General features: G+C 38.0%; 5 protein-coding genes across 5 annotated transcripts; 2 read left to right on the top strand and 3 right to left on the bottom strand.

Moving 5' to 3' along the window:
• Nucleotides 1-436: 436 nt before the first annotated feature.
• LOC110876102 (uncharacterized mitochondrial protein AtMg00810-like) lies at nt 437-1,204 on the bottom strand. Its single transcript, XM_022124280.2, has one exon. It carries the CDS (start codon nt 1,202-1,204, stop codon nt 437-439), a length of 768 nt encoding a protein of 255 aa, XP_021979972.2.
• A 31,417-nt stretch (nt 1,205-32,621) lies between these two features.
• LOC110876103 lies at nt 32,622-34,655 on the top strand. The gene is made up of 4 exons (XM_035976996.1): nt 32,622-32,960; nt 33,576-34,195; nt 34,322-34,498; nt 34,583-34,655. The coding sequence occupies exons 1-4, from the start codon at nt 32,622-32,624 to the stop codon at nt 34,653-34,655; spliced, it is 1,209 nt and encodes a 402-aa protein (XP_035832889.1).
• LOC110874511 lies at nt 34,643-35,940 on the top strand. The gene is made up of 2 exons (XM_022123121.2): nt 34,643-34,831; nt 35,424-35,940. The coding sequence occupies exons 1-2, from the start codon at nt 34,754-34,756 to the stop codon at nt 35,832-35,834; spliced, it is 489 nt and encodes a 162-aa protein (XP_021978813.2). The 5' UTR covers nt 34,643-34,753; the 3' UTR covers nt 35,835-35,940.
• Nucleotides 35,941-36,819: 879 nt separating this feature from the next.
• Nucleotides 36,820-39,823, bottom strand: LOC110876104 (protein FAR1-RELATED SEQUENCE 5-like). The gene is made up of 5 exons (XM_022124282.2): nt 39,737-39,823; nt 38,834-39,644; nt 38,469-38,727; nt 37,789-38,352; nt 36,820-37,698 (listed from the first exon to the last, which is right to left on the bottom strand). Exons 2-5 carry the CDS (start codon nt 39,538-39,540, stop codon nt 37,408-37,410), a joined length of 1,821 nt encoding a protein of 606 aa, XP_021979974.2. The 5' UTR covers nt 39,541-39,644; nt 39,737-39,823; the 3' UTR covers nt 36,820-37,407.
• A 12,624-nt stretch (nt 39,824-52,447) lies between these two features.
• On the bottom strand, nt 52,448-91,276 carry LOC110876105 (protein PXR1-like). The gene is made up of 3 exons (XM_022124283.1): nt 91,132-91,276; nt 84,409-84,507; nt 52,448-52,620 (listed from the first exon to the last, which is right to left on the bottom strand). Exons 1-3 carry the CDS (start codon nt 91,274-91,276, stop codon nt 52,448-52,450), a joined length of 417 nt encoding a protein of 138 aa, XP_021979975.1.
• Nucleotides 91,277-144,179: the final 52,903 nt, after the last annotated feature.

Below are 144,179 nucleotides of genomic sequence, written 5' to 3'. Positions count from 1 at the left end.
ACCTGGATATTATATTTTTGTTTGGTTGAAATAAATATATTTTATTGCTTCCGCTGTGCATTATAATTTGTGTTGTTTGACTATGATGATATCAACTACGTCACGATACTCCCCCACCGGGCCCACCGGTGACACGTGGAAATTAGGGGTGTGACAATATCTTTGTAAATAAAGATACACTTGAATTCCTTTCATTGATAGGATCAAACATATATACAAGATACAATCCCATAATTTAGGGAATAAATAATTACAAAGATCCTATCTCTATTTACAAAGCTATTCTATTCTATTACACCCCCGCAGTGGAAGCAAGAGGTGGGCGAATGTTGAGACTGGAGCGAAAATCATCAAATAACACCCTTGGTAGGCCCTTGGTAAAGATGTCAGCAATCTGAAGACGAGTGGGGGTATGAATAATTTTGATCGTACCACGTTAAACATGTTCACAGACGAAATGAATGTCTATCTCAATGTGTTTTGTGCGTTGATGTTGGACAGGATTGCTGGACAGATAGATGGCGCTGATATTGTCACAATACACTAAAGTGGCTTTCGAGACGGGCTGACGCAACTCGAGAAGAAGGTTACGGATCCAACAAACTTCAGCCACGACATTAGCAACCGCACGATATTCTGCCTCAGCACTGGAGCGAGAAATAGTCGACTGGCGCTTGGAGGACAAAGATAAAAGATTCTGACCCATATAAACACAGTATCCTGAAGTGGAACGACGGGTATCCGGACATCCAGCCCAATCCGCATCTGTATAGGCTCGAAGAGAGATGTCAGAACATGGTGAGAGAGTGAGACCATAAGTGGCTGTGCCGCGAATGTAACGAATAATACGCTTCAAAGCGTTCCAGTGAGCGGAGCTGGGGTTATGCATTTGAATGCAAATTTGTTGAACCGCATAACAGATGTCAGGCCTAGTAAACGTGAGATACTGAAGCGCACCAGCAAGGCTTCGGTATAATGTGGGGTTATCAAAAGGAACACTAGATGTTGTGCTAAGCTTTGGTTTCGTGTCCACAGGAGTTGCGACAGGGTTGCATGTAGCCATGCCCGCTCGATTGACAATGTCAAGAGCATAAGATTGTTGCAAGAGAAACATTTGGGAACCAGTACGAGTAACCGTAATACCCAAGAAATAGCTGAGAGGTCCAAGATCTTTCATTGCAAATTCAGCCGCGAGGCTGCCCATGAGTTTCAATCAAAGAGAATCTGATGAAGTGGTGAGAATAATATCATCGACATAGATCACTAGGTATGCTATGTCACCCCCGTGATGATATGTAAAAAGAGAATTATCGCATCGACTTTGTAAAAATCCCATAGAAGTAACAAAATCTGTGAATCGTTGTTACCATGCCCCTGGAGCCTGTTTAAGACCATAAAGTGACTTTTTGAGGCGACACACAGGGTCAGGATAATCTCTGTGCCGAAAACCCATAAGTTGATACATATATACCGTCTCGGTAAGATGTCCATGTAGAAAAGCATTCGTGACATCTAACTGGTGAATGGGCCAAGATTTTGATAATGCCAAAGTTAGAACTGTCCGAATAGTTCTCGGTTTAACAATCGGACTGAATGTCTCCCCACAATCAATACCGACCTCCTGATTTCTCCCATCACACACAAGGCGTGCCTTGTACCTTTCTAACGTACCATCGGACCAGTACTTGCGGCGAAAAAGCCACATACTATGAATAATATGCATATCAGGATGTCTCGGGACAAGTTCCCAAGTCTTGTTTTTAATTAAGGCATTAAATTTGTTTGTCATGGCATTATACCATTCCGGTTGGGACAAGGCGGTTTTAGGGTTGGCAGGGATTGGGACAATGGATGTAGCGGAAAGGTTGAATATTTGCTTTGGTTTGGTTATACCAGAAATTGCACGAGTGTGGATGGTGCGGGTTTGCGAGAGAGGTGGAGGGTCCGGAATCGGGCTGGGGTTAGGATGGGTTGGGCCGGTATGAGAGGCAGTGGGAGAGGAGAAGGTGTATTTGGTGTGGGTGGGCTAGAGGCCGTAGGAGAGGAGGGGGTGGCTGGTTGCTGGAGTGGGCCGTGGGTGGGATTGGGCCTGGGGGGCTGTGGTGGGCTGAAATGGGAGTGTGAGGAGGGGATGTAGGTAAAGGTTGGTGAGGGGTGTAGGCCGAAGTGTGAGGGGTGTGGGGCGGTGGGTCAGTGGGTTGGCTTGGGGTTTGGGCCGAAGGGTGAGGAGTAGGGGGCGGTGGAACAGTGGGTGAAATAATAGAAGGCATGCTAATATAGGGGTGCACAGTATCATCTAGAAAGTTGTAAGTATGAGATGTTTGTTTTTGAGATTTAGAAAATGGAAAAATAGTCTCATCAAAAAGAACATGTTGATTTATGGTAATGGGTCGAGACTTGAGGTCAAAGCATTTATATCCGCGGTGGTTCGATGGATAACCAAGAAACACGCATGGGTATGAACGGTAGGCTAGTTTGTGGATGGTGGTGTTCGGAATAAGTGGGTAGCATATGCATCCGAACACACGTAGGGGGTCATAGGATGGTAAGCAACGGTATAAGCGTTGGGTGGGTGTTTGAAAGTTATGTATTTTGGTTGGGATAATATTTAAGAGGTAGGTTACGGTTTCGAGAGCGTGGTGCCAATAAATGTTCGGGGTTGAAGAGTGGGCCATAATGGTACGTATAAGGTTATTTATGGTGCGAATTTTTTGTTCAGCTTTACCATTCTGAGACGAGGTGTGGGGACAAGAGAAACGAAAGTGCATGCCATGTAGAGTGCAAAAATTATGAAATTGATTGTTGGCATATTCACGACCGTTATCACACTGAAATTGTTTTATTTTGGTGCCGAATTGGGTTTGAATGAAGGTAGTAAATTTTGTGAACATAGTAAAAACATCGGATTTGTGAGCAATAGGGTAGGTCCATAAAAAATTGGTGTAATCATCCAAAAATAATACATAATAACGATGTCCCCCATTAGAAACAATGGGAGAGGTCCACACGTCACTATGAACAAGATCAAATGGCATAAAAGTACTTGTATTGGATGCAAGAAAAGGGAGTCTAGTGTGTTTCCCAAAAATACAAGAAGTGCAAACTTTATTATTTAAAGAACCACAAGAAATTGAATTAGAAGTTTTTAAATTTTGTAAAATAGCTGGGCCTGGGTGACCGACCCGTTGATGCCAGATGTCTTGGTGATGTTGGACGGACTGAGAGTGTAAAGATCCCCCGAACTATTGCACCATAGGATAGGTTTCTTGGTCTGAAGGTCCTTCACAGTAAAACCATATGGGTCAAATTCAACAGGTAAATGGTTATCAGTTGTAAAGCGACGTACAGATATAAGGTTTTTAACAAGGTTAGGAGCATATAAAACATTGTTAAGTTTAAAAGGAGGGAATGGTGGTGGTAGGGTTATGTTGCCTTGTCCAAGAACCGGAATGGTTTTGCCATTACCAACAATAACGTTGCGAATAATGTCAGAATTAAAAATAGAGGGAAACTTATCAAATTGAGGACACATTGTACCTGAAGCACCCGTGTCTATAGTCCATGACGAGTCATTGTTTTGAAGAGCCAGGTTATACAATGCCTGAGCAATATCCGTTGGAGCGTATCCGGTGGTGTATGTCTGTGCCGATGGTTGAGTGTTTGGTTTTGGGCCAAGGATGCCTTCGGCCGATGAGTGGGGCTGGGTTGCTTGGGTGGGAGATGGGTTCGATAGGTATGGGCAAGGAGGTGGTGACCAATGAGCCTAAGAAGAGGGCTGTTGTTGAGGTATGTTGGCGGCCCAGGGAGGTGGTGGCCAAAAATATGGCGGGTAAGGGTTCGGTTGGGAGTAACGACCCCGACCATAGTTCGAGCGACCGCGGCCACGGCCTCGGCAGCGCCCACGATCGGAGGAGGTGTTGGATCGGTAATGGTTTCGGGTATCGGCGAGAGGGCGGCTCGTTTGCTCAGTGATGGTGTTAAGGGTTGTGCCGGCTGTTTGAGCAGATAGCTTGGCCTGGGCAGTTTTCCGTTCTTCAACTTGACATAGGCGCGATCGGGTGTTGTAAAAATCCGGGAGAGGTTGAGTTTGCTGAAGGATGAGAGAGATGCTCTCATACTGATCGGTTAAGCCGGTGAGAATCTGTAGAACAAGTTGGTTTTCGGACACGGTAGAACCAAGGCTAGTAAGTTGGTCATGAAGAAGTTTCATATGTTGACAATATTCAGCCATGTTGGGGAACTGGTCAAGGCGACTGTTAAAGAATTTGTTTTGAATTGTAATGGTGCGAGCGGCTTGGTTGTCAAGGAACAAGTTTTTAAGACCGCACCATGCGTCATACGCGGTGGTATTGGTGATCATGATGGTGTGCATGAGATCTTGAGAGATGGTACCGTAGATCCATTGTAAAACAATGGAATCAATCTGTTCCCATGACTCAAGATAGGTGTGTTTAGTGACCGGTGCTTTATCCTTGTCTTTATCAGAGGATTCTTTGGCTGTGGAAGAAGGTGTGGCGGTTTCTCGTGGTTGAAGGTGGTCGTACACATCATAGGTGTGTTTAGTGACCGGTGCTTTATCCTTGTCTTTATCAGAGGATTAAATGGAGTCTTTTATAAGTATTTAGATTAGATTAGATTATATCACTATTGTGATTATTTGTATCTGACACTTTCATGGTGCTTATTTCTCGATTTAATTATTAATAATTGGGATTATTATTTTGAAAACATTAGGCCCCATTTTCCGGGTTGTTACACATAGGGCTCATAAATTTGTGCGGTGCACGACCATGCATGGCCAAGCATGGTCGTGCCACGGTTCACTATCCCATCTCGAACTTGTACTTTTCTAAGTATTTGTTTACACGACTATGCGTCCATGCAAGCACAGGCGTGTATTGTTGGCATGAAAGTGCATTCTTGTCGTTACGAGCGTGGGTTTCCTAGAGTTGAGTTTCTAAGACTATCTTTTGAGAATGCTAGTGGTTTTGATCCTTCTCTAGAACAAATTTTGAGATTTAGACTAGAAGCCCCTCAACAATAGTTTAGACGTCCATGAACCTAACTTCTTAAGACAATTTATGGGCATCATGAACTTCTGAATCGAACCTATTTTAGAGGTCTCAGGGCCTCGAATAAATGTTAAAAACTTAAAATGCAAAGCATTCCTTCAAAGTACAACATTGCGCTCATTGTTCACACCACACGGTTTGTCTATGGAAAAAATTTGTACGAAGTTCTCATCCTTAAATACCACTCCAGATTTTCACTCCTATGTGGGATGGGTTCCCACGCATTCCACTATTTTCTCTTGCAATTTCCATAGCTTCCACGACTTCAAACAAACTAGTTTCGGAATTGACATCTCATTCATTTTAGTTATATTTTGGAACTGCTTTGGTTTGTTGTGAACCTCCCACATAATAGAACACAAAGTGATAAATAATAATTACATTAGCCGCAAGTACACATTATTAGTTGTTTTCAAAGTTAGTGGTAAAACGCAGTTTCACCAATTTTTCTAACATTTTTTTTACTTTCACAAGTCATACAAGTAAACTAAAATTAATGCTATCTATGTACACCAAGGGTTTCACTATATATGAAGTCTCTTCTTTATTTTACTTTACGATTTGCAACCCTTGTCAACTAAAAAGGTTAAAAATAAAGAAGAAAACAAAATTATGCAAATGACAATGATTTTTAAAAATAAGTCAAAACCACATTCCCGTTGATAAAAAGAATTGTGTATTGGACACTTGATATATTGACACACATTTTGTTTTTTATATATTGCAAGGATGAATACCAACTTTAAAAAAAGCGTCGCAAGAATTCACGTTATACACACGTTTGTTATAAAGGGCATGCCAAAATCATGAGAACCAAACAACATTCTTTACGTATCCTTCCTATTTGATAACTTCCATAAATATATATTTAGAGAAGCACCTGTAAACTTATTTATTTATAATCATGGGAGCTTTTCTCCTCTTTCTCTTCATCCCTTACTTCATCGTCTTCGTTATAACTCTTATATTTCTTGCCACCATTACTATTTTTCTTCCCTTTCTTTTTCCTTTTACCCTTCCTCTTCAACTCATCCTCTTTTTCTCTCTTGTTTTCTTGGTTGTTACTCTTTGGCTCATATAATGTTCATATCAATACATTACTTTTCTTATTAATTTGAATCACAATAATATATATTTATATATACATGTACATACACATATGTATGTCTCTCTATCTATCTATATATAAATATATATTAAATTATTTTTTATGAAATAAAGAGTGGCCTACAAAAACACGTGAATTTTTTCCTTGTAGAGAGTAAAACTTCTCTAGTTCAAACAAAACTTTACCGGTGGTCCAGATTCATTTTGTTAGGGTAGTATGAGACAATGTATAAGAGTTGGAACATTCTTACTCAACAAGTTTCAGAGACTCATTGGCATGGGTCTACTTATCCTTACACAGTTACACATATCTATATAGACTTCATAATCTTTATGCTAGGTTGTTAAGGCTAAGTGGAAAATATATCTTTCATTGTTCAGAAACTAGATTATTGCACATAAAATTTATGCAATTAAAATTAAAACTTGGGTTTCATTACATATTTTATACAAAGTTAATCCTCCTCTATGCAATTAAATCTTGGGTTTCATTACATATTCAATACAAAGTTAATCCTCCTCTAAGGTGTTTGGATATGTATAATTCAATATGTGTTTGTTCATGCTAACTAAAATGCTTGACATTTATTATTTAATGACAAACGTGTAAGTTACCCTTATGGTATATATGAGATTATGGTTTCCATCCTTGGTTATTTTATTAAACAAATTCTTCCCGAATTAACTTGTAACACTCATGGCCCCCACAATTTATAACCATTTGAAATATTCGTTAAAGTCTAACAAGTTCTTTGTACACAAGGGTAATAAACTTTTCATTAACCTTTGATACCATTTTTTTTATCATTCACACCATTTACCACTGTCCTTTCCACAAAAATTGTTACGCAGGATCGAAGCGCAAAGCTAAATACATTTTAGCAAATATTTCATATTTTCATCCATTATTGATTATGTTGATTGTTGACTAATCTTCGCCTTAAGAACACAAGTGATGTTATTAATTTCATGATTTTATTTGTTCAATGCATCATTTGTTTTCTTGATTTCTTGACTATCTGCCATGTTCATATATATTGTTACCTCCAAGATAATGGTTGGAGTTTCATTAGACTTGTTGTGAACCTCTATATCTTAATGTGACACATTATCATCGTTGTGAGATTCCGCCACTTATGATCATGGCACAATGAGACGTGTCCCACTATCCTTATGATTTGCTCACAATGAGATGTAGAATAGCACCATAGTAACCATCCTGTTATTTTTTCCGCACTTATGATCATGGCACATAGTTATTCAAGGATTGTGTCAAGTATGTTGGCCTTAACGCTGTGGTCATCCAATACATGCCATAAACGATCAACTTCATGATCTCCACAATATTTTTCTAATGGGACTTTGCATTGGAATAAATCAATATGCACATTATTTTAGGAACTCACTTATCAAGTTTGGTTAAAGTATATAACCAAAATATTGACTAATCATTTAAATGGAAGAGAAAACATAATCATAATATTAAGTTAGTCAACATAACCAACACACTAAACTTACTTAAAGTACATAATAGAAGTCAATAATATCAAATAAAAACTAAATTACTATAGGTTTTATGATGATTATTTTATTAGCCATGGATCATTTTCCTTCTTTTCTTTTTTTGCATTCTCATCGATTCACATAAGAATACTCATCAGAGTTATTGGCCCAACATCAATACATGTGATCATATTTCTTGAATCCTACAAACACTATCATTACATTCCCATTAAGTATGACTTTCAAAGCATAACAAAGAACCTCAATACAGATCCACTTTGGTTTACCCATTGTAAAATTTTTTAGGATTTTTTTTTTTGCATATATGATAGCAAGTTTATATAACTTTACATGACCATTTGTAACTATTATTTGATAACTCTATTTTATTTTGTTGATTATTCTTCTATGTATCAAATTTTATATTTAGCCTTTTTTTGTAAGCTATAGATATTAGCTTCCAAGAAATCATTACATGTTCCTTGTATTATGGTTCACACATCCCTTTAGATACTTATTCGATAGTCACTCACGTATATTTTGTCATAGTCATTTCCTTTAACTTTGAATTATTTCACTTTGGTTCAATTATGATTCTGGAGTTATAACTTTCTATGACACAAAAAGCATGCTATTGTAAAGGTCCATTTACGGATCGAATCTACAAAATTCTATACGTGTCATATATATACGTATATGCGGAATCAATACATACATACTCGACAATCACACATAAGTAAATAAACATTTTGAATTGTATTTAACCTTAAAAACACATTACACACCCACAATATTGTGCTCTAGAATTCGAATCTAAAAAACTGAACAACTAAATAAGCTAAACCATTTTTTAAATGTCCGACCCGCTCGTAGCGGAAGCACGGGGTGTGACCATGAAAGATTCTCATTGCATTTGACAGTGTAAACATTTTACACGATTAAAATAAACCACGATGCCAATACCATATATTACTTGAAATAACAACACAAGATTAAAATATTTTGTTCACAAACATATCCAAAACACTTCATGTTCACAAAATGACTTTAGACAAAATATAGTTTTTGTTATAAACCAGACATTTTAGGCCCAGCCCATTGCTTATGGGCTTTAGGGTTTATAGTTTTGTTTATCTATATATTGTAATGTTGAATAGAATGAAATATGAGAATTCAGTTTATCTCTATCTTCTCTCTGGTTTTTAACACGTTATCAGCACGATTCGCTTTATTCATTAGGGAATTTACCGGCTTGGATTCAGATAATCGTCGTTCATCAAATCCGGGTACACTATTAATTTTTCTGCAATTTTCTTTTGAGCTTTAGAACAAACTAGGGCTGCCCTGTTTCTGTGAATTAGGACCGAAACGAAAAACAGTTCTTCCATATTACATTTGAATTTCAATAATCACGGAATCGAATACAATTAAATTAGATTTTTTTTTTGTCAAACACACGATGGTTCCTACCGTCACACATAGCAATCTCACCCTCTCTTATTTTTCTTCTATGCGATCCCTGCTAAATGTTGTCAACAACTAATAATCAAGGAGCAATCAACTAATGTTGTGGAATAATAGGAATCTACTTAAAATTCCCTGCTTCACGTCCACTTTTCGGAAAGAACAACAATAAAATCGAGAACAATAAATTGGCCACCCCTTGCTTTTGCCGCCTGATGCCTTTTATTTTTCGAAAAGAACAACAATAGGCGCAAAAAAAAAAAAAAAAAAACAATATCCTTTGCTGCCGTCCACTCTCTTTCTTGCTTTTCGAAAACAATAATCCTCTCTGAATCTCCCTAGTTCACGCCAATATATATCCTTTTAATTATACTAGGGTTGAACATATGATAATGCGTGAAACAATAATTCCAGCCATGAAGGTATCTAGAGGCGTCTTAGGGAATTTACGTACTCTGTTCGAGATTGAAAAAATGTGCCCTTCTGTTATGTTTTGTTATTATTTAAAAAAAAAGATCAAATTAGTATTGGGCTTAATAAACCTAATTACAAGTGGGCAAAATTCTAAACCATAAAAAATGATTTGTAAATGGACCTATATTGAAAGTGGTATGTGTTTACTATTTAAAAAAAAATTAACATATACGTATCGGATTTTTTTTTTTAAATCGCATGCCACTCGAAATCGTATGCCTTGTGCGGAGGCCCTACCCGCACACCATCAAAGCCTCCCATTAGGTACCCAAATGGGTAAATGACTTGTGAAGAGTAGAGAAGAGTGTGGGCGTATTTTTACATTTAAGGTTTATAGACACACATAAATGTGGCTGAACACAACGTTTGCAAATTAAAAGGGACCATATATATTTTTTTTTAATTCTGGCCCTGTACATCGTAGCAACCCAAAACAACATTCATATGGACCATATATATATTTTTTTAATTCATGGGCTAAATGTGAATACAATTTTTAATTTTGCTACAGTCTATATGGGTTCTTTAATGGATACATGTAGTTTTGAAAAATGAATTTGAAAACTTTGTTTTTACTAAAGTTATCACTCGCCAAAGGCATTAGTAAACATGCAATTTGTCTCAGTTTACGGATCATTACGTGGATGTTAAATATCCATGTGATTTTGAATTTTCTAAATGGAATTGAAAATTTAGTTTTACTTTGGTCCCTTATTTTATATATATAAACAATTTTTGGTTATTGGAGTTTTCGATGGGAAAAAGAACCGGAGAGTGGTTTTAAAATATATGTGTTAATAATAATTATTATTTAATGTTTTGATCCAACTGTTCTCCATTACATATCAATAAATAATTATTTAATATTAGTTTTGATCGAATATTTTTTTTTTAATTAGAATGACATTTTTTTAGTACGAATATATAGTGGGATACTATTTGAATTCCAATTTTAACCCAATATAATGTTACCAGACAACCACATTACAGGATACAAAATTCATAAATAACTTTATTTTCCTTCTCTATTTTATAAACATACTTAAAGTTTAGAACATGCAGTTCTAGCAAAAGAAAACCCGAAGTTCTCATACAATATACATTTCATTGGAAGGCTTGTTTTTAAAATGTCTTATTTTTTCCTTTGTAGATAATATATCGAACTTATCAAAACTTGAATTTACCGCACTTGAATTAACTTTTATTTATTTATTTTATTTATTTCCTGAAGAAATATGCATGCTAGCTCCAGTAGAGCTATTATTGGTGATGAATGTCTGGTAGATAGCGGTAGTACTAACACTATTCTCGAAGATATGAAATTTTTTTCTGAGTTGTCTCCGGCAGAGACACCGATTAGTACTATATCTGGTGTCAGTAACCTTATTGAAGGCTCCGGCAGAGCACACATAATATTATCTCCGGGTACCCAACTAACTATTGATAATGCATTATATTCAAGTAAATTCAGAAGAAATTTACTTAGCTTTAAAGATATTCGAAAAAACGGTTACACCTAAAAATAATATCTGAAAATAATATTGAATATCTTCAAATTACTTCAAACAAAAATTGTCAAGAAACCATCGTTGAACAATTAGAAGCCTTATCCTCTGGATTATATTGTACTAATATCAATCCTATCGAATCATACATGGTGAGTAACCAAAAGCTGTTAGATAAAGACACATTCAATATATGGCATGACCGTCTAGGTGACCCTGTTAGCATAATGATGAGACGAATAATCAAAAGTGCAACCGGGCACCCTCTCAAAAACTTAAAAGTTTTGCTACCACAAGACTTATCATGTGCAGCATGCTCTCTAGGCAAACTTATAACTCGGCCCTCACAAACTAAATTGATACATGAAACCCCATCGTTTTTAGAAGAATCCAAGGGGATATTTGTGGGCCTATTCATCCTCCATGTGGACCATTCCGCTATTTCTTGGTCTTAATAGACACATCCTCAAGGTGGTCACATGTGAGCCTTTTAGCTACTCGAAATGTAGCATTTGCCCGACTTTTAACTCAAATCATACAATTGAGAGCCAATTTCCCCGATAATCAAATTAGAAACATCTGGATGGATAATGCGGGAGAGTTCACATCTCAAGCTTTTAATGACTATTGTATGTCAATCGGGATCAATGTTGAACATTTATTACCTCATGTTCACACACAAAACGGTTTAGCTGAATCTCTGATCAAATGATTCCAAATAATCGCTAGACCACTCTTAATGAGATGTAAATAATTACCATCTTCTGCATGGGGTCATGCTATTTTGCGTGCCGCTGCACTGATTAGATTGAGACCAACTGCTGATCACGAATACTCCCCATTGCAACTGGTCTCTGGACGAGAACCAAGTTTGTCCCACCTTAGAATTTTTGGTTGTGCAGTATATGTACCAATACCGCCACCACAACGTACTACAATGGGACCCCAAAGAAGACTGGGTATCTATATTGGTTTTAACTCCCCGTCCATAATTAAATATTTAGAACCGATGATGGGAGACATGTTTACAGCACGGTATGCTGACTGTCATTTTGATGAAACGATGTTCCCAGTCTTAGGGGGAGATAAGGACAAAGAAAGACTGGTAACACAAGAAATAACGTGGAATGCATCATCGCTATCAAATCTCGAACCCCGAAGTGGTCAATGTGAATATGAAGTCCAAAAGATCATACATTTGCAAAGAATAGCGAATGAATTACCAGATGCATTCACAGACACGAATAGAGTGACAAAGTCACATGTACCAGCATCAAATGCACCTGCTCGAATTAAAGTAATCCTAGAAGCGATTACTATACAACGAAAGCATGGGAGACCAATCGGTTCCAAAGACAAAAACCTACGGAAACGAAAAGAGCAAAGTAACGCAGTTGGTGAAAACTCACAAAAGATTATAAGTGAAACCCCGATAGAGGTAAATGTCCTAGAAGAGACAACTATGAATCCAGAGGAAAATGAAGTTTCAAAAGAAACACCGGTACCGAACGAAAATGAGATCTCTATTAATTATGTACAAGATAGTACAATGTGGAACCGGAATAAAACACGTGTTGATGATATATTCGCATATGCTATAGCAACGGATGTAATCAATGAAAATGATTACGTACCAAAAACTTTAGAAGAGTGCATGCACAGAAACGATTAGCCAAGATGGCAAGAAGCCATAAACGCCGAATTGAATTCGCTCGAAAAGCGACATGTTTTCGGACATGTAGTCCGAACGCCCATAGACGTCAAACCAGTAGGTTATAAATGGGTGTTTGCCTTAAAAAGAAATAAAAAGAATGAGATTGTATGATATAAGGCTCGACTTGTAGCACAAGGGTTTTCCCAAATCCCAGGAGTTGATTATGAGGAAACGTATTCCCCTGTAGTGGATGCGATAACCCTTATGTTCCTAATCAGCCTCACAATCTCTGAAAGACTTCATATGAGACTAATGGATGTCGTCACCGCATACTTATACGGGACACTTGGAAATGACATCTACATGAAAATCCCTAAAGGATTAAAATTGCCTGAAGCATTAAAATCAACACCTCGAGATATGTGTTCTATAAAGCTCCAGAGATCTTTATATGGTCTCAAACAATCTGGTCGTATGTGGTACAATCGACTTAGTGAATATCTCGAAAAAGAAGGATACAAGTCTGATGTAATCAGTCCATGTGTTTTTATAAAAAGATCACTCTCAAATTTCACTATAATAGTAGTCTATGTTGATGATATCAACATCATCGGATCTCCTGAAGAGATAGAAAAAGTTGCTCAGTTGTTAAAGAAGGAATTTGAAATGAAAGATCTTGGTATGACGAAATTATGTATCGGACTACAATTTGAGTATCTGTGCAATGGCACATTTGTCCATCAATCAAACTACATCCAGAAGATGTTAATACGTTTCAATATGGATAAAGCACATCCGTTTAGCGTACCTATGGTTGTCCGACCGCTAGATCCACACAAGGATCCTTATCGCCCTCAAGAAGAAGGAGAATAAGTACTTGGTCCAGAAGTACCGTACTTAAGCGCGATCGGTGCCCTTATGTATCTTGCAAATAACACAAGACCTGACATTGCATTTGTAGTACATGTACTAGCGAGATATAGTTCGAATCCAACACGTAGACACTGGAATGGTGTAAAACATATATTCCGGTATATTTGCGGGACACAAGACTTAGGTCTTTTCTATCAGAAAGATCAACGGTTCCAGCTCGTTGGGTATGCTGATGCCGGATATCTATCAGATCCTCACAAAGCAAAATCTCGGACAGGTTATGTATTCACATACGACGGCACATCAATTTCTTGGAAGTCAACTAAGCAAACACTTACAGCAACATCATCAAATCTTGTTGAATTGATAGCACTATATGATGCTGGTCGAGAATGTGTGTGGTTGAGATCAATGATTAATCACATACAAGAAGCATGCGGATTAGAACAGACAAAGAAGGAGCCGACAATTATTTATGAAGACAATGCTGCTTGCATAGCTCAGATCAGAGAAGGTTACATCAAGGGTGATCGAACAAAGCACATCTCACCAAAGTTCTTCTCAACATATGACTTGCAGAAAGAAGGGGAAATCGTTGTTCGTCAGATCAAGTCAAGTGAAAATCTAGCAGACCTGTTCACAAAATCTTTACCTAGAAGCAGTTTCGAGCAGTTATCACACAAGATCGGTCTTCGTAGATTGAAAGATGTTTGTTGAATTCAGGGGGAGAATTATACACGCTGTACTCTTTTTCCCTTAACTAAGTTTTGTCCCACTGGGTTTTCTTAGTAAGGTTTTTAGTGAGGCAGCATAGCTGATCCAGTAGTATCAGTTTATTTATTCAGGTCCTGAAGTACCTATTTAACATCATCCTGAAGTATGTCGTTAAACTGTGTATAATTCTAAATGTCTGAGGGGGAGTGTTATAAACCAGACATTTTAGGCCCAACCCATTGCTTATGGGCTTTAGGGTTTATAGTTTTGTTTATCTATATATTGTAATGTTGAATAGAATGAAATATGAGAATTCAGTTTATCTCTATGTTCTCTCTGGTTTTTAACAGTTTTTTTTTGTAAAACAAGGCTTTGACCCCTATATTTTGCACGAGGTCGAAATATATGCGGCGAACCCTTCAAAAGATGTCGTCCATGTATCCCTTGTTCCTTGACTTCCAAACCATGCAATGCGTTTACTTTCCTGAAATACATGTTAGAAAGTTGTCAACAATAAGTCAGTGAGTTCACAGGTTTTGTTTGGCACAAATGAATCTTTAAAATATTTGATAACTTCGTATGAAAACTGTGGTAGAGGATCCTGTAAAAAAGACCCAAAGTGTGAGAAAGGTAAGAAAAAATCTTAACCATTAGATCTTTTGATCTAATGGTTGAGATCAATAGGGACCAAAATGGTTAATATTTTTCTTAACTTGGACTGAATTGAAAATTATAGGGGTAATAAAGTCTTTATATCCATTCAAAATAGGAAACTGTAAATCTAAATTCCTATAATTCCGTTCTCTCTCCAATTGATCGTACAATTTCTCTCTCTCTCTACAATTTCAAAACCCTAATACCGATAAACCTCCATATTGATAGAACAGCGGTAGCGATGACGGCGAGCGACGAGCGGCGACGGCGAGCGGCAGCGGCAGCGGCGACGGCGAGCGGCAGCGGCAACGGCGAGCGGGCAGTGGCAGTGGTTGTGCGGATCGACAGCGGTGGTGCAGCAGTGGTGGTGCCGGAAGTGCCAGTGGTGGTGCCGGAAGTGGAGAAGATGATACAGATGTGTTTTTTTTGTACTGAATGGTGTTTTTTTTATTTACTGCTGAATGGTGTTATTTTTGTGCTGAATGGTGTTATTTTTGTACTGAATGGTGTTGTTTTTGTACTGAATGGTTTTTTTTATCTAATGCTGAATGGTGGTTATTTTTGGGCTGAATGGTGTTATTTTTGTGCTGAATGGTATTATTTTTGTACTGAATGGTATTATTTTTGTACTGAATGGTTTTTTTATCTAATGCTGAATGGTGTTATTTTTGTACTGAATGGTGTTATTTTTGTGCTGAATGGTGTTTTTTTTATTTACTGCTGAATGTTGTTATTTTTGTGTTGAATGGTGTTATTTTTGTACTGAATTGTGTTATATTTCTTGTACTGAATGGTGTTTTTTTATTTACTGCTGAATGGTGTTATTTTTGTGCTGAATGGTGTTATTTTTAGCTGAATGGTGTTATGTTTTCTGGATTGTGTTATATTTAAAACACCATGTATGAACATGCTCTGAATGGTGTTATATTTATGGACGGTTATAAGTCCTAAAATCCAGGTTTTTCTCTCTCCAAATCCTTAAATCAAGGATTACCATATTTGAATTTGTTAATGCATTTACAATCCTACCCTTTTCAATTAATTTTAATCTAATGGTTGAGATTCTTTCTTACCTTTCTCACACTTTTGGTCTTTTTTACAATAACTCCACCCTGAAAACTGTTATGCATAGTGTCAATGAAATTTGTTTATCAATTAATGTGTAGCTAGGACATTAATGTACGTGCCGACATAAGACAGTAGCCAAACCTTGACGATGTTCCGTGGCACCGAATCACTATGTCCAAGTGACGTGTGACTAGCCGGACACAAAACCACTCTCGTAGGGTCTCAATGTAGCACCCCGACTGCGTAATACAACAAACCGCGACGGAAACGTTGGGGAGTCACGTTACAGGAATTGTTTCACAACACATGGTACATAAGGTTTTATTTATTGAATTAATAAATTACGTTGTCTTGGAAAAATACAAACAAAATGCAAATAATTGTCTTTAAGTTTTGAAGTAAACTAAGGCCTGAGTCCATCCTATGTGTAGCATGTGTTCATAGTCATCACACATTAGCACCTGAAACATATGTGAAAATAACGTCAGCATGGAATGCCGGTGAGTAACATAGGTTTTGTGAGTCAAATTCATGGCTTTGTTTTTGTTATTGCAATACCTTGTCCGACTACGAGAGTCGACAAATGAAAACCTTGTATCAAAAGTGTTTGGTATTGCAATATGTTTAACCAACTATACAAGTTGGTATGAGTTATAAAACCTCGTAGCCATGAATCTTGACAAAGCGTTTCTTTTGTGAAACTGAGTAATAAATCGATTTAAAAGAAAACATTGTATGGTTTATATCTTTAAGTGAAAATTGTTCGTGACTTGTCCAAAACCATTTGTCCCTATTTGAAGTGATTTGGATAACGCTATGATATGTAATACAATAAAGGCATTTATATATAGGAAGTACGAACGGTCGAAAGCCATGGTGGTGGTGGCGGTGGTGGTGGTTGTAGAGAGTCTAGAGAGAGATGAGAGTGTAAACCTTACCATTTTGTCTGGTTATTGGCTACAATATGTACGGCCTTTTCACTCCACTTGAGATCCCACCATCCGTCCAGTTTCCCTTCATAATGTAACACAATAACTGTAAAATTTTCTTGAAGAAACTGAAAACACTAATGCTAGTTTAGTATTGTTCATGAGTGAGATAAAGGGAGAGAGAAGGTAGGGTGAGGGTGGGGGTGGGTGAGGTGGGTTTTTATTAATAAAAAAGTATTTTTTTAATTTAAAAATAAAAGACTTAAATGCCCTCACTGTTACACCCCAACCGATGGCGGAATCATCGTGGCATGGCACTGAGCGAAACAGATTGTCCAGAAGTTTCCATAACAATTATTATCACTATTCAATTTATATAATACACCCCATACCGTACCTCAAATAGTAAACAAATTATTACAGATAACATCAAATCAAATATTCTGTTCCGACAACTCAGGTTTTAAATATAAAAATTGTTCAAATGCTTCTATAGACTCGATCTGCAAGATCTACAGACAAGTATGCTCTAGACGCTTATTCTAAGCTCACCTTCCTAGCAGATAAGCATCCTAATTGCCTGCCACATACGTTAAAATAAAGTCAATACATGAAATGTAAAGGTGAGCATACAAGTTTGATATAGCATATAGAGTTCGAAATAGTTTACGCATAACCAGCACGTACACAGAGGAAAACGAAGCATGTTAATTATCGACATGGATCTATCGATACCAATGACTGCGGGTTGACTGCCCGAGGCAGTTCGCAATACATGATTACCACCGTAATCCATGCAAGTAATGGTCCTTAACAACCCCCGTGTGAACGGGTGCTGAGTCCAAACTATAGTACTATCGTCGTTAAGGCAGGTAGACAGCATTCCACGTGTAAACATAACAACAAGCATTCATTTAGTCGCGTAATACATGCAGAACGGTTAGCGTTTAAAGTAATTGAGTAGTGTGTTCGATTGTGATTTAGATAAGTAACGTATGTAACACCCAAAAGTGCTAAAGCAAAAAGGGTTCGAGTATACTCACAGCTATGGATGGATTGAAGGGAGCGCTTGAGAGTAGGGTTAGCCTGAATAGTTCGATAGTGTAACGATGAGTAACGCGTAAAACGAATACAAGTGTTGTTGGGTCGAACAGCCTGGTCGATCGGACGGTAGGTTCGATCGGACGGGCTGTTCGTTCGGTTTGACAGTCCGTTCGGACAGCCTGTTCGGTCGGCCGGTAGGCTCGATCGGTTGGGCTGTTCAAGTGGATTGTTTCTTCCTTTGAGTAGGATGTGTTTGTGTATGATGGCTTGTCCTTTTGAAGTTTTCGTTGTAGTATTTGAGAACATTGAAGTGTCCTTACTTTTCAGGTCGATCGATCGAACGGGCCGTTCGATCGGCCGACTTAACCGATCGGTTAGGTACCTCAGTAATAAGTCCTCAGCAGGATGTCACCTGATCGGACGGCATGTTCGATCGGGTGGCACTCCAATACGTCGAACGAGTTGAAAATCGATTAAGTGTTGAAGCATAGTATCTCATGATCCGAAGAGTAATTCAAATCAAACCGTAGTTCGATCGAACAGCACTTCGTTCAACACTAGACTTCATGAAATTGGTAGAGTGTAGGGCCATGTGCTAGCCGATCGGCTGACCTGGTTGATCGGTTGACATGTCCGATCGGTTGGGCTGTTCGTTCGAACAACCTGTTCGATCGGTCAGCATCCTGACCTGGTCGGCCTGTTCGTCTAACACTTGGCTGTGCTGATTGTTTGACGTTATATCGAGGTATTTTGACAACGAGTTGAACCACGGACCTTCGTTCTTACTTGTTTCCCCTGCTCGGACAGGAATCACCCAAGTCCGGCCGGTGAACTGTTCGGAACGGTAGTTTGACGTTTAACCCGAAATCGGTGAACCTCGTGGATAGAATCCCGAATCTCGAACCGCACAACTAATAGAGTGATTAGTGAGTGGGTTCAAGCTCCGTTTCTACCGGTTTGAAGGCATTAAGTGTAAAAGAGTTGAAAGAAAGTTGGAAAATCCATCTTTCAATCTTTTCCACCGTGTAAATGTTTAGATCTAGGATAGATCTTTGTTTGTTTATGTGGAAATCGGCTAGATCCAAGTGATTCTTGGTGGATTGAGGCCAAAACATGAGGTTCTTCAAGAACACCATGATGACATCATCCTAGAACACTTAGATCTTGATGATTTCACGGTTAGAAATCAAGATTTGAAAGATAGAAAGGTGTAGGAGCGTGCATTGATCAAGAAAGTACAAGATTTAGGATGAAATCTTACCGGGGTTGAGAGAAATCTGAGAAATAGTGAAGAACACGAGCTGGTCGGTCAGAGAGTTTCCAAAAGTGGAAAGAATGACAATGACAGGGCTATTTATAGGCTTCCCAAAGAGGAAAGGACTGGTCGATCAGCCAGGCATCCCGATCGGACAGCCTGCTCAATCGGACAGTCCGTCCGATCGGCTGGGCTGTTCGGGAGCCTGATCGATCAACAGCCTGTTTCGAGCGTTCGGTGCGACGATTTCTGATATTTCGATTTGATTGAAGATGATACAAATACGATAGAGTTTCCTATTCAAATTACTTTTAATCCCAACCACTATATATACATACGAGCATCTATATATCACACTATCTTTTCGCCACCATTCATCATAATTCGATTTCGATTGAGTTTCGAGTTTCGATTTGATTGATCACCACACATAAGGTAAGCACGCACAAGTAACACATAAGGTACACACACACGTATAACAACACCAAAGTTTGCACAATTCGGGTTTCGAGTTCGAAGACAATTCGATTAGCTTGATTATTGATTGATTGACTTTATCTCATTGTTACTTCCTATTATTCACAGTTGCAAATCGTTTCGCGTCGATAAACATTCGATTACCTCGATTTCTTTGATTAATAACACTTACTCCACTTAATACAACTAACAGAAACACCAACATAGAATCGACTAACTATAGTCAAAGAAGTCAATCTTGACTTTGACTTTGACTTTGACATTCGGTAACACGGGGTGTTACACTCACGTGCAAGGCATGTGAGTCAGTTTAACTGAATTTTTTGACGTGGTTAGTGGTAAAGGTTGAACCATGTATCAAAACATGAACATAAAGGTTGGTTTTTGCCAATTTCATAGTGAAAGGTATAAAATGCAGTTTGAGGCATACATAAAAGTTGTTTTATGCAATTTTGTCAAAAATATATTCCTTAAAAAAATGCATTCCTAAAAAACATGCACAAAAATTACATTCCTAAAAAACAACAAAAATTATGATTAAGTGTCCGGGTTTTCCCAATTGCACTCCCACCCGTACTTGGCCGCCAATTCACGTTTACGTATTAGGATTACTTCCAACATTGAACCTCTAGCAAAATTGTGTGGTTTCATAAACGTGTCGATGTCGTAAGCAAATTGACGCTTGTTTTGGAACTCCTATGTTGGGTTATAGAAGATCTGCTAATGATGAAAGACAAAATCCAAGGGACCCATCATACTTGCCTTAATAAGTTTAAGATACAATCTCCAAGTCCAACAGTTTCTCTTCCCTTCAAAGTTTCCCAAAAGATCTGCCCCCTTCCTGTTGCATCAAAATATTGCCTCCAATGAAGATAGAGAATAAGTGCTGATCCTAAAAGTATTGGTCAACAAGTCAATAGTCAAAGTCAACCAAAGTCAAAGGCTGAAGACCAAAAGACCAGTCAACAAGTCAAGGTAGAAGTTCTGGATTTGTAGGAGTGTTGGATCACAACCAGCAGTTCTGTGAAATCCAGCAGTTCACTATTTTCCTCTTAAAGAAGAAGCAGTTCAATGGAATAGTGTAACAATCTAGCAGTTTTCATAACTGCTGGAAGTTACATCATTATTGAAGCTGTTGAAGGTCGTTTTCATGATGACGTCACTAGTAGTTTACACCTCCTATGAATATAGTTCTTTGCAGTAAGAGCCAAAGAGCATAAACACTTAGTGAGAATGTGATCACCTAGTGAGGGGGAGTACTATGTACTTGTATAATTGTATTACATCAATTGAATTCAATAGGAATCATTTGCAATCATCCTCTATTCATCTGTGAATTGTTTGATGTGTTTAGATATTAATGTTTGATTGAATTTCCCAATTTAATTAACTGTTTTACCAAGAAAAACACACACAACACACACTCAGATCCAACATCCTATTTTTGTTCCAACAAGGAGATTCTTGTTTATATTCTTCCGTTTGAGTGTTCACCAACTGTTTAAGCATGTCTTGCTTCATACTTCTATACGCCCCAAGTTCCTCGGCTATGGAAGATTTGCTAGACGACTTAGCCGCCTTTTGATGTTTCCGTTGTGGTCCGATTTGTGCGTTATTTTCATTGAGTTCCAACATACCACCACTAAAGGAATATTTGCTAGACGACTTAGCCGCCTTTTGATGTTTCCGTTGTGGTCCGATTTGTACGTTTTTTTCATTGAGTTCCAATATACCACCACTGAAGAAGGGGTCGTCGGGTGTTATAAGTTTGGATGCTTGGCAACTATCGGATTCGAAAGACTTTTGTATCTTGTTAGAATAAGTTCCCGATGTTTCACCCATTCTAGGTACTTCAGACCATTTTGTATGCATCAACGTTCGTAAAACCGTTGGGACGATATTTTTTTTGGAATCCTTTAAAGCTTGTGTCATCACTTAAAGATCGCTATAACCACTCCCTATATGATTAAAATTAATTGTTAATATATATTTAATAAAGAAAATACTTTCATATATATTATCTATTATCTATTACTATATATTATGCATATAAGAGAGAGAAAGTTACAAAATTTGAAAACTAAGAGCTTTACAACTCTTAAGACATAAAGTACAATTCTTTGAAGCTTGAACCCTTTCAAATACCTGCTTCGAGTTTTGCTATTTTTTTGGACACAATGGTAATTTTACTACAATTAATGTTGAGTGCTGCATAAAAACCCTAATTTTTTTAACTCACTTGAATTAGTTTCAATGTACCGCTTATTTTTGCCGCTTTCATCCTCCTCAAAAGTGTCAAAACCCACCTTTCAAAGCATTCATATTGAATTCTTTATCCATATCAATATAATTACACTAAAAATAATTATTTTTTCTCTCTCATTTTCAATTAAATATTATTTTTATGTTTATATCATTATTTTTTCTCTTTATTCCACTCATAACCACTTTCAAAAATATTAAAATATTTATAAGAGGTGAACAATGTTCCCATATATTAATAGATGAAAAATAACATTTTTTTTCTCTCATTTATCTACAAACACTCAAAACCACTTATAACCATTCCCTATAGCCACTTGGGCTGTGGCCCAGTGGTAAGTAGTCAAAGACTACTTTAGTGAGACCTAGGTTCGAACCTGGTTAGAGGTATTATTTAAGAGGGAAATAATTTGCTGTTCAAAAAAAAAAAAAAAAAAAAAAAAACCATTCCCTATAATGTAACTAACCCACTAATATAAATATAAGTAATCTAATGTGAATGCTATCCGTCCACAAATCCATTTCTCTCTTTGTTGATCGATTTCCTTTGGTTCCATCATCTTCATTTGATTTTTGTTTAATCAAAGGTGGATTAGTGGTAATATTAATGCATATGATGGTGTGGGGGAGGAATGTTGGTAATATTTAGTGATTATCCACATTCGTAGTGATATTGAATTAAGTCGTCGGATAGGTACTCGTTCTTAATTAATTAAGTTAAGTGATGCAAGAATAGGGTTGTTCACGAGCCGAACCGAATAGATCCGAGTGTTTTTTCAACCGAGCCAAATTCGAACGAACACCTTTCGATCCGAGTATTTTTCGAACGAGCGTCGATCGAGTATCGAACGTCGCATAACAAATAGAAAAGTGACGATAGGATTGTTAGTTTTTAGAGTAAAGTGCAGTCAATGTTGCAGAAATCGGCCTAGGCGGCCGATTAATCGGCGCCTAGGCGCTAGTCGGTGGGTTACTGCCTAAATTTAAGCTAGTCGGTTAAAAAAATCGGTTATGGTCAAAATCGGTCAAAGTCGGTAAAAGTCAGACAAAATCGGCAAAAATCGGTAAAAATCAAACTAATCGGGCCCATGTTTTTTGACTCAAAAAACCCAATTTTTGAAACCTGGCCCATGGTTTAAAGCCCAAATTTTAGTTGCAAACCTATTTTAACATTTAAGTTTAGTTATTTTAACATTTAACCCCCTCTATCTTTCACTAGTTTACATATGGTTCCTAAACTTTTAAATTTATTAATAAAAAGTATAAAGTTATCTCCTAAACTTGTCAATTTATTAATAAAAAGTATAAAGTTATCTATATATATATATATAAAAATTTGTAAAATTATACTTAAAAAGTCCAATCTGATTAATCCCGATTAATCCTAGGCGGTACCTCACCGCCCGACTAGCGCCTAGCGCCTTCTACAACATTGAGTGCAGTTTTCATCCCTAAGGTTTCGTCCAATTAGGAATACAGGTATAAATTTACTAAGTAACAAGAAATAGAAAAAAACACTCAACCGGTTATACTGAGATCATCTAAGCAGAAAGATGAATCGCCGACCGGTTGAAGCAGACCTCTGATCTATGAGAAGATTAAAATCGAATGAACTGATTGAAGCAAAACCATAGGGAGTTGGCGTCTTGGCAACAAAGAATTCGAATTATGATGGTTGACGCGAGGTTGTAACTAAGATTATATACTTCTAAATTGAATGACGGGTTGACACTTGAGTATCGATAAACATTTCACATTTCGGTGTTTTGACATTTTAACTCAATTACTTTGGATTATTGGGCAATAGACTATTGGTATCAGCATTCAATTCTATCATTAAATTAAATGGGGTCTAGTTGGATCTTGAATCAAACATTATTAATGTGCGCCACTAGTTATTTCATTAATATATATATATATATATATATATATATATATATAGGGTGGGGTTCATGCGAGAACCACTTTTATTGCGAGAACCAATGTGAACGGATGGCAATTTTGTAAATAATAAAAAATTCCAAACCCGCGCTCCCTGGACGTCAAGCGTTTAATTAAAATATGATCTATAGTACAATTTCAAGTCCAACAACTATCACAACCAACACAGCTCTCCCAATTCAGTCGATTTTTCCCCAAAAAATCTCAATCGCCGATACTCAATACTCAATCGCCGAGCTCCCAATTCCAGCAGTTTATCAGCAATTTCGCCATACGATCATCGTCGATATTCAATCACCATCCGCACATTAATCGCCGGCTCGAAATTAGGGCAAAAAAACGGCCATACCGAATCGATTTAGGGCAAATACCGAATCGACTTAGGGTAAAAAAACGGTCATACTCGATATTTGGCGAGTTTATATATTACGAAGAGCATACGTCATTGCATTGATTTACGAACTTGAAAGTTCATACAGCCGATGTAAGTTCATACTATGTAACTCATACAAAGTTCTTTGTGCTTGTTCATGTATGTATGTATGTGCTTGTTCATGTAGATAGAGCCAGAGTTCATGTATGTGCTTGTTCATGTAGATAGATTACAGCCGATTTCATACAAAGTTCTTTGTGCTTGTTCATGTAGATAGATTACTGCCGATTATGCGATTGTTCATATAGATTACAGCCGACGTAGGTTTGTGATTGCTTTGGAATGCACATGTGCATACGATTATGTGTTTGTGATTGATTTGGAATGCACATGTGCATAATATTGATTTGGAATGCACATGTGCATAATATTGTTCATGTAATACGATTACGTGTTTGTGTTTGTTTTGGAATGCACGTGTGCATAATATTGTTGTATATATGCACATGTGCATAGTTATATTACATCCTCTCTTTACTGTCTGTATGCACATGTGCATAGTTACATTACATCCGCTCTTTACTGTATGCCCGAGGTACTGGCTACTGGGTTTACTGTCTGTGCTTTTGGGATTCGTATTTACTTCCCGAGTTGTTGATCTCCGGGTTAGTCAGCTGCATACATGTAGGGTCTATCGTTGATGCTTGTATTTTGCTGCATGTTGTGTTGATGCTTGTATTTTGCTGCTTGTTGTGAGTATATACTTTACATGTGCTTCATTGTATTAATATTTTTTTGTTGATAGTATACTTTGTATAAACATGTTAAGTTTATAAATGAAGATGTGAAAAAAAGCGAGGAAGGATGTGCACAAGGACATTAATAGGAGGATTAGCAAGCGGGAACAAGAGAAAACAACAAATGAAGGTTTTGTTGAAGTTCGAACGACAAATAATAGAAGGTTATCAACATTAAAAGCCAATAGCGACAAGGATGTTAGTAAGGCAGATAACACTGTTGTTGATGGTATGTGTTATTTTTTTTTTAATAAACTTTAAGATGCACATGTGCATTAGTATGTAAGAACATCTCATAACATGTGTTATTGCGTTTGCACATGTGCATATAATGTGTGGATAATCAGGTTCAATAAAAGAAAGGATATCATCAAAAAGAGTTAAGAAATTAGCAAAAAAATCAACATCACAAATAGTTAAAACAATCGCAGAAAAGACAGAGAGTAAAGAAATTGTTAGAGGGACAGAATGTAAAAAAAATTGTTAGAGCTATCAACTGGAGGTATATACTGACACGTTTGTTGCCACATCAAATGTTGATGGGGTTGGACGCAATGTCTAAAAAACAGAAGGTTGTAGTTAAAAAAAATGGGGTTTGGTAGTATTTTGAATTTTAAAACGAACAACTTACCATCAAAATTGTCACATTTTGTGGTGGATAAGTTTAGAGGGAAAGAGATGGTCATTAAATTGGATGTTGGTAACATAAAGGTGGACGAGGATGTAATTAGTGGGTTGTTGGGGTTAAAGAACAGTGGGGTTGTTTTGAACTGTCAACGGAAAGAGAAAATGAATGGAAAAAAAGGACAAAACAAAGAAATACGAAAATGTGCATATTTGTACATCTGCAAACTTTGTCAGAATGGGTTATTAAGGTTATTCATGTTGACGTACATGTGCATAATTATGCACTATGCACATGTGCATAATTTGCCAGAATATGTTAATAAGGTCGTTTATGTTGATGCACATGTGCATAATGTATATAGTGATAATAAAGTTAAAGTTAATGCACATATTCATTGATAATTTATGTTTATTGATCCTACTTTTTATTTTATTTTATTTTGTTTATTATTGTAGACCAACAATGGGAAAAAATTGAAGAAAGCATCTTTTTATGAAACCAAGGGATGAAAGGTCAATTAAAATGCCGGATGGAATGGAATATGATTACACGACGGTTAAACAAAAAGGTAAAAAAGGTTGATTAATGTTTGATGATCCAGATGGGAGTTTATGCACATGTGCATCCCTTTATTAAATTCATGTTAAATGATATCACTTATGTAAACACATTAAATATATCGTGCAGGTGCGCAAGAAGAAACAAACACAAAAAAGGCGGGCAATTAAGCGAACTCGTGATGGAACCTCAAAAAAAGGAGGTTACGTGATGAAACATAAAAAAAGGAGGAGAGGTGACGGAGTGTGTGCGGTAAAGAACAAGAAGTTGGCAAGATCAACGGTAACGGCGACGGTTGATATTGATGACCATATGGTTGTATTCAGATTCAACATAGAGTATCGAATATAGCATGCCATTAGGTGTAGAATGTACAATATTAGTAATTGTTCCTGTAGTGTAGAATGTACAACAGTTGTAATTGTTCATGTATACATAAAAAGTAAAACATATAACATTCTAATTAATATGGTATATGGCGTGTGTACACACGTGTTCAACATTTATTCAGTGATGATTACGGGGCGTTGGTAATGTGATGCACATGTGCATAACATTATGTACTAATGGTTAACAGTTTATTTGTGATGATCATGGATTGTTATCAATATAATGCACATTTATTTGTGATGATCATGGATTGTTATCAATATAATGCACATGTGCATGATTATGTAATATATGAAAATAAAAGTAATGAATGTAAGAAATAACAGGTATTTGTTTAATGTTTATTAGTGATTATTATTGGGTGTTAATAATGTGATGCACATGTGCATAAGTATGTACTGTTGGTTAACGGTTTATTTTTTGATGATTACAAATGGTTGTCAACATAATGCACATGTGCAGGATTACATGATGTATGAAAATATAAGTAACTTATGTAACAAACCAGTTGTTTGTTTAATGTTTAATGATAAAAAAGAAAATGGTTGATAATTAAACATGGATTATGGTGTATTGGCAAAATAATGCACATGTGCATTATTAAGGTATGATTGTAAATAAATGTGATTTACTTGATAAGAGAATAATGAAGCATGTAAAAGTAAACTATGAAAAACACTTTAAGGATATAATAATGAATCATGTGAGTGTAACCTTCGAAACACATGTAAATGTATAATGCCTTTAATCTCAAAATGTATGAATTGCAACTCCTGTTGATCTAAATTTGTAGATGTTGTTGCGGTTGATGTTGAGGTGGTATCACAGGAGATTGAGTGTTCAGAAACGATGGCATTGTCTGCTTATACACAAGGGTCAACAACTCGAACCAACCACCGATGACTGAGACCACCCACAGGGTGAAAATGGCTTACATGTCCGCAAGTTTTTTTTAAACGACCAATATAAAATTATTCATAACATTTAGCAAGGTTATACACCACAATTACATCCAACATTTAGCAAGGTTATACACCACAATTACATCCACCAATAGAAGGAAAACTCATACAGCAAAAAACAAATAGAATAATATACTGGAAATATATCAGAATTGTTCCAAGCCCCCAAGTTAAACTCACCTCCTTTGATATATTTTTTTACCCATAACTAACTCATGTTCTTGACCTCCTCGACTACATTCTGCACCGACAATTGACTTTGATTAAAAACCATCTCGTTCCTCATTCGCTAAACGCTCAAGAGGTAGATAAGGGACACCACATAAATCGCCTTTTTTCTTTTTTGCAGACCCTTGGACAAGATTATGATATTCCAGCAAATCTTTGAGACTGAAAATAAATGCAGACGGGCCTTTGCGCCATTGAGTAATTACGGACCAAACTATTTGAGTGAACTGACATGAAACGAAAATATGTTCACATGTTTCTGGGGGATCTCTGCAGAAAACATAGCAGTTTGACTGTGTTTGGATGCCTCTTGCGTTAAGTGCCACCATCGTTGGGAGTCTCTCGACTAGGGATATCCACCCGACCAAACCAACTTTTGTAGGTGTCCAATTATTCCACACAAATACCTGCTCGGGAACCTCCTTATTATATGTTTGTAGCTTAGACTTCAAACACCGAACAGAAAAGTCTCCCGACGTGCTCAAACCCCAAACTCATAAATATTTTCAAGTCTCTCTCAGTAGTCATTTCCATTAATTATAAGCAGGCTTAATTGATCTGCCTAATTGATCTGGTCCATCAAAAGGTGATCAATAGCATCACAAATTTATTGGGACAATGTAATGTCAAGAAACTTTGGAGGAGACCTATCAAAATTAAAGGTAAATCAAACAAGAATATTGAAATTTTAACTTGTCGGGAAACAATTGGTCAGCCTGGATATGGAGTTATAGATACCAAGGTAATCAACTCACCTGTTAACAAAATAAGACAAATTGGACCACAAGAACAATATGGCCAGAGTAAGTATTAGAAAGTGGCACAAAAAATGGTAGAAGATGGTAGCTTATCCTTTGAAAACAGAAGCCATATGACAGTTGCAGAAACAAAAAATGGAAGAACATGCAATAGCTGTATCAATTGAGTATGTCACCTATGGATTTACCGTCAGAGCTGATGGGTTCATCGTCGGAGGAGGAGTATTCGATGTGGTTATCGTCGGATGAGAAGTTTTCGTTGTGGTGGTTGGGTGATGTTAATGTCAATTATGTAGACGTGAATGCACCATGAACGCCGCCGGTGAACGCCACTGGTGAATGCCGCCGCCGTGAAATTGGGGAGCTCGGTCACTATCGTCGATCGCCGCCGTGAAATTGGAGAGCTCGATCACCGTCGTCGATCTATACAAGATCTCGAATGAAACCCTAAAGGGTAAAAGACGATCATGAACAGAGTGAAAATAACAACAGGAGCGCATGTTTTTTATTAGATGTCACTTAATTACAAAAATGCCATGTTCACATTGGTTCTCGCGGTTCTCGTAATAAGAGGTGGTTCTCGCATGATCTTCTCCCTATATATATATAGAGTAGGGTTCGCACGGAAAGTGTGTTTTTCCTAGAAAGTCTAGGAAGCGATCTTGTCCATTGGATTGGTGTGTTTAATGGTTGAGATCAAATCAATGGCAAGATTGTAATATTCAACTAAATTTAATAGAATGTTTTAAATGATGAGGGGCAAAATCGTCTTAACAGTGTTTTAAAACAATCAAGTATAACCGTCAACACATCACATCTCCTTAAAACACGCGAATTTCCCTCTCTCTCACTTTCTCTCTCTAAACCATCGAGGAAATCAAAAAAAATTCATACCAAAAATACCGAGAATCATGGATGAAGATAAGAGATTTTCAATCTTTTATATACGTAAGATCAATTGGACATTGGTTGCTGTGTTTTAGAAGGCGATTAGGGTTCGATAGTTGTCTACATTGAAGTGTTTTATGTTTGCAGGTAAGAAATTCAAAAAAAGAGGATTTAAACAAGATGGATTCCAGCAAAATCAAAGTCGGTGAAAGTGAAAACCCAGTATCCGGGAGCAAAGTTGTAGTAGCGAGAACCTTAGGTATGTGTTTTAGAGTAAAAAATGTGAGTATGATTTCCGATTGTTGGGGATGACTGTGTTTTTTTTGTTTTGATTTTTTTGTTGTTGGTTATGTGTGATATGGAATGTTTATATAGGTTTTACACTCTGTATAGAGTATCAATTTGTGAGTGTGAGTTGTGTGTGGACCAATTCTCTGTGTTAATGAGTTTGCCCCAAATGTGTTTTATGGGTGTGTTTCCAGTGATGTGTTTTAAGGTTAGGTAGTTAGATGGTTTCAATGGACAAATGTGTTTTATGTACTATGGGAAAGGTGTAAAGATAATGTGTTTTAAGGATAGGTTGTGTGGTGGGTTCTCCATAAACTGTGTTTGTTAATGGTTATGTTACTTGAAATGTGTTTTAATGTCAGCCTGTTACTTGAACAGTGCAGATGTGTTTTACTGTCAGCCTGTAAGTGCTTTTTTCGTAAAAAATATGTTTGATTTACACGTTTTGAACAAGATGTGTTTTATTGGAATGTTTTAGCATGTTGTGTTTTACGGTTAGGTTAATGATGTGTTATCCAAAAACTGTTTTTGTTAATGGGTTCTTTATTAGAGGTGTGCGTAAAGCATATGTGTTTTAAGGTCATTTTGGTTATAAGTTTACGGTGAACATGCTTTGTTTTAAGGTTAATTTATTAGATAAGGCAGTAGAAATGTGTTTTATAAATAATAAAGATGTGTTTTCAGTCAAACGGAGAAAAAGTGAAAGAATAAAAGGAAAATTGCTTTCAAGGGTACCCGGAAACCCACCGGACAAGCCAATAACACTGGATGAATCAGACACAGAAGAAGGATCACCTTTACAGGGTACGGTTAGTTGTGGCAGTTAAGGGTGTGGGGGGGGGTGGGTAACTTATATGGCCACCTGTCTGATCAGTTGTGTTATTTTTGTTACAAACAGTTGAGCGTGTTAAAAAACATAAAGAAACAATAGACAACAAAGTATCGTCCACACAACAACCGCCTGCCGGTACCCTTCTGTCTGACATTGCACATCTCTTTCCGAACGTAATGGATAAAAATGTCGTATTACAGTCGGAACCAAACGAAAAAAGTGAAATTCCCATATGTAAGTTAAATGAACAAACGTGAAACCATATGTTTAATGAGTTAAAACACAACAGCATAATACTAACAAATTTTATGGGCTTTAAATCAGCCGACACAATCAAAAAGGGAAACAATACCGGTAAGAAGAGGAAGCACAAAAAGGCTGGAATCATACCGGATGAAAAGAAAGCTGCGAATGTACAAACGGTTAAGCCGATTAAAGAAGCAGCACACGGTAAACTTAATATTAAGAACTAAATTTCAGATACTTAAAAGACTGACTTGCTGACCGGCTTGGTATATTGGTGTTTTGTCAGGTACGAAAATAGACGATTCTGATGATGATTTTGACAACCCACCTTGGAAAAAAACAAGGTCAGGTGCGGGTCCACAAGTTGTTGAGAAAACACAACAACCCGCAGATGCTACATCAATCAAAGACTCTAAAACACGCAAGAAGCCACAACCGGTAAAGAATTACATACCACTTGCTGATGGGAAACTAACTTTGCGATTGGCTCTTAAGCACATGGGGGAGTTAGTGGAATCTTTGAACGAAAATCAACGGGGGGCTGTCCGAAACATAGGTTTCGGGTCAATACTTAGCTTTCAAATGGGTCAGATTCCCTCAACTCTGAGTTGGTGGTTGGTAAATAATTACGACACTAAAACACGGGTCTTGAATTGCGGTAGCCACCACATTCAAATAACAGAGGAATTGGTGCACGATGTGTTCGGAGTACCGAGAGGGAATGAAGAAATAAAGGAAGTAGGGAGAGCAAGGGCTGATTTCCACGAGGTTGTGGCAGAATGGAAAGGACAATTCGAAAGTGATCCTGCACGCTTGACGCCTGTTCAATTCAAAACATACATGAAGGGGCAACAAGCGAGCGGACGGATCTTTGTGTTGAACTTTTTGTTGTTCTACAACACACTTCTGGGAGAGACAACTACGAATTCATCAATTAATATGAAGTTTTTACCAGCCTTGCATCGAGGGAAGGATATCAAAAGTTTTAACTGGTGTGAGTACATGATCAGATGTCTGGATCGAACGGTGGAAGCATGGACACCAAAGGACCCCTTCCTTGGACCAATGCCATTGCTAGTGGTATGTTCTAAATACATATGTAATTTCCTAAGTCAAAACAAAAAATAATGTGCTTTAAAACACATCTGTTTTTGGTAAAACACATTAATGTTGTATTCGAAAAAATGGTAATGCACCGATATACTCACAAACATATTTTGAAGACCATTATGTATATAAAAACCATCAAAACACATTCTAAGAAAAGTTAAACAATATTATAGGTGATATAACACAACCTGAAGTATACCAAAACTTTAAAACACATCTGACGTCAGTTTCGTTATTTGGTTTTTTACAGGCTGCGTTGATACGTGACCAGAAGATATACAAAGAAGGTGAACAAAGAGCAACGCATCTCATCGAAGATATCAATGATGACGATATCGAGGCAGTAAGCATAAAGTTGGACTCGGTCAGATTAGATCAAATCTTAGTGGAAGAGTATGAGTTGCAACCGGAACAAAGGTATCCATTTGCAAAAAAAGAGTGATGATGACATCGAAGCAGAAGTAGTGAAAACAAAGCAAAAAGATGAACCCAAGGCTGAAAAACACATTACCAAATGTGTTCCGGAAAAAAGGAAAAAATCTGTTGTGAAGCCGGCCGGTAAAACACATGGTAAACCTCCGGTCTCACCGGTACCGAAAAAAACAGACTGAAAAGCAGCTGCCGAAAGCCGGAGAGGCTGGGAAGAAGAAAATTTGTAATGAAAGTGGCCCGGAAAATGCGCGTGTTGTAGAAGAAATCCCGGTTAATGCGGGTTTCCATACCGATTTCGCAGATTGCATGAATGAAGAAGCTGGCCAGGAACGAGTGCCTTTTATAGATACATCTGATATAGAAAGATACTACCGAGAAACCGGCGAGTGGGGACAAACACAACAAAGTCAGCCCGGAATTAGCTCATCTATGGCATCTCAATATGGATCGACACCAGCGACACAAAGCGACGAGGTAATCTTTTAATTTTCCAAGTATTTACACTTAACATCTTAAAACACAATCATAATACCTAAAAACCATATTTGGTATTAGTAAAACACAATGCTAAATGTTAAAACAGAATAATGATGGAAAAAATATAAAAACCAAATAATGATTTATAAATATCATTTTTCAAGATGGTAAAACACTTTAAGAATGGTAAAACACATTACAGGTTTAACAGCCTAATCATTTAAAACACACATTCTGTTTGCTAAAAAACACATTCAGAATACCAAAAAACTGAATCTGGAATTATTAAAACACACTATTTATTGGTAAAACAGAATACTGATGAGCATAATAAAAAAACAAACTAATGATTGGTAAATATCATTTTCCAAAATGGTAAAACACTTTAATAATGGTAAAAACATATTGCAGGATTTGGAACTAGCACAAATGCTGATTTAATACACCTTCTGATTGCTAAAACACACTGCTGGTAGGTAAAACACAAATAACATAAAAAATTAAAAAAGAACCACAAATATTGATAGGAAAAAACACATTATAACTCTGGTAAAAACACGTTGCATAATTGGAGCAATAAGAATATGATAAAGTGTGTATGATGTAATTCAGGTACATGCGGGAATGTTGGAGGTGTTCTTGAATCAATTCGACGAATGTGTAAAAAGGATAACCGACACTTTTACAGAAGGTTTCCAATTGTACCCCCAAAGTGAAAAAATCAAAGAAGTACACAAATTGTGGACAGATAAGTTGAAAAAGGTCGGATCAACGTGTACGACAACCAAACAACCACAAACTCCTGATGATAAAACACCGGAAAAAGAGGCAAATAAGGAGAATTTGGATATGTCACAGTTGTCGCAGTGGACACCTTCATTGGCAGAAGAGGTATGCAAGACGGTTGACAAGACAACCACACAGACGACTCAGCTTGCAGTAATTGAGCCGCCCGCACAGAAGACTCAGGTTGAAGAAATGGAGAAGACCGCACTCGCCGTCACACCAATCTCCCAGAAAACACAGGAGGAGTACGAATATACGATTAGACGTGGGCAGCTTATACACGATCTGGACCTTGGAAAGCCGAAAATAAGACCGGAAAGACAAACAGAGTTGACCGATGCTCTAAGGTCTCCTTACGTGAAGCGGGCAGTGTCGATTAAGGCAAAGCTTGAAAACGCTGAGCTCTCCGTCAGCTCATACATGTTCTCAGCCTGGGGATCAATGTGGTATGTTATCAACATGCACTTTAATTTAAGAATGTTTCTACAAATAATATTTTCACACAATAGTTTGAAACTGATTCTGATGAATAAATTGTAACACATTTAATAAAACACATTTGTATACATTAGGGATGTTGTCTTTAGAACTAAGAAAGGAGTGCCGGTGATGAGATCTCCGCTCGAATCATTATTGCCGGGAATCGAGGTGCACATATTGGTAATAAGCGCGTGGGCGGATTTGTTGAATTACGAAGAAAAATTCAAGCTAAAGGGGAGCATCGCACGCCTGTTCTGTTCAGTAAATATGTTGGTAAGGCTGATCATATTGGAATTGCAATTTAAGTTGTCAACTTTAGTAATATTGTTTAACACGATTAATTTGAAATGCAGAATGAAGACGACTACATTAAAAATGCAAAATCAAGAGCAAAAACGTTCAGAGACAACATGGAACCGGTTTTAGTTTCAGCTGATGTCAAAAAGATACCTGAACATGCCCTCATCTTTGTACCAGTCTTACACGAAGCTCATTTCTATTGTGTATGCTTTAATTTAAGGGACATGAAGGTAGAAGTTTTGGACAACAGCGCTAAGGATGTCTCAATGCAAGCGAAATACAAAAAAAGGCCGGAAAAATTGGTACGCCCGTCTATATATAAAATACAAAAGTCCTGTGTTATATAAATGCATGCCATTTGATTACAATTTTTTTATAAACGCAAAAATTAAAAACTGCAAAAAAAATGTTTACAAAAGGTGTTCAGATAGATGAATAAGGTTTGATGTTAAAACACATGTGATAATAAAATGACTCTAAATGATGATATTATAAGTTTAATGTGTTAAAACACATTAAACTGTTACTTAAACTGTTACTTAATGTGTTAAAACCCACTTCATGAGAATTATAAGTTTAATGTGCTAAAACACAGTTGATAAAATGAATGATACGTTATCAGCACTAGTGAATCTTTAAAACACAGTGTAAAACATAATAACATATAATATTAAATTAAAACACACTGTTACTTAATTCTACGTTGTATTGTGCCTCTACATGTGTATTACTTTATTACTTTACTACAGTATTGTGCCTATACATAATAACGGTATTAAGAGCTTAAAACACACTGAGTCAGAACTTTAAATTTATCTCTTTGTTAATTACGTTGATCATTTTAATGCATTCAGTTTAAAACACAAGCGCTGATTTAAACTGTTTATCGTGCAGCGTGATGCTTTATCGGTGTACTTGGAAAAAAATGGGCATCCGGCGGGCGGGGTGATCGATAAAGTTGAGCCGGTACGATTGGAAATGCCATGGCGTACAAAAAATAATGTAATCGATTGTGGCGTCTTCCTGATGCGCCATATGGAAACATACAAGGGCGTATCTGGAAAAGGTTGGGAATGCGGATTCTCAAATGAGTGCACTGATGCGGGTGAGATTTCATACAAGCAGAGCAAAGAGATTGATGATCTGCGGCGTAAGTACATTACGAAGATGCTCCTAAGTGAAGGAAACGAGTACAGAGGTTTTGTTAAAGCTGAGGTTGCTAAATATAACAAGTTGACGGCGGATGAAAAAAAGAGGCTAGAAGCAAAAGCCTATGACACAATCCTTGCAAGATTGGATAACTAGCTTAAAATGACATGTTCTCGAAAAAAAAACTTTGTTAGCGGTAGTTTGTTGACGTATTGTGCACTGATTTTCTTAAAACCCAGTTTAACCGTTTTGTTCAGTTATCTCAGTGACTTTAACAAGTACGAAAATGTTAACTTTGAACCTCTTCAACCTTGTGAATTTATGGCTATATTATTACTTTGTTTCAATCTACAAAAGACATACAGTTCTATTAAAACACAGTCTAGATACTTAAAACACAGTGCCAATAATGTGATCTGGGAACCAACCTATCTATGTCATCAAGCATCTATACCTTAAAACAAACTTAAAACACATTAATATCAATACAGAAACTAAAGAGTTTACAAAAACCTTCAAGTATTAAAAAGATTGACTTCAACTTCGAATATCTGTGAAAACACATATTAAAACAAAGTTAAAGCACTTTAACATCAATAAAAGAAACTAAATAGTTTACAAAAACCTTCAAGTATAAAAAAGAATGACTTCAGGTTCGAATATCTGTGAAAACACATTACGTATAACAGGCGGATGGATTCTAAGGAACATAATCCAAATTAAAAATGTTAAAACACATTAACATTTAAAAGGCTTGTGTTTTGTCTGGAACAAAGTTAATACTTAAAACACAGTTGAAAGACTGCACTTTATAGTTAAAACCACATGTAAAACACTTTGTTGCACAGTAACCAGTATGCCCAAAACCACGAACAAATCAGAAATCCTATAAAACACATATGGCTAGTAAAACACATTAACATTTAAAAAGTATGCTCGTTACTCTGGAACAAAGTGAGTACTTAAGACACAGTTGAAAACTGCACTTTATGGATTAAAACACGTTTAAAACACATTTTTAACGAAGTAAACAATATGCCAAACCCACGAACAAATCAAGAATCCCGTAAAACACAGATGGCTACTAAATAAAGAGCTTAAAACTAAAACACAAAAGCAACTATTTTCATAAAATGTCGAATACAAATCAGTCTTAAATTCACCAAAACCAAATCCCAAAACAAACATACGATAAAAAAATAAAACTGAAAAACGGATAGTTCAGCAAAATACTTAGAATATTGATAAAAAAAGATCCTACTATGCCATCTCCTCATCGTCCATATCTGCATCGTTTCCAGATGTGTAAAACACATCATCATCATCGTTCAATCCAGTACCATCACCTTGAACAACCATAGCTGCATCTCCTTCAGGAATTGTGTCTTCATTACCTCCAGCATTCCGCGAAGAACCTGCCTCAGCCCCATCCACGGTGTATTTCCAGCACGTTACTCTGTTATGACCGTATTTTTTACATAATGAACATTGACGACGTTTACTTCCAGACTGACTTATGGCTCGCTCCTTTTGAGATTTAAGGCGTTTATGAGAACCACAACCCTTGAACCTGGTACCAACTGGAACACGGATAGTGGCCGTGCTCTCTGGAGCAACTCCTAGCAGTTCAGCAAATCGATTACGTCGTGTCTTGGGAGGTGCATTTATTTGAGCTTCATCCGCGACTGACATAAACTGCTTGATATGGTCTCGAAAATCAGACAACTTATCAAAATTTGAAAATCAACTTGTTCACGACATACTCCGTTGCGTGACTAATCTCCCGAACACACCGGTTAACAAGGTCACTACGATCTGGATCTCCACCATCCGTAAGAATGGACCCGGGGGAACTATTTGGAACAGCTTCACGCGTCCAACGCCTCAATATATATTGTTTAGGAAACTCCCTTATATCAAGAATCCGTAACACGCAAAAAATGTGACTACACAACAGCCCAAACTGCTCAAACCTGTTGCAGATACACTTAACAGTAACATCCTCCTCGCGTATCATAACCTGTAACATTTAATATCAATAAAACACAGTTCATAAACAAATAAATAATAAACAAAAAATAAGAACACATAAAGAAAAATAAACAATCACCTCGAAGAACGAAGAACATGGCTGATCGAGATCCTTTATAAAAAACTTAATGAAATCACCGACGTGATCTAATCGGACACTCGTACAACGATGAATAGCATGTTGAATCTCGAGTTGAACATCCAAAAATAAAGTTCTAGTATATATTTGAGCTGCTTGCTTCTCGAGAACAAAATCACTCCACTCTCCAGGGTTGGTGTATCGAGTGTCATGATCGTTTTTTCGGTGCTCATGCCTTTGCGCTTCAATAGCCGTATCAAAGTGGCTAAGAAATTCAACCAACGTGCACTTTGGATTGCTAATTTTTCCAAAAAAGTGATTCTCGCTTTCGGACCTAGATGATGTCCGCATAAGACCAGACATTTCTTCTTCACGATAGTAAGCTGGAATCCATGATTCACGTAGCCCATATATATGCGTCAGCCATTCATGGTCGGTTAAACCGAAATCATGAATAATAGCGGCCCATTCAGCCTCAAAAGCTTCGGGCAATAGAGAATCAGTCCAAACAACTGCAGACAATCTTTTCCTGAAATCTGTATTTGAACATAGGGCAGCCCTGACCTAAAATGGCACATTGTATCGTGAATGACAAAAAAAAAAAAAAGAAAAATTTTTAAAACACAGAACAAATCACACAAAAATAAAAAAAATCAAACCCTGCCATATAAAACCCAGACCTTTGTAGTGAGTTTATCCATGATATGCCACATACATAACCGATGCCTCGACTCAGGCCAAACATCAGCTATAGCCCTTTTCATCGCAGGGTCTTGGTCAGTAATGATTACAGGAGGCGCGTACCCGTATGCGTTCTTGATCGCCCTAAGTAACCAGCTATACGTCTCTGCCGTTTCCGAACCGAGAATTGCAGCATCAAGTGTCACGTTCCTATTATGATTATCAATCCCAGTGAAAGGGACAAACATCATGTTATACCTTTAAAAAAACACACAATCAGCGATGAAAAAAAAATCATGATGTATTTATAACACAGTAAGATTTAAAACACAATGAATATGTAAAAAAATAAACTCATCGTTACTTGTTACGCTTGTATGTAGCATCAAATGATATAACGTCCCCAAACATATAATAATTTCTCTTCATATCCTCGTCGGCCCAAAAAATGCACTTCAACACACCTTCGTCTGTGGTTTCATATTCACAAGAGAAGTTCGGTAAAAACTCCTTTTTCCTCATCAGACGCTTGACAAACATTTCCGCATCAAACTCTCCGATAAAAAGATTTAACTCTTTCTTGAAATTTTTAAAATCGACTTTGGTAGCACCGACTTTGTCGAACCCACCATACACTTCCTTCATAATGTTAAATGCACGAACAGGCCCGATGTTGAGATGTGACATCTTGTTTATCATCTCTTCGTGTGCACGATTAATACCCCTGTTTTCCTTGAGAAGATGTAAATCTTCTTCATGCACAAAATCGTGGTTGTGCGCCTCTATAAAATGATAAAGCAAATACTTCTTAGCATCGGTAAGTTTTATTCTGATCGCAGCCTGGCATCCGGTCCTTTTGGATGGTACCCTACGTACCCACCTATCGGACGGCTGTTCGACTAAAGTATCAACTGGTCGAAAGTCTTTTTGACCCTCCTTTGAACAGAAAAAGTACTTGTTTATAACAATACCACGGTTCTCGTGCTGTGTGCCCTTCCTTACAGTCCAACCTCCCGCTTCTGCGTAAGTTTTATAAAAGTTATATGCGTCATCAACTGTGTCGAATAACATTCCCTCTGCTGGCGTCAACGAAGAGGGTGAATCCGGAATATATCTCTTCGTTCCAGTGTTTGGAGAAACTTGTTCAACACCACGTAATTGGTAATTAGGTGCATCTACAACACATGACAAAAAAAGGGTATAAAACACATTACTAACCAAACATAATGCAATTTAAAAAAAAACGATTCAATGATAAAAGGTGAACCTATAAAAAAACATTCACATCAAACTCAACAACTGTTGAAAACACATCACATATAACAAACTGATGTTTACACATAAAGAGTTTAAATAAACATGAACAAAAAACTGCAACTATGGAATTTAGAACACACCATTCAACTATGTAAAAAAGGGGTGACCTTCGGACTACAAACCATCATCCAACTCATGTGAAACAATGAACAAAAACACCCTGAACATGTATGACTGTTAAAACACAACACCAATAACATGATGATGGTTTGCCACAACCTCAACATCTGTTGAAACACCTAATTGGTAAAACACATTACAGTTAAAAAACATCATTTAATAAGAAACTACAAAAAAGAACTCATAACTAGTAAAACACATTACTTTTAAAACACAACATCCAATAAGAACACGTAACTAGTAGAACACAGTACATTTAGAACACATCATTCAATAAGAAACTACATTAGAACACATAACTAGTAAAACACAGTACATTTAGAACACATCATTCAATGAGAAACTAAATTAGAACACATAACTAGTAAAACACATTAATTTTAAAACACAACATCCAATTTGGAACATTAAAAAAAATTGTCTTCAGACTCAATAACTGTTAAAACACAACACTATTTAAAAGACAACATTCAGATGATTTATATAAAACGTTGACTACAACCTCAATATCTGTTACAACAGGAAACTTGTTAAACACAATACGGTTAAAACACAGACAATAAGAATCTGTATGACTGTTAAAACACATCACCAATAACAAAGCTTGATGGTTTTGCTCGTAAAAAACAACTGTGGATTTTAACAAGGTGACCTCTGCTGTTAAAACACAGCATCAAGATTAGGAAAACCATGTGTAATCTTATGTACTTACTAAAGTTCAACAACTCTGCTGTTAAAACACAGCATCAAGAACAATCTGAATATTTTGAATAAAGGTTATAGTAAAACAAGACAAAATGCTAAAAAAGTAACTGCAATTACCATCTCCACCATCAGCGAGGGTGTTCGAAGCCATGATCTTTCAGACTTAAAAAATATAGAATAAGAACTTTGCTGGTGAATAATAGAATGATCGGATTATAATATATAGATGTGTGTTTCGTGTTCGTGGAATTTGGAATAGATTTGGATTGAAAAGAAACTACAATCCCGAATTTGATGCATAGAAATCAGTTACAAAAACGAAACATGCAAAAATATATAAATTGAGATAATTACCAAAAATAAAAAAAATATATGCAATTACATGTTTGCCCTTCTAGTTAAAATACATCCCTACCACATGTCACTATACTATTGCTTCCTAGACTTTCTAGGAAAATATGACTTTCCACACAACTCCTACTCTCTCTCTCTATATATATATATATGTGGAAAAAGTATATCGTACATTACGGCTTAACGTACTTCACGTACAACAACGTGCGTGATTTGTTCTATAACATGCATAATTAATGTTTTCAATATGCGTGATTATTGTGTTTCAACATGCGTGATTTTGAATTTTTGAGTTATAACGTGCGTGCTTTTAAAATGAACGTGCGTAATTACCTGTCATACGTGATGTACGTTAAGCCGTAATGTACGTTAACATTCCTCTATATATGTATGTATGTATATATATGTATTGAAAATAATTTGAGTCAACCGAGTCGAACCGAACTGAGCAGACCTTTGCTCATGCTCGGTTCGTTTCAAACCGAACCGATTAGAACCGAGGTCGAGCAATTTGAACAGCCCTATGCAGGAATGACGGACTTGATTGTTGTAACGAGTTAGTGTGTATAATCAAATTTGGGCCTAATATGTTTGTTCTAATTGGGCCAGACTAATATTAATGACATGAGTTTAAAGTTAACGGACCAAGTGAACATGGCCTTGGCATTAAGCATACGTATGTCATAAAAGCACAAATCGATGGTTCCATTTATTTTCAATAAAACAAAGGTATGACAAATCTTGCGGGAAGATATCTATTAAATTAAAATACTTGGTCAGTTGGTGGTAACAATAACTGGTCCGAATTTTTGGGATATTGACAAGGTTTTCAAAATTGAAAAGAGATAAACACGAAGAATCCCATTCGCAAGTTGAAGATACGGTATTTTCATACTCAAAACAATTACAATCCTGTTCTTGTTAAGAATTGAGTTCAATCCGTTTGAAATTTTGAGTATACCGATCAATAGTTTTCATACGACACTCAGTTCAATCCAATCAATTTTATTTAGATTCACTATGGTCTCATCAATTTAACCAACATTAGCGGGTTTACGTAGTCGATGTTTTTCTTTTGCAACAATTTTCTATTTTGCTATGCGTTCTTGCTGAGGGGGAGGCTTTCGTTTTCATTTTACCTAAGGTTGTTATGTGTGGGTTGCTAAACGGTTACTTCCTATCATTGCTTTGTTTTCTTATGTAGTCAGTCGATCTTAGTCGATCTTATGGACTTATGGACAACTTATGTTAACGAGTTGTACTTTGATCTCAAACAAAATAGGTTTTGTTTATAATGAAATTATATATCGTGATGCCCTTATGATGTTACAGGTCAGTGAATGGATAAAAAAAATTCTTTTTCTACTGGTCATTGGCATCACACATTTTAGCTCTTTTTAAACAAATAATATTTTTGTTTAAATTGCAAAGAAAAAAAATAGTTATGTTATTATAACATTAAAACATATAGATAATTAATTAAATAAACAACAAACCAAATCAAGAGCTCAAACTCGTGTATAGATTATACCTGAAGTTTTTTTTCAGATGACCATAGTGAACAAAAGTTAAAAAAAAAACAAATTAAGGGGTTGTTTGTTTAGTTTTAATAATGAGACTTTTAATGATTCAGATCCCTTATTTGTTCAACACTTAATGGTTCAGATTGTTTGTTTCGCGAGCAAATGTCTGAATGATTCAGACATTTACCCCCATTTACCTCTGAATGATTAAACGTTATACCGAGTCTGAATGATTAAGACATTTTATCTGAATTGGATAGACATTTGCTTCTGAACGGTTAATCATTATAGTGGCTCTTAATGGTTCAGACTTCTTACTGGTTCAGTACTAAATGGTTCAAAACTCTTATTGGTTCAGTACTTACCATTCAGAAGTTTGCAAACAACCCCTAGAAAACAAAATTCTGAAGGTTATTAATATTTTATCTAAGATTAACTCAAAACCACATTCTCATTGGTAAAACAATAATAATAATGTATTAGACATTTTGTATATTGACACACATAGATCTGTAAACGAATCGAACGAACACAAATATAGGCATGTTCGTGTTCGTTCATTTAACTTTAACACGAGCACAAAAATATAATCGAACACATATTTTTGTTCGTGTTCGTTCATTAAGAAATCGGGCATGTTCGTGTTCGTTTATGTTCGTTCGTTTAAAGCCTAAACGAACAGTTCGTGAACATAAACGAACATAAAAAAAATTAACTGAACATATTTGAATAAACATAAATTAACATGATTGAAGAAACAAGTCTAATATATTACATTTCATCCGAAAACACATCTAAATAAGCGTTCATAGATATACTAATTAGTTATATTTATATAAGTAGTTAGAAAACCTAATATTTATTAAAATTTAAACGAACATAAACGAACGTTCATGAACATAAATGAACGAACATAAAAGAATGTTCACGAACATAAATGAACGAACACAAGGTGTGTTCATGTTCGTACATTTAATTTAATTAAACGAACAAATTTTTTTGTTCGTGTTCGTTCATTTATTAAATAAACGAACTTTCCGCCGAACAAGTTCATGAACAGTTTATGAACGTTCGGTTCGTCTACAGGCCTAGATACACATTTTGTTCTTTACATGTCATGGGAACGAACGCCACCTTTAAAATTTAAACTAGAAAAAGAATTAGGAGTTGCAAGACTTCACATTAAACACATGTTTGTTATAAAGGACATGCCAAAATCATGAGAAACAAAAAACTTTCTCTACGTAACCTCTCTATTTATTAATTTCTATATGAAATTAAAGAAAACACTTGTAAACTTATTATAATCATGGGACTTTTTTTGCTGCTACTCTTCAGCCCACTCTTTACCTTACTCGTCATACCACTTATATTACTCATAGGCATTACTATTTTATTTCCTGTGATTCTTCCTTTTACTCTTCCTCTTCAACTCGTTCTCGTTGTATTTCTTGTTTTCTTGGTTGCTACTCTTGGGTTCCTATAATGTTCATATTAACACGTTATTGATATTTGACTCGATAAAAATATTTTTATTTATTATTCCATAAAATAAAGAGTGGCTTACAGAAACACATAAGCTTTGTTCCTTGAAGAGAGACTACAACTTCTCTAGTTCAAACAATACCTCACTAGTGGTCCAACCATGCTCATTTCGTTTGCGAGTATGAGACGCTGTATTGGAGTTGTATGCAGTATTCTTATTCTTCAAGTTTCAAATACTCATCTTCAAGGGACTATGCATCCTTACACTTATCTGTGTAGACTTTTATCTTCTTTGAAAAAACTCAAATATTGTACAAGAAATTTATGCAAATAAATCATGTGTTTCATTCCATATTATGTACATTTTGGTATTAAGTTGATTTACATTTCAATGTAAAATTTTCCCAGAAATTAGTCGGTTCAAATATTTTATTTTTCCGAAAATGAGTCAGGTTAAATATAATACGTTTTCATGCTTATTTTTATGTACGTTTTCAATTGGTCTGCGTTTTGACAGAAATTTTGTTCAGCACACTGCGATAACATGCGGGGCAATTTACTAGTTCTATACAAACTAATCCATTTTTAAAGGAGTTTGATTATTTATAATTCAATCTGAAGTTGTCGATGTTTAAATGTTTACATGTATTTTTAGTGGTAAACATATAATTAATTCATCAATATGGTTTCCATTGTTGGGTATTTTTTTGTGCCACAAATCCTTTAAAGAGTAAACTGAAATTTTACCCAATGAGATTAGATGCGATTGGCATCCTTACCCCTTACCAGGAAATTTTTGTTGTCTACCTCCAACGAATGCGAAACGCTGCAATATTACCCTCCGGTGTTAAAAAACTTTACAGTTCTGTTAACTGTGATGTTAAATGACTATATTACCCTTTTCTTATTACCCCCTGTGCTTTGTTGTAAGAAAACATATTACCCCCCGGTGTTAAATGACTATATTATCCTTTCTTAGTAACCCCTATGCTTTCTTGTAAGAAAACGTATTACCCCCCCCCCCCCCACCCCACACCATCCTCTCTCTATCTTCCCCACATACCAGGATTAGGATTTGAACTGATAACAAGCTCTGTTTATAAAATTGTTACAGAATCTATAAAGGATTTGAACCGATAACAAGCTTTGTTTATAAAATTGTTACAGAATCTATAAAGAACCTACAAGCATTGAAACACAATGGTTGAATACTTGAATTAGTAGCAGCAACAAGCCAATCTAACACTAAACTAAACAATTTGCCAATATGAACAGCTTAAAGGTATAAAACTTGTGCAAAACATGCAGGTTTTTTGAGACGCATGAAATGAAACACAATTACTGTGCATACTGCATACTAATCATAACTCAAATCAAATGAAATATCATATTCGAAGAATTTACACACCTCCAAATCCCCATTTTTCACTCCCAATTCTTTCAACCCACTCCTATTTTTCCTTCATCTTCACTTCCAACAAACCTTTTGCCTTCAAAGTTCCATTCACGAGGCAAATCATCTGTTTGTATCAATTCACTGAAACAGGAAACACTTCAGAACTCCACTCCAACTTCTACGTCATCTAATAACCCAGGTTTGTAATAGGAACCATCTCACTCTGTTTCTCTCTCTAAAAACCCCGTTATTGTCTCTCTTTACAAATTACAAATTCGCCATTGTAGGCGGCTAGGGTTAGGGTTTGGAACAGGAACAGGTACAAATTCGCCATTGTAGGCGGCTAGGGTTAGGGTTTGGAATAGGAAGGAGGTGGTGGCTGAGTTGATGGTGGGGATGGTGAGAAAGGGGAAGGAGGTGGTGGCTGAGTTGATGGTGGCGGTGGTCAGAAGAGGAGAAGAAGGTGGTGGTGGAGTTAATGGTGGCGGTGGTCAGAAGAAGAGAAGGAGGTGGTGGTGGAGTTGATGGTGGCGGTGGTCAGAAGAGGAGAAGGAGGTGGTGGTGGTGATGAACTTGAGAGTATTGAGTCTGGGAATGAAGAATGAACTGATGATGATGATCAACTTGATGTAATGGATTTGTAAATATTGGTAATGAATTTGGTTGATTCTTTATTTTTTATATAATTTTAATAAGATAGGGGCAAAAACAACTTTTCACACATTATTAAGAGTCAAACTAACGTTGACTTGATAGAGTTGGATGCCAGGGGGTATGATTGCAGCGTTTCGCATTTATTGGGGGGGTTAGACAACAAAAATTTCGTGGTAGGGGATAAGGGTGCCAATGGGCTATATCTCCAGGGGGTAAAAGTGCAGTTTACTCTTCTTTAAAAAATTGAAACCAGTAAAACTCATGGTCCCCACAATGTAAATGGTGTTTATAGTTCTTTGACCACTGGTTATTGGATTTAAATAAATCCAACTTTCACCAATATCACTTCTAACTTTCGATTTGTACAACACCACTCCCAACATTCAACTTATTGGCCGATAGCACTCACAAACTAACCCAGTTAGCTGACATCAGCAGCCACGTCACCATACCAATGCCACATCATCTGCCACATTATCGAAAAGTCAAATCAGACGCCACGTCATAAAAAAAGGCAAGCCAGACGCCATGTCATAAAAAACATTTCAAGTTAGATGTCACGACACAAGTGTCACATTAGCAGAAAACTGACTGAGTTAGGGTTTAATTAGTTTGGGTGTGTTATCGGCCAATAAATTAAAAATTGAGGGTGATGTCGTACAAATCAAAAGTTAAGAGTGCTATCAACCAATTGATAAAAGATTGGGTTATCTAAATCTACAATCCAACTAATTATGACTAATTTTAAAGCATAATAAAGAACCTAAAATTATTTGGGAAATCCAATAAAAATCCATGTTGGTTTAAAGATTGCCTTAAAATGAAGACATTTTTAACATAAAAGATTGTAAATTTATTTTCCTTTACACGATACTTCTGTGACAATTCATACTTGTTATTTGATATCTTATTCATTTTATTTTGGTATATTATTATTGTTGTTTGTACTAAATTTTATATTTAGCCATTTTTGTATGCGGTAGATATTAGCTTCTTAGAAATCATTACATACATATGTTCCTTGTACTATGGTTCACATATCCCTTTATATGCTCGTTTGATACATATCCCTTTATATGCTCGTTTGATAGTTATTCACGTATATTGTATGTTTTCTTATTTTCTTTTACTTTGAATTTCGCTTATTGGCACCATAGGCATTCTATTGTGTCAAGAATGATGTAACACCATCCTTTTTAGTGTTATCAAATCATAATGTAGCTATTAGATCTTAACATAAATGTTGCTAAAAAAAGAATCCGGCCAGGCTCTCATGTTTGATAGAACCGTATCAAACACTCCCGATTATGAACCATAAACATACAACAAAGAAAGATAATAGACGAACTGGAGGTTGACCTCCTGGAAAACACTACAATGCTCGGATCGGGTATTGTTGCTACAAATGAATCTGGGTCGGGTACTGATGTCGAGCTGCAACAAGCCCCACCGAGCTAGTCTCGAGCATAGATCCTAACCACAACAACAAATAACTCGTCAAAATGGGTCAGGAACCAGAGGCTGTGGATCACCATTCGACACTCAACATTAGTCATTTGAGCAACATGATCAAGTGTATAACATGGATAAGATATATAAGTAGGTGTAGAAGCATGAACCAACACCGGTTTGTACTTCTACAATAATGAAGATTAACACGATCACACCTCGCCTTCTCCATCTCGTTTCAGATTTGTAAAACAATAAACACGTTAGAAGGGGTCAGAGACCAGAGTCTCTAGACCACCCTTCGACGCTCAAATCAGTATTGGATTGATATGTATATCAGAGAATAATGGTATGTAGAAAGAGAGTTTAAGTTTAGAAGACAACCTGTTGACTATAGGGGAGGAGAGCCCTATATATAGTTGGTGGTGATTAGGGTTTCCCTTTGGGAATTGTATTTCAGTTAGAATACCCTTCCGTAAAATAGAAGATTTGGTTAATCAATGAGAATCTCCACATTATTTGGAGATTTTGTTCTATATTGATATAATTATTTACCATATTTTATTACGTCGGTTGTGGGGCAACCAGGTTTAATGGGTGTTGACCGGTTTGACATGGGTAAATGTCACGTCAGGCGTGGCCGAATAAAGACGTGGTGCTTTTGTCAAATAGAAACATGGCTCCCACCTAAATAAAGATGTGGGGCGTAGCCAAGTAACGATGTTGCATGCGGCCAAATATTGGTGCAACGCCTAGCTAGATAATGACACGACCTATGGACAAACTAACCCCCCCCCCACCACCACCAAAAAACTATACGACCAAATATGCTTATTTTTGGGAGTTTTAATCAGATTTTTTTGGGTTTTTGAGATCTGTATACGGGCAGTATAATGTTATACGACCCGTATATAAGTTTTAGTAATTCTTTAGATAGCATTTTCGGTATCCGGAGTTTGTTGGGTGGCGACGACGGTGGGTGTGTGAGAGTACTGAGAGTATGATTACCGAAGGTTTTCAGTATCCGAGTTTGTGCGGTAGTATCCGAGTTTGTTCGGTTGTTTGTAGCTAGGGTTCAGAATGCTTGAAGTTTTATTATAAACTTTTTGGTGAAAGTTATCATCTATCATTGACATCTATCATTGTCTTAACATGAGTGTCCAACTACAATCCTACATTATTGAAATCAGTGTATCACCACCAATTATCTTCTTCTGCCATACGTCTTACACCTTTCAAAATTCAAATCAAACTCACCGATCACATTGCCCTACCGCCGGAACCCTATTCTGCTTCACCACCTTTAAACCCAATGGACTTCACTTTCCGAACAATTTATAAGCACCAGCAGCAACACGCCCACTTTTCCGACCACCCTATCAACGGTATGCGATCACTAACTTTACTTTGTTATTCAATTTCACCAACTTTATTTATTATTCTTTTGCAGATAATTACAATATATGACTCGTGTGTGGAAGAAATCTTATCCGAAAAAAAAAACACTTGGCGAAATAGGTATGAAACCGGGTAACAAGAACACTTATTCGGCACGAGGTCTGGAAGAACACTTATCTGCGAAAAAACACTTGCCAAAAATAGGTATGAAACCGGGTAGTAAGAAGATGAAGAAGAAGGGGTGTAAGAAAGGAAAGAAACATTAGAAACCATGTTAATTAACAAGTTTTTGGTTGAAGTTCGAGTAATTGTAATTGGTGATTAGGACTTTGTTATGGTTTGGTAGGTTTTATTTTGAAACGTTGTGCATAAGGTTTCTTGTTATCATATCCTGCCGCCTTGGTCGTTGTTACCATATCCATTATTTCATTACGTTAAGCTTGATCTTATTTCATGTTCTGACAATTTGTAATGATGTTAGGTAATTAAATGCATGTATGGACATATTCGCTCTGAACACATACCAACTGCAAGCTCTTCTAGGTCTGAAGAATTTGGGTGATGATGAAGGTTCGTTTGGGGAGAATGTCCATACATGCATTTCACATCATTACAAATTGTCAAAACATGAAAATAAGACCGATGATGAGGAATGTAAGGAGAAGCGTTGGAATTCAAAGGTTTATGTGGTCGTATATATTATATGATCATATTTTGATTGTATACGACCTGTATAACGTTATACGGGTCGTATACAACCATATTAATTTTTTATTCGCCCGTATACCCAATATACGAGCACTGCTTTTTGTCTTGTATACGGGCTGTATAAAGTTATACGACCCGTATACAATTAACCAACTTTTTTTTAATTAGTATACGTGGAATTGACATAAACGCAGTCGATATGGGTTAAGAACATGAAATAAGATCAAGCTTATTTTGCTTTTACTTCATGTTTATCAACTGGTCACCTTAACTCAAACTTTTCATCATTACAAATTGTCAGAACATCAAATAAGATCGAACGTATTTTGCTTTTGCTTCATGTTTATTAACTGGTCACTTTAACTCAAACTTTTCATCATTACAAATTGTCGAAACATCCTATAAGATCAAACATAATGTTTATCAACTGGTCACCTTAACTCAAACTTTTCATAATTACAAATTGTCGGAACATCAAATAAGATCATAACCAACGACTACAGAAACCGAACAACTACATCCACAAGCAATCAACATTGACCTAGGAACCACATATTCGTGTGTTGTAGATTGGAAAGATGACCGAATAGAGATCATAGCCAACCAAAATCAAGTTATACGTTCCTTGTAAAAGTTTTCCCAGCTCGCTGCCGATGTATGCATTGTGGGTTGGCGCAAGAACCCTGACAGGGTAGGCATTGGATATTCCCCCTCTAACTTGACGTGAATAAAATGGAGTGTTGTCTCCGCACGCGCCCGCGTGGTAATGTAGCATGGCAATGTGTGAAATGTAGTAATATATGTGGATTCAGATGATAGTAACAACTATTTTTTACAAAATTAATAATAATAATAATAATAATAATAATAATAATTATATACGTACAAGGACCGATGTTGAGGAATGTAAGGATAAGCCTTGGGATTCAAGGGTTTAGACGCCATGGTTTGAATAATAATGAGGGTTTTCAGAGAATTCTTCAACAGAAACCACATCTCCAAGCTTTTTCCTCTTTGGTAACCCAAACATACGATCGCCTTTTGCTCTTGCTTCATGTTTATTAATTGGTCTTTTATTTGAAAAATGGGTTTGTTTCAAAGAAAAAAGACATCAGTTGTCTTTGATACTGAAAATAACCTTGCGCCAGGCGCAAGTGATGTTGAATCGCAATCTTGTTTGTTGGTAGCTGCGATGTTGCATGCTTTGGTAACAAAAATGCACCACTGCTTTTGCTGTTGCTTTATGTTTATCATCTGGTCATTTGTCTGAGTTTTCTTTCTCTTTGATGAAATGGGATTTATTTTAAAGTAAAACTGAAACTAGTTTTCCTTGATAGTCAAAAGTCTCCTTGCGTCGGTCGGCGCAATAGAAATTGGTGGAACCCGGGTGTTGTAGTGTTGCGGTCCACCATCTTGATTGTTGGTCAAATGAGATTTGGTGTTGAACACAGACTATTTGGATCTTGTTGATGAAAGATGAGAATGGCTAGCTCTCTCTACTAGCCTTCTTTCCATAGCCACTGTTTCAAGGGTTTAGACGCCATGAAAATTTTGAGTTAACTCCAAAAAAAATCTGATGTATATGGGCCGTGTAACCTTATATGACCCGTATAAGTCTATCGTATACATTATATACGACCAAAGTTTATTTTCACATAGTATAATGTTATACGACCCGTATACAATAAGATGAACTGAAAAAAGCTGTGTCAGCAGCCTTTGTCAGTTACTTTATTTTATACGAGCCGTATACAACCCGTATATACTATGTGAGAATAAGGTATTACCATGTGTTATTATTAACACCCTTGATCAATGGTGTAGAGGAGTTCCTTGGGTTCTTTTAACTCAACCCTATATTCTAATAGAATTCATAAACTAAACCTTAAAAAACTAAGGTAGTGTAGCGTACGGAGAAAATGAATGCGAAATGGAATCGATTATTCCATAGAAGTGAAAGAAAATATGCACGTTTGGTTATCATGGTTATTTTTTTTCACTATTTGGAAAGAAAATAATAATAATAATAATAATAATAATAATAATAATAATAATAATAATATTCATAATAATAATAATAATATTAATAATAATAATAATATTAATAATAATAATAATAAGAACAATAATAACAATAATAATAATTATTATTATTATTATTATTATTATTATTTTTATTCAGATATGAATATTTTTTGTCATTCTTATTGAATTGTATTCTATGAATTTGTCTTTTTTCACCTATTGAAAAAACAAAAGAAAAATGTAACGATTTATTCAATTTCAATAAGGGTAACCAAACAAGTTATTGTAATGGTGATGATCCATTTCTTTCCTTGTCCATTCAATTACCTAGTATATTCAATCTTCTAGTTTATTCCATTACATTATACAAAACTGACCCTAAAATTATATACAAACTACATGAATGATCACTTTTTGCTTACCAAGTTACTTTACATAGTAGAGTATACCAAGCATTTTCTAAATGTAAGTATCTGTATTCTAATTTTATTTTATAAGTTATCTAATTAAGAGTACACAATTGTTGATAGGTGAAGTATATTCACATGACCATATTCAGGAAATCAATCAAATGGAACTAGTAAAAAAAAAATCTATAAGCAATATTATTTTTTGAATAACTCAAAACTATTCTAGTTGATAAACTTTTGCGTATTGCACACTTGATAGAATGACACATTTTTTGTCTTTCCAAATAACTAGATGATCAAATTATAAACACATTTGTAATATAGGGCATGCAAAATTCATGGGAAATAATTAACATCCATCACGTAACCTCCCTATTTATTAACTTCAATGGAATTGAATTAAGCACTTGTAAACTTATTCAATCATGGGACTTTTAATCCTCCTCCTCCTCACCCCACTCTTCATATTCCTCCTTGCACCTCTTTTGTTTCTTGCCGCCATTACCGTTCTTCTTCCTGTTCTCTTTCCGCTCACTCTTCCTCCTGTACTCCTTCTCCTTGTCGTTATAGTGTTCTTGGGTGTTACTACTGGGCTCTTCTAATGTTCCTATTAATACATTATTGTTACATGTTTCAATAAAATTATATATGTATTTTACTACATAATATAAAAAATGATGGCCATTATAACACATGTTTTTTTCCTTGATGAGAAAGAACAGAGCTTCTTGATTTAGTTTAAAGACTTATGTTCATGGGGAAGATGACTAATGCCATTCCACAAGAGTTCTATACAGTATTTACTCGTCAAGTTTTAAAGACTTATGTTCATGGGCTTATTTATCTTTACGCTTTTATATAAAGACTGTTGCATCTTTATTTTATGTGCTTAAATTAAGGGTAACTTGAAAATAAAATTTTTATTGTTAGTTATGAAAACTAAAATATGTGCAAGAAATGTAAGCAATTAAAACTTTGGTGTTATTCGATATTCTATAAAATGCTAATCCTTCTTATGGAGTTTAGTCATTTACAATTCTATGTTGGGATGTTGATGTTAAATGTTTTCACATGTTTAACAACACTAACACCAAGTCATAATCATATCTCGGGTACTTAGACCATGTACAATGGTGCATGATGGGGTTGCCACCTTACCCAATGACACCCTCAAACACCATTACACCACCATAAAGGGCGGTGCTTTACTCCACCATTACCACTACAATCAGACCATGTGTAGTGGTTTAGCTAAATAAAGCCCCTATCTTTGGGCGTAGAGGTGGCAATCTTGACCTAAAGGCTTTCAAGTGGGTTAGTTTGGGTTGCTTTTAAAATTATATGGGTTAGTTTGGGTAAGATATTTTAACTTAACTGGTCACAACGGGTCAATTGAAATTCCATCTTGTTATTTTCGGGTCAAAACTGGTCGACAACTTTAAAGAAATGGGTCGATGTGGGTTAGCACCTTAAATAAACAGGACAGGTTTCGGATCAGAATAGGTTTCGGGCTGGCACAAGTATCCGCACAAGAAGGCTACGACACGAAACAAGTTTTGGATCGGAACGGTTTCAGTTTGAGTTGAGTTTCGGATCGAGATGGGTTTTGGCACGGGGCGGGTTTTGGACCGGAACGGGTCGGTTCGGATCGGGTTCGGGTCGACACAGGTTTCCGCACGGGACAGGTTTCGGATCGCAACGGGTTTTGGGCTGACACGAGTTTCCGCACGGGACGGGTTTCGGATCGCAACGGGTTTCAGGTCGACACGAGTTTTCGCACGGGACGCGTTTCGGGTAGGGACGGGTTTCGTTTGGTTTCGTTTTTTGTTTCGGTTTGGTCGGTTTTTTTCGGTTTCATTTTGAATTGGTTTTTTGTTTCGGCTACGGGATGGCCAGAAAAGAAAAGTGCTGAAAACTTATGATAACATATTTATAGACCGAAAACCGAACCGATGAACACAACAACCAATTTAGACAAAATTTAAAAACACTCCCGATTTAATCAAACAAACAACATACCCTAGTAATCTAGGGTAGAGAACAATGCCAAAATGGAGAGATTCATGGGTTGATTGAAGAGGAGGCAGCTGAGGTTTAACAGGGATGATCAGAAGTTTTTCTTTAATCGGCGAATGAGGTTGATTAATATCAGGTTTACGATCAGACCCAGATGATATGTGTACCATCATTGCACAAGATTTGTGATGCGATGAAACACAGGCACCCATTTTTTATTATATATATAATTTCGATTTCGTTTATTCGGTTTCGTTTTAGTTCGGTTTTCATTTTTTGTTTCGTTTTGATGGTTTTTTTGGTTTCGTTTCGTATCGGTTTCAATCCTTTCAGTTTTTTGTGTTTCTTTTCAGTTTTTTTGTTTCGTTTCAATCCTTTCAGTTTTCGGTTTCGTTTCGGATCGGTTTCAACCTCTCTTTTTTTTTAAAGAAAGCAATTTTTAACCAACCCGACCCGAAACCCGTTTTGACCCAGACCCGTTTCAACCCGAACCCGTTCTGACCCGAACCCAATCCGACCCGAACCCGTTTCGACCCGAACCAAAACAACCCTTTTTTGTAATTCACCCGTTTTGACCCGAACCCGTTTTGACCCATGACCTGACCCGTTTGCCAGGTCTACTTGGGCGTTTTCTGCCATGTGGCAGTACAGTCAGCAAGGGGCATTATCGGGCGTTTTTCAAAAATAGGTGTAGTTCATTTCAAGACTAAATGTCATACAAGATTTCAAATAAAAGACAACATTGTTTCAACATTACATCAAAATAACAAAATTAATCTAGGTGTGTATCTAAGTCCACCTAAATTGCATTCTTCATAGCATCATCGAGTCTATCAACCTGCAACATATATTAAAATAGAGTTCAATGCAAAAGCAAAGGCGAGTATACAAGTTTGATACGTACATAACATAAAAATGAGTTTAAACAATTCCACATGGCAAGCTATTGATACAAGATAAACAATAAAATCGGCAAGTGTTTAACTAATCAAACCAATGATGAAACACAATAAGCTCATGACATAACCCAAAGTCTACAGGCAGTGCGTTAATCCTATAGCGCTATATATGTCAAGGATAGGCTCGTACGAAGTTAATGATAAGTCTAACACAAAACGTATAACCCCAAGTTTAAAGTATCAAGTAATCAAGTATGCAAGCATGTATAAGGAATGTTTGTGCATTACAAAATAAGTTTAAGTGTAAGTTAATAGATAACATGTTACACCCTTAAAAGTAGTAAAACGAAAAAGGGGGTTCAAGTATACTCACATAGGTTGCGTAAGAATTCCGTGTGAATAAGCGCACGAGTAAGATTGAGAAAATCCAAGAGAACGAACGTAAAGGTTAGACCCTGGGGTATGGTGGGACGGGGGTTTGGGGCATGGGTTGACATGTGGAACTTGAAAACTCAAATCACAAACCCAAGTTGTTGGGTGGTATGGTGGGGTTGGCTGGGCTGGCGTGGCCAAGCCACATCAAGTTTTTTTAATATATATATATATATATATTTATAACCATTAAAAACTACATAAACATACAAAATAATTATCAAAATAAAAAACAATCATTCTTCGTCATCTACGTCGTCTTCGTCGGTTTCGAACCCAGGAATCGTTGAAACATGTTCCACCAAATCAGATCGAAGGTTGTGATGTATATCCCTTGACTTGATCAAAAATTCATTTGACGCTTTATCTTCGTCTTTAACTGTTACGTTACCTGGTTGGGGGTCATCGTCATCATAGTAGGTAACGACCGCTCTACCTTCATCCTCCAAAATCATGTTGTGAAGAATGATACATGCGTATATCACGTTTCCAATCTGATCCTTGTCCCATAGTCGACAAGGCATTGCCAATATTCGGCACATTTTCTTCAAAACACCGAATGTTCGCTCGACGTCTTTACGTGCAACCATTTGGACCCTGTTAAACTTTAATCTCTTTAGATCCATGGTACCATGTCTTCTGAACGATTTTACAAAAACCCCCCACTCTGGGTAAATCCCATCAACTAGGTAGTACCCATACACGTACTCAACCCCATTTACAAAGAAAGTTCCTTTGGGTCCTATACCATTTACCCAATCATTGAAAAAGGGCGAGTGATTTATGATGGTAATATCATTATGTGAACCTGGCATACCGAAGAACGCATTCCATATCCAAAGATCTTGGGACGCAACCGCTTCAAGCATGATGGCTAGCATCCCGTGAAATCCACTCGTGTGAGCGCCTTGCCATGCGGTAGGACAAAGTTCCCAAGGCCATTTCATACAATCTAAACTACCTAGCATCCCGGGTAGCCCATGATAATCTGCGTGATGTTCCAATATTTGTTGCATGTCACTGAACGAGGGCTTTCTCAAATATCTTTTCCTATAAAGTTCTAAAATACACGAACAAAAGTTGTGAAGACTTTCTCTAGCTACATGTGCAGACATTTTTAAATAGTCATCCATAATGTCCGAACTATTGCCGTACGCTAACTGCCTAAGTGCGGCGGTGACCTTTTGCCACGTACTAAATCCTAATTGCCCGGTTACATCCGGTTTTTGTTGGAAATAAACATACTTCTCCTCAAGACCTCTAGATATCCTTAAAAATAAGTTTCTACTAATACGAAAACGACGCCTAAACATTTTTTCATCATACTTAGGTTCCGCTGAGAAGTAATCGCTTACCAACAAATTGTTAACGGTGTGCAGTTCACGAGCGATGTACCTTCTCCTCCGTTTAGGTTGCGGAATCTCTTCCTCATCGTCTTCGTCTTCCACGATAGCTTTCACCACCGCCGCGATCGTTTGTAGAAATATTTCCGCACCATCGTCAGATGATGATGACGATTCACTTGAACTTGAAGAACTCATGGCAAGATTGTGTTTTATGTGTTTGATATTGTGTGAGAAAAATGTTAAATATGGTAAGGTATTTTTAAATGAAATTTAAAAAAATAAACCCCAACGGCAAGCCCAACGGCTAGTTTGATTTGGCCATTGAGAGCCCGCCATGTCACCTTGCTAGACCCGCCCCATGCCCGGCTTCAAACTCCAGCCCCTTGGGCCACGCCCCAACCCAAGCCCACCCGGGATGGTGGCTTGGGCGTTTTCAGCCAACCCACGCCCCAACCCAAGCCCCATACCCCATAGTCTTATCCTAGATATGGAATAACGATATCATTAACACTTATAGGGTAATTATAGTTCCTAATATTTAAGGTTCATAAATCGATTAATCGGGTACTATATTTTATCTCATTAATAGCTTTGGTAGTTATTTAGTTTTAGAGTTTAATATAAAGAGAAAGAGAAATATAAAAAGAATTTATTTTTAACCATTTAATCAATAATGGATTTAAGAATTTATAAAGGTTTTAAAAGAATTAAATGAAAAGAAATTATAGAGTTTTTATTTTAATAAAAAAATAGGAAAATGAATCTAAAATTTAGACTCCAAAATAAATGGCCAACAACTGTCCTACATTGTTTCCTATGTTAATCTTTTTCTAAAATCATTTTATATATGACCAGTGAGATGACAACATCAAAGTTGTCCCACCCACAATAGTATGTGTGAGCTATATATCTATTATGTATATACAGAATTTGTTGAATTGACTTCGAAAAATATTTGACAGATGCAACGTTTAATTGATGAAAAAGAAGCACAACCATAAAAGAAAATATATATATATATTAGTGACTTACAATTGATCAACCATTAATTATACAAAAGTAACGACAGAACTGTTCGACCCGATGTAAGTTTTCCAAACTTGCAGTTTTCCTTGATAGCTTATAATGTCAAAATAATAATGTTTTAACAATGGACAATATGAGGAAACAAAGAGAAGTAGGGTATACAGAACGAGATGACGAACATCGTGACGTTGTTTCGCCGAGCTCGGTTTCTCCGGTGTAACTCCGGTTATTGCGGCGAAACAGCAAGGAAAAGCCGCGGGTCTCGAAGGCGAGTCGACGTAAACCCATCGTGAACCTCCGATTCTGTCGAGGTGGTTGGAGTCTCCGGCTCCAAACAAACCCAAACGAGACTCGAACTGGATTCGGGTTGAACCGAACTCGAAATACTACCCGAAACGTGACTCGAACCAACTATAATACAAAGAAAAAAAAACAACTGGAATTGAAGTGAACCTGTTTCAAACTCGAACCGAAAATGAACAGGGTGTCGGCACTTACCGGGACTGTCGGAGGTATGTCGGAAGAGAATCAGGACCGCCGCCGCTCACGGCGGCGCTGCCGTTGCCGCGCCGCTGTTAAGTCGCCGCCACCACGGGGAGGTGGTCGGTCGTTCCTTCTCTCCGCCGCTCTCTCTCTCGTCGCACTCTCTCCCTCTCTCTACCGATGGCTCTCCTTCTTTGTGTCGTTCTCCAGCGTCTGCCGTCGAGTGGCTCTGCCATAGAGGTGGCTGGCCATTGATTTAGAGAGGAAAAAAAACAGGTGAGTGTGGGTGTGAGAGTGTAATGAGTTAGGGGTTCTGGTGTGTGCGTGGCCTCTGCCGGAGTCATGACCGGAGCCGGCCGGAGTTTGCTCCGGCGACAGGAGTAGAGGGAGAGAAGGCAGAGAATTCTTGGGGGGCTAGGGTTTGGTTAGGATGAGGAAGAAGAAGTTAGGATGTTTATATAGTTAGGTTTTCTCAATTGGGCTTGGCCCAAGGCCCACAAGCCCGTTTCTTGTGATTCGCGCGGCCCGATACGCCTCTGAAGCCCGTTTTCACAACCGAACGTCATGAAATATCTTAGGATATATAATTTTTTTTATTAAAATACGTAAATGTTGTCGAAAATCGCTAAAAGCGCGTAAAATGTGTCGGTTATCGTTTCTTGTTCGTTTCTCGATCTGATTTCGACTGTGATTCTAAAAATAGAAGGCGAATATGAATTTTTCTAAAAAAATAGAATTACAGAAATGCAAGGCATTATAGTCTCCCTTCCTTTCGGAAATTTCGTCCCGAATTTTATTCAAGAGGAAGGCTTTAAAGGGATTTTGGCTAAAGAATGATCGTCAGAAATTGAGACTCGGAAGTTTGGATACGTGTTGAAAAGTATGAACTTTTGAGGAACGGAAAGTTAGGTTTGTAAAAAAAAAGAGGTTGTTTGACTAAAATGATTTAAGGCATTAGTCGTAAATAAAACGTGCATGTGTGTGTATAGGCAAACGAGTTTAAACAAGTTTGAATAACTCAAAATGAAGAGGTAACTTTAAAGTATGATATCCAAGAAGTATAACCTTCGTATAAAACGGTAAGCATTTCGAAGAAAAGTGTGGCTGCACTGTAAATTGTAAGAAGAATTTCGTTGATTTCAAAGAAAAGTAATAAATCACTTGTTTGTAAGAAATTATTTATTGATTAGGAATGAGAACACTAGGTATTTTAAGTAAAACGATTTCGAAGGTATAGCCAACTAAATATGTTTGCACGTAAATAAAGAGTAAAATGATAGTTTTAACCAAGAAGGTACTTTTAGACTTCGTACGTATAAACAGATTTGTTCGTAACGAGGTTTGTATGAAGGACAACAGATAATGGAGGTAAGAGAGGGAATGATTGATCTAATAAACGAATGCAAGTATGAGAAGGGTAAGTGTATTGGACGAACGAAAACGTTGCGTTAGGGATGAGGTCTCTTCGTCGATAATCGGATACCGCGCGCTTAGCAATGCGTTTATGAGTTATTAAAGTTTTGTATCAGGTCTAAAAGGTCTGTAAAGCACTGAATTTCTCATGGCACGTTTTACGAAAGTTTGGTAACATGGTGAAAACACTTATATATAGGAAGTACAAGCGGCGTATCTGTCACACCCCCAAAATCCACCTGCGGAGTATCACCGCTTAGGAGCGTGACTGACCAGGATCAAGCCACCAATCATATTGAACATGTAATTAATGTCAAGTATAATAAATGTAAACAACCCATTCAATACGATTGATGTTTCAACAAAACATAATTTAAGTTGCGGAAGCATAGTAAATAATCCAACAATAGTTAATAGATTAAATATCATAATAGTTCAACGTAGAAACCACGATCCTTGTCCACAACGACCCGCTTCTCCAGTGCAAGCTCCAAGTACCTAACGATCTGCAAGGCATGTAACAGAATGATCAACAACTAGTTGAGCGAGTTCACAGAAAGTAAATGCGTAATAGTAAGTTCGTTTGTAACAGGTGGCTCTACTGGGCCGTTTGTATGTTCTATTGGTGGTGGTGTTCCACGTTACTGGTGGTGGTGTTCCACGTTACTGGTGGTGGTGTTCCACGTTACTGGTGGTGGTGTTCCACGTTACTGGTGGTGGTGTTCCACGTTACTGGTGGTGGTGTTCCACGTTACTGGTGGTGGTGTTCCACGTTATATAACCACTAGACTACTCGTAACTGAAAGTATCCTTCACAACCGAGGATAGTAATGTGGTAGTCTAGTCATAGTGTCAATAGAGTATCTAATCAACCTTTCAATCCCATTCCCAACACCCTGGGAATCCCATGCCTTGGTAAGAGTGTGAACTCACCTTGGGTTGCTCGGCAGATACACAAAGAGTACGAGTAAGCAAGTAATGGTCAACCACGTCCTATCATGGTTGTTATGCAAGTCAGGTTCAGTGTTCAAGTAGTGCACGTAAACAATCAAAGCAAGCACGTATGCACGTAAACAATCAAAGCATACACTTGTGCGATTCATTATATGTTTCCCAAACAATACCCGACCCAAACAATAAACCCATTCATTAAGCGGCCCAAAGATAACAATTTAGACATGGAGGTTTCAGCCCAATTAATCAACATGCAATGTCTTGTGCGATTAGCCTAGGCCCAACTATAAACGGCCCATTGTGTTGTGTGATTCAGCTAGCAATAGCAGCCCAAACATATGGTACGTAGTGGGCTTGTGCGGTCCGATTCAGGTTGTGCGATCGGACATTCCCGGCCCAATAGACATACTCGTGATCCAATATGTCTTTGTACGATTAGGGACCCTTGTGCGATCGGGTTTCTTGTGCGACCCGGTAAATTACCCAGCCCAACACTTATCCGGCCCATACAACTTGTGCGACTGGGCTGCACTTGTGTGATTGGACCAGCATGTGCGACCAGCCCAGTTGTGCGATCGGGCCTGCTTGTGCGTGTGGTCCAATTGTGCAATCAGTTTAATAATTTCCGAGAATTATGCACAATCGGTTACATTCAATATTGTTTCCAAACTTATCATTCTATCAGTTAACATCCACTACCTTTTACAATGTTAGATCAAACAAGGGTTTTTAGTATCAATTTCCTATGAACCCTAAACTCATATCAAGTCTAATCATCGAGCACAACTAGCAATCATAACAATTCGATGCTTATCCTAGTTCGATACATCCCAGCCGATTATCACGGCCAATTACCAACATCATTCCACACAACTAAATCGATTCATGACTGTTAAGAAATCAACGTAACAAGAACATCAAAAACGATCACATCATCAATACACATGTAAGGCATAGCAATATCAATTCGATTTTATTTTAAACACTAGCAATACTCAACCGAATCATACATGAATCATACAATCAATGACCAAACAACATCAAAGCACTAACCGGATGAAGGTAGAGGTTTGATTCGTTTCACAAGCTTCAAAGTATGTGTGTGTGTGCCGTCGGGTCCCAAACAAGCCGAGAGAGGGAGAGGGGTAGCAACTAGGGTTGTGTGTGATAATGTGTTGTAACAAAAATGAGGGAACAAAACTCCTTACGGGTGTTTGTTCGTGTGAGGGTAAGGTGGGCCGAACCCTTCAATGGGTTGCCCTAATGGTCCGCGTACAAAGGTAAGGCCCAACCGGCCTTGTGCGAATGTTGTGGGCTTGTTCGGTTCAAGTGGTGTTGTGCATTTGGGTTGTGAACAATTCGCTTAACATACTCACATCCCATGCAATACAATACATATGCACAAAATAACAAACATTCATTAAATTCATGGTATCACATACTAAACATCATGCATATACACAATGTTCCCGCCATTAAATCATAAAATTAAGTTCACATAAGCACTTAGCGTAACACAAAGCAAGTCTAAAGTTCGAGTTGTCACATTATCCCCAACTAATTGGAAATTTCGTCCCGAAATTTGGTACGCACTCACTGAGGAAACTAGGTAAACTGAACTGTTCACTGATTTTCCTGGGGTGTCACATCCTCCCCCCGTTGATCTGGAATTTCGTCCCGAAATTCCGAAGTAGTAGCTTCAGCCTCAGTAGTGGTTGCCTGATTCCCGAATAAATGGGGGTACTTTTCTGTCATCCTGTCTTCGCGTTCCCAGGTGTACTCTGGGCCACGTTTGGAGTTCCAACGAACTCGGACAAGAGGGATTCTCTTGTGTTTGAGGACCTTCACATCCCGGTCCGTGATTTCTACTGGTTCCTCGACGAACTGCAACCGCTCGTCGATAGTGAGTTCCTTAAAAGGAATGATGAGATTTTCATCTGATAGGCACTTCTTTAAGTTCGATACGTGAAAGACATTGTGAACTGCCCCGAGTTCAGCTGGTAGGTTCAACTTGTAGGCAACTTTGCCAACCTTTTCTATGATTTCGAAGGGTCCGACGTATCGCGGATTCAGTTTGCCCCGTTTGCCAAAGCGAACCACACCCTTCCAGGGTGAGACTTTCAATAAAACCCGGTCCCCGACCTCGAATTCCAATGGCTTTCTACGCTTATCCGCGTAGGCTTTCTGACGGTCGCGTGCTGCCGCCATGCGTTGTCGTATTTGTGCAATCTTTTCTGTGGCGTCCACAACAATCTCTGGACCCGTGATCTGACTATCTCCCACCTCTGCCCAACAGAGAGGTGACCGGCATTTACGCCCGTACAATGCCTCGAATGGAGCGGCTTGAATGCTGGTGTGATAACTATTATTATAAGAAAACTCCACCAAAGGGAGATGCTTTTCCCAGCCGTTGCCGAAATCGATGACGCATGCTCGAAGCATGTCTTCTAGCGTTTGGATCGTTCGCTCAGACTGCCCATCCGTCTGAGGATGATATGCTGTGCTCATGTCTAGTCGTGAGCCAAAAGATTTATGCATCGCTTGCCAAAGTTCTGACGTGAATCGTGCGTCGCGATCCGAAATGATAGATGTGGGCACCCCGTGCCTCGAGACTACTTCTTTAAGATAGACGTCTGCGAGAGTGGAGAACTTGTCTGTTTCCTTAATTGGCAGGAAGTGTGCAGACTTGGTGAGTCGATCAACTATGACCCATATCGTGTCGTTCCCACGCTGGGATCTAGGTAAACCCGTAACAAAATCCATGGAAATTTCTTCCCATTTCCACTGAGGTATCTTAGGCTGCTGGAGTAGGCCAGCTGGTTTCTGATATTCGACCTTGACTCTCGCACAGGTCAAGCATTTTCCAACATACGTAGCAATGTGGGCCTTCATGCTAGGCCACCAATAAGTAGTGCTAATATCGTGGTACATTTTATCCGACCCTGGATGTACCGAATAGCGAGACTTGTGTGCTTCGTCCATCACAAGTTCGCGTAGACCGCCATAAAGTGGGACCCAAATACGGCCCGTTACATAGTAGGCGCCGTCTTCCTTTTGTTCCATCTGTTGTCGTGAGCCGCGTAAGGCTTCAGCCTTGACATTTTCGGGCTTCAATGCTTCTACCTGAGCATTTCGTATCTGTGTAGGAAGGCTAGACTGAATCGTAAGCTGTAGCGCTCGCACGCGCCGTGGTAGAGTGTCTTTCCGACTGAGGGCATCAGCCACAACATTGGCTTTGCCGGGATGATACTTAATAGCACATTCGTAGTCGTTAAGTAACTCGACCCATCGTCATTGACGCATATTCAAATCCTTCTGCTTAAGAATATGCTCGAGACTCCTGTGATCGGTGTAAATCGTGCACCTGGTACCGTACAGGTAGTGTCGCCATATCTTAAGCGCGAAAACAACAGCTCCCAGCTCTAAATCGTGCGTCGTGTAGTTCCGTTCATGAACCTTGAGTTGACGAGAGGCGTAAGCGATAACCTTGTCACGTTGCATCAACACACATCCAAGTCCCCGAATGGATGCATCACAATAAACCACGAAGTCATCTGTGCCCTCTGGCAATGAGAGGATAGGTGCACTGCAAAGTCTATCCTTTAGGTGCTGAAAAGCAGTCTCCTGGGGCTCTCCCCAGCGATAGGTAACACCCTTCTGTGTCAGTAGCGTAAGCGGTTGAGCAATCTTCGAAAAATCCTTAATAAACCGTCTGTAATAACCTGCCAGACCCAAGAATTGGCGTATTTCTGTCGGCGTACGCGGTGCAGGCCAGTTTCTGATCGAGTCTACCTTGGATGGATCGACATGGATCCCATCCTGGTTCACTACATGGCCTAAGAAGTGGACTTCACGAAGCCAGAAGTCGCATTTAGACAGCTTGGCGTACAATTGTTCCTTCCGAAGGAGTTCCAAAATGAGACGAAGATGCTGCTCGTGTTCCTCCTGACTCTTGGAGTAAATCAGAATGTCGTCGATGAAAACAATGACGAACTTGTCAAGGTAGGGTTTGCACACCCTGTTCATAAGATCCATAAATACAGCAGGCGCGTTCGTTAACCCGAATGGCATGACGAGAAACTCGTAGTGACCGTAACGAGTTCTGAATGCAGTCTTGGAGACGTCCTCATCCCGGACTCTCAGCTGATGATACCCTGACCTTAAGTCTATCTTCGAATAGCAGCACGACCCTTGCAACTGGTCGAATAAGTCGTCGATGCGTGGAAGAGGATAACGGTTCTTCACCGTCACCTTGTTGAGTTCACGGTAGTCGATGCACATCCTGAACGTACCGTCTTTCTTTTTCACGAAGAGTACTGGAGCTCCCCAAGGCGAAGAGCTTGGACGAATGAAACCCTTCTCCAAGAGTTCCTGCAGTTGCTTTGATAATTCCTCCAATTCTGATGGAGCTAGACGATATGGTGCGCGAGCTATGGGTGCTGCTCCTGGAGCGAGCTCGATCTGAAATTCGACCTGACGATGAGGCGGTAAACCAGGTAAGTCTTCAGGAAACACCTGAGGGTAATCACGTACAATTGGAATATCTTCCAATTTCTTTTCCTTTGCTGAGGCGTCTGTAACAAGAGCCAAAATGGCTGTGTGACCCTTACGTAAGCACTTCTGGGCCTTCAAGAAAGAGATGATGCCAACCACAGCACCACTCTTGTCGCCTTGAACTTCTAGAGGTTCCTGACCCAAACGAGGAATGCGAATAACCTTTTCGCTACATAGGATTTCTGCCTGGTGTTGGGATAACCAATCCATACCGATGACGACGTCGAAACTACCCAAAACTATGGGTATAAGATCAATCGAGAAAGTCTGACCCGCTAGAACAATACTACAACCCTTGACTACCTGTGCGGCTTCTACACTTTTACCATTGGCTAGTTCTACGACGTGTTTGGTGTCTAGGGGTGTTGGTGTACGTTTTAACAATTTACTCATTTTCAATGACATATAACTTGTATCAGCACCCGAATCAAATAAGACAGTAACATAAATATCGTCGAGAAGAAACTTACCCATAACCACATTGGGATCGTTCACTACGTCACCCCGACCTAGCACGAACATACGACCACGAGCTTCGTTGCCGTTGTTGTTGTTATTGTTCCCGTTGCCCTGATTGTTGTTGTGATTGTTGTTGTTCTGGTTCCTATTCAACTGAGGGCAATGCCTTTTGAAGTGACCCTCTGCACCGCACTGAAAACACCCTTTGTTACCCTGCTGCTGATTCTGCTGTGCCTGGGGTTGCTGCTGATTCTGGTTTGCAGGACGAGCGCTTCTACAATTTTTAGCCTCGTGACCCATCTTGAGGCATCTTTGACAACGGACCTTATTACACTGGCCACTGTGATGTTTGTTGCAGGTGTTACACTTTGGAAGGTTTCCCCGATACCCTCCCTGTCTGTGGCTGCTAGAGGAGTGCTGACTGGGACTCTGGTAACTGTCTGTCTTTCGTTGCTGAGCTTGTGACTGTACTGAAGCTGACCCCTTGCTAGAATCCCCATCCCATTTCCTTTTACCTTCACTGGGAGTAGCAAGTGTAGTAGAAGCAGTAGCGGTAGCAGTAGCGGTAGCGCTGACACGCTTTGGCAGTTTGTTCTGATCCACTGCCTGGTCGGTGATGCGATGAGCGAGACGCTGGATTTCCTGGATGTTGTTGAGGTTAGCCGACGTCACGTGGCTCTGGATCTCTGGCGCAAGCCCCTTGAGATACAACTCAATACGCTTGTATGGAGGGTCCACCATAGTTGGACATAACACAGCCAACTCATTCGATCTCTTAGTGTAAGCTTCGATTTCCGAACCAACCATTTTTAAGTTATACAACTCGTCCTCCAACTTGTGAATGTCTTCTCTAGTGCAGTATTCCCTCTTGATCAGTTCCTTGAATTCATTCCAGGGTGTGGCGTTAGCAGCTGCCAACCCTAAGATTTGCACTTGTGCGTTCCACCAAGTGAGTGCAATCCCTTCAAGTGTGCCAGTGGCGAACTTCACCCTGCGAGCCTCAGGGCATTCACACATTTCGAAAACCGACTCGAGCTTTTCAAACCAGTGGAGGAGTCCAACTGCCCCCTCCGTGCCACTGAACGAGCTAGGACGACAGTCCATGAAAGTCTTGAAGGTACACGCAGGTTGTTGCTGAGCGGGTTGACCTGCTTGGGCGGCTGCAACTGCCGCAGCAACGAGAGCCTCTAGCTGGGCTTGAGTCATGTTAATTCGTGCGGCCATTGATCTTCACATCAAAGGCAATATAAGTGAGAAAAGTTCGCGAATAGTACGATGACAGAAAAGTATAGGCATATAGGCGCTCTCATATAACAAGGGCATGTGTATCTAAGCAAAATGCGAGCAATGTTCTAAGCAATTCTAGCAAACAGGCAATAAACATAAACCTTATTACCTAAGATGTCGAGTCTTGCACGTGGAGCGAAGCGTCGTTGTGGATCGTCGAGAGCACTGTTCTGGTTATAGTCCGGTTTTAATAAAAAACGTTTACCCATATTAAAACCAAGTTCTCTATAACCAATGGCTCTGATACCAATCTGTCACACCCCCAAAATCCACCTGCGGAGTATCACCGCTTAGGAGCGTGACTGACCAGGATCAAGCCACCAATCATATTGAACATGTAATTAATGTCAAGTATAATAAATGTAAACAACCCATTCAATACGATTGATGTTTCAACAAAACATAATTTAAGTTGCGGAAGCATAGTAAATAATCCAACAATAGTTAATAGATTAAATATCATAATAGTTCAACGTAGAAACCACGATCCTTGTCCACAACGACCCGCTTCTCCAGTGCAAGCTCCAAGTACCTAACGATCTGCAAGGCATGTAATAGAATGATCAACAACTAGTTGAGCGAGTTCACAGAAAGTAAATGCGTAATAGTAAGTTCGTTTGTAACAGGTGGCTCTACTGGGCCGTTTGTATGTTCTATTGGTGGTGGTGTTCCACGTTACTGGTGGTGGTGTTCCACGTTACTGGTGGTGGTGTTCCACGTTACTGGTGGTGGTGTTCCACGTTACTGGTGGTGGTGTTCCACGTTACTGGTGGTGGTGTTCCACGTTACTGGTGGTGGTGTTCCACGTTATATAACCACTAGACTACTCGTAACTGAAAGTATCCTTCACAACCGAGGATAGTAATGTGGTAGTCTAGTCATAGTGTCAATAGAGTATCTAATCAACCTTTCAATCCCATTCCCAACACCCTGGGAATCCCATGCCTTGGTAAGAGTGTGAACTCACCTTGGGTTGCTCGGCAGATACACAAAGAGTACGAGTAAGCAAGTAATGGTCAACCACGTCCTATCATGGTTGTTATGCAAGTCAGGTTCAGTGTTCAAGTAGTGCACGTAAACAATCAAAGCAAGCACGTATGCACGTAAACAATCAAAGCATACACTTGTGCGATTCATTATATGTTTCCCAAACAATACCCGACCCAAACAATAAACCCATTCATTAAGCGGCCCAAAGATAACAATTTAGACATGGAGGTTTCAGCCCAATTAATCAACATGCAATGTCTTGTGCGATTAGCCTAGGCCCAACTATAAACGGCCCATTGTGTTGTGTGATTCAGCTAGCAATAGCAGCCCAAACATATGGTACGTAGTGGGCTTGTGCGGTCCGATTCAGGTTGTGCGATCGGACATTCCCGGCCCAATAGACATACTCGTGATCCAATATGTCTTTGTACGATTAGGGACCCTTGTGCGATCGGGTTTCTTGTGCGACCCGGTAAATTACCCAGCCCAACACTTATCCGGCCCATACAACTTGTGCGACTGGGCTGCACTTGTGTGATTGGACCAGCATGTGCGACCAGCCCAGTTGTGCGATCGGGCCTGCTTGTGCGTGTGGTCCAATTGTGCAATCAGTTTAATAATTTCCGAGAATTATGCACAATCGGTTACATTCAATATTGTTTCCAAACTTATCATTCTATCAGTTAACATCCACTACCTTTTACAATGTTAGATCAAACAAGGGTTTTTAGTATCAATTTCCTATGAACCCTAAACTCATATCAAGTCTAATCATCGAGCACAACTAGCAATCATAACAATTCGATGCTTATCCTAGTTCGATACATCCCAGCCGATTATCACGGCCAATTACCAACATCATTCCACACAACTAAATCGATTCATGACTGTTAAGAAATCAACGTAACAAGAACATCAAAAACGATCACATCATCAATACACATGTAAGGCATAGCAATATCAATTCGATTTTATTTTAAACACTAGCAATACTCAACCGAATCATACATGAATCATACAATCAATGACCAAACAACATCAAAGCACTAACCGGATGAAGGTAGAGGTTTGATTCGTTTCACAAGCTTCAAAGTATGTGTGTGTGTGCCGTCGGGTCCCAAACAAGCCGAGAGAGGGAGAGGGGTAGCAACTAGGGTTGTGTGTGATAATGTGTTGTAACAAAAATGAGGGAACAAAACTCCTTACGGGTGTTTGTTCGTGTGAGGGTAAGGTGGGCCGAACCCTTCAATGGGTTGCCCTAATGGTCCGCGTACAAAGGTAAGGCCCAACCGGCCTTGTGCGAATGTTGTGGGCTTGTTCGGTTCAAGTGGTGTTGTGCATTTGGGTTGTGAACAATTCGCTTAACATACTCACATCCCATGCAATACAATACATATGCACAAAATAACAAACATTCATTAAATTCATGGTATCACATACTAAACATCATGCATATACACAATGTTCCCGCCATTAAATCATAAAATTAAGTTCACATAAGCACTTAGCGTAACACAAAGCAAGTCTAAAGTTCGAGTTGTCACAGTATCCACCATGTTTTGACCATGTTACGTTCGTCTCATTATTCGGTGTCGTGTTTCGTTCCGTGTCTTACCATACACAGTAGTACACCCTATGGTTTTCATACGCCCATCACTATAATCCCATGTACACCCGCGATTATATTGACCGTCGTATGATCCACATAGCTTGTACTAATTGTGTATGAGTTAGGGTATTTGAAAATAAGAATGAGTATGCATACAAAGGTGGTGTATAAGCATGTTTATGTTTAAGCATGTATGGGACCCACGGAAGCGAATCCCTCGGATTCCGCTCGCGTACGGGTACGAATGTAGTATATAAGCAGTTATGGGACCCACCTAAGCGAATCCCTCGGATTCCGCTCGCGTACGGGTACGAATGTATGAATCATGCAGTATGAAGGAAAGTATGCGCATAAGTATAAGTGTAAGTATAATTACGCATGTGGGTGTAAGTATAAATACAAAACGTATGAGTATGAGTGTAGGTAATAATGATTTTGTTTATAGTATTAATCGAAATATACGAATCCAAGCACGTAAAAGATTAAGAAGTTTCGAGTATGAAAGAAGAAAGAAAACGAGTGATATGTGTGAGATTGTTGTGAGATATTGACTAAAACGTGTAAAATGATATGCTTGTATAGTTGTTTGAGCAAAACACGAAGTTTATTGAGTCAAAATAGATTGAGTCGATTTGGAATGTAGAGTCTAGTTTGTGAGTTGTAAAGAGAAGATAAAACATCTATTGGTTACATGAAGTGGTACTTTGTAAAAGAATGGAAACGCTACTCTTGTTTTAAAAGAATTTACATAAGTTGAAATTTGTTGGTTCTTATGAGGTTCCCTTGTCCACATGTTTTAAATTCAATTGACGTATCGAGTAATGTTTGAAAAGGTTTTAGAAGTTAATAAGATTACATCGTTTTAGATAACCTTGTATTAACAGAGAAATTCGAAGTTTAGAGGTCCTTGTGAAAATGTTGATCCTTAGAAAAAGAAATTCGGTATGTGAAACTAGTGATTGTTGAAAAATGTTCTTAATAAAATATTTTATTGATTTTGTAAAGGGTTTTAGTGAACGATCTAACGATATTTTTAATATTTTGTAGGTGTGTACGAAAAGTTGATTTGATTCTCAATTGAAAATAAAGGAGTCTTTAGTATAATGGTACGAGATGAGCGTGTTTTAATAATTACGTTAAATACGATTTTTTTTGTGGGCAATGGATTTATTAGACCGACTAAGTTTATGAGTAGCATTTCGTAACATTTTGAAAATCGAGGAGCGAGCGTTTATGGCAACATTAAAATTTTGTGTATGCGAGTGATGTGAAAATAGATTGTAGGATAAGAAGTACGTTTAAATAAACAATGCATTTTGAAATAAATAGCAATTTGACTAATGATAATCAATTTGGGTATAAACGTGATAGTGTGTACACAATAAATTCTATTAAAAGTAAGTCTTGGTAACGATCACCTAAGTAAGGGATTTACCCCTAACACGTTGGTAAGGTTGTTGTAAGATGAGAAAAGAAACGGAGTTAGTTGTCAAGGTAAGGAAATCACTCCTATCTTGATGATATGCCTCCATTTATTGTTACAAGGGATATAAATAAAATTATGTGAAATCATGTATGTGAATAATGTATAAATGCATGAAAAAGTATTAGTACGATATATGCGCACAAGTGAAATCTCAAAAATAATTTGAATTCGAAAAGTGGAAGTTGTATCATAAATGATCGAGAATAATAAAACGTAAATTCGATTAAAACTTGGATGGTTCCAAAATAGAACGTTGACTAACCAAAGTGGTCGAAATGTCTTTTGAATTTGAGAAGCATGCTTTGGCCTAATAGGTGGTATACTCTCGCTGACACATCGGTTAACGGTATTCACCCTTCCGGTTACTACATGTCTCAATTCAATCGAAAATTCGAGACTTGGCGGGATTTATGAAAATCCAGGAGTGGGACTAGTCGATGAGATGCGGGTTTCACTCCTAACTTGACGACTTCGTACCGTAAGTGTGGTTGGTACTCATTGGGTCAAAATTAAATTTCGACACGTTGACGAGGGTCCACTAGAATTTGAAATTTAAATTCTCCATTAAGATGTGGATTTTACTCCTAGCTTAATGGTGAATTTCGTGCAAAATAGAATCAAGCGGAATGAGAGTCGTTTACCAAATTATGGGTTTCACGCCTAGTTTGGTGAAATCGTCTCGTTTGTATAATGCGAGTGTTTTTGAGTTTAGTGGAAATCGAGTAAAACATGTGAGGAAGATGTATGTTAAAGATCAAACCCACAATTATAAATATGTCAAGAATAGCACATAAGGAATGGAATAATTAAACATATATTAACACATAATAAAACAAGTATTAACACATAAGAATAGCATGTCAAGTATAATACATAAGGATAAAACGACGTATATGTTTAAGAGGCTCAAAGAGAATAATTAAGAAACACATAAAGTGACATGCATGTAGTTTCAAGCAAAACATAAGAATGAAGCTCTTAAACTATAGACTAGGTAAAAGGATTCCTACTTTTCCTAATTTCCTATAGTTATGGCTCTGATACCAATCTGTCACACCCCAACCGATGGAGGAAACATTGGGATGAGACGAAAACAAGATTGCAAGATACTTCATAATACTATGTGACAGTATAAATTAAATTCCAGTTTCATTTCAAGACTAAATGTCATACAAGATTCCAAATAAAAGACAACATTGTTTCAACATTACATCAAAATAACAAAATTAATCTAGACGTGTATCTAAGTCCACCTAAATTGCATTCTTCATAGCATCATCGAGTCTATCAACCTGCAACATGTATTAAAATAGAGTTCAATGCAAAAGCAAAGGCGAGTATACAAGTTTCATACGTACATAGCATAAAAATGAGTTTAAACAATTCTACATGGCAAGCTATTGATACAAGATAAACAATAAAATCGGCATGTGTTTAACTAATCAAACCAATGATGAAACGCAATAAGCTCATGACATAACCCAAATCTACAGGCGGTGCGTTAATCCTATAGCGCTATATATGTCAAGGATAGGCTCATACGAAGTTAATGATAAGTCTAACACAAAACGTATAACCCCAAGTTTAAAGTATCAAGTAATCAAGTATGCAAGCATGTATAAGGAATGTTTGTGCATTACAAAATAAGTTTAAGTGTAAGTTAATAGATAACATGTTACACCCCAAAAAGTAAAACGAAAAAGGGGGTTCAAGTATACTCACATTGGTTGCGTAAGAATTCCGTGTGAATAAACGCACGAGTAAGTTTGAGAAAATTCAAGAGAACGAACGTAAAGGTTATCTTAGATATGGAATAACTATATCATTAACACTTATAGGGTAATTATAGTTCCTAATATTTAAGGTTCATAAATCAATTAATTGGGTACTATATTTTATCTCATTAATAACTTTGGTAGTTATTTTATTTTATAGTTTAATATAAAGAGAAAGAGAAATATAAAAAGAATTTATTTTTAACCGTTTAATCAATCAAGGATTTAAGAATTTATAAAGGTTTTAAAAGAATTAAATGAAAAGAAATTATAGAGTTTTTATTTTAAAACAAAAAAAGAGGAAAATGAATCTAAAATTTAGACTCTAAAATAAATGGCCAACAACTGTCCTACACTGTTTCCTATGTTAATCGTTTTCTAAAATCATTTTATATATGACCAATGAGATGACAACATCAAAGTTTTCCCACCAACAATAGTATGTGTGAGCTATATATTTATAATGTATATAGAGAATTTGTTGCCTTGACTTGGAAAAATATTTCACAGATGCAACGTTTAATTGATGAAAAAGAAGCACAACCACAAAAGAAAAAAATATATTATTGACTTACAATTGATCGACCATTAATTATACAAAAGTAACGACAGAACTGCTCGACCCGATGTAAGTTTTCCAAACTTGCAGTTTTCGTTGAGAGCTTATAATATCAAAAAAATAATGTTTTAACAGTGGACAATATGAGGAAACAAAGAGAAGTAGGATATATAGAATATAACAACCCTCCAAAATATTTCCGATGCCCTAAAAATATTTAAAATATCCCAATATGTCCTAAAATACAACACGTATATGAAAACAGGCCCGAATTCCTTTACATAATTAAAAATAAAATAAAAATCAAGTTTTAGGGGTGCTCGCGGGCCACGAAGGCCTTGCCTTTAGGCTTCGCGGGGCGCGACAGCCAGCCACCAGGGCGAGCCCCCAGGCTGTCACGTGTCATGATCGTGTCGAAGCAAAAATCAACGAATCAGCAACCCTAGAGTCTACAACCCTACGTCGCGTGCCACGAAGGACTATCCTTCGGCTTACGCGGGCCGCGAGGGATTCCGAGATCAGCACTATAAATAGAAGGCTTCAGCCGTTCATTTGAAATCCTTCACAACTCTTTTCTCTCTCGATTTTTCTTATAGTATAAGCTATTCTCGGGCATAATACCTCCTAATTAACGAAGTTCTGCCCCATTGTAAGTATCATACCCCCAGTTACGTATTAGATATGCTGCCCGATTGATCCAGGGTTCTGTAACGGCTGTCGAGGTTCTGCCCGACGTAGTCGTTGGAATGCCGTCTCGGGGAGGGTATTACTAATGTAAATATTGGGTTATTATACTAACGCGTGTGCATTTATGTATTTAATAGATAATCACCAGGAAATCCTTAAGGAAAACCCTAAGACAGCAATGTGAGTAATCTCCTTTTTGTTAATTGTTTTTACAAAACCTCACTTAATTAACACTATATTAAACAGTGACTGAGTATTTGTATTCTACAATTATCGTCGGTATGTTGGGGTTTTGTATACAAAATTTGTTACTACATTGTGAGTAGTAACATGACCACAAGTCGGGTTGACAGTACCGTGGGTGGTAATTAAAGTAGATGGAAACAAATGTAATTGCGCGACCGCCCTCAATACTGTACAATGGTTTTACTTAACTCGATTAAACTGAGATTCACTCACCAGTATTTCTCACTGACAAAATGTTTTTAAACGCGTTCCAGGTAACAAATTGTGAAGGCCAATTAGAAGCCAGCTAGACAGCACTAAAGGCTTGGAAAAGTGGCTATAAAGTTACCTAAAATAAAGATGATGGTTTTATCTAAATAAAATAGGGTTTATCCCAATAAAATGTCTGTACTTGAAACTTGGGATTTTTCCCACGTATTTAAAATTATGAAAGTGTGGTATTTTACTCTGATAAAATATTTCCTAACTATGGTCTTGATGTAATTTCCGCTGCTAAAATGATAAACACAGATACCACTGAAACTAGCCGCGGCCGCCCGTTCCCGTGTTGTTAGGGGACGGGGGTTGCGACAGAAGGTGGTATCAGAGCTAAGCCAATGATTCAGCCATAGAAGTGTTCTGCTGACACCAAGATATTATTCAATATGTTAGGAAATTTTATACGAAACTACGTGCATAATTGTATTTTGTTGTTGTATGTTATTTGACTATTTGTTAGTTTACAGTATGAGCGACCAAGGACCTTCCGACGCCTACCGTCAGTTGTCCAGCTCACCTAGGAGCGAACGCACCTCTTCATAGCCTGCCCCTATCAGGGTATTCAGCTGACAATGAAGATGCAATATTCGTGTTTAAGGCTCAGTCTGAAGAGCCATTCCCTCCTAAAAAGAGAGGATGGTTCAGTAGGGGAGCGCATGAACGTAGGAAGAATGAAAAAGTTGCAACAACAGCATGCTGTAGCAGCCGCCAAGAGAGAAACAGATGCCCACACACAGGATATGCTTAATAGGAGCCTAGCAAATTTTCATATCCTAGTAACCACAGCTGCCGACCCTAACCTGGAGTAACTCATAACACCCCAACCCTTACCACTGTTTCCCACCCAGCCAATGGAAATTGAAAACAACCCAGAAAATCAAATCCAAATGCATGATTTTAACCCAGAAGAGATACCTAGAGTACCAGTACCCAATCCCTTAGACACAAACTACGACCCGTGGTTAGACGATAGTAGGGAATACCAGAAACGATGCCCAATACCAGAAGATGAACCCATGCCGAATCTAGCAGCCTACCCAGGTTTGGACCCTCTAGATCCCTTCTATGATAGCGATTAACACATTAGGGAAATTCTAGAGAATCCATATCCATACCAGGAACCCATGGCCTAGTTCCCAAACCCAGTACCAGCACCTGTACCCCCAATGAGTGTAGAAAATGTGCAAGAACTCCGAACCTTTGGTGAGGAGATTTTAGAAAGTAGCGAAAGGATGAGGCAGGTTGGAGAACGACTCGTCTAGAAGTATGACGAGCATAATATGGAGTTCTGGATGAACCCATATCAGTGATGGTGGAGGTAGTAGTAATAATAATAATAATATATAATATGTGTATATGGTTGAAAAAAAAATCTAGAAGATAGCTATGGATGCATAGTAGTATTGTAATTTTAAATTCCAGGATCAGTTTGTATTAGATGCATACTATATATAAGAAAGAGTAAGTCGCAATGTTCGACGTTTTTTTATCAATATGCGTGTGTGTTATCTTGTGATATTAATAATTGGCAAATGTTTAAAATTCAATTGAACAACGAAGTGAACCAGGAAAACCAGAATGACAATAATCCGAATAACGATAACCCGAACAATGATAATAATGGAAACCCAGTGGATAACAGTGCCATCCAACACATAGTGGCACAAGGGATAATAGATGCAATGCCATATATTATCAAAACAGTTAGGGAAGCCGATAATAAAAGTAACAATGGCAGTAAGCGACCAACTGAACCTGAACACAGCATAAACAATAGACCCATACTTCAAGTGCCCATTCCCAAAAGAAGAAGGACCATGACTTATGGTTGTTCTTATAAGGAGTTTTGGTCTTGTAAACCAATGGAATTCTCGGGAAATGAAGGGGCCGTTGCAACTCTACGCTGGATAGAAAAGACTGAGGCTGTCTTAAAAATAAGCAAGTGTGCGGAAGAAGATAAGATAATGTTTGCTTCCAATCTGTTTAAGAACTCAGCCTTAGAATGGTGGAACACTATCCTCCAATCTAGGGGAAGTGATAGGGTTTACAATATGGAATGAGAGGAATTTAAGAACATGGTGGAAAGGAAATTCTGCCCTCCCAATGAAAAAGAAAAGATAGCAAATAAGTTTTTAAACCTTAGAATGACAGGAGTAGATAGTAAGGGGTACACTACATTATTCTTTGAATATGCTAGAATAGTACCAACCCTTGCATCACCTGAACCAGTATTAATCTCCCGTTACATCTGGGGATTAATCAGTGAGATTAGGCATGTAGTCAAGGCAGCTAGACCTCAAACCATAGAAGAAGCTGTAGAACTAGCAAACACCTTGACAGATGAGTTAGTGCGTACTCGGGAAGAAGACTAGGGAAAGAACCTAGCCCAAAGGCTTACCCAAGAATTTCGTTATGGAAATTCCAACCGTGGGAGAAATGTAGGTTCTACCTCTGCACCCTACTGCAAGGCCTGCAAAAAGAAGTATTCGGGAAAATGCTCCACTTACTGCAATTTCTGCAAGATACTAGGGCACAAGGAAGAAGATTGTAGAAAGAAACCTAATAATGGATTGTGCTTCAACTGTGGAGAAAAAGGTCATATCAAGCCAAACTGTCCGAAACTAGTTCCAGCCATGGGCATTGAGACTACTAAAAATGCTAGAGCATTTGTTCTGATTGCAGAAGAAGCAAAGATGATTCCGGACGTGGTAGCCGGTACGTTTTTAGTTAATGATATTTTTGCTAAAGTATTATTTGACTCTGGTGCGAACCAAAGTTTTATTAATACTTTATTTTGCAAACTTCTCAATCAACCATTAACTAAATTCCCACAAGAATGTCTAGTAGAGACAGCAAACGGAGAAACCACTAAGATTTCTGAAATCTTGCAGGGAGGAAGAATAGAATTTTTAAATCAAAAGTTTATTGCAAACCTTTACCCAATGAATCTGGCAGGATTCGATGTTGTACTAGGAATGGATTGGTTAATAGTCAATAAAGCCAGTATTTTATGTAACCAAAAGTCAATCCAAGTAAATTCACCAAAGGGTGAAAAGATCACAATTAAAGGAGATAAGCCATCTAGATCCCCAAAATTCATCTCTGTGATGAAAACAACAAGTTATATAAGAAAAGGGTCATTAGTGTATTTGATTTCCATAATCACTAACACTAAAGGAAAAGAACTGAAAGATATTCTAGTAGTATCTCAGTTTCCAGATGTGTTTCCAGAAGAATTACCAGGATTACCGCAAGACAGAGAAGTCGAATTCAGAATCCATCTACTACCCGGGATAACACCTATTGCCAAAGCACCCTACCGCCTGGCACCAGCAGAAATGCAAGAATTAAAGAATTGGAGAAATGATTCATACAGCCAAGTTGATCGCCATGGGGAGCACCAATACTGTTCGTCAAAAAGAAAGACGGGTCAATGCGAATGTGCATTGATTACCATGAATTGAACAAAGTCACGATTAAGAATCGGTACCCATTACCGAGAATCCATGATTTGTTTGATCAGTTACAAGGAGCTCGATTTTTCTCTAAAATCGACTTACGATCAGGATATCATCAATCAAATGTACAGGAAAAGGACATTCCTAAAACCGCATTTAGAACAAGGTATGGCCATTATGAATTTACTATCATACCATTTGGTTTAACCAATGCCCCAGCTGCATTTATGGACATGATGAACCGAATATGTAAGCCATATTTGGATAAATTAATAATTGTCTTTATAGATGATATTCTCATTTACTCTAAAAGCAAAGAGGAGCATTTAAAACATTTGCACACACTTCTAAGTTTACTGAGAAAAGAAAAGCTTTATGCAAAGTTTCCAAAGTGCGAGTTTTGGTTAGAACAAGTACGGTTTCTTGGACATCTAGTCAATCATGAAGGAATTCATGTGGATCCCACAAAGATCGAAGCGATTACCAAGTGGAAAACCCCTGAGTCACCAACCGAGGTTAGAAGTTTCTTAGGATTGGCCGGTTATTGTAGAAGATTTATTCGAGATTTTTCTAGAATAGCCATCCCCTTAACTAAGCTAACCTGTAAATTTGTTAAGTTTGAATGGGGACCAAAACAAGAAGAAGCTTTTAGAATTCTTAAGCAAAGACTAACCAATGCACCCATACTAGCGTTACCAGAAGGAACTGAAGACTTTGTAGTCTATTGTGACGCTTCTAAGTTAGGTTATGGATGTGTATTGATGCAACGTCAAAAGGTTATAGCTTATGCATCTAGACAACTTAAGAATCATGAAGAGAATTATTCAACCCATGATTTGGAATTAGGAGCCATAATTTTTGCCCTTAAGATTTGGAGACATTACCTTTACGGTAGTAAGTTTACCATTTTCACTGATCATAAGAGTTTAAGGTATGTCTTCGGGTAAAAGGAGTTGCATATGAGACAAAGACGCTGGATGGAGATTCTTAGTGATTATGATTGTAATATCCAGTATCGTGCAGGAAAAGCCAATTGTAGTGGCTAATGCTTTAAGTCGAAAGTATCATGAAAAGCCAAAAAGATTACGTTCTCTTAAATTAAATCTACAAGTAGATTTAAATAAGTAAATTAGAAAAGCACAAGAATCAGTAATCAAGGATGATACTGCAAAATTAAAAGGAATGATCAAGGAATTAGAACAAGGAACAGATGGAATTTGGAGATTCCATAAGAAGAGAATGTGGATACCTAAATTAGGAAACCTACGTCACCATATATTAGAAGAAGCCCATAAGTATAAGTATACAATGCATCCTGGAAGTGATAAAATGTATCAGGATTTAAGAAAGAATTTTTGGTGGATAGGAATGAAAAAGGATATAATAGCTAATGTTTCTAAATGTTTAACTTGTTCACAAGTCAAAGCTGAACACCAGAAATGCTCAGGTTTATTGCAGCAGTTAGAAATGCCAGTGTGGAAATGGGAATTGATAACAATGGATTTGTTACCAAATTACCCAAAACAAGAAAAGGTAATGATACAATTTGGGTGATTGTAGACAGGCTAACTAAGTCAGCTCATTTCCTACCAATGAAGGAAACTTTCAGTATGGAACAGTTAGCTAAGTTGTATGTAAATGAAATAGTTTCATTACATGGAATTCCTTTACCAATTGTTTCTGATAGGGATAGCCGTTTTACCTCTCATTTTTGGGCAAGTTTCCAAAAAGCAATGGGAACCAAGTTGAATCTAAGCACAACCTACCATCCTCAAACGGACGAACAAAGGGAAAGGAAGATTCAGACAATGGAGGACATGCTTAGAGCTTGTGTAATTGATTTTGGATGTAATTGGGATGACCACTTACCATTAATAGAATTTTCTTACAATAACAGTTATCACACAAGTATCAATGCTGCACCATTCGAAGCACTTTATGGACGAAAGTGCCAAACGCCAGTCTGTTGGGCAGAAATTGGGGGAAAAACAATTATCTAGACCAGAGATAGGACAGGAAATGACCGACAAAATTTTTCAAGTCAAGGAACGACTGAAAGCAGCACGTGATCGACAGAAGAGTTATGCTGATAACCGACGAAAGCCGTTGGAATTTCAGGTAGGAGACAAAGTGTTATTGAAAGTCTCTCCTTGGAAAGGAGTGGTAAGATTCATCAAAAGAAGAAAGCTAAGCCCTAGGTATATTGGACCTTTTGAAATTATTAGAAGAATAGGATCTGTAGCCTATCAGCTACAACTGCCAGAGGAAATGGCAGGAATACATGATGTATTTCATGTATCTAATCTCAAGAAATGCTTAGCTGATGAATCACTGATGGTACCTCTTAAGGATATAGAGGTAAATGAGCAACTTAAATTTGTAGAAAGACCTCTACAGGTTGAAGACAAGAAAGTTAAGAACCTCAAGCACAAGAGATTAGTTCTGGTCAAAGTGAAATGGGACTCCAAAAGAGGACCAGAGTATACATGGGAGCTTGAATCAGAAATACAAAGGAAATATCCACACTTGTTCCAATAGATCTTGAGGAGAGCTCTAAAACAAGGTGGGGTGGATATAACAACCCTCCAAAACATTTCCGACGCCCTAAAAATATTTAAAATATCCCAATATGTCCTAAAATACACCTCGTATATGAAAACAAGCCCCGAATACCTTTACATAATTAAAAATAAAATAAAAATCAAATTTTAGGGGTGCTCGCGGGCCGCGAAGGCCTTGCCTTCAGGCTTCGCGGGGCGCGACAACCAGCCACCAGGGCGAGCCCCCAGGCTGTCACGTGTTATGATCGTGTCGAAGCTAAAATCAATGAATCAGCAACCCTAGAGTCTACAGCCCTACGTCGCGGGCCGCGAAGGACTATCCTTCGGCTTACGCGGGCCGCGAGGGAGTCCGAGATCAGGACTGTAAATAGAAGGCTTCGGCCGTTCATTTGAAATCGTTAACAACTTTTTTCTCTCTCGAATTTTCTTATAGCATAAGCTATTCTCAGGCATTATACCTCGCCTAATTAACGAAGTTTTGCCCCGTTGTAAGTATCATAACCCCGGTTACGTATTAGATACGCTGCCCGATTGATCCAGGGTTCCGTAACGGCTGTCGAGGTTCTGCACGACGTAGTCGTTGGAATGCCGTCTCGGGGAGGTTATTACTAATGTAAATATTGGTTTATTATACTAACGCGTTTGTATTTTTGTATTTAATAGATAATCACTAGGAAATCCTTAAGGAAAACCCTAAGACAACAATGTAGTAATCTCCTTTTTGTTAACTGTTTTTACAAAACCTCACTTAATTAACACTATATTAAACAGTGATTGTGTATTTGCATTCTACAATTATCGTCGGTATGTTAGGGTTTTGTATACAAAATTTGTTACTACATTATGAGTAGTAACATGACCACAAGTCGGGTTGACAGTACTGTGGGTGGTAATTAAAGTAGATGGAAACAAATGTAATTGCGCGACCGCCCTCAATACTGTACAATGGTTTTACTTAACTCGATTAAACTGAGATTCACTCACCAGTATTTCCCACTGACAAAATGTTTTTAAACGTGTTCTAGGTAACAAAATGTGAAAGCCAATTAGAAGCCAGCTGGACAACACTGAAGGCTTTGGAAAGTGGCTATAAAGTTACCTAAAATAAAGATGATGTTTTTACTAAATAAAATAGGATTTATCCCTATAAAATGTGTGTACTTAAAACTTGGGATTTTTCCCACGTATTTAAAATTATGAAAGTGTGGTATTTTACTCTGATAAAATATTTCCTAACTACGGTCCTGATGTAATTTCCGCTGCCAAAATGATAAACACAGATACCACCGAAACTGGCCGCGACTGCCCGTTCCCGGGTTGTTAGGGAACGGGGGTTGCGACATAGAACGAGATGACAAACATCGTGATGTTGTTCCGGCGAGCTCGGTTTCTCCGGTGTAACTCCGGTTAATGCGGCGAAACGGCAAGGAAAAGCCGTGGGTCTCGACAGCAAATCAAAGTACAAATAAATAAATAAAAGTTTAATAATATAAAAAGTACAAATAAAATTAAAAAAAACACAAAGATCTTCAATTAAAACACAAACATACGAACATAAACGAACGTAAATCAACGAATGTTCATGAACATGTTCACGAACACGTTCACAAACACCTTACCGAACATTCACGAACACAATCGAACGAAGGAGACCTCTGTTAAAGTTCGTTCATTTAACTAATCGAACAAAATTTCTTGTTCATGTTTGTTCCTTTATTAAACAAACAAACATAAACGAACTTCCCGCTGAACGGTTCACGAACTATTCGCTGAACGTTCGGTTTGTTTACAGCCCTAGTGAGCTATATATCTATTATGTATATAGAGAATTTGTTGACTTGACTTGGAAAAATATTTGACAGATGCAACGTTTAATTGATGAAAAAGAAGCACAACCACAAAAGAAATATATATATATATATATATATATATACAAATATATATATATATATACATATATATTTATTATTGACTTACAATTGATCGACCCTTAATTATACAAAAGTAACGACAAAACTGTTCGACCCGATGTAAGTTTTCCAAACTTGCAATTTTCCTTGAGAGCTTATAATGTCAAAATAATAATGTTTTAAATGTGGATAATATGAGGAAACAAAGAGAAGTAGGGTGTACAGAACGAGATGACGAACATCGTGATGTTGTTCCGGCGAGCTCGGTTTCTCTGATGTAACTCCGGTTACTATGGTGAAACGGCTAGGAAAAGCCGCGGGTCTCGAAGGCGAGTCGACGTAAACCCATCGTGAACCTCCGATTCTGTCGATGTGGTTAGGAATCTTCGGCTCCAAACAAACCCAAACGAGACCCGAACTGTATTTGGGTTGAACCGAACTGGAAATACTACCCGAAACGTGACTCAAACCAACTATAATACAAAGAGAAAAAAACAACTGGACTTGAATCGAAGTGAACCCGATTCAAACTCGAACCGAAACTAAACAGGGAGTCGGCACTTACCGGGTCTATCAGAGGTATGTCGGAAGAGAATCAGGACAGCCGCCGTGTCGCCGCCGTCGCTGTTAAGTCACCGCCACCACGGGGAGATGGTCGGTCGTTCCTTCTCTCCGCCGCTCTCTCTCTCTCGTCGCACTCTCTCCCTCTCTCTACTGATGTTTCTCTCTCTTTCTGTGTCGTTGTTTAGCGTCTGCCGTCGAGTGTCGCTGCCATAGAGGTGGCTGGCCATTAATTTTGAGAGGAAAAAAAACAGGTGAGTGTGGGTGTCAGAGTGTAAGGAGTTAGGGGTTCGGGTGTGTGCGTGGCCTCTGCCGGAGTCATGACCGGAGCCGACCGGAGTTTGCTCTGATGACCGGAGTAGAGGGAGAGAAGGCAGAGAATTCTTGGGTGGCTAGGGTTTGGTTAAGATGAGGAAGAAGAAGTTAGGATGTTTATATAGTTAGGGTTTCTCAAGTGGGCTTGGCCCAAGGCCCACAAGCCCGTTTCTTGTGATTCGTGCGGCCCGATACGCCTCTGAAGCCCGTTTTCACAACCGCACGTCGTGAAATATCGTAGGATATATATATATATATATATATATATATATATATATATATATATATATATATATATATATATATATATATATATATATATATATATATATATATATATTTGGGTCAAAATACGTAAATGTTGTCGAAAATCACTAAAAGCGCGTAAAATGTGTCAGTTGTCGTTTCTTGTCCGTTTCTTGATCTGATTTCGACTGTGATTCTAAAAATAGAAGGCGAATACGAATTTTTTTAAAAAAAAATAGAATTACGGAAATGCGAGGCGTTACAATAGTACAGTCAGCAAGGGGTATTATTGGGCGTTTTCTAAAATAGGTGTAGTGGGGATGTGGGCATTATATTGAAAAGGGTGTTAAATAATTAAGTAAAAAAAACATCCAAAAAATGGTATTGGGCAAGCATAGGAAAGAAGAATGCATGTGATTGGCCAAACAATTGAATGTTTGGCGTGGTTTAAAAAACACCGAGGGGCTTTTTTTGAAAAAAACGCTAGAAAACGCCCGTGGGGGTGGGGTGGGGCATGATTGGGCGTGTTTGGGGGAAAAACTAGGAAAAACGCCTTAGTACGCATGGTCTTAGAATTATTAATGGGGGGAGAGGGAGAAGGAAGTGGGAACATGTTTTTCTTCAACCAATCACATGTGAAAGAGTGGTTTAGTTGACTACATAGAAATCATGTCACACTTTGTTGGGGAAATTCATGGGAAATAATTAATATCCATCACGTAACCTCCTGGCCTATTTATTAACTTCAATGGAATTGAATTAAGCACTTGTAAACTTATTAAATCATGGGACTTTTAATCCTCCTCCTCCTCGCCCCACTCTTAATATTCCTCCTTACACCTCTTTTGTATCTTGCCACCTTTACCGCTCTTCTTCCTATTCTCTTTCCGCTCACTCTTCCTCCTGTACTCCTTCTCCTTGTTATAGAGTTGTTGGGTGTTACTATTGGGCTCTTCTGATGTTCCTATTAGTACATTATTGTTACATGTTTCAGTAAAATTATATATGTATTTTACTACATAATATAAAAGATGATGGCCCATTATAACACATGTTGTTTTTCCTTGATGAGAAACAGTAGAGCTTCTCAATTTAGTTTAAGCAAAACTACACAGCTCGCCCTACCTAGCTCATTTCATTGGGGGAAGATGACTAATGCCATTCCACAAGAGTTCTATACAGTATTTACTCATCGAGTTTTAAAGACTTATGTTCATGGGCTTTTTTATCTTTACTGTTATATATCAAGACTGTTGCATCTTTATTTTATGTCCTTATATTAAGGGCAACTTAAAAATAAATCTTTCATTGTTAGTTATGAAGAAACTAAAATATGTGCAAGAAATGTAAGCAACTAAAGCTTTGGGCTTTGGTGTTATTTGATATTCTATAAAATGTGAATCCTTCTTATGGAGTTTAGTTATTTACAATTCTATCTTGGGATGTTGATGTTAAATGTTTTCACCTGTTTAGCAACACTAACACCAAGTCATAATCATATCTCGAGTACTTGGACTATGTACAATGGTGCATGATAGGGTTGCCACCTTACCCAATCACGCCCCCAAACACCATTACACCACCATGAATGGCAGTGCTTTACTCCACCATTATCATTACAATCACGAGCATTAAGGGGGAACGAGGAGAAGGAAGTGGGGCCATGTTTTTCTTCAACCAATCACATGTGAAAGAGTGGTTTAGTTAAAGGTCCACTGACTACATAGAAATCATGTCACACTTTGTTGGGGAAATTGAGTTTCCAACAGATGATCTGAGAGTCATGTAATCACTTTTAGATTGAACAAGAAATCACAATCAGATCGAATTATCTAATTGGATACAACTCATGTTTGAGAATAATTTATCAGAATCATGAACCAGAGAGTCTCTAACCAAAAGATGATTTCGAATTGGAGATGAAAAGTACCGGTAATTGCCTCTAGGCAATTATTATTTTTGAATAAAATTGCCTCCAAAATGTCCTAATTATCGATCTAAATATTAAGCCCAATTTCTTGAAAATTAAATTGCCTCGACTGCAACCAGGGGCTTTACCCCTTGGAACCCCCATGGGCTCTGCCGAACACTTAGAACTGTAACAAACTCAAACAATTGTGCACTCCCGCACCTCTTAACTTGCTTGATGTGTATTACAATTCCCTTTGATCACTGAGTTAATCTCGGTTACACTAAAATATCTAACACACTAATGATATGTTAAAACCACTACACTTAGTCTTAGTTTCATGTTCTTTCCACAAGTGCGGCGACATGCAATTAACATGTAGCCTCCGTACATCAAAACGAAATCCAATAAGGTGGTTTGAATTGAAATAAACATACATATCATGTAGATAGATAGGAGAATCTAAGAGTTTGGTTAACGTTTGTCTCAGCATTTTAGAAGCCCTCTCCCTCTCTAAAATAGTAAAATTTTGAATTTCAGTTTTTACGAAGATCATGATATAAATCGAAACTAAGACACACCGAATCCATAAACATAAATAACATTCAAATCGAAAATATATTTTTTTTAGCAGCATTTGCAACAACCTCGCCAATAATTAGTGATGGAACGTATCTGGGTTCCGTATTACGGAAACCTCTGAGAGCTTGTGATGGACTAAGCACACATGTCTCGCCACTCGATACGTCCATCCCGGTTCAGACAAGATGTGTCACGACCTTAAGGCCTTGTATTGGTGGCCTAACATGAAGGCTATTATTGCTAAGTACGTTAGAAAATGCTTGACCTGTGCTAGAGTCAAGATCGAATACCAAAAGCCGTCGGGTTTACTGCAACAGCCAGAGTTTCCAACATGGAAATGGGAACAAATTTCCATGGATTTTATTACTGGTTTACCAAGGCCCCAAAGCGGAAACGATACCATTTGTGTAATCGTAGACCGTTTAACCAAGTCTGCGCACTTCCTTGTGATAAAAGAAACCGACAAGTTTTCGAAACTTGCAACCATCTACTTGAAAGAAGTAGTTGCTAGGCACGGAGTGCCAACATGTCACGGCCCCCGATCCAGTTTCCCGGTTCAGATGCCGCGGGACAGAAAACCCGTGGTATTGGTGTTTAATTTGGCAGCGGATAATTTTAACAGGATCGTTTAATTGAAAATACCAGATTATTTTATTTCAAGATTTGGGACAAACCCCGTAATTTACAATAAAGGAATTTCCCTGGGAAATCCCTGATTACAAAAACATGTTTATTTATTTACTGAGCCACTTCATCCAAGCTGGTAGTTCTACGCGGCACTTTTCCTTGTTCACAGTAAATCACCTAAATCACCTGAAACATGTTTAAAAAGATTTTATCAGCGGGGAAATATTGGCGAGTCATTCAGTTTGCACAAAACGACACATTGTTTCAATTTACAACATTAAGAGTTTTCACATTTACCCCTATCTTATAATTAGCTGGTTCAGTTGTCACTCGACCGGATCTATGACTGTGGACATATCACTAATTAGGCTCGCCCACCTAAAGTGATAAATCATTAGTAGTAATGTGCACAAAACCCCCACTTACTGCCAGTAACTAAAGATTAGCGAAGACTTAATCATTGCAAATATAACTGGAAAACATTTAGGGTTTTGCAAAGCAATTTGATAAAAACAGAATGACTCATATTGGGAGTTTAACTAGACATAATTCGCCTACTGATTAAGCCTGGTAACCTAGTTAAAAGAACAATGCAAACGGAACTAGGTCAGTAACTTAATTCAACATTTACGATAGCTCACGAGATCGAAACCCTCACGACGAATGACAAAGTATAGCCCGTATTCAGGCAACACTTAAACATCCATCAGATCGGTTTTAATCGATCGGACATTGTATCGTAGCAGAGATTGAGTTATTACCCTGTTGTCACAACAGAAGTTTGGGATTATAACTATTTGTGAATAACATTGTATAACGTAACGTGCGTTGTGAATTTTTACGTCGAAATAGAACAAACATGCAAGTGCCAAACCCCTTCATTATATACTGAATTTGGACCTTCCCCGCGTGTCGCGCCATGTCCCCTAGACCCTGGCGCGTGTCGCGACAGAGACACACCTAGGCTAGGGGTGCCTGGTGTCCTGCTTAGCCTTGCTGAGTCAGTTTGAACGGATTTTTTTTTGTTTCAACTTCGATTTTTGAAGATAATTATCAATTAGGGGATATCCCCTTGAGTTTTAAGGGGCCTTGATCCTAGTTTTGGCCGTTTTAAAAATTATGGGTCACGCAATATCACTTGGAGGTCTCAATTAGGGTTTCCTAATGGGCATTAAAGTACGAAATAAAAATTTTGGCAAGGGTTGTTACACCCTCCCCACCTTGTTTAAAATCTCGTCCTCGAGATTTACTGGAACAAGTGAGGGTACTTTCGCTTCATTTCCGATTCCAGTTCCCATGTATACTCTGGTCCTCTTTTCGAATCCCATTTCACTTTAACCAGCACCAATCTCTTGTGCTTGACGTGCTTGACCTTTCTGTCTTCCATTTGGAGAGCTCTTTGAACGAATTTTAGCTTTTCATTTATCTCTACGTCTTGAAGAGGTACTACCAGTGATTCATCAGATAAACACTTTTTAAAATTGGATACATGAAACACATTATGTACCCCAGCTAGCTCTTATGGTAGTTGTAGTTGATAGGCAACTGGTCCTATTCGTTGGGTAACTGTGAATGGTCCTATGTATCTTGAACTTAGCTTTCCTTTCTTACCGAATCGAACTACCCCTTTCCATGGCTTGCGTCGATTGTCTGCATAACTCTTCTGGTGATCTCGAGCTGTTTTCAGTCTCTCTTTGATTTGAGTTATTTTGTCGGTGGTTTCCTACACAATTTCGGGACCTGATAGTTGACTTTCTCCTATTTCTTCCCAACATACTGGGGTTCTACAATTTCGTCCATACAATGTTTCGAATGGGGCAACATTTATGCTTGTATGATAACTATTGTTATAGGAGAATTCTATTAATGGTAAGTGGTCATCCCAATTTCCACCGAAATCTACTACACATGCCCTGAGCATGTCTTCTAGAGTTTGGATTGTTATTTCACTTTGTCCATCTGTTTGGGGATGGTATGCAGTACTTAGATTTAGTCGGGTCTCCATTGCTCCTTGGAAACTTTTCCAGAAATGCGAAGTGAAACGACTATCCCTATCTGACACAATGGAGAGTGGAACTCCATGTGAGGATACTACCTCATCTACATACAACTTTGCTAATCTTCCCATGCTAAAGGTTTACTTCATTGGTAAGAAATGACCTGATTTGGTTAAGCGATCCATAATCACCCAGATTGCATCGTTACCCTTTTTGGTTTTGGGCAATTTAGTAACAAATTCCATTGTTATGAGTTCCCATTTCCATACAGGCATTTCTAACTGTTGAAGCAAACCTGAAGGTTTCTAGTGTTCTGCCTTAACTTGCGAACAAGTTAGACACTTAGAAACGTATCTAGCTATGTCCTTCTTCATTCCTATCCACCAGAAGTTATTTCTTAAGTCCTGAAACATCTTGTTATTACCAGGATGCATTGTATATCTAGATTTATGGGCTTCCTCTAAAATCTTATCTCTTAAATTTCCTTGCTTAGGTACCCAAATCATCTTCTTATGGAATTTCCAAATTCCATCAGTTCCTTGTTCTAATTCCTTTATCAGTCCTTTTATTCCTTCAGCATCGTCCTTGATGGCTGTTTCCTGAACGTTCTTCAGTTGTTCCATTAAATCTAATTGGAGATTTAATCTCTGAGCATGAACTCGCCTTTGCTTTTCATGATATTTACGACTTAGGGCATCCACTACTACATTAGCCTTTCCTTCGTGATATAGGATATCACAGTCGTAATCACTTAGAATTTCCATCCATCTTCTTTGCCTCATGTTTAATTTTTTGTGATCCGTATAGACAGTAAACTTACTTCCATACAGGTAATGTCTCCAAATCTTAAGGGCAAAAATTATTGCTCCTAATTCTAAATCATGTGCCGTATAATTTTCCTCGTGCTTTTTCAACTGTCTTGATGCATACGCAATTACCTTTTTGCGTTGCATTAGCATACATCCTAACCCTAGCTTAGAAGCATCACAGAAGACTTCAAAATCTTCTTTTCCTTCTGAAAGAGAAAGGTTTGGGGCATTCGTTAACCTTTGCTTTAAAATCCTAAAGGCCTCTTCTTGCTTGGGTCCCTATTCAAACTTAATAGTTTTACAGGTTAGCTTAGTTAATGGAACAGCTATCTTAGAAAAGTCTTTAATGAAGTGCCTATAATATCCCGCTAGACCTAGAAAACTTCTAACTTTGGTAGCTGATTGCGGAACCTTCTAGTTCGTGATTGCTTCTATCTTGGAGGGATCTACGTGAATACCTTCATGATTCACCATATGTCCTAAAAATTCCACCTCCTGTAGCCAAAATTCACACTTTGAGAATTTGGCGTAAAGCTTTTCCTTTCTTAATAAGGTTAAGAGTGCATGCAGGTTTTCACAATGTTAATTCTGATCTTTGGAATAAATAAGTATATCGTCAATGAAGACAATTACAAATTTATCCCGATACGGCTTACAGATCCTATTCATCATGTCCATGAATGCAGCAGGAGCATTCGTTAACCCAAAGGGCATGACTGTAAACTCGTAGTGGCCATACCTAGTCCTAAAAGCAGTTTTAGGTATGTGTTCTTCCTGTACTTTCAACTGATGATATCCGGAACACAAATCTATCTTAGAGAAATATCTAGCTCCTTGAAGTTGATCAAAAATATCATCAATCCTAGGTAATGGGTATCGATTCTTAATTGTAACCTTATTCAATTCCCTATAATCGATACACATCCGCATCGAACCATCCTTCTTTCTCACGAACAACACGGGTGCTCCCCAAGGGGATGAACTAGGTTGAATGAATCCTTTGCCTAAAAATTCATCTAACTGCTTTTTCAATTCTAACATTTTGGTGGGTGCTAACCGATAGGGTTCCTTAGCTATTGGTGCTGTTCTAGGGATTAGATGAATTCAAACTCTACTTCCCTATCGGGCGGTAATCCAGGTTGCTCTTCTGGGAACACATCCGGGTATTCTGATACTACGAGAATTTCTTTAAGTTCCTTGCTTTTAGTGTTAATGATTACCAAAATCATATACACTATTCCTTGTTTTCGTTCATAACTAGCAACTTTCATTACTGAAATGAACTTCATTGGTTTACGCGGCTTATCTCCTGTTATCAAAATTACTTCCCCTGCTGGCATATGAATTTCTATAGAATTCTTATCACAAAGGATTCGAGCATGGTTGGCTACTAACCAATCCATTCCTAATACGACATCGAATCCAGCTAAATTCATAGGTAGCAGGGTTGCAGAAAATTTATGTCCTGAAAGTTTTATTTTTCCTTCTTGAAGAACCTTATCAATATTAATAGAATTACCTTTTGCCGTTTCTACCGTATAAATTTGCCTAAGTTTGGTTAAAGGTTGCTTAAGAGCTTGACAGAATGAGGTATTTATAAAACTTTGGTTTTGCAGCAGAGTCAAATAATACTTTTGCGTAAACGTCATGTACAAGAAACGTACCAGCTTTCACATCTGGAATCAGATCTGCTTCTTGAGTTGTCAGCTGAAAGGCTCTTGCATTCTTCTTATTTATTCCTTCAGCACGTTTGACTTTGTTATCAACTGGCTTAACCAATTTTGGGCAATCGGGCTTGAAGTGTCCCATTTCACCGCAGTTGTAGCAGATTACTGATTTCTTCCTGCATTCCTCCTCTCGGTGGCCTGGTCTCTTGCAGAAACTGCAATTTTCCTTACATTTTCCAAAATGTTTCTTTTTACAATTTCCGCAAAATGGCGGGGTGGAAGACTGCCCAGTTCCCTTTTTCTTGAAATTACTAATATTATTACCCACACGAAATCCTTGGGTTCTTTTGGGCCAATTCCTTTTTCCTATTTTCTTCTCTCGTGCGCACCAGTCCGTCAGTCAAGGTGTTGGCCAGTTCAAACACCTCGCTAATTGTGCGGGGTCTCACAGCTTTGATGTTAGGATCTGAGGCTGTTATGATTGTGCTTGTTTGTCATAATTGAACAAATGAATGAAAATAGATGAGATTAGATGCAGCGGAAATAGAAACAAACTTTGTAAACACAATCAAAGGGAAAACAGTTTTAGTAAACACATGCTTCTCACTAATCAAAAGATTACAATCAAAAGATTACATACATGCTTACATACTAAACTCCCCCTCAGCATGAGCTCAATGGTTGATCGTACAAGATGAAAGGAGATGAGCTAAAAGCTCGAAAACTCAAATATAACAGTACGGGTACTGTTCAATTTATAGTACAAACCAAACCACTAAGAATCAAAGCTGACGTCACCATGGAAGTGACATCTAACAAACTAACAAACTCTAACCTCTGATCAATAACTACTGACCATACAGACACTGATTACATTCTAAAACACTGATACATAAACACTGATTCTACATTCCACTACTGTAGTCTAACCACCGATGATGAGCATCAGTGCTTTCTTTAAAGGGTGATCATGTAACACCCCAATCGCGTAATACAACAACACGCGGTGGAAATATCGGGGAGTCACGTTACAAATTGCTCACAACTACTGGTACTAAATTGTTTCAATATTATTAACATCATTTTACAAACAAAGAATACATGTAATTGTTCTTTTGTTTTAGAAGTCTAAGGTCCGAATGTAGTCCTATGCGTTGCATGCTTGAAATAGTCGAAAACCTGAAACATATGCGAAAACAGTCAGCATAAAAAAGCCGGCGAATACATAGGTTTTATTAGCCAAATAAATGGCAAAACATTTGGTATTGCAATACGAGAACTGTCAATTGAAAACAAATCTTGAAGCCAAAGAATCGCAAAAATTTAGCATTTGCAATACATAATCTTAATTGTGAAAACTCGTGACAAAATAGGTTTGTATATGGCAATATGATTATTACTAAGTCATTTTTATGCCTTATATTGTAATCTTGTTTAAATCATCGTAAAAACTCGTTAATGTTTTATTAGAAATCCAATCGAGGATTGATAATAACTATTTTGAAATAAATCAAAACTTCTGTAAGTATTATATAAATCAAATCAATGAGTCATGATAATACTTCAGATATCTTTCTAAGAATCTAACATATAGAGATATGGAAGATCCTACAAGATTTGGATAATTGAACAATGAAACAATCATACACAAAATCCTAAAGTGATCCAGATAACGCTACAAGAATAATAAAATAAGAACACTTATATATAGGAAGTACCAGCGGCGTATCCACCATGTTCTTATTTTATTATACCCGTTTCGTTATCTAAATTACAACTACCACATAACACATAAATTGTCAACTTGTACCAACTCGTAAACACGCATCAAAGCACACACTGAATCCAATCAAGGACTCCAATATCAGTACTTTAAACATCCTACAAGAATTAACCTATGAAGATAGATAGATGCTATAAGGATTCGGTTTCTGTCACGTTGTCTACTCACATACGCAAAGCACACAATGAATCCAATCAAGGACTCCAATATTAGTACTCTAAACATCATACAAGAATCAATCCATGAAGATAGATAGATGCTATAAGGATTCGGTTTCTGTCACATTGAATCAAAACAATCCTAAATCCTATTGGTGATTCGGGATAACGCCACGAAGGGTAATACAATAAGCACACTTATATATAGGAAGTACCAGCGGCGTATCCACCATGTGATTATTGTATTATCTAGTTTCGTTATCTGAATCACCAACCATCTACACAAAACCAACCATCGAATTGTAAAGTACTTCTTAAAAACCTTACTATGAAGATAGGAAGATCTAAGACCGTACTTCAAATATCCTATATGAATCTAACTATGAAGATAGGTAGATCACTTAAGGATTCAGATAAACATCGCATTTGCATAATCGGAATAATACATAAAAGCACTTAGTCAATACATATATGCCATACATTTTGAAAACAAATCGATTACACATATGAATCACCCCAAAACATTTGAAAACGGTAAAAGAGGGGAACTATGTACTCACCTGGGATTGCGTATAGTTCCGGTTCAAAGGGATAACAAAGCTCAAAAGACCAAGAGTTCAAGTGTTGAAGCGGTTCCCAAGGCAACGGATACTATGTTAGGGAATCGACACCTAAATCGGAAGATCGGGTAGAATGAGGTCTTGTAAACCAAATGAGTGTTGGAACTCATGTGATATGGTTTAACAAAGCCCACATTCTAAATCGAAACCTATCCTAAGTGCTTATGACCCATTACGACCCGTTAAGGTAGCTTACGCCACTTTAACGCGTCGTTCGCGCGAAAGCGCGTTCGAGACGCCTAACTTGTCCTATGACAAGTATTATATGCCTTAACATATCTAAATACATTATATAATTAGTTTAGATGTCAAAACGTGTGTTACATATGTTTAAATGAAATTATGTGGAAAAAGGGTATTTTGGTCATTTTTCTAAGGCATATAAACTACCTATCATATAACTAACTAAACGAAGTGACCATAAGGTATAACCTCGGAAGGTTATTCCCTATACAACTATGGTCACAATACATGTTTGGTCGGATCCTAATGATCGACCAAATGGGTCGGGTTCGAAAGTCTATGTGGTTGTCAAGACCGCTTGACTTACGACTCTACACAAGCACTAGACTAAATGTGACGAGCAGATTGTGAGGAACAAGGAATGAAGGTGATGGGTATTTATAGAAAACCCACAACCATTAGGATCGTTCCTCGCAAAATGTGCTTCGATATGGACCGTACAAGTGGGCACAAGGTTTTGTCATACTAAGGGTACTCAAAACCATCAAAATCTAGCCCATAGAATGCAAGAAACCAAGTGCAAAAACCTGGAACCAGCTGCTGACTTAGAAAAACTGGTTTGCTGACTGGGCAGCTGCCGCGCCCGCGTAGAATAGCTCCTCAGCTTACGCGGCCCGTGAGGGCAAGTTTGGCAGATTGTCAACTTTGGTCCCTGAATGCTATAAACTCAGTTTTTGGCACGTTTAAGCCCCGTTAACCCTATTTCAAGGCTCTAAAATGAAGTTAAAGTATAGGGAACTTAAAATATGCTAAAAAACATCTCGGATGTAGGTTCGTTTGTTCGTACGGTTGCGTTGTTTGGTTAGTTACGACGAAACACGAACGGACGCGAAAAACGATCCAAATTACGCAACGAATGGAATTTTATCATGCCAATCACTAAAATAAAGTATTTTAAAGGTTACATAAACTTTTGGATGTCCAGATATATTCAGAACGTAAGATATGCGCGAAAATGCAAACTTATGCACTTTTTGACGCTTTTAGTCCCTATTGATCAAATAAGATTATTTTTGCGCACCAAACACCACAAAGCCTATTTCTAAGCAATGCAAAGGATATTTAGGGCATGTTTAACTTATGATCAAGTTCCGGAATGTTCGATACTATGTGAATCAGCAGATTTTCGCAGTTTGACGCAAATAGTCCCTGAGTGTGAATAAACTTGTTTTTGACACACCAAAGCTTTTAAAACTTATTTCTATGTTATATAAAAGTTATTTAAGGTATGTTAAGCCTATGTCACTGTTCCAGAGTGTTTTCCGCATTAAACTGATTACGTTTACGCATCGGTTTGCGTATAACTTTCCAGAAAGCGATTTAAGGCTTGAAAATGAACTAGAATCAAAACATGAAATTGTAAAACCAAAATAAACAAATTTTTGAGACCAAAACACATTGTTTCTTTGATTAAAGATAGTGTCCAACATCGTGTGTGTTTACGGAGCACAAGTGTCACAGTCTCCCCTACTTCAGGAAATTTCGTCTTGAAATTTATTCGAAGGAGACCGTAGAGTGGAATTGAAACAACTAATGGATAAGCAGATTTCTAGATCCCAAAGATGCGGAGCATCATTTGGTGTTGGAAATTTCATGGTATTCAAAGTATCTTAAGGTATTCAACCCTTTGAAACTTGTGATAGTCGATTAGTGTTCAAAAATCATTTAAGTATGGCACTATGTTGTACTAAGCTCCTAGTGTAATTCCTAGCAAATAAAGGGGTGTACATTCAAGCCCTTCACGTACACGGTTTCTAACGTCCCACGAGGTACCTCCAATGTACCATGAGCATCCCATGCATAGGAGACAGGTCAACATACCTATGGCATCAAGATCGTCACCTTTAACACCATATTATACTCCCGGTCGGCTCGATTTGAGTTAATGAATGTACTTGTTCTTGTCCATCGGAAATATCCACACAAATAACAGTTAAACATATAATCACATAATGGTCCAAGATAACATAAAATCACCAAATGATTTCAGCAACGTTCTGAAGAATAACACAATAAGAACACTTATATATAGGAAGTACCATCGGTGTATCCACCGTGTTCTTATCGCATCATACTTCTCCCGTTACCTTAATCACTCTAGATTTTATGCCACCATACTTAAAAAGGCTTACTATGGTTCTCATGCGTCGAATCTCATAATTAAGTGTGCACCCATAATTACTCGTTTCGTCGCATGGTCCACATAGCTCCTCTTGTTAAGTGAGGGTAACAAATAATAATGTCGAACTATCGTCTAAATCAAATAAACATCGTCACAACATAACATCTGTTAAATCGAATTGTATTTCATACTAGCTATAATAGCACTACTTATTTTGCATACAACAAATTTAGTAGTAGGTATTTTATTCTAGTACGAATATTTACATATGTTTCATACTTAACCAAACAGGTAGAATGCAAAACATATACTAATCATACATTATCATCATAATGTACTATACCTATTAGATAAACAAATCATGTATATAGTGCTATGATCATAAAACAATATTAACTTGTATCGATCGTGTTACCAAGTTTGTACGAATGCACCAGAGTGCAATCATATTATACTAAATTATAAGATTTAGTTCCTAAAGAACGGAATCCTCAAAATTGGCATGTAATTTGAAATCTCACATAGTGTAATCCCATTAGAGTTTGAAATTGGAAATTGAATAATAAAGATAAAGATAAACTTCTTGAAATTTATACTGTCATTACAAACATAGTCGAAATATGTACATTGTTTTTGAAAATAAACAAAAATATATAGAGGTTCAGATGATCATAAGCGCTTGATCATTAGCTTGAGCCTCGTTGACGTTGAATACTCATCCATTAGCATTGGCAAGCTTGGGGAAGTTTCGCTTGAAATGATTTAAATCACCACAATTGAAACATGCTCTAGGGTGAGTCTGAGTAGGGGTTGCTCTGGATACGACAGGTTGCAGCTAGATGTCCAAATAGCCCACATATTGTGCACTGGCGATAAGGAGAATTTGTTGCATGATGATAGTCGCAATGGTTGCACCAAGGTTGCTTTCCATGATAAAATCCTTTAAAGGGTACTGAGTTTAATGGAACAGGTGCAGGAATTGCAAAACTCTTTGAAGTCTTGTGCTTCCTAGAATTTTTAGAAGATTCGGTCTTTGTTCTTTTCGAATTCTCATTAGTAGTTTTGGTGTTTCGTTTCTTGTACTTAGGAAATTTAGCGTTAACTTTGATTTAGTCAAATCTTGTTTGTTTTTGTATTTAGATAATACAGTGTTATGGATTTTGTTTGGAGAAAAGTGTTGTTTGAAAATAAACTTTTGTAATATTTTTGGATGAGAGAATACAAACCGAGTTAATGGTTTGTATTATAAAATTCTTTACCTGTTAAAAATTTATTGTTTTTAAGACAAAATGTTTTGAATTAGATTTTAAACAAAGAAACTTTGTGTTTGAAATTTTGAAAATTCTCATCCAAATGGTAAAAGTTTGAAATTTTGAAAGACAAGGGTAGTGTTTTGAAAATGAAATAGGATCTCGTAGTGTCGTGAAATGAAATGGAATTCATTTCAACTGCATCGAATCAAACATATCACCGAAGGTAATATGATGAAATAGTATTGGGAAAGGAAAGTTGTTTCGGTTTTCGGGAAGAGCAAACATATTAACGAGGGTAATATGAATGAGTAGGGTTACAAACTTCGTTTAAAAATCATTCGGTAGGGTCAAGATGGATAGGTTTTTATAATGCTTCACGAAGACATGCTTTAGCCTATTAGTGGACACTCACCCTAAGAGTTCCCAGGTAAGAGTGACTGGTCCGAAAATGCAGATTTGTATGAACACTCTAGCCTTAGACAGAAAACTCGTGGTACAGCCATCCACCTTTCCAGATTGCATGTGTTCACATTATTAAAACCCAAGATTTCGATGAAAAACGTTTGAGGAAAAACATTTAAGAAATCTTTTAATACAAATCGTTTGAGATAAAACATGTTTGCGAAATATTTTGACAAAAACATTTAAGAAAACATTTTGAAAAATATTTCAATGAAACTGTTTTGAGAAAACATTTTGAGGAATACCCCAAGGCATAAAGCCTAAGGTTCAGGATAAATCATCTAAGGTTAGATGATTCGTAAATCATAGAATAGTTGTGGCACGAATAAAGATGAGAATTAGGAAAGAAGTCCTAAGTCTACTCATGTTTGGGTCCTAGGAAGGTTATAGACTAGGTTTAAGGCATGCTAATAACCTAATTCCCTATAACCAGTGCTCTGATACCAATCTGTAACACCCCAATCGCGTAATACAACAACACGCGATGGAAATATCAGGGAGTCACGTTACAAATTGCTCATAACTACTGGTACTAAATTGTTTCAATATTATTAACATCACTTTACAAACAAAGAATACATGTAATTGTTCTTTTGTTTTAGAAGTCTAAGGTCCGAACGCAGTCCTATGCGTTGCATGCTTGAAATAGTCGAAAACCTGAAACATATGCGAAAACAGTCAGCATAAAAATGCCGGCGAATACATAGGTTTTATTAGCCAAATAAATGGCAAAACATTTGGTATTGCAATACTTTAACAGTTACAAGAACTGTCAATTGAAAACAAATCTTGAAGCCAAAGAATGGCGAAAATTTAGCATTTGCAATACATAATCTTAATTGTGAAAACTCGTGACGAAATAGGTTTGTATATGGCAATATGATTATATTGTAATCTTGTTTAAATCATCGTAAAAACTTGTTAATGTGTTATTATAAATCCAATCCAGGATTGATAATAATTGTTTTGAAAAAAATCAAAACTTCTGTAAGTGTTATATAAATCAAATCAATGAGTTATGATAATACTTCAGATATCTTTCTAAGAATCTAACATATAGAGATATGGAAGATCCTACAAGATTTGGATAACTGAACATTGAAACAATCATACACAAAATACTAAAGTGATCCAGATAACGCTACAAGAATAATAAAATAAGAACACTTATATATAGGAAGTACCAGCGGCGTATCCACCATGTTCTTATTTTATTATACCCGTTTCGTTATCTAAATCACAACTACCAAATAACACATAAATCGTCAACTTGTACAAACTCGTAAACACGCTTTAAAGCACACATTGAATCCAATCAAGGACTCCAATATCAGTACTTTAATCATCCTACAAGAATCAACCTATGAAGATAGATAGATGCTATAAGGATTCGGTTTCTGTCACATTGTCTACTCACATACGCATTAAAGCACACAATGAATCCAATCAAGGACTCCAATATTAGTACTCTAAACATCCTACAAGAATCATTCCATGAAGTAGATAGATGCTATAAGGATTCTGTTTCTGTCACATTGAATCAAAACAATCCTAAATCCTATCGGTTATTCGAGATAACGCCACGAAGGGTAATACAATAAGCACACTTATATATAGGAAGTACCAGCGGGGTATCCATCATGTGATTATTGTATTATCTAGTTTCGTTATCTGAATCACCAACCATCTACACAAAACCAACCATCGAATTGTAAAGTACTTCTTAAAAACCTTACTATGAAGATAGGAAGATCTAAGACCGTACTTCAAATATCCTATATGAATCTAACTATGAAGATAGGTAGATCACTTAAGGATTCAGATAAACATCGCATTTGCATAATCGGAATAATACATAAAAGCACTTAGTCAATACATATATGCCATACATTTTGAAAACAAATCGATTACACATATGAATCACCCCAAAACATTTGAAAACGGTAAAAGAGGGGAACTATGTACTCACCTGGGATTGAGTATAGTTCCGGTTCAAAGGGTATAACAAAGCTCAAAAGACCAAGAGTTCAAGTGTTGAAGCGGTTCCCAGGGCAACAAATAGTATGTTAGGGAATCGACACCTAAATCGGAAGATCGGGTAGAATGAGGTCTTGTAAACCAAATGAGTGTTGGAACTCATGTGATATGGTTTAACAAAGCCAACGTTCTAAATCGAAACCTATCCTAAGTGCTTATGACCCATTACGATCCGTTAAGGTAGCTTACGCCACTTTAACGCGTTGTTCGCGCGAAAGCGCGTTCGAGACGCCTAACTTGTCCTATGACAAGTATTATATGCCTTAACGTATCTAATTACGTTATATAATTAGCTTAGATGTCAAAACATGTGTTACATATGTTTAAATGAAATTATGTGGAAAAAGGGTATTTTGGTCATTTTCCTAAGGCATATAAACTACCTATCATATAACTAACTAAACGAAGTGACCATAAGGTATAACATCGGAAGGTTATTCCCTTTACAATTGTGGTCACAATACATGTTTGGTCGGATCCTAACGATCGACCAAACGGGCCGGGTTCGAAAGTCTAAGTGGTTGTCAAGACCGCTTGACTTACGACTCTACACAAGCACTAGACTAAATGTGACGAGCAGATTGTGAGGAACAAGGAATGAAGGTGATGGGTATTTATAGAAAACCCACAACCATTAGGATCGTTCCTCGCAAAATGTGCTTCGATCTGGACCGTACATTTGGGCACAAGGTTTTGTAATACTAGGGGTACTCAAAACCATCAAAATCTAGCCCATAGAATGCAAGAAACCAAGTGCAAAAACCTCGAACCAGCTGCTGACTCAGAAAAACTGGTTTGCTGACTGGGCAGCTATCACGCCCCGCGTAGAATAGCTCCTCAGCTTACGCGGCCCGTGAGGGCTAGTTTGGCAGATTGTCAACTTTGGTCCATGAATGCTATAAACTCAGCTTTCGGCACGTTTAAGCCCCGTTAACCCCATTTCAAGGCTCTAAAATGAAGTTAAAGTGTAGGGAACTTAAAATATGCTCAAAAATATCTCGGATGTCGGTTCGTTTGCCCCGTTAACACGAACGGACGCGAAAAACAATCCAAATTACGCAACGAATGGAATTTTATCATGCCAATAACTAAAATAAAGTATTTTAAAGATTACATAAATTTTTGGATGTCCAGATATATTAAGAACGTAAGATATGCGCGAAAATGCAAACTTATGCACTTTTTGACGCTTTTAGTCCCTATTGATCAAATAAGTTTATTTTTGCGCACCAAACACCTCAAAGCCTATTTCTAAGCTATGCAAAGGATATTTAGGGCATGTTTAACTTATGATCAAGTTCCAGAATGTTCGATACTATGTGAATCAGCAGATTTTCGCAGTTTGACGCAAATAGTCCCTGAGTGTGAATAAACTTGTTTTTGACACACCAAAGCTTTTAAAACTTATTTCTAAGTTATATAAAAGTTATTTAAGGTATGTTAAGCCTATGTCACTGTTCCAGAGTGTTTTCCGCATTAAACTGATTACGTTTACGCATCGGTTTGCGTATAACTTTCCAGAAAGCGATTTAAGGCTTGAAAATGAACTAGAATCAAAACGTGAAATTGTAAAACCAAAATAAACAAATTTTTGAGACCAAAACACATTGTTTCTTTGATTAAATATAGTGTCCTACATCGTGTGTGTTTACAGAGCACAAGTGTCACAGTCTCCCCTACTTCAGGAAATTTCGTCTTGAAATTTATTCGAAGGAGACCGTAGAGTGGAATTGAAACAACTAATGGATAAGCAGATTTCTAGATCCCAAAGATGCGGAGCATCATTTGGTGTTGGAAATTTCAGGGTATTCAAAGTATCTTAAGGTATTCAACCCTTTGAAACTTGTGATAGTCAACTAGTGTTCAAAAATCATTTAAGTATGGCACTATGTTGTACTAAGCTCCTAGTGTAATTCCTAGCAAATAAAGGGGGTGTACATTCAAGCCCTTCACATACACGGTTTCTAACATCCCACGAGGTACCTCCAATGTACCATGAGCATCCCATGCATAGGAGACGGGTCAACATACCTATGGCATCAAGATCGTCACCTTTAACACCATATTATACTCCCGGTCGGCTCGATTTGAGTTAATGAATGTATTTGTTCTTGTCCATCGGAAATATCCACACAAATAACAATTAAACATATAATCACATAATGGTCCAAGAAAACATAAAATCACCAAATGATTTCAGCAACGTTCTGAAGAATAACACAATAAGAACACTTATATATAGGAAGTACCATCGGTGTATCCACCGTGTTCTTATCGCATCATACTTCTCCCATTACATTAATCACTCTAGATTTTATGCCACCATACTTAAAAAGGCTTACTATGGTTCTCATGCGTCGAATCTCATAATTAAGTGTGCACCCATAATTACTCGTTTCGTCGCATGGTCCACATAGCTCCTCTTGTTAAGAGAGGGTAACAAATAATAAGGTCGAACTATCGTCTAAATCAAATAAACATCGTCACAACATAACATCTGTTAAATCGAATTGTATTTCATACTAGCTATAATAGCACTACTTATTTTGCATACAACAAATTTAGTAGTAGGTATTTTATTCTAGTACGAATATTTATATATGTTTCATACTTAACCAAACAGGTAGAATGCAACATATACTAATCATACATTATCATCATAATGTAAGCATATCAAGAAAATGTTTTCAAATCATGCGCTAGGTATGTTAAGTTAACAAACTAAGTACGTTAAATCAACATACGAAGTGGGCACAAGGTTTTGTAATACTAGGGGTACTCAAAACCATCAAAATCTAGCCCATAGAATGCAAGAAACCAAGTGCAAAAACCTAGAACCAGCTGCTGAATTAGAAAAAAACCGGTTTGCTGAACTGGGCAGCTATCGTGCCTTGTGTAGAATAGCTCTTCAGCTTACGCGGCCCGTGAGGGCAAGTTTGGCAAATTGTCAACTTTGGTCCCTGAATGCTATAAACTCAGTTTTCGGCACGTTTAATCCCCGTTAACCTCATTTCAAGGCTCTAAAATGAAGTTAAAGTATAGGGAACTTAAAATATGCTAAAAAATATTTCGGATGTCAGTTCGTTTGGCCGTACGGTTGCGTTGTTTGGTTAATTACGATGAAACACGAACGGACGCGAAAAACAATCCTAATTACGCGATGAATGGAATTTTATCATGCTAATCACTAAAATAAAATATTTTAATGATTACATAAATTTTTGGATGTCCGGATATATTCAGAACGTAAGATATGCGCGAAAATGAAAACTTATGCACTTTTTGACGCTTTTAGTCCCTATTGATCAAATAAGTTTATTTTTGCGCACCAAACACCTCAAAGCCTATTTCTAAGCTATGCAAAAGATATTTAGGGCATGTTTAACTTATGATCAAGTTCCAGAATGTTCGATACTATGTGAATCAGCAAACTTTCGCAGTTTGACGCAAATAGTCCCTGAGTGTGAATAAACTTGTTTTTGACACGCCAAAGCTTTCAAAACTTATTTCTAAGTTATATAAAAGTTATTTAAGGTATGTTAAGCCTATGTCACTGTTCCGAGGTGTTTTCCGCATTAAACTGATTACGTTTACGAATTGGTTTGCATATAACTTTCCAGAAAGCGATTTAAGGCTTGAAAATGAACTAGAATCAAAACGTGAAATTGTAAAACCAAAATAAACAATTTTTTGAGACCAAATCACATTGTTTCTTTGATAAAAGATAGTGTCCTACATCATGTGTGTTTACGGAGCACAAGTGTCACAGATCAGACCTTGAATGGGCAGTGCTTTAACTCTTCAACAGTGCTTGGATTCCATCAGTAGATTGAGCTTCAGTCTTTAATCTTCATCAGTACTTTAGTAACAGTTGTTCTATTGAGCAGTGCTTTAAAGTCTATCACTTGCTAGATAACCACTGTCAAGGGGAGAGTCCAGTGTAAACACTGCTTATGATGGATCTTGTTGTACTGAACAAGTTTTGGCTTTTATCATCTGTTCCTCTGTAGGGTTCAATCCCAACAATCTCCCCCTGGAACAGATGATGCCAAAACACTTCATTATTTCAGATCTTTAGTGTCTCATCAATAATTCCGTTACTTGCCCTTTGAATTGTAATTCAAAGTTCATGGAATCTTCATCATTCTCATCCCTGCACAGTGTAAGCTGAAGGAGATCTTGTAAATCTTCAACACCCAGGCCTAGTCCTTGTTCCCTTGATATGTGCTTCACTTCACCACTGGACTTGAGCAAAGTCAATACATGGGTCGTTTGATCAGACATCCATTTTAGTATTTTTGAGTTCAGTGGGTTTCTTGGGAGAGTTTTTATTTTAGATGAGTTTGGAGACGGAGGCCTGTTCAGAACATTCTTGACTATCTTTTGAAGCTGTGCTAAGTCATCACTTTCTAGAACCATTTGCTTGATAGCCTCTTTAAAATATTCAGCTTCCTTTTCCTTTTCTTTTGCATCAGTCAGCTTTTGCCTCTTTCTTTGGTTTATCAGAATGGCAGAGGTATCTGATGATGTGAACAGTGGTTCAGAAATGTGAGCCTGCTGCTTTGGTTTAGCAGTGGTTTTGTAATCAGGCTTCTTTAGAAGACTAGGATCTGTTTCTCTCCTTTTTCTCAACCTTTCATAAGCTTCATCAGTATATTGCCTTGTCCATTTTGATATGGCTTTGGTATTTCCAACCTTTGCATCAACCAACTACTGTTTCTTTCTTTTATACTCCAATGTAAGATCATCAATCTTCTTTTTGTATTTGCTCCAATTTGGTGCTGACCTTTTCATGCATGGATCTCTCTTTATTCTTTCAATTATATTCAATTCTGCTTTGAGAGCAACCAGAGGCTAGTCTTGGAATTGTTCAGCAGTGGCAGAGAAGAATTTTTCACTCAAAATCAGCTTGATAATGTCTTCTTTCAGATCAACCTATAAACCAGCTTCTGGAGGCAGATTTGACATTTCTTTGCTCAGGTCTCTTGCATAATCTTCTAATTGTTTAACATTGGTGAGCAAAAACTGCATATAACTTGAGGTTTCATTATCACTTTTCCCTTTGCATTCTAGTTTAGTTCTTAAATCTGCTTGTCTGACTTTGAGTTTTAGATATTCAACCATGTTGGCTGGATCTCTATAACCAATCAGAGAAGGGAATTTCCTTTTTGAAAGATCATTCACTATGTAAAACTGCCTCATTTCATTCTTTACAGCGTGCAGTTCTAGTGGATAACTGGCAGCTACTGGTACTACATCTGCAGGGTCATATCCTTGGAGTTCTATTGGATCTTTGATTGGGTTGAATAACTTTGGAGGAATGAAAGGTTGAGGTTTGGTAACATTGTAAGGAGCAGATGAAATGGGATCAGGTGCTGGTATTTCATCATCATGTACTTGAAATTTTCTTTTTCTTGTATACACCTTTTTGGGAGAAGGTGATTTTGTTTGAATTGTTGGTACTGAGAGAACAATGGCTTGTGAGGAGACATTTGTGGTAATGGGTGACTGACTAACAGTTGTTAAAACAACAGGTGTTTCAACCACTGTTGTCATTACAACAATTGATTTGTCAACTGTTGTCTTCTGCACTGTGGCAGGTGGTGTTGATGGTAGTAAGGATGTTTTTGGTGGCTTTGTTTGTAATGTAGCAGTGGGTTGAATAGTTGTTGTTGAGATGGTGAGGGCAGTGGTTGAAGTATGTGTTGAAGTGGTGGTGGAGGCAGTTGTTTGGGTAACATCTGTTGAAACAACTGAAGTACCAACAACTGTTGATACAACAGGTGTTTTAACATCTGTTGGTTTGGAAGGTTGATGAGTGGAGCTTTTGGGAGTTTATGGAGTATGTTTTGTGATTCTGGAAGGTGTGGATTTGGGTTGCCTCACTTTTCTATGGGCTGTTTTCTTTTAGGCTTAGGACTTTCTTCATCCATGGGCTCAGAAACACCCTGTACTTCCGTCTCCATATAAACTTTCTTCTCCTGCTCAAACCTTGATTTACACTTTGCCTCCATATCCTTTTTTCACACTTGCTTTTGCATCAGCAATAGCATTTAAGGTTACATCAACCTTTTTGGAACCATCTGGCTTAGGGATGTCTGCAAGCATACTGGCATTATCTGGTGCAATGTACAGACCATCTTCATATCCCTTTTTCTTTAACTGCCTCATTTTCTCCCCCTTTTTGGCATCATTGGGTGGAGGATTATCAACAAAGATTATGGTAGGAGGAGTAGTGCCAGTGGTTTGCAACAGATGGGTCTTGATTGCCTTGATGTCTGCTTGTGTATCTTTGAACCTTGCTTCCATCAAATTTCTGATCTTTTGAACTTGAATCTCATGTTGCTGATCAGCATATTCTCTTTGTTGGTGAAGTAGAGGTTGAAATAAACTCCAAAGCTCAGTGGGAGTAGGAGCAGATGATGGAGCAGATGTTGCAGCAGTGGGTGTTGCCTTTTGTGCTTGTAACAACTGTTGCAGCATAGACTTAATGTCTGTAACAGATGTGTCCAATTTGTCAACCCTCTCTGTCAATTCCTTGTACATTAAACCATCACCCAAGTTAATGGGATCATTTGATTTACCACTAGCAGTGGTTGTATCAGCAGTTGACTTAGGGAAAGTGTCCCAAAAGTCATCCACTGATGCCCCTTTGTCTTGGTACTGGGGACTTCTTCCTTCTGTATGGGTAACCAGTTTTAGTGAACCAGTGAAAGCTGGAAACACCCTGGTTGCCAATGAAGAAATTGCCTTTAAGGGAGTCTGACTGATGAAACTACTGCCCAAGTGTAAACCAGTGGGTTCAACACTTGTAGTAGCTGCTCCACTTGAACTACTGACAGAAACTACATGTACTTCCTGCAGTTGTTGGACCGTTGTTTGACCCGAAAAGTCAGTCAGAGTAGCTCATTCTCACATATAAAGGCGGAATCAGAATATGCAAGGTTACAACAGCTTGTCCTATTAAATTCCTTTGCTTTTATTGCTTTTCTACTGAAAATTTGACAGAGTTTCGCTCCAGCATACAAACAACACTAATGATCCGCTCTAATGAACATCCCTATATATAGCCTTCCAGGTTCGCTTATGTGACAGGTCAAATAAGCGGACCTGTTACAAAGTGACATAAAGAGGGACCAGCTAAGACCCTATGAGCGGACCACTATGCAACATGTACATAAAAGCGAACCTATATACAAATGTTACATATTTTACATTTTGACCCCCTGTTGACTAATCTTGACTTCAGACTTCTTGTAGACGTAGTCAACATACATTCCGTGCATCAACAGACTCCCCCTTGGATGTTGACGTAGTCTTTATCAGTCTTCAGTTCCATAGTCTTCAGTCTTAGTCTTTTCCTCAACTCTGTCTATTCTCACAAGCATTCTTCACAGGTTTCAGGATTAACACCTGGCTCTAACTTCAACTTCCCAATAGCTGTTGATCCAGACTCCCCCTTTCACAGACTCCCCCTCTCAGTATGCTGAGATCTTGAGATATCTGGTTCAAGCTTTGACAGTTTGCCTCCGTGGGAATTTAAAGTCCAAACCTGTTACTCTACCCATAATATTAAAATTCATCTTTTTCAACCAATAAAAACAAACTTAATCAGCTCTAGCAATCCACTCAAGTATTCAAGTTCAATTTAAGGACCTTGATTACTCGATTAATCTACCAAGTTCAATTTAATGACCCTGGTTGATCTTTTGACGAATTCAACTGATTTAGTAAAATCATTTTTAGCTTTTTCTGAAAATAACAAGTATCAACTTAATGAACTTGCTTGTGACTTTGAAAACAATCAAACTTCCAACAATGTAGGCTCTCCTCATTCTTCAGCTCAGAATCTCCTGCATCTGCTTCATCTTTCTAGAACCCGACAATCAACTTTCCACTCTGGTTTGTCTAAAATAAAGCAGAAATGTAAAATCTTTTTGGATTTTAAGGTGATCTAAACTAAGAAATGAAATACAGAAAACTTAAATTGCAACAAGTAAACTATTTACAAGTTTTATTTTTGGCGAGCGTGTCAGGGAATCATATCAGCTTTTCAGACAGATTACAAGTACCGTTAAGCTATATTACATACACAGACTTAAACAATTCACCTCGATTGTCGATATACTGATCCATCTTAAATTCTCACACAAACTTCAATCTATTCAGGATACCGTTTAAGTATCTTAAGAACTTAGATCAATTCATGTGTCCCACCTCTTGAATATACTCCCGTATCCAGAATCCCAATATTCAGTCTTACAGGCAAGAATACTACAATGATGTCTGTACATAAATTAGGGGTTAAATGCGAGAACTGAGGGATCTCAGGTCAGAACTTCCGTTCAGCAGAGAGATATCAGTTTCGACTTTGCAGTGTGTCCCCTTTAGAGGATCTTTTCAGCTACAACAACTGATTATCAATTTTATTGTCTAATCAGCTGAGGGCTTCATGCTATATTTCAAGCATTTTGGATAAAGTATTAGCCAAGGACTAGGTCAGAACTACCATTCAGCAGAAGTCCCGGAATAATACCCCAGACATCATAGAGTATTAACACCTAGTATATCAGAATACGAGACCTTTCAAACGAGATTTCAGGGGTTACCTATATATCCAAGTAGTGTTCCCCACGAATTTCACCAGTTTGAAATTTTAGGTTTATATCCCGAATAAATCTACTAAATGTGCGAAAACCTATCGACACATCATTAGTGAGACTGTTTAACTCATTTTGTCTTTCCAAATCTTTAGCATACTGTAATTGTCTAGCCGATGTACAATCATTTTCCCTATATACACAAGCTCTTTTTCAATTTTTATCATGTTTTTGAATTTTTGCATTTTTACTGTTTTTGTATTTTTCTGAAAATAAACTATGTACAACTAAGCGAACCTGGAAGGCTATATATAGGGATGTTCATTAGAGCGGATCATTAGTGGTGTTTGTATGCTGGAGCGAAACTCTGTCAAATTTTCAGTAGAAAAGCAATAAAAGAAAAGGAATTTAATAGGACAAGCTGTTGTAACCTTGCATATTCTGATTCCGCCTTTATATGTGAGAATGAGCTACTCTAACTGACTTTTCGGGTCAAACAACGGTCCAACAAGTGGTATCAGAATACGTGATCTTGTGTCGTGCAAGCTCCAGCTTCAGATGACCGAATCTTTCAATCATTTTACACACCGATTCATTTTTAAGACAACCAAACATGTCAAACTCTTTTCTAAGAAGTTTCTTTTTATTCTTTACAATCTCTTTGCTACCAAGACACTTCTTTTCAAGTTTTTCCCACAAATCTTTAGCATTGGAGTAATCTATCAGCGAAATGATATCTTCTCGCACCGATTGAAACAATAATGCCACACACTTTTGCTCTGCCACAAAGGATTCAATTTCGTCAGCTGATGATAAAGTTTCTCCACTTTTGTCTCCATGAACACATCCATTTTTCAAACTCTTCCAACTTGCAAACGCGAAAGCCATCAACCAATCCTCAAATTTTCTCGACCAACGGCTATATTCCTCGATTGCCATAAGCTTCGGAGGTTTGTTGAATGTACCGAATGCACTCTCAGAATCCCAAGCTTCCTTCTTTTTCTCCTTTGATTGATTCTCATTTGTATTGTTCGAAGATGTATCGTTGTTTCCCGAACTACCCGTGAATGCATACATGTCGCTGAAAAGATTCATGAAAATATCATCCATTTTGATCGTACCTGAAAAATCAACCAACACTTAGAAAAATTTTCGAAATTTTCAAAAAACAGAACCACAAAAGCGGATCTATCTGTACAAATGACAGATGAGCCCGAAAAGTCAGTCAGAGTAGCTCATTCTCACATATAAAGGCGGAATCAGAATATGCAAGGTTACAACAGCTTGTCCTATTAAATTCCTTTGCTTTTATTGCTTTTCTACTGAAAATTTGACAGAGTTTCGCTCCAGCATACAAACACGTGTGTTTGGTCCGCTCTGAGGACACCCCTATATATAGACTATGTGGTTCGCTCATATGACATGCCATATGAGCGGACCTACATCAAAGCACCATAAGCGGACCACAAATAAACCCTATGAGCGGACCACTATGTTCAATGACATAAAAGCGAACCTATATACAAATGTTACATATTTTACATTTTGACCCCCTGTTGACTAATCTTGACTTCAGACTTCTTGTAGACGCAGTCAACAGACATTCCGTGCATCAACAGACTCTCCCTTGGATGTTGACGTAGTCTTTATCAGTCTTCAGTTCCATAGTCTTCAGTCTTAGTCTTTTCCTCAACTATGTCTATTCTCACAAGCATTCTTCACAGGTTTCAGGATTAACACCTGGCTCTAACTTCAACTTCCCAATAGCTGTTGATCCAGACTCCCCCTTTCACAGACTCCCCCTCTCAGTATGCTGAGATCTTGAGATATCTGGTTCAAGCTTTGACAGTTTGCCTCCGTGGGAATTTAAAGTCCAAACCTGTTACTCTACCCATAATATTAAAATTCATCTTTTTCAACCAATAAAAACAAACTTAATCAGCTCTAGCAATCCACTCAAGTATTCAAGGTCAATTTAATGACCTTGATTACTCGATTAATCTACCAAGTTCAATTTAATGACCCTGGTTTATCTTTTGACGAATTCAACTGATTTAGTAAAATCATTTTTAACTTTTTCTGAAAATAACAAGTATCAACTTAATGAACTTGCTTGTGACTTTGAAAACAATCAAACTTCCAACAATGTAAGCTCTCCTCATTCTTCAGCTCAGAATCTCCTGCATCTGCTTCATCTTTCTAGAATCCGACAATCAACTTTCCACTCTGGTTTGTCTAAAATAAAGCAGAAATGTAAAATCTTTTTGGATTTTAAGGTGATCTAAACTAAGAAATGAAATACAGAAAACTTAAATTGCAACAAGTAAACTATTTACAAGTTTTATTTTTGGCGAGCGTGTCAGGGAATCATATCATCTTTTCAGACAGATTACAAGTACCGTTAAGCTATATTACATACACAGACTTAAACAATTCACATCGATTGTCGATATACTGATCCATCTTAAATTCTCACACAAACTTCAATCTATTCAGGATACCGTTTAAGTATCTTAAGAACTTAGATCAATTCATGTGTCCCACCTCTTGAATATACTCCCGTATCCAGAATCCCAATATTCAGTCTTACAGGCAAGAATACTACAATGATGTCTGTACATAAACTAGGGGTTAAATGCGAGAACTGAGGGATCTCAGGTCAGAACTTCCGTTCAGCAGAGAGATATCAGTTTCGACTTTGCAGTGTGTCCCCTTTAGAGGATCTTTTCAGCTACAACAACTGATTATCAATTTTATTGTCTAATCAGCTGAGGGCTTCATGCTATATTTCAAGCATTTTGGATAAAGTATTAGCCAAGGACTAGGTCAGAACTACCGTTCAGCAGAAGTCCCGGAATAATACTCCAGACATCATAGAGTATAAACACCTAGTATATTAGAATACGAGACCTTTCAAACGAGATTTCAGGGGTTACCTATATATCCAAGTAGTGTTCCCCACGAATTTCACCAGTTTGAAATTTTAGGTTTATATCCCGAATAAATCTACTAAATGTGCGAAAACCTATCGACACATCATTAGTGAGACTGTTTAACTCATTTTGTCTTTCCAAATCTTTAGCATACTGTAATTGTCTAGCCGATGTACAATCATTTTCCCTATATACACAAGCTCTTTTTCAATTTTTATCATGTTTTTGAATTTTTGCATTTTTACTGTTTTTGTATTTTTCTGAAAATAAACTATGTACAACTATCTATCTCCCCCTAAATACCAAAACACGTAAAAAATCGACAAACCATCGCAGATTGTTTCTCATCCTCATCCGCAAGAGTACTCTCATCAACGCTCCCAACCCCATCCGACACCGAAAGCAATTTCATACCATTAAGTTTTAACAAATATTGAAACCGATTTTTATCAAAAGCTTTGGTATGCAAATCAGCTTTTTGTTCGTCAGTGTGGATTTTCTCAATTCGTATCAACTTTTTCTCGAAGCAATCGCGAATAAAGTGATGACGAATTTCAATATGTTTAGTTTTAGCGTGATGTACTGGATTTTTAGTTATATTAATTGCGGCCTCATTATCAACAAACAGAGGTGTGTTAAGAAACTGCAAACCGTAGTCGCGCATCTGTTGCTGTATCCACAGGATCTGAGAGCAGCAACTGCTAGCAGAAACATACTCCGCTTCACATGTAGATAGCGCCACAGATGTTTGTTTCTTACACTGCCAGGTAACCAATCTCAAACCAAAGAACTGGCATCCTGCAGTTGTTGATTTCGCGTTGACTTTGCAGCATCCGAAATCTGAATCGGAATACCCTTCGAGCGTAAAATCGCCTTTTCTAGGATACCATAACCCCAATGACGGAGTACCTTTCAGGTAACGTAATATCCTTTTTACAATAATCATGTGCGATGCTCTCGGGTTAGACTGAAATCTTGCTGCGAGGCACATTGGGTACATGATGTCAGGACGTGAAGCAGTCAGATACATCAAAGAACCTATCATGGAACGATAAAATGTTTCATCAGCCCTGTCTCCGGTGAGATCTGGGTGAATCTCATGATTAGTCGCAAGTGGGGTAGCAGCTGGAGTAGAACTTGACATCCCAAATTTCTCTAGAATATCATGCACGTACTTCGTTTGATGAATGAAAATTCCTTCAGGAAGTTGTTCAACTTGTAAACCCAGAAAGAATTTCATCTCCCCCATTGATGACATTTCGAATTTCTGCTTCATCACCTGTTCGAAATCTTTGCACAATTTCTCATTCGTTGACCCAAAAATTATATCGTCCACATAAATTTGTACTATCAGAAGATGACCATCAACGACTTTAGTGAAGAGAGTGGCATCCACTTTTCCACATATAAACTGGTTAGCGAGTAGGTGTTGAGACAAAGTCTCGTACCAGGCCCTCGGCGCCTGATGTAAACCATACAACGCTTTGTCCAGCAAATAAACTTTGTTCTTGTGGAATGGGTCAGTAAATCCCGGTAGCTGACCAACATAAACCTCCTCTTTGACCTTCCCATAAAGAAACGCTGATTTAACATCTAACTGATATACTTTGAAATTCTTCCAAGACGCAAATGCTAGGAAAATTCTGATAGCCTCTAGTCGTGCGACAGGAGCATAGACTTCAGTAAAATCAATCCCCTCCTGTTGACTAAAGCCCTGAACAACGAGTCGAGCTTTGTTCCTTACAACCACTCCTCTATCGTCCCTCTTACATTTGAAAACCCATTTTGTATTGATTTTCCTTTGACCATCCGGCAAATCAACTAACTTCCACACCCCCAACTTTTCAAAATGACTTAATTCTTCTTGCATCGCTATGACCCAGGAGTCTTCAGTAAGCGCCTCTTTGTAAGTTCTCGGTTCGACCTGCGAGATAAAACAACTTAATGAAAATTCAGTTTGTAAAGGTGCTACTGTAGAATAAAAACATGTTAAGCCCTGGTCAATTTGAAGTCTCGTGCGAACGCCCGATTGCAATTCTCCTATTATCAACTCCTCTGGATGATAAGAAAGAGTTCGCGGCATCACTTCACTTGGAACTTCTACATTTCCTTCTAGATTAGTAACATTCTGCTCTGCATCTTGTTCACCAACTTGGTTTGTTTGACTTGACAACTGGATCTGCTCCCCCTCAAGATCTGAATCACCATGGTAAAAAACTGGCATGTTATCAGCTTCTTGATCATCATTCAACTCCGACTGATTACCAGGAGCAACTTCATCATCATTTTCACCAGCATTACTAGGACCTGCTTCATCATCATTTGAAGTTTCTCGAGGTCTTCTAGAATACTCCACTGGGAACCTGAGCTGCGACTCATACTCTCGCAAAATATCCAGCTTATCAAAGAAATCTGCTTCTTCCTCTGATTCTTCTCTCATGTCAAACGAATCCCAAAGTTTGTCATAATGATAACGCCATGAATCACCAGGATTCTGTGGCGGCATAGTGTACCCCTGACATTCAACATTTGCTGCCTCAATAATATGCTTCTCGCTTGGAATGAAGACACGTCGCAAAGGACTTGAATAACCCACAAAGATTCCCTCAACACTCTTCGGACCAAACTTTCCTTTAGGCTCTATCACCGTACAGGGTGACCCAAACGGTTCTAGATACTTCAAATTCGGCTTGCGTTTATTGAGTAGCTCAAAACACGTCTTGTTGAATTTCTTTATAGTAAGAACTCTGTTGAGAGTATAGCATGCAGCAGAAACAGCTTCAGCCCAGAAATTTATTGGTAACTTAGAGTCTACAAGCATCGTTCTGGCTGTCTCGATTAACGTCCGATTTTTGCGTTCTGCAACTCCATTCTGCTGCGGAGTGTACGGAGCACTAAACTCATGCAGTATACCTCTTTCATCACAAAATTCTTTCATCTTACTGTTTTTGAATTCAGTACCATTATCACTTCGAATTCTACAGATCGGCCTCTGATACAGATTCTCAATTCTTTTAAACAATGCCATCAAACTATCAAAAGTCTCATCTTTTGATTTCAAAAACATCACCCAAGAAAATCTGGAATAATCATCAGTCACGACCAAACAGTAGGAATCTCCTGTTATACTCTTGACATTCACTGGACCAAACAAATCCATGTGAAGTCTTTCCAAAGGTCTTGAAACTGAATTGACTTGCTTTGTAGGGTGTGACTTTTTTTCTGTTTGCTTTGACACAACTTATGCACTCCCCTTCCAGATGAAAACCTTTAACATGCACTCCTGTAACCAAGTCGTTATGCACTAAGTGATTCATTTTCCTTAGGTGAATATGCCCCATCTTTCGGTGCCATAACCTTGACTCTTTCTCCGTTGCTCTGGACACAAAACAATGAGCCTGACCCGTGGTTGTAGTAGCGACGCTCATGTCCAACACGTACAGATCGTTGACTCTTGGTGCCCTCATGATGATCCACTCTTCAGGTATCACAAATCCCGGTTTCAAGATCAAACATTCTTTGTCGGTGAAATGAGTAGTATACATCCTGTCACAGATCTGGGAGATACTCAGCAGGTTGTTCTCCAGCTCAGCGATGTAGTTAACTCTCTCAAATGTTATAATGCCATTTGACAATGTTCCTTCACCTATGATCCTTCCTCCTTGATTACCCGCAAAACCCACATAACCACCATTAATGTTATTCACATCATACAGCAATGCGGTCTTCCCTGTCATATGCCTTGACGCTCCACTATCCATTATCCACCTGGATACAAGTTTTGGAAGATCCTGCACATAACAAATCATCATTTAAACAACTTCAAGAAAGATGCCGATTCATGCTTCGCAATCCAGGAAGCTCCGGCAATTCAAACTGTTTAGTCAAACATTGAGTCCACCCAGGCCTCATCAGCCTTAGGTGCAACCTTGACTCTCGCAATTTGAATTTTGAAATTTTCAGCCTTGAGAGGCGGAAAATTTGCATCATAATCAACAATAATTGGCTCTTCAGCCTTTTTCTCCTCAGAATTTGAAACTTTCTTCTCAACTTTTGATTCAATTTTTGGTTTCCACACCTGTTGAGTTACTGCAAACCTTTTAAAAAATTTATCATTTTGGGTTACCAACTTCTTTACGGGTTCAGCTTTTGCTTTTGCTTTTACGTTGTCGATTTTAACGTTTTTCTTCTCAACCACTTTCTTCTCAACATACATCGGTGCGTTACCCTTCACATCAACCTTCTTTTGTTGAACCTTCACAGCTTCAGTCTTAGGCTTCACATATGTACACTTTCGTGCAATATGACCAACCTGTTCACATCTAAAACAAGTACGAGTATCAGCTACCCGACTCGTGCCTTCAAACTGAGCCTGTGAAGCTCTCTTCTCAAAAAAATTCTTTGTTTGATTTTGAAAAAATTTCTTTTTCTTCATCAGCAAGTGAACTTGAACTGTTCACAAATTTTTTCTTTTCGACAAACCTCTTGTGTGAAACATTCTTTTTCTGAAACGGTTTACCCCCTGATAACCACCCGACCAGTTGTTTCTGTTATTATTGTAAAAACGCGGTGGATAACCAGTTTTCTTGTTGTAAACCCTGTCTTTCTTTCGACTCAGAGTATTCACTGCTGACAACTCGACTTCAACAAGTTTGAAAACATTTGTCAATTTGTTCATGTTAACATTCTCTATCGGAAACTCTAAATCCGAAAACAACTTATCCGAACCCATCATCTTGTACATGACAAGGTTTGATTCTTCATCTAACTTGTTCTTGGACTTTTGTTTCGGAATGTATTTATCCAAGAAACACCCATCCTCCTCAAAAGTGTCACAATCCTGTTTAAGCACTTTGTCTACCACACTTTTCACCACATCATTTTGGACACTTTCGTCATTGGAAGACGTGAACATGACATCAATATTCTCCGGAAGTTGCACTTCACTTCCTTCCTCAAGTTCAACCAACCCAGATTGCTTTTTAGTGTAATTGTGCAAAATCGGCGGTGGAACTTTGTGAAACCCTACACCGGTACCATCTGAAAATAACTAGCAGATTTATGCGTCAGGCACAAAGTCACCACCTGGTCCATTAGGCGGGCTCAGGGGTTGGGCTCGCTACACCCAGATAGATCTACCGCTACTGTCCCTCAGTCCTACCTTGAGGATTAATGGCCTCAAGTTCCTGCCTACCCACTCACATGATCTAAGTCGTAAACCTCCTTACACTAACCATACCATGTATAAAGTATTCGTAATCAAAGTAACATGTATTTCACCCCCGCAGTTTAGAAAACTGAAAACAGTTAAGAGAAAAGGGGGACATGAACTCACAGTGGTGCGTCTCTACCAAGTATATCTTCTGATGAAGCAGCTGTGCGACGACCTACACGTACTAACTCTATTAGACGGACGGCCGTGCCTTAGCTTCATGGTTTAAGTTTTTGGGAAATAGTTAGACAACTATTTCGTGTTTACATTTAGTAAATACTTGGTAATTATTTTCCTTCCCAAGGATGGGGGATTTAATACATGTGCGTTCGTATACTTCGGAATATATTATTAAGTCTCACTTAAAATATACTTTATTTCTAACTCCAAAAATATAAATATTTTTTTCAAAGATATTATATTTTCTATTACATAAAATTTTCCCAAAATAATACCTTGACAAAATACGCGTTCAGTCATATTTTCTTAAAAATGCGTAAGTTACGTTTTAACGATCGAGTGGTAATAATAATTACCGGTGTAACTTATATATTTATCGTAGAGGCGTTCGTATTATTTTGGATTCGTTAACATTCGATAATATTATTTTTACCCTAAAAATAATATTTGTATACGTCACAAAATATTCATAAACACATATCGAGTGACGTTATGAAAAATATATACTAAAGATATATTTACGAAGTTTTATTTTGTGAAATCCCACCTCCGATATTTTGTAAATAAAGTCGTGGCGAAATCTATAATTTTGAAAACAAGTCGAAAAGTATTTCTAACACTTGTAGTGAAAATAATTCTAAGTGTTAGGTTTTTGGAAAAATTTCGCCAGAGTTTCCTCTGTAACGGGAGGTGGCCACGCTTTCAAGCGTATCATTTTCTTTTATAAATCAACGAACAATTTTCTCATTCAATCAAAACAACGTTCAAAGCAACAAACTAGTCAAAATACTTACAAATCGCATAAATTACATGAACTTGTAGTTTATCCCGGAATATGAAGTAAATCCCATTATTTTTAGTGGATCTTTACATAAATCTACTCGAGAACGAGGAAACCAGACGATGTGCACGTATCCCCAGTCTTTTGAGAACAAACTACCAGCACCATTTTTTAGAATCACGTTATTTAAATTTTCGGGACGAAAATTCTTTCAACTAGGGGATGATGTGACACCCGACCTTCACAGAGTGAGCACAAGCTCCGTTAACTTATGCATTCTCTTAGGCATTACAATTGAGTTCGAGTAAACCTAGTACCTTAGAAATTTTACAAACGCTCACGACACAATATACTTAAGTAAATAGTTATGTGATATCCCCTGTTATGTGAAATGAGTGTAAACTATGTGAAATTTCATGCTATGTGAATTATGTGACTTTACGTGATACGTGACTTCATGTGCTAGGTGCTTTGCATGATTCGTTTTGTGAACTTTTGTGAAACTACGTGTATTTACATATAACAGGAAGGTTATTAACGAATCGTATATCTTGGCTTAAATTTCGAGGATGAAATTCCAGTAACATGGGGAGAATGTGACAACCCGTACTCTCGACCTTGATCGTCGAGAGAAGAATATTGTATTGCTATTTTTATTTACTATTATTATTGTTTAAATAATAAAAAAATCGCGTTGAGTTAAACATGCCATTTATCTAATAACCTGAACCGAACGTGTTTACTTTAAATATACATTTGACGTTATAGTTATTTATTAATTAAACGAGCCAGTTCGTTACACATAATATTTTACGGGTTTATACACGGGCCAGGCCCAACACGAATCCCCTACACACAAACCCTACCCTATAATTACCCCCTAAACTTTATTCCCTCAATAATAAAAAAAAAGAAAACCTAATAACACTCTCCATGCAGCCGCACACTTTCACTCCTCCGATGAGACTCCCCGGCGACCAGAATCGATCCCTGGCGTCGCTTGTTCCCCGGTCACCCACAACACCCACTAACCTCCTTTCTTCATATACACCCTATAAACCTCATTCCTCCTCTGCAACTTTCATCAAGCACAAACAATAACCCCCAACCATCTGAGTTCGGAGAGGGGGAAGACTGTTCGGAGAGGGGAAGAGATGGCGGAGGTACCCGGTGACTTGTTACAAAGGCGGCGCATAAGTTTCAGCGGCGACAGCTGAAACTATTGTCGATGATGAGGATGGTCTCCTATTGCTCATGATGACGATGTTGTTGGTGGTGGTCGACGGCGGCGTTCGCCGCCGGAGCCACATTTAAAAACTCTACAGCGATGGTGGTTGACCATATTCGGGACGTGCATCAGCTTCGGGTCTTGGTAAATTCATTTTCAGTTCGGGTCGGGTCGTGTATCAAGTTCGAGTACAGCAGGCTCGGGTTAGATTCAAGATGTGCTCTGTTCGGCTCGAGTCCGGATCTCGGGTCACACACAACCGCTTGTTCTCAACTCACCGGTCAGCGATGTATTACCTCATAATCATATATGCGTGTTTATTATGGATTTCGATTGAATAATTGTGTTTCGTATACAAATCAAATTTGAAAGTGTGATCTTTGAATAATAAGTGCAACTGTTGAACATTGATGTTTATTGTGAAACTTGGTAGTGTGGTTGTTACTGTATGTTTATTTGGATATGAAAGTTGGTTAATGATTTGTTGATTTACTGATCTGAGGTTTTTCGTAAATATACATGTCGTAATTGTATTAGTGATTTGGAATTGAATATTGATTGTATAACCTTGGTGGATGGTATAGTGTATATGTCTTAGGAATATGCTTTTAAAGATGATGACCCTAAACTGTTGGTATAAAAAAAGGGAAGTAGATGTCCACCATTTTTCTTATATAGGTATATATATATATATACACGCTTGTTAAACTGTTTTGATTTTTTTTGGCTTCTTGGATTGAAATGAATATTTGTAACAGTTGGTAAAGATAGAGTTAAAAGAATATTTAGAAATAACAAGCACCATTGGTTGTTGTTTTGATCTCGGCCATGCTTATATTACGGATAAGATTTCCGGTATGTTTTTCCCTATAGGTTTAGGAACAATATGCTGCAACACAAAGCTTGCGGAGCTATAACTGTTAAGTTTCAACTGAATTCGCTCATTCTCTATTTCAGCTTCTTGAACTTTAAGTTTTAATTTAGCGATCTCATCCAGTTGTTTATTAATTGATTCTTCTTTTATTCTCACCACAGCCCGCAGATGTTCATTTTCTTTAAACGTTTTACCATTTCGTTCATCACTTTCTTTAACTGTAGTTTTGAGTTTTTCAAATTTTTCAGAAATTTTACGGTTTTCAAGAATTAACTTCAGCACTTGCCATCGCCCAACGAATATCGATCAGTTCCATTTCCTCCGGGTCTATCTGATCGTAGTCTTCTTTTGTCAGATTTGTGTTCCCGATCTTTCCGGCCACCAAACCTTCATAAGACTCCAACACAGACGCCAGAAAAACCATTTGTTGCTTTGCCGACTCCTCATCAAAATTCTGTGCATTCTTCAGCTCAGCGATGTAGTTAACTCTCTCAAATGTTATAATGCCATTTGACAATGTTCCTTCACCTATGATCCTTCCTCCTTGATTACCCGCAAAACCCACATAACCACCATTAATGTTATTCACATCATACAGCAATGCGGTCTTCCCTGTCATATGCCTTGACGCTCCACTATCCATTATCCACCTGGATACAAGTTTTGAAAGATCCTGCACATAACAAATCATCATTTAAACAACTTCAAGAAAGATGCCGATTCATGCTTCGCAATCCAGGAAGCTCCGGCAATTCAAACTGTTTAGTCAAACATTGAGTCCACCCAGGCCTCATCAGCCTTAGGTGCAACCTTGACTCTCGCAATTTGAATTTTGAAATTTTCAGCCTTGAGAGGCGGAAAATTTGCATCATAATCAACAATAATTGGCTCTTCAGCCTTTTTCTCCTCAGAATTTGAAACTTTCTTCTCAACTTTTGATTCAATTTTTGGTTTCCACACCTGTTGAGTTACTGCAAACCTTTTAAAAAATTTATCATTTTGGGTTACCAACTTCTTTACGGGTTCAGCTTTTGCTTTTGCTTTTACGTTGTCGATTTTAACGTTTTTCTTCTCAACCACTTTCTTCTCAACATACATCGGTGCGTTACCCTTCACATCAACCTTCTTTTGTTGAACCTTCACAGCTTCAGTCTTAGGCTTCACATATGTACACTTTCGTGCAATATGACCAACCTGTTCACATCTAAAACAAGTACGAGTATCAGCTACCCGACTCGTGCCTTCAAACTGAGCCTGTGAAGCTCTCTTCTCAAAAAAATTCTTTGTTTGATTTTGAAAAAAATTCTTTTTCTTCATCAGCAAGTGAACTTGAACTGTTCACAAATTTTTTCTTTTCGACAAACCTCTTGTGTGAAACATTCTTTTTCTGAAACGGTTTACCCCCCTGATAACCACCCGACCAGTTGTTTCTGTTATTATTGTAAAAACGCGGTGGATAACCAGTTTTCTTGTTGTAAACCCTGTCTTTCTTTCGACTCAGAGTATTCACTGCTGACAACTCGACTTCAACAAGTTTGAAAACATTTGTCAATTTGTTCATGTTAACATTCTCTATCGGAAACTCTGAATCCGAAAACAACTTATCCGAACCCATCATCTTGTACATGACAAGGTTTGATTCTTCATCTAACTTGTTCTTGGACTTTTGTTTCGGAATGTATTTATCCAAGAAACACCCATCCTCCTCAAAAGTGTCACAATCCTGTTTAAGCACTTTGTCTACCACACTTTTCACCACATCATTTTGGACACTTTCGTCATTGGAAGACGTGAACATGACATCAATATTCTCCGGAAGTTGCACTTCACTTCCTTCCTCAAGTTCAACCAACCCAGATTCCTTTTTAGTGTAATTGTGCAAAATCGGCGGTGGAACTTTGTGAAACCCTACACCGGTACCATCTGAAAACACATCCTCGCCAGCTTTGTTTTTCCCTATAGGTTTAGGAACAATATGCTGCAACACAAAGCTTGCGGAGCTATAACTGTTAAGTTTCAACTGAATTCGCTCATTCTCTATTTCAGCTTCTTGAACTTTAAGTTTTAATTTAGCGATCTCATCCAGTTGTTTATTAATTGATTCTTCTTTTATTCTCACCACAGCCCGCAGATGTTCATTTTCTTTAAACGTTTTACCATTTCGTTCATCACTTTCTTTAACTGTAGTTTTGAGTTTTTCAAATTTTTCAGAAATTTTACGGTTTTCAAGAATTAACTTCAGCACTTGCCATCGCCCAACGAATATCGATCAGTTCCATTTCCTCCAGGTCTATCTGATCGTAGTCTTCTTTTGTCAGATTTGTGTTCCCGATCTTTCCGGCCACCAAACCTTAATAAGACTCCAACACAGACGCCAGAAAAACCATTTGTTGCTTTGCCGACTCCTCATCAAAATTCTGTGCATTCTTCAGCTCAGCGATGTAGTTAACTCTCTCAAATGTTATAATGCCATTTGACAATGTTCCTTCACCTATGATCCTTCCTCCTTGATTACCCGCAAAACCCACATAACCACCATTAATGTTATTCACATCATACAGCAATGCGGTCTTCCCTGTCATATGCCTTGACGCTCCACTATCCATTATCCACCTGGATACAAGTTTTGGAAGATCCTGCACATAACAAATCATCATTTAAACAACTTCAAGAAAGATGCCGATTCATGCTTCGCAATCCAGGAAGCTCCGGCAATTCAAACTGTTTAGTCAAACATTGAGTCCACCCATGCCTCATCAGCCTTAGGTGCAACCTTGACTCTCGCAATTTGAATTTTGAAATTTTCAGCCTTGAGAGGCGGAAAATTTGCATCATAATCAACAATAATTGGCTCTTCAGCCTTTTTCTTCTCAGAATTTGAAACTTTCTTCTCAACTTTTGATTCAATTTTTGGTTTCCACACCTGTTGAGTTACTGCAAACCTTTTAAAAAATTTATCATTTTGGGTTACCAACTTCTTTACGGGTTCAGCTTTTGCTTTTGCTTTTACGTTGTCGATTTTAACGTTTTTCTTCTCAACCACTTTCTTCTCAACATACATCGGTGCGTTACCCTTCACATCAACCTTCTTTTGTTGAACCTTCACAGCTTCAGTCTTAGGCTTCACATATGTACACTTTCGTGCAATATGACCAACCTGTTCACATCTAAAACAAGTACGAGTATCAGCTACCCGACTCGTGCCTTCAAACTGAGCCTGTGAAGCTCTCTTCTCAAAAAAATTCTTTGTTTGATTTTGAAAAAATTTCTTTTTCTTCATCAGCAAGTGAACTTGAACTGTTCACAAATTTTTTCTTTTCGACAAACCTCTTGTGTGAAACATTCTTTTTCTGAAACGGTTTACCCCCCTGATAACCACCCGACCAGTTGTTTCTGTTATTATTGTAAAAACGCGGTGGATAACCAGTTTTCTTGTTGTAAACCCTGTCTTTCTTTCGACTCAGAGTATTCACTGCTGACAACTCGACTTCAACAAGTTTGAAAACATTTGTCAATTTGTTCATGTTAACATTCTCTATCGGAAACTCTGAATCCGAAAACAACTTATCCGAACCCATCATCTTGTACATGACAAGGTTTGATTCTTCATCTAACTTGTTCTTGGACTTTTGTTTCGGAATGTATTTATCCAAGAAACACCCATCCTCCTCAAAAGTGTCACAATCCTGCTTAAGCACTTTGTCTACCACACTTTTCACCACATCATTTTGGACACTTTCGTCATTGGAAGACGTGAACATGACATCAATATTCTCCGAAAGTTGCACTTCACTTCCTTCCTCAAGTTCAACCAACCCAGATTCCTTTTTAGTGTAATTGTGCAAAATCGGCGGTGGAACTTTGTGAAACCCTACACCGGTACCATCTGAAAACACATCCTCGCCAGCTTTGTTTTTCCCTATAGGTTTAGGAACAATATGCTGCAACACAAAGCTTGCGGAGCTATAACTGTTAAGTTTCAACTGAATTCGCTCATTCTCTATTTCAGCTTCTTGAACTTTAAGTTTTAATTTAGCGATCTCATCCAGTTGTTTATTAATTGATTCTTCTTTTATTCTCACCACAGCCCGCAGATGTTCATTTTCTTTAAACGTTTTACCATTTCGTTCATCACTTTCTTTAACTGTAGTTTTGAGTTTTTCAAATTTTTCAGAAATTTTACGGTTTTCAAGAATTAACTTCAGCACTTGCCATCGCCCAACGAATATCGATCAGTTCCATTTCCTCCGGGTCTATCTGATCGTAGTCTTCTTTTGTCAGATTTGTGTTCCCGATCTTTCCGGCCACCAAACCTTCATAAGACTCCAACACAGACGCCAGAAAAACCATTTGTTGCTTTGCCGACTCCTCATCAAAATTCTGTGCATTCTTCAGATCTATTGCGATATTGCAAGAAAACTTTGCATCAGAACGTTTTTCAGAAGACGAAGATCCACCGTGATAACCACTGTGGCTTCCACTGCTTGGACTGCTTTGATTTTCTTTACTTGCTGGAGATACATTCTCAGCTGAAAATGCAGTCTTTGGAGAAGTAGTTTTCGGCATCAAGCTTTTCGGATAGTAAAGATCCAAGTTTTGCTGATAGGATGACTTTGTATGTTTTCTTCAATTCAAGCTCATGACTTTCAAGTCTCTCAATCACAACATCTGGAGTCAAATCTTCAGGAGCAATAGTGTTCTTCAACATCAGCACGTAGTATCTCCAATCCACTTCGTCTGGTAATGAATCAAACAGCTTGTCAACCAGTTCTTCATCAGAATACGTGATCTTGTGTCGTGCAAGCTCCAGCTTCAGATGACCGAATCTTTCAATCATTTTACACACCGATTCATTTTTAAGACAACCAAACATGTCAAACTCTTTTCTAAGTAGTTTCTTTTTATTCTTTACAATCTCTTTGCTACCAAGACACTTCTTTTCAAGTTTTTCCCACAAATCTTTAGCATTGGAGTAATCTATCAGCGAAATGATATCTTCTCGCACCGATTGAAACAATAATGCCACACACTTTTGCTCTGCCACAAAGGATTCAATTTCGTCAGCTGATGATAAAGTTTCTCCACTTTTGTCTCCATGAACATATCCATTTTTCAAACTCTTCCAACTTGCAAACGCGAAAGCCATCAACCAATCCTCAAATTTTCTCGACCAACGGCTATATTCCTCGATTGCCATAAGCTTCGGAGGTTTGTTGAATGTACCGAATGCACTCTCAGACTCCCAAGCTTCCTTCTTTTTCTCCTTTGATTGATTCTCATTTGTATTGTTCGAAGATGTATCGTTGTTTCCCAAACTACCCGTGAATGCATACATGTCGCTGAAAGGATTCATGAAAATATCATCCATTTTGATCGTACCTGAAAAATCAACCAACACTTAGAAAAATTTTCGAAATTTTTGAAAAACAGAACCACAAAAGCGGATCTATCTGTACAAATGACAGATAAGCGAACCAATTAGGTTCAAATAAGCGAACCCAATAAGCAGATGGCAGTTCGAGCGAACCAGAAAGTGTCACAAAAAGCGAACCCAACTATGTCCGTTCGAGCGGACCAGTCAATGTCAGTATGAGCGAACTAGAATTGTACGTTAGAGCGGACCTGTATGTGTCCGTTCGTGCGAACCTGACAGTAAGATTGTCGAAAGAGCGAACCACACAGGTATTTCGAGCGAACCTATTCACTAATGTACGAAAAAGCGGACCAAGGAGAAAGAGGAGAAAGAAAAGAAAGAAAAAGAAGAGATTGATGAAGTGAAAAAGATTGATACGGGCTTGATCGATGTTACGCAGGAGTTGACAGATGAAAATCTGGGAAAGATGGCTGACAAAGTGCTAGCTGCGAAAGCACTTGAGGTAGATCCTAATTCTGTTTCTGAGTCTAAGGATCAGGTCAGTCCAAATGTGTCAGCTAATGCGTCAGGTAAGAAGATTGATGGAAACATTGACTGCAAAAATTGCACAAAAGAATGCAATTTCTGTAGTACTGTCACGTACCTCAACAATGAGAAAATTAAAAACCTGACAGCTAAGGTTAGCAGTGTTGAGGATCAAATACTCGGTCGTGACAAAACTGTGAGAGCTTCAACTGAACGGATCAAAGAGTTAATTTCTCAAATGGAAAAAGATAAAATTGATCATGAAAAGGTTAAAACTGAAAATGAAAAGTTAATTCTTGAAAACCGTATTTCTGAAATCAAAGAGTTGATTTCTCAAATGGAAAAAGATAAAGTTGATCATGAAAAGGTTAAAACTGAAAATGAAAAGTTAATTCTTGAAAACCGTAAAATTTCTGAAAAATTTGAAAAACTCAAAACTACAGTTAAAGAAAGTGATGAACGAAATGGTAAAACGTTTAAAGAAAATAAACATCTGCGAGCTGTGGTGAGAATAAAAGAAGAATCAATTAAAAAACAACCGGATGAGATCGCTAAATTGAAACTTAAAGTTCAAGAAGCTGAAATAGAGAATGAGCGAATTTAGTTGAAACTTAACAGTTATAGCTCCGCAAGCTTTGTGTTGCAGCATATTGTTCCTAAACCTATAGGGAAAAACAAAGCTGGCGAGGATGTGTTTTCAGATGGTACCGGTGTAGGGTTTCACAAAGTTCCACCGCCGATTTTGCACAATTACACTAAAAAGGAATCTGGGTTGGTTGAACTTGAGGAAGGAAGTGAAGTGCAACTTCCGGAGAATATTGATGTCATGTTCACGTCTTCCAATGACGAAAGTGTCCAAAATGATGTGGTGAAAAGTGTGGTAGACAAAGTGCTTAAACATGATTGTGACACTTCTGAGGAGGATGGGTGTTTCTTGGATAAATACATTCCGAAACAAAAGTCTAAGAACAACTTAGATGAAGAATCAAACCTTGTCATGTACAAGATGATGGGTTCGGATAAGTTGTTTTCAGATTCAGAGTTTCCGATCGAGAATGTTAACATGAACAAATTGACAAATGTTTTCAAACTTGTTGAAGTCGAGTTGTCAGCAGTGAATACTCTGAGTCAAAAGAAAGACAGGGTTTACAACAAGAAAACTGGTTATCCACCGCGTTTTTACAATAATAACAGAAACAACTGGTCGGGTGGTTATCAGGGGGGTAAACCGTTTCAGAAAAAGAATGTTTCACACAAGAGGTTTGTCGAAAAGAAAAAATTTGTGAACAGTTCAAGTTCACTTGCTGATGAAGAAAAAGAAATTTTTTCAAAATCAAACAAAGAATTTTTTGAGAAGAGAGTTTCACAGGCTCAGTCTGAAGGCACGAGTCGGGTAGCTGATACTCGTACTTGTTTTAGATGTGAACAGGTTGGTCATATTGCACGAAAGTGTACATATGTGAAGCCTAAGACTGAAGATGTGAAGGTTCAGCAAAAGAAGGTTGATGTGAAGGGTAACGCACCGATGTATGTTGAGAAGAAAGTGGTTGAGAAGAAAAACGTTAAAATCGACAACGTAAAAGCAAAAACTGAACCCGTAAAGAAGTTGGTAACTCAAAATGATAAATTTTATAAAAGGGTTGCAGTAACTCAACAGGTGTGGAAACCAAAAATTCAATCAAAAGTTGAGAAGAAAGTTTCAAATTCTGAGGAGAAAAAGGCTGATGAGCCAATTATTGTTGATTATGATGCAAATTTTCCGCCTCTCAAGGCTGAAAATTTCAAAATTCAAATTGCGAGAGTCAAGGTTGCACCTAAGGCTGATGAGGCCTGGGTGGACTCAATGTTTGACTAAACAGTTTGAATTGCCGGAGCTTCCTGGATTGCGAAGCATGAATCGGCATCTTTCTTGAAGTTGTTTAAATGATGATTTGTTATGTGCAGGATCTTCCAAAACTTGTATCCAGGTGGATAATGGATAGTGGAGCGTCAAGGCATATGACAGGGAAGACCGCATTGCTGTATGATGTGAATAACATTAATGGTGGTTATGTGGGTTTTGCGGGTAATCAAGGAGGAAGGATCATAGGTGAAGGAACATTGTGAAATGGCATTATAACATTTGAGAGAGTTAACTACATCGCTGAGCTGGAGAACAACCTGCTGAGTATCTCCCAGATCTGTGACAGGATGTATACTACTCATTTCACCGACAAAGAATGTTTGATCTTGAAACCGGGATTTGTGATACCTGAAGAGTGGATCATCATGAGGGCACCAAGAGTCAACGATCTGTATGTGTTGGACATGAGCGTCGCTACTACAACCACGGGTCAGGCTCATTGTTTTGTGTCCAGAGCAACGGAGAAAGAGTCAAGGTTATGGCACCGAAAGATGGGGCATATTCACCTAAGGAAAATGAATCACTTAGTGCATAACGACTTGGTTACAGGAGTGCATGTTAAAGGTTTTCATCTGGAAGGGGAGTGCATAAGTTGTGTCAAAGGCAAACAGAAAAAAAAGTCACACCCTACAAAGCAAGTCAATTCAGTTTCAAGACCTTTGGAAAGACTTCACATGGATTTGTTTGGTCCAGTGAATGTCAAGAGTATAACAGGAGATTCCTACTGTTTGGTCGTGACTGATGATTATTCCAGATTTTCTTGGGTGATGTTTTTGAAATCAAAAGATGAGACTTTTGATAGTTTGATGGCATTGTCTAAAAGAATTGAGAATCTGTATCAGAGGCCGATCTGTAGAATTCGAAGTGATAATGGTACTGAATTCAAAAACAGTAAGATGAAAGAATTTTGTGATGAAAGAGGTATACTGCATGAGTTTAGTGCTCCGTACACTCCGCAGCAGAATGGAGTTGCAGAACGCAAAAACCGGACGTTAATGGAGACAGCCAGAACGATGCTTGTAGACTCTAAGTTACCAATAAATTTCTGGGCTGAAGCTGTTTCTGCTGCATGCTATACTCTCAACAGAGTTCTTACTGTAAAGAAATTCAACAAGATGTGTTTTAAGCTACTCAATAAACGCAAGCCGAATTTGAAGTATCTAGAACCGTTTGGGTCACCCTGTACGGTGATAGAGCCTAAAGGAAAGTTTGGTCCGAAGAGCGTTGAGGGAATCTTTGTGGGTTATTCAAGTCCTTTGCGACGTGTCTTCATTCCAAGCGAGAAGCAGATTATTGAGGCAGCAAATGTTGAATGTCAGGGGTACACTATGCCGCCACAGAATCCTGGTGATTCATGGCGTTATCATTATGACAAACTTTGGGATTCGTTTGACATGAGAGAAGAATCAGAGGAAGAAGCAGATTTCTTTGATGAGCTGGATATTTTGCGAGAGTATGAGTCGCAGCTCAGGTTCCCAGCGGAGTATTCTAGAAGACCTCGGGAAACTTCAAATGACGATGAAGCAGGTCCTAGTAATGCTGGTGAAAATGATGATGAAGTTGCTCCTGGTAATCAGTCGGAGTTGAATGATGATCAAGAAGCTGATAACATGCCAGTTTTTGACCATGGTGATTCAGATCTTGAGGGGGAGCAGATCCAGTTGTCAAGTCAAACAAACCAAGTTGGTGCACAAGATGCAGAGCAGAATGTTACTAATCTGGAGGGAAATGTAGATGTTCCAAGCGAAGTGATGCCGCGAACTCTTTCTTATCATCCAGAGGAGTTGATCACAACGAATGAGAAATTGTGCAAAGATTTCGAACAGGTGATTAAGCAGAAATTCGAAATGTCATCAATGGGGGAGATGAAATTCTTTCTGGGTTTACAAGTTGAACAACTTCCTGAAGGAATTTTCATTCATCAAACGAAGTACGTGCATGATATTCTAGAGAAATTTGGGATGTCAAGTTCTACTCCAGCTGCTACCCCACTTGCGACTAATCATGGGATTCACCCAGATCTCACCGGAGACAGGGCTGATGAAACATTTTATCGTTCCATGATAGGTTCTTTGATGTATCTGACTGCTTCACGTCCTGACATCATGTACCCAACGTGCCTCGTAGCAAGATTTCAGTCTAACCCGAGAGCATCGCACATGATTATTGTAAAAAGGATATTACGTTACCTGAAAGGTACTCCGTCATTGGGGTTATGGTATCCTAGAAAAGGCGATTTTACGCTCGAAGGGTATTCCGATTCAGATTTCGGATGCTGCAAAGTCAACGCGAAATCAACAACTGCAGGATGCCAGTTCTTTGGTTCGAGATTGGTTACCTGGCAGTGTAAGAAACAAACATCTGTGGCGCTATCTACATGTGAAGCGGAGTATGTTTCTGCTAGCAGTTGCTGCTCTCAGATCCTGTGGATACAGCAACAGATGCGCGACTACGGTTTGCAGTTTCTTAACACACCTCTGTTTGTTGATAATGAGGCCGCAATTAATATAACTAAAAATCCAGTACATCACGCTAAAACTAAACATATCGAAATTCATCATCACTTTATTCGCGATTGCTTCGAGAAAAAGTTGATACGAATTGAGAAAATCCACACTGACGAACAAAAAGCTGATTTGCATACCAAAGCTTTTGATAAAAATCGGTTTCAATATTTGTTAAAACTTAATGGTATGAAATTGCTTTCGGTGTCGGATGGGGTTGGGAGCGTTGATGAGAGTACTGTTGCGGATGAAGATGAGAAACAATCTGCGATGGTTTGTCGATTTTTTACGTGTTTTGGTATTTAGGGGGAGATAGATAGTTGTACATAGTTTATTTTCAGAAAAATACAAAAACAGTAAAAATGCAAAAATTCAAAAACATGATAAAAATTGAAAAAGAGCTTGTGTATATAGGGAAAATGATTGTACATCGGCTAGACAATTACAGTATGCTAAAGATTTGGAAAGACAAAATGAGTTAAACAGTCTCACTAATGATGTGTCGATAGGTTTTCGCACATTTAGTAGATTTATTCGGGATATAAACCTAAAATTTCAAACTGGTGAAATTCGTGGGGAACACTACTTGGATATATAGGTAACCCCTGAAATCTCGTTTGAAAGGTCTCGTATTCTGATATACTAGGTGTTTATACTCTATGATATCTGGGGTATTATTCCGGGACTTCTGCTGAATGGTAGTTCTGACCTAGTCCTTGGCTAATACTTTATCCAAAATGCTTGAAATATAGCATGAAGCCCTCAGCTGATTAGACAATAAAATTGATAATCAGTTGTTGTAGCTGAAAAGATCCTCTAAAGGGGACACACTGCAAAGTCGAAACTGATATCTCTCTGCTGAATGGAAGTTCTGACCTGAGATCCCTCAGTTCTCGCATTTAACCCCTAATTTATGTACAGACATCATTGTAGTATTCTTGCCTGTAAGACTGAATATTGGGATTCTGGATACGGGAGTATATTCAAGAGGTGGGACACATGAATTGATCTAAGTTCTTAAGATACTTAAACGGTATCCTGAATAGATTGAAGTTTGTGTGAGAATTTAAGATGGATCAGTATATCGACAATCGAGGTGAATTGTTTATGTCTGTGTATGTAATATAGCTTAACGGTACTTGTAATCTGTCTGAAAAGCTGATATGATTCCCTGACACGCTCGCCAAAAATAAAACTTGTAAATAGTTTACTTGTTGCAATTTAAGTTTTCTGTATTTCATTTCTTAGTTTAGATCACCTTAAAATCCAAAAAGATTTTACATTTCTGCTTTATTTTAGACAAACCAGAGTGGAAAGTTGATTGTCGGATTCTAGAAAGATGAAGCAGATGCAGGAGATTCTGAGCTGAAGAATGAGGAGAGCTTACATTGTTGGAAGTTTGATTGTTTTCAAAGTCACAAGCAAGTTCATTAAGTTGATACTTGTTATTTTCAGAAAAAGTTAAAAATGATTTTACTAAATCAGTTGAATTCGTCAAAAGATCAACCAGGGTCATTAAATTGAACTTGGTAGATTAATCGAGTAATCAAGGTCATTAAATTGAACTTGAATACTTGAGTGGATTGCTATAGCTGATTAAGTTTGTTTTTATTGGTTGAAAAAGATGAATTTTAATATTATGGGTAGAGTAACAGGTTTGGACTTTAAATTCCCACGGAGGCAAACTGTCAAAGCTTGAACCAAATATCTCAAGATCTCAGCATACTGAGAGGGGGAGTCTGTGAAAGGGGGAGTCTGGATCAACAGCTATTGGGAAGTTGAAGTTAGAGCCAGGTGTTAATCCTGAAACCTGTGAAGAATGTTTGTGAGAATAGACAGAGTTGAGGAAAAGATTAAGACTGAAGACTATGGAACTGAAGACTGATAAAGACTACGTCAACATCCAAGGGGGAGTCTGTTGATGCACGGAATGTCTGTTGACTACGTCTACAAGAAGTCTGAAGTCAAGATTAGTCAACAGGGGGTCAAAATGTAAAATATGTAACATTTGTATATAGGTTCGCTTTTATGTACATGTTGCATAGTGGTCCGCTCATAGGGTCTTAGCTGGTCCGTCTTTATGTCACTTTGTAACAGGTCCGCTTATTTGACCTGTCACATAAGCGAACCTGGAAGGCTATATATAGGGATGTTCATTAGAGCGGATCATTAGTGGTGTTTGTATGCTGGAGCGAAACTCTGTCAAATTTTCAGTAGAAAAGCAATAAAAGCAAAGGAATTTAATAGGACAAGCTGTTGTAACCTTGCATATTCTGATTCCGCCTTTATATGTGAGAATGAGCTACTCTGACTGACTTTTCGGGTCAAACAACGGTCAATATTGATTCATCGGCCCTGTTTGAGTCGATCAGAGAAGTTTCTATCCAAATCAAGAGGCGGAAACTAATGATTTGGTGCTATTCTAGCCATATTCACTTTAAACTTGCTGTATTATTGATATTGAACGCGATTACAAGGTTTGACAACACTTCAGCAGCATGCCGTAACAATCACACCATCAACTATGTGTTCTAGCCAACTGGTTCGCTCATCACACACCCCTTATATATAGCTTAGTTGGGTTCGCTTATATGGACAAGGCCATATAAGCGAACCTGCTTAGAAACCATATAAGCGAACCATGTAAGACCATATAGGCGAACCAGACAATACCTATGAGCGAACCTAACCTAAACTATGACACATGAGCGAACCTAGGCTATGTATACATAAGCGAACCTATACAAATCACTATTTCTAGGTTTCCGTGCCATGTCTGATTTCTTCATCTCTAAGACTCGATGTAAGACGTAGTCAACAGACGTAAGTGCACCAACAGACTCCCCCTCGGATGTTGACGGAGTCTTCATAGAGTCTTCGCACATGTCAATCTACAATCTTCATCAGTCGTCAATCTTCCTCTGAAATATCTGTCATTCCAAGAAACCTTGTTCTCTATTTTCATCAATAACCTTTTCTCTTTCAACTGTTCACACGGTGTCTTCAGACTCCCCCTCTCAAACAGCTGGGATCGTAGTCTGGAATTCACAACTTCATCAGGTTCAAGATCGTAACCTGGCACTTCATCACATAATTGTCACCTGGCTTAAAACCTGCACAATCTCTACCTAACCATAAGTTTCTTCAAAGATTAAAACTTTTCAACAATTCAGAAACTATGTTGATAAGCTATAATAATGATTTTGCATTCAGAATCAATTACTAGCCTTTTCAAACAAATTTTCAACTTCATATACACTCTCCCAAACCAGTTCTTCAAGTTTAGCACTTTGAATTTCGAAAATCAGTATCTCAACACCAGTTGTCGAAACTCTTTTTGAATTTTTTAAAATTTATGCTAAAACACACCAAAAATCTTTTGAATTTTCTGAATGAAAGTAAATGCAGAAAATAAGTATTTACAAACAATATTTTTGTGAGTTTTGTGCAAGAGGATCATATCAGTTATGAAACAGATCACTAACACCGTTAAGCTTGATTACATATTAAGTTCTAAACAATTTACCTAGATTGTCAGTATGTTTGTCCACTTAAACTTTCACACAGACTTCAATTGATTCGAGATACGATATTAATGTTTTAAAAACTAAAACTTAATTGTGTATCACTCCACTTGAATATACTCCCGTATCCAGATCCCAAATATTCAGTCTTACAGGTGAGTATACCACAGCTGATATCTGTAAAGGGGTAGATGCGAAACCGTGAGAGCTCAGGTCAGAACTTCCGTTCAGCAGAGAGACGACGGCTCGATTTTTGGTGGGTCCCCTTTAGAGGATCTTTTATTACAACAACAATGATTATCAATTTTATTGTTTAATCAGATTGCTGAGGGCGAGCTTGTATTTCAAAGCTTTTTGCAGAAAGTATTATTCGGGGACTAGGTCAGTATTTCCATACAGCAGAAGTCCCGGAATAATACCCCAGATATCACTGAGTATAAAGACCTAGTATCTCAGAATACGGGACCTTTCAAACAAGATTTCGGGGATTACCCATATATCCAAGAATAGTTACCCACAAATCAAGCAAGTTTGATTTATGTTTATATCTCGTTTCAATTTACTAAATATGCGAAAATCTACTGACACATCCGCAGTAAGATTGTTTATCACTTTTAGCTTTACAATTCTTTAGCGTGCTGTGATAGTTCACTGATGTACTATCATTTCCTCTTTTATGCAACAAAAACTCATTTTTTAGTTTTATCATGTTTTTGACTTTTTCAAATTTTCTGAAGTTTTTGGATTTTCTAAAATTCTTACTCCTCCTAAAATTCAAAAACATCTAGTAAAAATTGAAAACAAACTGTACAGAACATGACAACTGATATCAGATCACCTCAATTCGCCATTCACTAGGCATAAACAATCAGAACTCCCCCTATCGACAAACTATTTTCCCATTTAGATTTCAAAACACTTGAGTTTGTTTTAATCAAAATGGTTTTTCCGGAAAATAAGTTTGATTGATTTTACCACTTGTAGGTTTATCAAACAAATAAGTTTAATTGATTTTACCACTTGATTTCATCTTGTCTTCCAACCAGAAGTAGGAAAATACAAGTACAACTTAATGTCCTTGATTTACCATGTGCAGTTCTGAAACCTCTGTACCACTTGTAAGAAATACACAAACAAACATAAACAAACCTCTTTACCGATTGTATGATTGACGTTACCGAATAAAATTTAAGAAAGATGCCGATTCATGCTCCACGCTTACCAACCTGGGAGCTCCGGCAAGTCAGGTTTTTATTCTTTGAAAAATATATCCACCCAAGCCTGACCTTCCTTGGGTGTAATAACATCTTCTTCATCTTTTCTTTCAACAGGCTTGTAAACACGTCCTTTGGAAGCATAAAACTCTTCGATGCTTTTGGCCTTACCATTGACCATTTTTCCAAAGATACGTTTTACATTTCCGTTGAAAGTTTTTTCAACATCAAATTTCTTCTTGTCGGAATAAAATTGATTTGATATTTCAACTTTTCCGATTTTAGATTTGTAATTTTTAGCATTCAGTGGCGGAAAATTCACATCGTCCACTATCGGAATTTTCTTCTCAACCTTTTTCTCAACATGTGGCTCCTCTGATTTTATGGAATCAGATTCATCACCAGAACTATTACCTGAACCTTTCACAACCCATTTCTGATTTGGCACATTTTCTTTCCTTTTTGAAGCACTCTTTGAACATTCTCCTTTTTCAAAAGTTGAATTTTCAAAGCCAGTAAACTTCCGGGTTGACAGTTCAGTCTTTTCAACAACTTTTTCTTTCATTTTCCCAGAGACCTCATGTTTTGGCTTGAATGTCTTCGGACAATCCTTTGCCACATAACCAGCAATTTTGCACTGAAAACAGGTTCTCTTTTCAATTTTCTTTGGAACTTCATTCTTCTTTAGTTCTTCTTGCTTCTTGGCAAGGAATTCCTGATTTGTCTGCTTTCTGAATGATTGTTCTTTTTCAGCTTCTGACGTTTTCCCTGAAACAAACATAGTTTTTGGTTTATACATTTTCTCATTTTTATAGTTTTTCGGTGGGACAAAACCAAGACCTTTCTTTTTGAAATTACGATTATGGTTTGGTTTCTGTTGGAAACTATAACCACAATTGTAACCCATTTTCTTGTTGATTCTTTGTTGATCTCTTGAAGTGTATTGTTTAGGTTTTCCATTAAGATTAAAATCTTTTATTTCAGAAATATTAATTTCTGTTTGTTATGGGTGAAATTCTGAGCCCATATCCTGAAAAATATCTTGATATATATCTTGTTTATGCTGTATCTGTTTACATCCGGGATGCTAGTTCAGGATATTGGTAACATCCTGAATGGTATCCTCGGGATTACTAATGGATTATGTGCAGGCACGTGGGTTAGAAGCTAGCAACGTTAACAAGACCTATTCCACGGAAGACTCGGTCCAAGTCGTTCAAGGGAAGACGTTGAAGCCGTATTACTCGGTCCGTAACGTTCATAATGGAATATTCGGAGTAGCCCATATTTGTAGGGATTATTGTTTGTAATTCGTTACTATAAATAGAAGGGTATATCAGATCAACTAGGACATCACAACCACACTTGCTACACTCTGACACTTGCTCTCTCGCAACTTTCACACAAATTCATTGTAACATTTAGCGATCTGATCTATATCCTGCACCGTATCCTGAAGTTTAAAGCAATAAGAAGAACAAGGCAGCTGCGATTGTCAGCTCCCGAGGTTTTATGCCGGCGATCTAGATTGATCAAGGGCTTTCCTCGTACATCTCGTGTCATTTACTTTACTTTCTTGCTCATTGTTTGATCGTAGATACAGCTCAATATCCTGAGCTGTATCCTGAATACTGTTTTTCTAAACAACATAACCAGCATATTTTCAACACACTTTTTAGCACACTACCTCACTTAACTAATTTGATCACTTAATTGCTTCGGTAATTTTTGACCAAAACAATTTGGCGCCCACCGTGGGGCAAGTGGTGCTCTCTTTACTAAAAATCTTTGTGAAATCGCTAATCGGTTTTTTGTTTTCAAAACTTTTTGCCACATTGTTTACAATGGCCTCAAGATCAAACATGAGCTCTTCTACTGTGTCTGCTACAACTTCTGCAACAGTTGGTTCGGTGCTCCCACCACCTCCTCCAAGGATGCCAGCCTCTACACAACCTCAAGACGTTATCCCTACTCGGAGTGTCCAGGGATCTGCTCCTGTTTTAGCTTCTAACGATGAAATTCTAACCTTGTTTGGAAGTGTGCAGGAACAAATGAGGCAGCAACAGGAAACGAACCAAATGCTTTTAAGGGAAATACAACTCCTGAAGTCTGGCTCGAGCAGATCTGCTGAGGATAATGTCACTCCATTACACCCTAGAGCGTTGAACTTTAGTTCAGCTGTGTATACTGAGGATAACAGGGGGAATATTGTGCCCAGCCTTCCTCAGAACCATACTCCTGAAATACCCTCCTCGGTCAGGATATCAACCATGAGGAGCTCAGGATATGCTTCAGGATATGGGCAAAATCCTCTAACGGGTAACGTATCAAATAATAATGCTATTACCACTAACAGTGTTGGATCTTTGCAGGATACAACTGTAATGTCAGAATTATCCAGGGAGCTTCAGAAATTAAAGGATATGATATCCAGTGTACCTGGGGTGGTGCAGCAAATCCCTGAAGTATCCCAGGATAGCCACAGGATATCTCGGTTCGCGCATCCTATATGTGATGCTGAAATCCCAAAAAGATTTCAGACTCCGAACATGAAGCTTTACGACGGAACCACGGATCCTGAAGAGCATATTGCCCAGTATAGGGAAAGGATGGAGATCAACCCTATCCCTCCAGATCTCAAGGAAGCGTGCTTGTGCAAGGGTTTTGGTTCAACCTTGACAGGATCAGCTTTAAAATGGCTCCTGAATGTTCCTCCACATTCGATTACATCTTTTGCTCACTTAGTAAATTTATTTAATAGCCAGTTTTCTTGTAGTAGAAGTTTTGAAAAATTAACAAGTGATCTCTACAGGATAACACAAGGGCCTCAGGAATCCCTTAGGGATTATGTGAACAAGTTCAGCCGGGAATCACTAGACATTCCTCATCTTGATGTTGCAACAGCTGTGCAAGCTTTCAAGATGGGGCTTGTTTTGGTCAAAAATCACACAAGGATAATGCAACCAAACTCTAAGTAAATGGGGAATGATGCTTGGTTTATTGAAAAAGTAAAGGATCACTTCAGTATGAAATATGCAAAGACACAATGATTAATACGAGGAAAAAGCCCTTGATCAATGTATGATCTCCGGCATAAAAAACCTCGGGTGATGGCAACTACCGATCACCAACTTCAATATATCAAAATATGGTTACAACTTCGGATGATAATGAGCTGAGTACAAGGATCACTATCGTAATGTGTGTCTAAGCGTGTGAGAATTGTGTCGTGTGTCCTTCCGAATGGGGAAGAGTGTTTATATATACAAGTGTAGGTGACCTATTTTAGGTAAAAAGACTAATAATCAGCTCATTACCCCTTTAGAAATAAAAGCAAATCTAGCCTAAATTGTCGCCCTTAAATCATGCCAAGTTTCCATATCCTTTGCAACGTCCATCTCCGATTAAGCACATGCTATAATTGTAAAGACGCGTCCTTTGATTGTGATGCTAAGAGCGGATCCTGCTAGATGTCCCTGCAAAATAACATTAAGTTCAATGAAAGCAACTGTTAGCATGAGGATCCTATGACGGTCCGTGATCCTGATCCTGGAACTCTGCTGAGGATCACTATCTGCCAAAGAAACAAGGATCACTGGTTAGGATCACGCGTAAGGATCATGTATTATAAATATCCAGCCCTAACAATTGCCCCCAAAATATAAGGAGTTTATTGTAAATTAATGAGTTATATTTTGCTTTGATCTTATCTGCAACGGGCGACTCGGATAACTAGCCGTTATAACCGGACTAGCCGTTGCAACCTTTACGTCACTGAAGTGACATCCCTGCAAATCATGATTATAAATAGGAGATAGGGTTAGGATCAACCTGCATTTAAATTCAAGATATACTCCCTTTATAATCTCTACCGAAGATCGATCAGGTATTCTCTTCTCTTCTCTTTCTTCCTTCTCTTGCTCTGTTTTTCTGCTCCCCTATTTTTATTCTGCCATGAGTATGTTGCTCCGAAATTCCCCTCACAAGGATCACAAGAACAGCAGTCCCCTGAAAAGCCCAGGGATCATTAAAGACTCTCCTACCGAGAGATGCTGCTTCACCGATGCTCATGTTGATAGGATCCGTCACTGTTTTCCGGCGGATGCTATCTTCAAGTCATTCACTTCCACCGCTTTAAGCGATTTTATATCTGACACATGGGCAGCCTTTCCTGTGACTCCGTTTACCATAGGATATTCGTATCCTTTTCCAGCTTTCACCCAATCCTTCTTTTCCCTGACCGGCATGTCTTATATCCAAGCCATGCCGATGATCTGGAGGGTTCTGTATACCCTTGAGAGGATCATCGAGCAGGAGGGGATTGACTTAGGGATGTCGGAGCTGGCTGAGCTATATGATCTTACCACGTTTGGTTCCTGTCGATACTTGTTGAAACGGAAAGCTGGGGAGGATCACCCTGTTCTTAAGGTCACCAAGAATGATACAAATTGGAAGCGACGATTCTTCTTTGTTAGGAGGGATACCATCCCTAATGGGAAGGATCTGCCCAAGGAGTGGGCTACTCATGGTAGGATAGAGGATCCTGGAAGGATCACCATCAGACTTGTCTCTTATGATGAGGATCACTAATGTCTTTCTTTGTTATTTGTTTATTGTGCAGCTATCTCCATCTCTTATCTGAAGCTGACACCTGCGGCAAAAGAGAGGCTTTTGGCCTTCAAGAAGCTTGATCCGGAGACAAGAAGTTTTCAAGTTGCCATTCAAGATTCACAGGAAGTATCCTCCGCATCTGCCACAATGTCAAGTAAGTATCCTCATTAAAAAGTAGTTCTATGTAGGATTTTTTGAATTAGTTAAAGTACTTATCTTATTTTGATTGTGTAGGCGCTGGGAAATCTGTCAAGTCTGCCTCCAAGTTTGGTATTGATGATCTTGCAAACGTTAAATCTGCAAGGAAGAAGGCTCCTGCTGCCAGTCCCTCTGCTTCAGCCCCTAAAGCTCCTATTAGGGGTAAGGGAAAGAAGAGAAAGGCTTCTGAGGATCTTCAAGGATTTCCCCTGCTCCGCCAGCAGTTTCTTGATTACGTTAATGAAGTAAGGATCATTGCCCCTGTTGGTTATCCTGCTTGAATATCCTGCTCGAATATCATGCCTGTATATCCTGCCTGTATATCCTGCCTGTTTGAGGATCACTTGTGTCTGACGTCATATCTTGTTTTTCTTGCAGAAATTTACCGAAATAGAGACTTATGTCAACCACGTTGAAGATCAAGATCGCCAAATTGCCGACCTTCAACAGATGGGTGTGCTGAAGGACCTCAAGATAGCTGATCTTGAGAAGGAGCTCCGGGCTACCAAGGATGAAGCTGTCAAAGCACTGATCAACTTCGACTACGAGAAGCGTGATATCACCCAGGATGCTAAGGTCTCTGCTGCGATAACCATGTATAAGATCCAGCTGCAGATGGCCGCGGAGGCTCAGGATCCTTCCTTCGACAGAGGCACATGGGACGTGGAAGGCTGGAAGGCAGGCTGGCAGAGTTGGAGGATGATGATGAGGCCGAGGAGATCCCTATGCTTGAAGGTGGTGATGCTGGCAAGGATCAGGGGGAAGCAAGTGGAGCTGGTGGTGATGGTGCAGCGAAGGTTTGAGCTGCAGGATTGGGCAATGATGGAAATTTCTAGACATAGCCGGAGCCCAATTTTTAAAATTTGGTAGTGGTTTTTGTGGTTGTTGGTGTTTTCAAACAATGATGGTCTGTACTTAAACAATAGTTTTTAGGGTTAAGGATCCTGGATCCTTTGGACAATAGGTAGGATCGCAAATGGTGGAGGGATCCTCTATTTGGGGGATGAAGCCTTTGTGATCCTGCCGCCTTTAATTTCCTGCACCTGCTAAGACCGCATAGACAATGGACACCCTTTGCCAACCCATGTGGACGGGCCACGTTTTGCTGGTAGAAACGTGGGTTGGTAATTTTGACAACTTTTTGAAAGGGTTTAAGATCCTTTTTGTTAATAAAATAACCTTAATCTTTCTGGCTTATCTTGTTTTGTTATCCTTTATTTATCTTCTTGTTTTCCAATTGTTTTTAGAAATAATTTTGTTAGAGTAACAAAAGTTGAGCAGATCATGTTTAATAAATTTAGGATATGATCCTAGATCAAATATCATGTCATTGAAAATTTTCGAGTAGTCTATTTCAAGGATCATAGGTTTAGTTGTCAAAGTGTAAGGGTTATTCAAGTATAATCAAAATAGTCAAGGATCATTCCTGAGAATCCAAGTTAGGATCCTAACCTTTAATCAAGATAACCATAAGTGAAATTTTAACGGATAATAAGGATTAAGGATCCTTATTTGTTTAACTTCGAGAACCTGAAAAATGGAACATAACTTGGGACTAAGCCAATGTAAAAGATAAATTAATAGCTGGGGACATGCCCAAAGGATAACTGGGGATAATCCCAAAGGATCACTGGGGACAAGCCCAAAGGATAACTGGGGACAAGCCCAAAGGATAACTGGGGACGAGCCCAGAGGATCGTATGTAAACTGGAGTATGGCCCTTACTGGCGACTATCCAAACTTAGTGACATGAGAATGTCAAAACCTTAGCTAACGTGAAAACGTTAGAAACCTTAGGAACGGATGTATGGCACGTCTACCATTATACGTAGGATCCTAGATATAGCCAGTACGATGAGGTTGTCAGCCCCGGAAGTGTGTACTGGTCCCAAAGACGTGAACTATATCAGGATCATCGTGCGCTGCTGGCGGAAACTGGGGATAATCCCAAGGATAACTGGGGTTGAACCCAAGGATCTGCGGTGCTTTTGAAGATCTTTAACGATATGCTGAAGATACCTGAACTATCATAACTCAAATGGTTCATGAGAAGAGGATGAAGGATACATGATCCTTATCCTTAGGTAAAAAGTAAGGAAATGTAATAGTTTTTGGATAAGGACATTAGCAGAGTGAGGATTACTGACATCACCGGGATCCTTCGAGGATACTTCAATGTAAGGATCACATGCTTGAAGGATCATGTTCACATGAAATATTTCTTTAGGTGAACAGCATTCCAGGCTCTTGGTAACAAATTTCCTTCCATGGTTAGCAATCTGTATGCCCCCTTTCCTGCTTCAGCTTCAATCAAGTAAGGGCCTTCCCACTTTGGTGCTAACTTCCCGTCAGCAGGATTGATAGTGTTTTGGAATGCTTTTCTCAACACCATATCTCCGACTTGGAACTTCCTTATCCTAACATTTTTGTTGTAAGCACCAGCCATTCTTTGTTGGTAGCTTGCCATCCTTATCCTAGCCAGATCCCTGATTTCCTCAATAGTATCCAAATCCTGAGCTAGGATTGTAGCATTCTCTTCAGGATCACGAGCACTTGTTCTAGCAGTTGGGACCACCATCTCTGTTGGGATCACTGCTTCTGCCCCAAATACTAAAGAGAAAGGTGTTTGACCAGTGGCATTCTTGGGAGTTGTCCTATCAGCCCATAGCACATAAGGTAACTCCTCTGCCCATTTCCCCTTCTTGGATCCTAGCTTCTTCTTCAGATTGTTGATGATGATCTTGTTGGATGATTCTGCTTGACCATTGGCTTGTGGATGAACTGGTGTTGATGTTATCATCTTAATTCCCCAACTGTCACAAAAGTTAGTGGTTCTGCTCCCAATGAATTGGGAACCATTATCACATACAATTTCAGAGGGAATGCCAAATCTAGTTATAATGTTTCTTTTAATAAAGGATATAACTTCCTTTTCTCTGACTTGAGCAAAAGCTTCAGCTTCTATCCACTTAGAGAAGTAGTCAGTCATGGCAAGCATAAATACTTTTCCACCAGGTGCTTTAGGGAGCTTGCCAACTATATCCATCCCCCATCTCATGAATGGCCAAGAGGATGGTATAGGATGTAGCAATTCGGATGGTTGATGAAGGATATTGCTGTGTCTTTGACAAGGATCACATTTCCTAGCATATTCTACAGCATCCCTTTTCATGGTTGGCCAGTAGTATCCTGTTCTAAGGATCCTTGAGAACAATGCCCTGCCCCCAGTGTGGTTTCCACAATCTCCTTCATGGAAGTCTCTCAATACTTCTTGAATTTCAGGATCCTCGATACATCTTAAATATGGTCCTGCAAGAGATCGTTTATATAGCACATTATTTAAGATTGTGAATTGAAATACCTTGATCCTGAAAGCTCTAGGATTCTCTCCCATAGGAATCTCCCCGTGTTGTAAGTATCTCATGATTGGTGAGATCCATGATCCTGAATAAGATTGAGTTTCTTCACTAGGGATCATTGCAGTATCCTCTTCTATTTCCATGGCTAGCTGATTTTCAATAGCAGGAGCCAGGATATGGATGATGGGGATACTTATATCTTCTGGAATCTTCAAGGATGATCCTAGGTTGGCCAATGCATCAGCTTCTGTGTTTTCCTCCCTTGGTACCTGTGTTAGGCTGAAAGAGACAAAAGAGAGTGCCAATTCTTTGACTATCTCTAAATATTTGGTTAGTTTTTCACCTTTAACAGCAAAGGATCCATTAAAGTGATTGGTGATCAATAATGAGTCCACATATACTTTAAGATATTTCACCCCCATATCCTTAGCAATTTGCAAGCCAGCAATTAAGGCTTCATATTCAGCCTCATTGTTAGTTGCTTGGAACTCACAGGCTATGGAGTGGGGTATTATGTCCCCCTGTGGCGATTTTAGTAGTATCCCGAGCCCTGTGCCCTTGACATTTGAGGATCCATCAGTGTGTAGTATCCAAGGATCCTTGGTCTCATCCAGCTGCTGGACTTCCAATTCTGCTTCCTTTTGTAGATCACTACTGAAATCAGCCACAAAGTCAGCTAGTGCTTGGGATTTGATGGTTGTTCTAGGCTCATATCTTATATCATGGGCACTAAGCTTTACTGCCCACTTAGCCATTCTTCCGGACATCTCTGGTTTCCTGAGGACATTCTTGATTGGAAAATTAGTTCTAACAACAATAGTGTGGGTTTCAAAATAATGTCTTAACTTAGTTGATGCCATAATTAATGCGAGAATAAGTTTCTCAAGGTGTGAGTACCTGGATTCTGCATCAAGTAAACTCTTACTTACATAGTAAATAGGATGTTGTGTACCTTCGTGATTCTTAACAAGGACAGCACTTACAGCGGTTGAGGATACCGCTAGGTATAAGGATAACACATCTCCTTTTCCGGGTTTCATTAATGCTGGTGCTGAGGACATATATTCTTTAAGGGCTTGTAAAGCATTCTCATGCTTTTCAGTCCATTCAAATTTCTTGTTTTTCCTTAGGATATCATAAAATTCTTTACATCTTTCTGAGGATTTTGATATGAACCTGTTTAAAGCTGCTATCCTGCCTGTTAGCCTTTGCACATCCTTAGCATTGGCAGGGGATTTGATATTCACCAATGCTTTAATTTGTTCTGGGCTTGCTTCAATACCCCTCTGAGTTACCATATATCCTAGAAATTTACCTGCTTTAACACCAAAGTGACATTTCGAAGGA

The sequence above is a fragment of the Helianthus annuus genome, chromosome 9, assembly GCF_002127325.2.
Source record: "Helianthus annuus cultivar XRQ/B chromosome 9, HanXRQr2.0-SUNRISE, whole genome shotgun sequence".
Lineage (NCBI taxonomy): Eukaryota > Viridiplantae > Streptophyta > Magnoliopsida > Asterales > Asteraceae > Helianthus > Helianthus annuus.
Note: the sequence above shows the minus strand (reverse complement) of the source record. Positions and strands in the feature narration are given on the sequence as shown.

What these genes read in the sequence shown, in the direction of transcription:
- LOC110876102 (XM_022124280.2), bottom strand. Translation starts at nt 1,204, where the DNA reads ATGGGCAGCCTCGCGGCTGAATTTGCAATGAAAGATCTTGGACCTCTC.
- LOC110876103 (XM_035976996.1), top strand. Translation starts at nt 32,622, where the DNA reads ATGGTAAACCTCCGGTCTCACCGGTACCGAAAAAAACAGACTGAAAAG. An exon ending in CAGCGACACAAAGCGACGAG is followed by an intron (nt 32,961 to 33,575) that starts GTAATCTTTTAA and finishes GATGTAATTCAG; the next exon opens with GTACATGCGGGAATGTTGGA. An exon ending in CTGTTCTGTTCAGTAAATAT is followed by an intron (nt 34,499 to 34,582) that starts GTTGGTAAGGCT and finishes TTTGAAATGCAG; the next exon opens with AATGAAGACGACTACATTAA.
- LOC110874511 (XM_022123121.2), top strand. Translation starts at nt 34,754, where the DNA reads ATGAAGGTAGAAGTTTTGGACAACAGCGCTAAGGATGTCTCAATGCAA. An exon ending in AAAAAAGGCCGGAAAAATTG is followed by an intron (nt 34,832 to 35,423) that starts GTACGCCCGTCT and finishes TTTATCGTGCAG; the next exon opens with CGTGATGCTTTATCGGTGTA.
- LOC110876104 (XM_022124282.2), bottom strand. Translation starts at nt 39,540, where the DNA reads ATGTTATTCGACACAGTTGATGACGCATATAACTTTTATAAAACTTAC. An exon ending in GCTACATACAAGCGTAACAA is followed by an intron (nt 38,728 to 38,833) that starts GTAACGATGAGT and finishes GTTTTTTTAAAG; the next exon opens with GTATAACATGATGTTTGTCC. An exon ending in TGGATAAACTCACTACAAAG is followed by an intron (nt 38,353 to 38,468) that starts GTCTGGGTTTTA and finishes GTGCCATTTTAG; the next exon opens with GTCAGGGCTGCCCTATGTTC.
- LOC110876105 (XM_022124283.1), bottom strand. Translation starts at nt 91,276, where the DNA reads ATGGGACACTTCAAGCCCGATTGCCCAAAATTGGTTAAGCCAGTTGAT. An exon ending in GATTCCAGATGTGAAAGCTG is followed by an intron (nt 84,508 to 91,131) that starts GTACGTTTCTTG and finishes ATGTACTAATAG; the next exon opens with GAACATCAGAAGAGCCCAAT. An exon ending in AGAGAATAGGAAGAAGAGCG is followed by an intron (nt 52,621 to 84,408) that starts GTAAAGGTGGCA and finishes ATGTATTAATAG; the next exon opens with GAACATTAGAAGAGCCCAGT.